The sequence below is a fragment of the Delphinapterus leucas genome, chromosome 6 (genome assembly GCF_059928025.1).
Source record: "Delphinapterus leucas isolate spDelLeu-1000000601 "Yukka" chromosome 6, BTC_Dleu_Yukka2, whole genome shotgun sequence".
Taxonomy (NCBI): Eukaryota; Metazoa; Chordata; class Mammalia; order Artiodactyla; family Monodontidae; genus Delphinapterus; species Delphinapterus leucas.
The window spans coordinates 106,070,341-106,214,519 of NC_143134.1; the positions used below are offsets into that span (position 1 = coordinate 106,070,341).

Sequence of the window (144,179 nt, forward strand, 5' to 3'; positions counted from 1 at the left end):
TACATTTTAAAGTAATAACTAGAATTATGACTTATTATACAAGAACATAGAAGATTTTTAGAAATTTCATGTAATGTCTGAAACATTTATATAAAATATTTCCATACAAATAACCTAATGAAAGTTTAGTATTAGTTGTTTTTTTTTTTTGTTTGTTTGTTTATACTGCAAGTTCTTAATAGTCATCAATTTTACACACATCAGTGTATACATGTCAATCCCAATCGCCCAACTCAGCAAAATACCATCCCCACCGCACCGCAGTTTTCCCCCCTTGGTGTCCATATGTCTGTTCTCTACATCTGTGTCTCAACTTCTACCCTGCAAACCAGCTCAGCTGTACCATTTTTCTAGGTTCCACATACATGCGTTAATATACGATATTTGTTTTTCTCTTTTTTACTTACTTCACTCTGTATGACAGTCTCTAGATCCATCCACGTCTCAACAAATGACTCAATTTCATTCCTTTTTATGGCTGAGTAATATTCCATTGCATATATGTACCACAACTTCTTTATCCATTTGTCTGTCGATGGGCATTTAGGTTGCTTCCATGACCTGGCTATTGTAAATAGTGCTGCAATGAACATTGGGGTGCATGTGTCTTTTTGAATTATGGTTTTCTCTGGGTATATGCCCAGTAGTGGGAATGCTGGATCATACGGTAAATCTATTTTTACTTTTCTAAGGAACCTCCATACTGTTCTCCATAGTGGCTGTATCAATTTACATTCCCACCAACAGTGCAAGAGGGTTCCCTTTTCTCCGCACCCTCTCCAGCATTTGTTGTTTGTAGATTTTCTGATGATGCCCATTCTAACTGGTGTGAGGTGATACCTCATTGTAGTTTTGATTTGTATTTCTCTAATAATTAGTGATGTTGAGCAGCTCTTCATGTGCTTCTTGGCCATCTGTATGTCTTCTTCAGAGAAATGTCTATTTAGGTCTTCTGCCCATTTTTGGATTGGGTTGTTTGTTTCTTTAATATTGAGCTGCATGAACTGTTTGTATATTTTGGAGATTAATCCTTTGTCCGCTGATTCGTTTGCAAATATTTTCTCCCATTCTGAGGGTTGTCTTTTCGTCTTGTTTATGGTTTACTTTGCTGTGCAAAAGCTTTGAAGTTTCATTAGGTCCCATTTGTTTATTTTTGTTTTTATTTCCATTACTCTAGGAGGTGGTCAAAAAAGATCTTGCTGTGATTTATGTCAAAGAGTGTTCTTCCTATGTTTTCCTCTAAGAGTTTTGCAGTGTCCGGTCTTACATTTAGGTCTCGAATCCATTTTGAGTTTAATTTTGTGTATGGTGTTAGGGAGTGTTCTAATTTCATTCTTTTACATGTAGCTGTCCAGTTTTCCCAGCACCACTTACTGAAGAGACTGTCTTTTCTCCATTGTATATCTTTGCCTCATTTGTCATAGATTAGTTGACCATAGGTGCGTGGGTTTATCTCTGGGCTTTCTATCTTGTTCCATTGATCTATGTTTCTGTTTTGTGGCAGTACCATATTGCCTTGATTACTATAGCTTTGTAGTATAGTCTGAAGTCAGGGAGTCTGATTCCTCCAGCTCCATTTTTTCCCCTCAAGATTGCTTTGGCTATTCGGGGTCTTTTGTGTCTCCATACAAATTTTAAGATGATTTGTTCTAGTTCCATAAAAAATGCCATTGGTAATTTGATAGGGATTGCATTGAATATGTAGATTGCTTTGGGTGGTATAGTCATTTTCACAATATTGATTCTTCCAATCCAAGAACATGGTATATCTCTCCATCTGTTGGTATCATCTTTAATTTCTTTCATCAGTGTCTTATAGTTTTCTGCATATGGGTCTTTTGTTTCCCTAGGTAGGCTTATTCCTAGGTATTGTATTCTTTTTGTTGCAACGGTAAATGGGAGTGTTTCCGTAATTTCTCTTTCAGATTTTTCATCATTAGTGTGTAGGAATGCAAGAGATTTCTGTGCATTAATTTTGTATCCTGCAACTTTGCCAAATTCATTGACTAGCTCTAGTAGTTTTCTGGTGGCATTTTTAGGATTCTCTATGTATAGTGTCATGTCGTCTGCAAACAGTGACAGTTTTACTTCTTCTTTTCCAATTTGTATTCCGTTTATTTCTATTTCTTCTCTGATTGCTGTGGCTATGACTTCCAAAACTGTGTTGAATAATAGTGGTGAGAGTGGACATCCTTGTCTTGTTCCTGATCTTAGAGGAAATGCTTTCAGTTTTTCACCATTGAGACTGATGTTTGCTGTGGGTTTGTCATATATGGCCTTTATTATGTTGAGGTAGGTTCCCTCTATGCCCACTTTCTGGAGAGTTTTTATCATAAATTGGTGTTCAATTTTGTCAAAAACTTTTTCTGCATCTATTGAGATGATCATATGGCTTTTATTCTTCAATTTGTCAATTATTGAGATGATCATATGGTTTTTATTCTTCAGTTTGTTAATATGGTGTATCACATGGATTGATTTGCATATATTGAAGAATCCTTGCATCCCTGGTATAAATCCCACTTGATCATGGTGTATGATCCTTTTAATGTGTTGTTGGATTCTTTTTGCTAGTATTTTGTTGAGGATTTTCGCATCTATATTCATCAGTGATATTGGTCTGTAATTTTCTTTTTTTGTAGCATCTTTGTCTGGTTTTGGTATCAGGGCGATGGTGGCCTCATAGAATGAGTTTGGGAGTGTTCCTTCCTCTGCAATTTTTTGGAAGAGTTTGAGAAGGATGGGTGTTAGCTCTTCTCTAAATGTTTGATAGAATTCACCTGTGAAGCCATCTGGTCCTGGACTTTTGTTTCTTGGAAGATTTTTTTCTTTTTTTGTGGTACGCGGGCCTCTTACTGTTGTGGCTTCTCCCGTTGTGGAGCACAGGCTCCGGACGCGCAGGCTCAGCGGCCATGGCTCACGGGCCCAGCCGCTCCACGGCATGTGGCATCTTCCTGGACCAGGGCACGAACCCGTGTCCCCTGCATCGGCAGGCGAACTCTCAACCACTGCGCCACCAGGGAAGCCCTCTTGGAAGATTTTTAATCACAGTTTCAATTTCATTACTTGTGATTGGTCTGTTCATATTTTCTATTTCTTCCTGGTTCAGTCTTGGAAGGTTATACCTTTCTAAGAATTTGTCCATTTCTTCCAGGTTGTCCATTTTACTGGCATAGAGTTGCTTGTAGTAGTCTCTTAGGATGCTTTGTATTTCTGTGGTGTCTGTCGTAACTTCTCCTTTTTCATTTCTAATTTTATTGATTTGAGTCCTCTCCCTCTTTTTCTTGATGAGTCTGGCTAATGGTTTATCAATTTTGTTTATCTTCTTGAAGAACCAGCTTTTAGTTTTATTGATCTTTGCTATTGTTTTCTTTGTTTCTATTTCATTTATTTCTGTTCTGATCTTTATGATTTCTTTCCTTCTGCTAACTTTGGGTTTTGTTTGTTCTTCTTTCTCTAGTTGCTTTAGGTGTAAGGTTAGATTGTTTACTAGAGATGTTTCTTGTTTCTTGAGATAGGCTTGTATAGCTATAATCTTCCCTCTTAGAACTGCTTTTGCTGCATCCAGTAGGTTTTGGGTCGTCGTGTATTCACTGTCATTTGTTTCTAGGTATTTTTTGATTTCCTCTTTGGTTTCATCAGTGATCTCTTGGTTATTTAGCAGTTTATTGTTTAACCTCCATGTGTTTGTATTTTTTACAAACTTTTTTCCTGTAATTGATATCTAGTACCATAGTGCTGTGGTCAGAAAAGATACTTGATACAATTTTAATTTTCTTAAATTTACCAAGGCTTGATTTGTGACCCAAGATATGGTCTATCCTGGAGAATGTTCCATGAGCACTTGAGAAGAATGTGTAATCTGCTGTTTTTGGATGGAATGTCCTATAAATATCAATTAAATCTATCTGGTCTACTGTGTCATTTAAAGCTTCTGTTTCCTTATTAATTTTCTGTTTGGATGATCTGTCCATTGGTGTAAGTGAGGTGTTAAAGTCCCCCACTATTATTGTGTTACTGTCAATTTCCTCTTTTAGAGCTGTTAGCAGTTGCCTTATGTATTGAAGTGCTCCTATGTTGGGTGCATATATATTTATAATTGTTATATCTTCTTCTTGGATTGATCCCGTGATCATTATGTAGTGTTCTTCCTTGTCTCTTGTAACATTCTTCATTTTAAAGTCTATTTTATCTGATGTGAGTATTGCTACTCCAGCTTTCTTTTGATTTCCATTTGCATGGAATATCTTTTTCCATCTCCTCACTTTCAGTCTGTATGTGTCCCTAGGTCTGAAGTGGGTCTCTTGTAGACAGCATATATATGGGTCTTATTTTTGTATCCATTCAGCAAGCCTGTGTCTTTTGGTTGGAGCATTTAATCCATTCATGTTTAAGGTAATTATCAATATGTATGTTCCTATGACCATCTTCTTAATTGTTTTGGGTTTGTTTTTGTAGTTCCTTTTCTTCTCTTGTGTTTCCCACTTAGAGAAGTTCCTTTAGCATTTGTTGTAGAGCTGGTTTAGTGGTGCTGAATTCTCTTAGCTTTTGCTTGTCTGTAAAGCTTTTGATTTCTCCATCGAATCTGAATGAAATCCTTGCCGGGTAGAGTAATCTTGGTTGTAGGCTCTTCCCTTTCATCACGTTCAGTATATCATGCCACTCCCTTATGGCTTGTAGAGTTTCTGCTGAGAAATCAGCTGTTAACCTTATGGGAGTTCCCTTGTATGTTATTTGTCGTTTTTCCCTTGCTGCTTTCAGTAATTTTTCTTTGTCTTTAATTTTTGCCCATTTGATTACTGTGTGTCTCAGCGTGTTTCTCCTTGGGTTTATCCTGTATGGGACTCGCTGCATTTCCTGGACTTGGGTGGCTATTTCCTTTCCCATGTTAGGGAAGTTTTCGACTATAATCTCTTCAGATGTTTTCTTGGGTCCTTTTTCTCTCTCTTCTCCTTCCGGGACCCCTATAATGCGAATGTTGTTGCGTTTAATGTTGTCCCAGAGGTCTCTTAGGCTGTCTTCATTTCCTTTCATTCTTTTTTCTTTATTCTGTTCTGCAGCAGTGAATTCCACCATTCTGTCTTCCAGGTCACTTATCCGTTCTTCTGCCTCAGTTATTCTGCTGTTGATTCCTTCTAGTGTTAGTTTTCATTTCAGTTATTGTGTTGTTCATCTCTGTTTGTTTGTTCTTTAATTCTTCTAGGTCTTTGTTAAACATTTCTTGCATCTTCTCGATCTTTGCCTCCATTCTTTTTCCGAGGTCCTGGATCATCTTCACTATTATTATTCTGAATTCTTTTTCTGGGAGGTTGCCTATCTCCACTTCATTTAGTTGTTTTACTGGGGGTTCTTTTTGTTCCTTCATCTGGTACATAGCCCTCTGCCTTTTCGTCTTGTCTGTCTGTCTGTGGATGTGGTTTTTGTTCCACAGGCTGCAGGACTGTAGCTCTTCTTGCTTCTGCTGTTGCATACACATTATTGCAAACACATCGTTGCATTTGTTGTAATCCTTCGAGGTAGGTATTATTATTTCTTATTTATAGATGAAAGCATTTGTGGCTCAGAGAAGTTATGTAACTTAACCAAGGTCACACGGCTAGTTCTGCAGCAGAGCCAGAGCTTGAAGCCATCATTCATTGGTTGAGCATATCTCTATCTTCCTTGCCAGAGTTTGCCAAGGAATGATTCCTGCCCTCTCCACACCTGCAGTCTGGTTGGAGAGGCACTCTTCTAGCTCCTTGCCCAGTGGTCTTTTTATGATTGATCTCAAGACTTAGTATTAAAAACGTGTATTATATGCTGTACACGAAGCCATTTAAATTCCATTTGAATGCTTGTGGTATTTAGCTTAAGTGGGGAAGAAAGGATGAAGTGGTGACTGAGATAAGGAGCTGAATGATAATATTCTATATGTTTTACACTTAAGATCTCCTTTATGGAGACTGTGTCTTTGAGCAAACCTCCTATAATTTCCTAAGAGAAGTTTAGAAAGTGCAATTTGGCCTTGAGCAGTCTCTTGTAGCAAATCCTGGCCCAGGGGGGCAAGGCAGTAAGATTCTCTGGCAATGAGTCATGGTTGAGGCTGCATATTTCTTTTTCTGTAAGGAGCTTGCTTCGGAGAAACTAATTAAACCCAGAAATCTTAGGAGTTCATGGTGTTGCCAGGTTGCAAATATGGCTCCTCCCCAGGGTGTTCCCCGGAGGAAGGGCTCTGTCTGAGCAGAGAGACAGGCAGCTCTCTGGTTTTTCTTCACCCCTCCTGTCTTCCCAGACGGCCACTTTCTTCTTAAGAACAATATCTGGGTTTTGTAGTGTCTTAACTCTTTCTTTCTTTTTTAAAATTTTATTTAGTTTTTATACAGCAGGTTCTTATTAGTAATCTATTTTATATGTATTAGTGTATATATGTCAATCCCACTCTCCCAATTCATCCCCCCGCCCCGCTGCTTTTCCCCCCTTGGCGTCCATTTGTTTGTTCTCTACATCTGTGTCTCTATTTCTGCCTTGCAAACCAGTTCATCTGTACCATTGTTCTAGATTCCACACATATGCGTTAGTATACGATATTTGTTTTTCTCTTTCTGACTGACTTCACTGTCTTACCTCTTTCTTGACAGCTCTTCCTCGTGTTGTATTAGAGACTCAGGATGGAGCCTGAAAGCCTGGAGTAGAACTACATTCTGGACGCCTTGTATGAAACAACTGACTGAACCAGAGGTACAGAGTAAGTCTGTTTTGAGTCTGGAAGGGACCTTATACCACTCTGTTTAATGTCTAACCACTACCAAGACCTGGGATCCCTCCAGTATCAGGGGCTCGCTGCTTCTACGACTGCCTGTTCTCTGGATGGCTTTGCTCACTGCAATTTCTTTTCTTATCTGAGTGCCATTTGTCGCCGTGTAGATTTAACCATTGGACCCTCGTTCTTTCCTCTGTCACCTAACAGAATGTCTGCCCTTTCCTTTCCATGACAGACCTTCAGAGATTTTGAGACAGAGGTTACGTACCTGCTTACTATTCCATTTTTCTCTCTCTAAAGAGCTGGGGATTGTCGTCTTCCCACTATCCTGATTGTCTAATATGCACTGTTCAAAGAATGACAAATATATTAATGAAACGTCTATTAATTGAGCGCACCCTTCTTTTCGAATGGGCCTGGTTGTGACCTCACTGTCCTTCCCAGTAACGTCCAGGCAGCTATTACAAATTGACTTCTTAATAAATAAACATTAATTGTGCAGCTGCTGGGTTCAAGCTCCATGTCCTGTGGATGTGAACACAGCAGAGCAGTCCATGCCCTCATGGAATTTGTAGCCCACTCTGGAGCTAACCCTGTGTTGCCCTGAGTTGGAAGCTCTTTGCTACCCTGAACTGGGCTTTTGGGTGGAGATAGATGCCTTTTCATACCTGACTCTGATGCTCACCTGAAAGGTGCCCAGGTGGAGTGTGGTCTTCTGCCTCTTCTGAGCTGGGTCTGCTATGTCCCTCTCTCCCAGATTTCATTTGCACACCTGGGGCCTGGTCTACTCTCTCTAATGCTAATTGCTTAGAAGACCTTGATTGTGGAGAAATATATACACGGAAAAGCTAAATGCCTCTGGGGATAATCCAGGCCTCATTTTGCACTGGAAAACAGAGGCACTTTTTGGAGAAGCTTTTGAACCCACAGCTAGGTGAATCCAGTTTAGTGATGTTCCTACCATACCTGGAAAATTCCCTTTCTCTCTTTCTTTTTCTCTGTTATTTTAGTAACCTTTCAAAGTTAACGCCTGCAAATAAAAGGCTTGAGCGGTCAGCTGCTCCTTGATGCTCACTTCCCATCAATCCTTGAGAAATGAGGGTTCTCTGTGTGGTGGAGTGGTAGGACCTCTGTCCAAAACTGGAGGATGCTCTGCAAGAGACCACATGTGTGGAGAGTCCCTGCAGAAGTAATTTTCACTGGGCACGTATTATCCCCTGTCTTTGAAATGGCTGATACTTATGGTGTTTTTTTCCTCTAAATGTCCTATTGGATTTCTCCCTCCTTGGCTGTGAGACAATCTCCGCCCATAGCCTGTCCCTCCCTAGGAGAGGCTGCTGTCTGGGGCTCTTGATAGAGCAATTCCTTTCCTTTTTCTTTAAATCCCACCATTAGCTTCTGACCTGTTAAGGCAGTGAGGTGGGTGAACGGGAACTGAGCGTAAATCCAAATTGACTGCATGGCCACTTTGGAGAAGTTACTTCTTTTCTGAGTTTGTTTGTTTCCATTTACAATGATGATCTGGGGACAAAGTCAATACTCAGTGAATTGAATAGAAAAATAAGGTGAGGCTAATAGACCTCTCCTCTCAGGTCTGATCATGTATTCCGTAAACATGTAGTGACTGAGAAAAACAGGACAGGCTCCATTCTAGGTGCTGGGGATACAGCAGAGGGGAAACGCATTTAAAGTCCCTGTTGTCACGGAGCTTGATTTCTGGAAAACATACACGCAATTAAGTAAACCAGTAGTATGTCTGTCCGGTGAAATTATGTGCTATGGAGAAAAATAAAGAAGAGTACTGGGGATGGGAAGGCATGTGTGCATGTGTTTTTGCACATGTGAGTATGCAAGTGTGTGTTTACGTAGGAGGTGAGGGAAAGGCTCATTGAGAAGGTGACATTGGGAGGACACCTGAAGAACATGAACAAGTGAGCCATGCATGGGGGGGGAGGTTGGCGTGGCGGAGTGCTACAGGCCAAGGGTCTGCAGTGGGAGAGTGCTTGCTGGGTTTGAAGAACGGCAGGAGGCCAGTGTGTTAGCACATCCTGAGAGAGGGGTTGAGGTCAGGGAAGCAGCAGGGCACAGATCACTCGGGGCTTCAAAGGCCACTGTGACACCTTGGCTTTGCTCTAAGCCGGAAGGTGAGCTTTGGAGGCCTTTAAGCAGTGGAATGAGATGACACAACTCAGCATTTCAGGAGGATGGCTCTGGGGGGACAGAGGGTCCTTGGCTTCATTTTCAATGCTGTTCAAGCTGCTCAGGATAATCTGGAGGGATCGGCATCTAAACCAGGCTTTAGAGGTGAAGGGAAAGGAAAACAACAGCGACCAATGGCAATAGGAACTAACCCCCAATTCTAGACGTGCCTCACTCTGTCTGCAGAGAGAAGCGATTGGGAAGGAGGACAGAGGCCTTGTTGCTGCGGGGCCAGGGACAAGACAAAGGAGCAGACATAGATCAGGAGAAAATGTGTGAGCTTGACCTTCACAAGCAGCAATCAGGGTTAGCAGGCAAAAGTGAGTTGGTGATGGGACATCAATACAGTGGAGCAAGGGGGGTCCTCGCCAGGGGTCCTTGCAGAATCTGAGTGGGGACTGGATACGTGGGCCAGAAACCCTGCTTCCCTGTCCCCACTCTGTCCTCCCCTCCCCTCCCCACACAGCGTACATTTGTAAGAGGTGATAAGCAAGAGGGTTTGTGGTTGTTGACAGGAGGCTTTGTGTAGCAGAGGGGGAGGAAAGAGCAGAAGAGGTGCTTGCCATGCCCTGCTGCCCTGGGCTGGGTGTCAGCCCCTCCTCGAAAGAGGGATTAGAGTGACAGTAGAGAAGGTGTTTTCCTGAAAGTGTCTGTGAGCCTGGGAGCCCCTCATTCCGTCAACACATCCGCAAGGATGTGCTCTCCTAAAGCCGGGGTAGGCTGCCACCTGCTGGTTGACTTCAGTATTTCACCCGGACGCTCGGCTTTGGACAAAGGTCTTTCAACGTCAAAGACAGATCTGCGCTAGCATTTTCTCAAGGCCAGGCGCTGCCCATATTCTCTTTTAAATCATCACAGATTCTCATCAGCATAGGTCCTCTTCATTCTCATTTTTAGGGATGCTCAGAAAAATTAAGTGACTAGACCCAGATCATTCAGTAATTGGAAAACTTGGAATTCGAGCTTGGCTCTGACTACAAACACAATTACTTAAAGAAGTTGGTATGATCACATCAGCTTTGCAGACTGTGAGTGTTGTGAGGGAACCAGCAAATGGCAGGTGTTCCGTGTGTGCTGAACAGAAAAGTGGGTACAGGAATAGATCTGCGGATGGATGGGTGATCCTCAAGGCGCTGCAGCCCGGGGGGGTCAGCCGACCTAGGTTTTAGTCCCAGCTCTGGCACTTCAGGGCCGGTGAACTTGGGGAAGTCATCTCATTGCTCTGATACACACCTTCTTTGCCTGTAACTGCAAATGTACTGGGCTAACCTGGGAGCTACTTATTTTGCCTGTGTGTGTGTGTGTTTTCTTTCTGAAGCATCTTGAAACGTATTTTCCAGTCTTGGTGGGGTTGGAGCGATTCTCAAGAGGACAGCTTTTCCCTGCTTCCCTTCCAAGCTCTAAATTCTTTTGCAGGACTCTCTGGGGAGGGAGGAGGACGAGGGAGTGAGCCCTGTGCTGGCCACTAATACACCACACCAGTCCAAATCCTGGCAAGACACATGTGTGAGGAGTGCAGCACCCCACGGGCCAGAGGACACAGGTGGACAGGCAGATGCCTCTCTAGTGCAGGAGTGAGCTTTCTAAAGGGCAACACTGGTGTCTCCTGGCCTAAATATCTCCAGCTCTCAGCTGCGCTCAGAGGATGCAAAGCCTTCAAGGCCAGGCCCTGCACCACCGTCACCCTTGGTGTCCAGCCACAGCTTCCCCTGGCATCGCCACAGTAACCTCCAGGGCCTCCCCGATTCTCCTGCTCACCCTACCCAAATTCTGAAGAGCCTAGCGCTCCTCGGCACCCTGTAGCCCCCCTGTTCCGGAAGCTAATGGAGCCTTGACTTCAGCTCCCCACATCCCTCATTAGTCTGGCTTAATTGAGACGACAGGGAAAATCTCCCGTAGGAATTGAGAGCAGCTCAGAAATGGGGTGTAGACATGGAGAAGCTCTCTGAGACCTCAAGCCCTATGGGTTTTACCTTCTAAACGTCTCTCAGAGCTATGTGCTCCATCTCCAGGACCACAGATGTAAACTCAGTCACCTTTCAACGGGACTCCTGCAGTGACCTCCTTACGGCTTTTTCCCATCTGTACCTCCCGGCCCAAAGACAAATTGCAACAAAAAGGTGCTTTTCTTTTTTAATTGAAGTATAGTTGAGTTACGATATTGTGTTAGTTTCAGGTGTACAGCACAGCGATTCATTCCTGTATTCATTCATTTACATATATATTCTTTTTCAGTTTCTTTTACCTTATTGCTTATTCCAAAATATTGAGCAGAGTTCCCTGTGCTATACAGTAGGTCCTTGTTGGTTGCCTATTTTATATATAGTAGAATGTATATGATAATCCCAACCTCCTAATTTATCCCTCCCTCCACCCCCGTTTCCCCTTTTGTAACCATCAGTTTGTTTTCTATGTCTGTGAGTCTCTTTCTGTTTTGAAAATAAGTTCATTTGTATCTTTATTTACTTTAGATTCCACATGTAAGCGATATCATATGGTATTTGTCTTTCTCCGTCTGGTTTACTTCACTTAGTATGATAACCTCTAGGTCCATCCATGTTGCTGCAAATGGCATTATTTCATTCTCAAAAAGATTGAAAAAAAAAACCAGACATGAGCATAATACTTCTCTGCTCAAAATTCCTTAGTTGCTTCCCATTGCATTTAGGAAAAAGATTAAAATCCTCATTCTGGACCAGAAGAACCTGAAGAACAGGGTTCCTGTTGCCGCTGCAGCCTCTCTTTCTCCTGAGCCTCTGACTTTCTTTCTGAGCAGGCTAGCAGCCTCGGGGCCTCTAAAAATGTTCTGCCCTCTGCCTCCCCTGCCTCGATCACTGGTGAACTCCTATTTACCACTTAGACTCCCAATTCATGTGCTCTTCCTCAGGGAAGCTCTCCTGGTCAGGTCCTCATTAGATGTTCTCCTAGCGTCTCGTATTCACTTCCAGAGCATGCCTTCAGTCTGCAGTTATGCATCCGCTTGTCTGCTGTGAAGGTATAACTCACATTGCCATCCTCTCCCCGGTGTGGAGGCTGCATGAGGGCAGGCTTGTTCACTTAGTGCTGGGCACATGGGGGTTACTGACTTTCAAATGCAAAGGGAAATGAGAATATTGGGAGAAGAGAGGCGCTCAGCACAGCCCACAGGGAGCCCCCTGGATACTCCGGAGTTGGCGAGGTGCGGTGGGAAGGAGAAAGGCTTGGGAGGGGCAGGCCGAGAAAGGGAGCAGGTGGGATGGATTGTAGTCGCAAAGGACGGGGCTATGTGGGTAGATGCTGTGATGGTGGGCGTGCGGAAGCAGCCTCAGAGGCTCTTTGGTCTGCATTCCTTGCCGAAGTTTAGAAGTCCCTCCGCAGGTATCCAGCGGACCAAGCTCAAGTTGTGTGCCCAAGCCCGGCTACCATGGGGAAGAGGAAAGAGTATTTTCCCTTGTGGCTTCCATCGTGGGAGGAAGGGCCCTCACCCAATGGGAAATTCTCCAAAACCAGAAAGGAGTTGGGATGCAGGGAAGCCAATAAATGACCAACGTGTAGTACAGGGAGAAAGGCGTGAGCAGAAATGATGGGATAAGGCCAGCAGGCAACTGTAACAGTGGTGCCTAGTGCCTGGGTATCCCCGAGAATGGGCACGCCCGTCAGGGTCCCTGAGAAAAGTTTAACTAGAGGGCCTATTTCCAAAGGGGTGGGCAGGCTGGAGGAGAACCACAGAGGCCAGCGCGGTTCCCCAGGTCTAGGAGCAGCTGGTGTGCAGAGGCCACGCCCGGCCTGAAGGGGCAAGTGCGGGGGAGCAGTTGTGTGGGGACAGTCAGTTGACAGGCACTGTAACTCCTCTGAGGGAAACTCTCCCACCATGATGGCCTGCCCGCCATGATGCTGTAGAGATGGAGCTGGAAAAGCGGTTCCCCGACTCACCCCCCGCCCCATCTCCATCAGCCTCTTCCCTTCCATGTCCCTGTGCTGCCTGCTGGAAGCCTGGGGCATGGGAGTCTGTTGGTCTAATTCATAAAGGGTGGTCTTAAGGATACAGAGCACGGAGAGGGGAGCAGAGCAGATAGGGGAGGGGCAAAGGGGGGACCAAACACCCCGGAAACGCACTTTCAGTGGAGAGCTACAGAGTGCATCATGGAGGTGGGAGTGGGCTTGGACCTTGAGGGTGGAGTAGAATTTCACGAGACCTTTCAAGATGGAGGAGGGTGCTTGAACAAAGCCACAGAGCCAGCCACTGAAAGATGTGTTTGAGGAATACCGAGCCCACACTTCTGACCAGAACTTGTGGAGTGTAGACAGTCTGAAACCCACTGTGGTGGTTTTGAATGCCATGGCCTCGGGCCTTCTGCCTACCCAGTCTCCATGTGGAGGCGTCTGCGATCTCCTGAAGGCCACGATTAAGGGCTGTTGTTTGATGTGGCGTCTTCACCAAGAGACTTCGATTCTTGTGTGGCTTCCGGGGAATACCTTACCCGCTTAGGTACATCTATCTCTCTTGGGAGGGGTTAAATTGGGGCTCGGGGGCTCCCAAGTCAGCAGCCAGTAGGGGGTTAAGCCCCTCACTTAAGGCCTGGTTGTTTTAGGGAGCCAGTTTGTTTGAGTTTACACAGCAAGGCCAGTGTTGCTATGGTTGGATTGTAGGCGACAAGTCTTATGACCTGGAGCAGTAGATTGTGTATATAACATGTCTGCATTTATTAAAGCAAGATGAACTCGGCAGCAAAGGATCTGGCTGGAGCCACAAATTCCCCTTATCCTTGTTTCGGAGCCATCACATTCCATTTGAGTGAGGTCTATCAGCCCAAACATTTTCATTAAATAAGTCGATTTGTTGAAAATCCCCAAGAGAATGAACTGAGGATTGCAACGCCCACCACCATCCTTGTTTTAAAAGACAAATGTATGATGTACGGTCCTGACTCACATTCTCTGAGCACAAACAGGTCTGCTTTTCCAGGCAGTGAGTTCCCTCCATCACTAGATGTAGTCGGACCAGACTGGGCGACACAGGCTCTCTTCCTTTGGGGAGACACTGAGCAGGGGAGAAGGAGACATTCCTAACAGACTTTCTCTCTAAGATTTCGGGGTTGTGGGAGCCTGATGAAGGAGTCAGGTGGCTTCCCACACCCCTCATTCTGCACCGCGGCACACGTACGCTCAGGGAAGGAGAGATTTTCACCAGAGGCTTGGGGGAGAAAAAGAACACTGGGGCTGGAAGGCCTGAGTTTAAATCCTAGTTCTGTTATAACTGGGGAAATAGCCACGGGCAAGTCATTCCATCCTATGACGCCCCCCAGTCCACCATATATCAAGTGGTGGTAGCGACAGCCCATGCTGATGGGCACTTGATATCTGCCAGGCACCATGCGAAGGGCCTCATGGGGATGATATCATTTATTTTCCACAGAAATGCTCTGAAATTAAGAATTCCGTGTATCCCCATTTTTCTGACGGGAAAACTGAGGCACAGAAAGGCTAGGGGGCTAAGGAATGGTGGAGCCGAGGTTTGAACACAGGCAGTCTGCCTCTGGGGACCTTAACCCTTGCACGATAACAATTGTCACCTCATCTATGTCATAGAACTTTTAGGAGACTGCATTAGAAAATGGGTATAAAAGTGCCTTTTTGGTTTTGTTTTGTTTTTTTGCACTACGCGGGCCTCCCACTGTTGTGGCCTCTCCCGTTGCGGAGCACAGGCTCCGGACGCGCAGGCTCAGTGGCCATGGCTCACGGGCCCAGCTGCTCCGTGGCATGTGGGATCCTCCCGGACTGGGGCACGAACCCGTGTCCCCTGCATCGGCAGGCAGACTCTCAACCACTGCGCCACCAGGGAAGCCCTAAAAGTGCCTTTTAAAACGATAAACTGTTAGTCTTGGAAGCGTTGAGCAGGAAACTGTATCTTAAGTTATAAACTTTTCCCAAACTTATTCAGCTTTGTTCAAAACTGTTTTCCTCTCTCCCAGCCTATAGTCTCCCTCTCCTTCTTCCCCTCCTGCTTGGCCATCATCCCTCCTTTCCTCTTCCTTCCAACATCCCTCCTTTGCTCAAATATATTGGTGGAATTTGGTGGCTTTGGTGGAATCCAGGCTCAACAATGAAAGGAAAACCAATGGCCAAATTTAAAAGTACTTGTGCTTTTATTAAACAAAAAAAATAATACAATCAGGTACTGTCCAGATGTGTTTTGGAAAGGAAGATCTGTTTAAAAATCCTTAGTTTACATCATCATCATTATTATATTAATAACATTAATCATATCCTTAAAATGGAAACAGTGTTGCTTTTCCGAAATGTAAAAAAAGGGACGGCTTCAAGACACACATTGAATCACTGCTAACAAAAATAATGATAATTAATTATACAGCTTTGTGTAAAATATAGCTGGTTCTAAAATAAACTACGACTGTACAGCCTACCCCGCTCTCATTCCCGGAGCCACCCAAGAGAAGGAAAATCATTGTGATGCTGTCACTGGAAGACTTTTGCTGAATCGAACAACAAAATGGAAACCTGTTGGACACTGTGGTCTTTGGTGTGAAGGGAAGTCATAGCAGAGTGGGTGAGGCCAGCGCTGCCGCTGCCGGCCTGGGTGATCCATGGTCAACTTTAGCTCCTGCCAGATGCCCAGGTGTGGCTTAATGGTCAGACTGCTCACATCGATGCTTTGGTAACATTATTTTCGTTCTCTGGGCCCTACTCTTCTCTCCCCAAGTTGTCCCCAGAATTTATGCCCGTTTGCGCCTGCCTTCGAGGTTTCGGAAGTTGCTGGGTCTCAGCTTCATCTCAGCAAACTGGATTGAATACTCGTGGCCCTTCCAGTGGAACCAGTTAACACCCTGTGAAAAAGAGAAGACCTTCAGATTGGTTTTTCCATCAGGCAAGGTGTTCACCGACCATCGCTGTCTCGTTGACGGAACAAGACGAGTTCCGTTTCAACTAGACCGTTTGGTAGTTCTCAGCTGTCTCTTGCCGATCTGTTTGTTGATCTGGGTAGTGAAAACTTTCCGAGGGGCCGGCTGGCTCAGGCTCGGTTTTTTTACTTTAGGCAGAAGTCACCTGAGTTTGCATTGAGCTTTGACCTGCCCTCTGGAAATAAAGTGGTGGCTGATGAAACTTACCGTCATTAGGATTGGGTGCTGCAGGAATTCGGGTCGTGATTGGAGCTTACAGAATCGAGTAGCTATGTGCAGGGGTGTCTATACTTCACAGGATTCCTGTGGAGTGTTTTAATAGGGGTTCCTATGGAACGGCACAAAGAGCATATACGTGGACACAAGTTTTGCAACCTGACATATAAGGTTAAATCTTCGTGCTCTTACTTGAGAGATATAAATGAACAAGTTATCAAAACATTCTGGGCCTCAGTTTCATTATTTTTTTCTTAAGGCCCAATAATGCTAACCTTGGAAGGATGCTGTGAAGATTAAATGGGTCAGGAAAGGAGCTGCCACAGTGCTGGAAACATCATACACACGGTGCTCCGTAAATACTCTTCCCCAATCTCAAGAAGGGAGAGAGATTCTCGGAATTTTGGCCAAAGATTTTCCTCAAGGAAAGACTATATTTGCTTCCGGGCCTCCTAGTTCCAGGTCTGACTCTTTAGCAAAGTCTACAGATGGTAGACTCTGCCCATGGAATCCCACAGACCCCTTGTCCTCCTGGGCGTGGGGGTCAGCTTCAGAGAGTCCTCCTATAAGGCCTCCACCCTGCGCACTGACACCTCTTCTCTTTAAGCTTCATAGGGCTGGGAGGGAACATGTCCACAGAGGAGATAATGGCTGGTGAAATGAGGGAAAATATCGATGTTTTGTTTGATTGTAATTTTTTGACATTGACTGGTATTGGACAGTCTCTATATCTGACAGGGGGATGGGATTTGAGAAGAGCTGACTCATTTTATGGGCAAATGTGTTTGTAATTACTCAGCTTGGTCCTTGTGCTGCCTTCCTCTGCCCTCGTTCTCCCCTCTGATAGAGGTTCAGAGCTGGAAGCAAGCCCTCCTCGTACTATGGTGGAGACTGAAGGCAGAGGGGGAAAGTGACTTCACAGAGGCCACACAGAGCCAGAGCTGGGACTGATGAACTCCCATAATTGTTCTGTGGTCTTTAACGTCATCTCCTTCTTCCAAAATTGGATGGAAAAAGGAGTTTCCTTTAGCCATGTAGCTTTTTCTCCCCCTCCCAAAGGACTTTGTGTTACACTGGTGTTAGGGGACAAGGAGATAAAGGCAATACAGTAGCTCTCAGAGTGGATGTGTTATTGAGGCCACATGATAAGATGGAGAAAACACAGGACTGGTGTCCAGAGGTGTCCTTCAAGTCTTCCCTCCTCTGTAAAATAGGCATGAAAAGCCATGTCCTGGTCCCCTTACAGAGTAAAAGTGATGCACATGGGAGACAAGGCGAGAATGCTTTGAAAAGTGTCAGAAATTATGTCAAGGTAAGGTCTGCACTTAAGGTCACGACAATCATTTGCTGGTAGTCAAATCAACATAAACACATGTATCAAAATCATTAATAGCAGAGAGCAGCAGGTAAAAACAAAAAAACCAACAACAAAAGCGTAAATAAGCAAGATGACGAGATGCTTCATCCCGCCCCGGACCACCCATCAGAATTCCTGGGGCTGTTTGGTGTGATTTGTACCTTTGCCTTTTTACAAAGGGATCCCAGGTTGCAGACTGGGTAGGAGTTGCTGAGGCCCAGCCCAGGGTGATCAGTCTGGGTGAATACCCGTCCTTCCTCCCTGGAGCAGGGATGGCCGCTGAGAAGGACCATCGTGGTTAAGTAGCTGGGCCCACTAGACTCTGCCCACTTTTCAGGCACCTGCTCGTGCAGGCAGGACTCAGTGTGAGACAGTGGTTGAATTTGGTTTTGCTCACTTATCTCCACAGGGAATCTAAAAAATCCGTTTCTATGATTGCAGAAATTGTGTCACAGCATCCTGTGTGGTGCAGGGAAATTTGGAGAGCTGGAAGGTTTGACTCCGCCTCCAGCTTTGCTCTGTGACCTCAGGGAAGTCAACTTTTTCTGGAACTCGATCTTAGGAATCAGAAAAGGAAGGGACTTAAAATCTGTGGTCTTTGCTCTGAGATGTTCTTGGGGTGCTGGAGGTGCCTCTACGCCAGGGTGGGGAAGTAGCACCCTGGGCCTGCATCACCCCTGGTTCACCTAGACGGCCTCTACTTTCATCTGTTTCCTTCTGGGGTTCAGACAAAGACTTATTTTGAGGAAGGCTGGCTACGCTTGGTGTCTCCCTGACCAGTGGTTCTCCTTGGGATCTTCGTGGGTTAAGACATGCTATCTCTGTGATCTCTCCTGGCCTGCGGTCTCATGGGGATTTCTCCCTCCTGGCCTGCTGGCCTCAGCCCTGCCCGGGGCCTCGCTGTCTGCTCACCTGACTGTGGTTATTGTCCCCGTATCTCCCCATCAGGTTGACGCGGTGGCAGTTCTTGTACCAGAAAGCCCCCTTGTAGGACAGGGCACAGTTGGTGATGGCCGAGTCTGTGTCCTTGTCAAAGGTGGAGAAGGATCTGCCGTTGTGGTAGGCCATGGAGTCACCTGGGAGAGAGAAAGCACAGACTGAGAGCCCAGCTGGAGCTCCCTGTGGGCTGTGAAGGGCAGCGCCAGGGTGACAACTGAAGGGCCCTGGGGTGGGCCGGCCTCAAACACTGGACCCCGAATTAGGATCCAGCGTGGGCCTGGATAGGACATGAGTGTCATCCCCGAGCCTCGTTTCTGATAGAAGCAGCATAGAGTGGTAGAAGGTAGAAGGTACAGGTGGCTTTGGAGGATCTAGCTCCAATCCCATCTCTTTCACTCTTAGCTGTGACCCTGCACAGGTCAAGCCTCTTGCTGAACCTCAGTTTTCCTATCTGTAGAATGGAACTAGCACATTGATTTGATCCACCTCAGAGGGCTGTTGGAGCAATGGATACGAAGGTGTACACTAAACAGGTAGTATGGTGTGCAAACGGTCATGATTGTTGCTATTTTTTTTTTTTTTTTTGCGGTACGCGGGCTTCTCACTGTTGTGGCCTCTCCCGTTGTGGAGCACAGGCTCCGGACGCGCAGGCTCAGCGGCCATGGCTCACGGGCCCAGCCGCTCCGCGGCATGTGGGATCCTCCTGGACCGGGGCACGAACCCGTGTCCCCTGCATCGGCAGGCGGACTCTCAACCGCTGTGCCACCAGGGAAGCCCGATTGTTGCTATTTTTATGATTGTGTTTGCATTCACTGTACGTAAAGGAACTCAGAGAGTAAGGTGGGAAATTTGTATTCAGTAATGGTGTGCTTTCCCCTCAAACGCAAGTATTCACAGCCATACTTTAAAACAATTCTTTTCATGCATTTATTTATTTATTGTCTATTTATTCATTAACTCACATTCACTCACTTATTCACTCACCCATCTAATATTTATCAAGCTCTAGTATGAGTTTAGTTTTCCACTCTGCCATGCTGGTTTTCCAGAGCTATCCTGAGACAGCCTATCTTGAGTCTCAGCCTACAGAGCCATACTTATAATCAAACCTTTCGGGTTTTAGATGTCACCGAATAGCTTGTATATCGTACAGTTATTTTTCAAAGTGTTTATGGGACCAGTTTTCCCTGATTCTTAGACAAAAAGTCCATGTATATATAGTGCTATATGGGAATCTAGTTTGTAATTGAATATATTGAATTTTAGGAGCATTTAAGTGCCATTTCTTTCTGTGTCCCCTCACTCCCAGCCCTGGTCAATGCAGTGCAGAAAGATTTCAAGACATCAAGGCATTCTATCCTGATACTTTGGAGCAAGTTGTCAGAGGGACTCGGGTGCCTTGGTAACTGATGAAGCTATCAAGAGCATGAGGATGGCAGCTAGATATTGATGAAATAAGATGCTTTCCTGTGGAGGGGCTGCTTGCCATCAATACGCACAGGAGGATGTAGCTCCAAGGGTTAGCTCAGTGAAGGGGCATAACGTGGCTCATTTTCTGTTGGAAATACAGAAAGAGATGGGTGGAGGCCACCTTCCCGCCCCTCGGTGCCTGTGCTTGCCCTGTAACAATATCCTCCTTGCCTGAAGCCATCTCAACAAAAGAGGTATTTATTGCCAGGTAATAAAATGTCAGAATTCTTTGAGGGATGCAAGAATGAAAACAGTTTTCACCCCTGGGTCTCTCTCTTCATTTCCACCAGACTGATCTCTAAAGAGCTCAGTCTTTCATTAGGTTGAGCCTGGCTTTTGGCAAATCTTGTGTGGAGGCTTTTCCCATTATGGATGCATTCTTTCAGGGCTGAGAGGTTGGGAATGTGCTATAGCATCTGTCTCTTCTGTTTCAATAAACGTAACTGAAAACCACCCCAAAGTGGGCAAGGGGTGACATGGCGTGGTCACGGTCTTACACCTAATCCCCCTTGTTACCAAGAACACTCGTCAGCAGCCCACTTGTACCGTGGGCCCACCGTCCACAGGCTGTTACAGCTGTTCTCTGAGCCTCAGTTTCCTCATCTGTATAATAGCAATATCACCTGGAGATATATATATATAAATTTTTTTTTTTTTTTTGAGAACTAAAAGAGGGTAATGTATATGAAGTATCTGCAAAAGCTGCTACCTGGTGGGCCTGGATGCATATCGTTTCCTTATTTGTTTCTCCTATAATGTGGTGCCAGAACACCACACAAAGGCCATTTCAAGTCAAAGAAACCTTCAAAACCCAAACTAGGTTATGTACCAGTCAAGGAGTGAAGGACTGCTGGAGAGGTGGTGAGCTCCTGGTCATGGGGGTGTGCAGGCCGAGGCTGGATGGCCACGTGGCAGGAATGTCTTAGAAGAGATTCATCCAGCTGGGTGATGGAGTGGACTGTCTGCTACTCAAAGTACAGGCCACAGACCAGCAAAGCCACCAACAGTGGCATCATGTGGGAACTTAGCAGAAATGCAGCATCTTGATTTCACCCCGGACATACTGTGTCAGCCCACTAACAGGCTCCCCCAGTGGGTCATGTGTGTGTAATAAATTGAGAAGCACAGCAGTAGTTGAGTATTAAGGCTCCCAAGAGACTGCTTTTTTCTCAGTCTAAAACGGATATCTAAACATGGATAAGAAAAAGACATATTTTGAGTGACGGTAGCTACAAGTCCATCCTGATTGTCCTAATTCCCAACCTACTCTGTGTTTTGGCGACCAAAATATCTACCCAACCTTGTTCAACTGTAGTTCTGCTGGTTGGCACCTAGTAGGGATTCAAAAATTTGTCGATAAACGGATGGACCCATGAAGGAAGGAATGAGGAGTGGAGGAACTGGCTGAAAACCCGAGAAGCTTTTGCAGTTCCCTGGGCTCTGAGGATGTCTGTCCATACCTGCTGTCCCGCTGTACCCCTCCACCTTCAGCCGGTAGCGAGTCCGGGCGTCTCCCACGCTGAACTTGTCGTAGACAGCATAGGCTGACTGCCCGTGGTCCCGCAGGTCCACCCGGAGCTCGTACTGCCCTTGGGCTGTGATTTTGTTCAGGGTGTCCAGCCCTGTGGACGACAGGCAAGGGGTTGCCTAAGAAGCGCAGTGACCGAGGCCCTCATTCCTGCGCACCCCGTAAGAGCAGCGGCCGTGTGTGCTCGGAAGAGGTTTGCGTCGCGCCTGGGCTTGCAGCTTGGTTTGCTCTTTGCTGCTGCAACACCAGGCGAGATATATACGGTTTCTGGGCCTCAGCTAAAATTGTGTTGACATCTTTGCCCTGCCAACCTCCTGATGTATTATGAAGATAAAGGAGATAAGGTGGAGCGCGCACCTTTTAAACTCTAAAGCTCCTTACAAGTGAAGGGCGATGGATGACAGGGACGGACATTCCCCGGCCTGGGTGCTGGAACGTAGGACAGTGCCCTGTGCCGGTCGCTTGTTGCAGTGTGGGCTGCATGGATGGATGGATGGTGGCATTGTCGTGTTGGCTTGGGAGAGTTCACACTGCAGCTCAGCTCTTTATTGGCTAGATTCCTATGGCCAGCAGCATAACCTCTCTGAGGCTCTGTTTTCCCAGGGGCATGCAAGATAGGAATTTTGTACCTTGTGGGGTGCTATGAGACTTAGAGGTTGTGGCCCTGAGGGACTTAGCATAGGATGGAAGCAGTGAAGGACATCAGTGAGGATAATTCTCTAAATGGCCCAGTGATTGGCTTGAGGCTAGGCTAGGCCTGGCTGGTGGCTCTCCTTTGACTGGATTTTTATTTTTAATGACCCAGAGAACTTAAAGTCTTTCCATAGAGAATTTGACACCCTGTGTCGCCCACCAGAGCTATTGTTTCCTCCTAACCCATTTCCTCTCCCACAGTTCGCTGTGGGTTAAGACAGATGACAAGGAGGACAGAGATGGGCATTTGGGACACAAACACGCAGGCTGTATTACCAAGCCAGAATTCTTCTTTTAGGTCCCCAAATCCAGCAGTGTAGGCCTTCCAGTTTCGATAGAAATCCTCACGTCCATTTTTGCGTCTCAGGAACACCTATAAACATAACCAATGAATCTGGGTGCGCTTAAGCTATTGAAGGAAAGAGAAGACCTCTTTCTGAGAGGAAGAAACATCCACTGTAGGAAAAGCACCCGTCCCCACCTCTGTCCTCACTAATTTGCCATGTGACTCAGGGCACGTCGCCTCCCCTCACTGAGTCTCAGTGTCCTCACCCGAAGAATACAGATTAGTAAGACTACCACCCAGCTTTGGGTGACTGTGAGGTGCCAGTGTAGGTTCGTCACGTGTAACACACGAGCCCCTCTGGTGTGGGGTGCTGACAGTGGAGGAGGCCGTGCCTCTGGGGGCAGGAGGTACACGGGACGTCGGCGAACCTTCTGCTCCACTTTGCTGCCCATCTAAAACTGCTCTAAGAAAGAAAGTTTAATAATTAAAAAGAATACTACCCAGCTCATATGGTAACGGGATGGAAATAATTCATGTAAAACTCTTCACACAGTGCCTGGTAGATGGCCGATGTTAAGTAATAAACGTAAGGGGCTCAATGACCACTGTCATTTATAGATCACAGAGTTTTTTGAGGATCAAATGAGATAAATTACGGGGAAACAGGGGAACTGGTTTTTAGGCTCAGCTGCTTTCCCATTACTTTAAGAGAGAATTCCTGAGTGTCTCCATGTGAGAGGCACTGTCTTGGAGAGCCTCATGCACATTAGCTTCGGAGGGCACGGGGAGGACCTCGGCCTCTCCTCTTTCCCCATCCCCCTGCCGGAGAGCTCTGGAGTCTGTCTCCATGATACTCACGATCCATCCACCCCCGTCAGAGGTCATGTCACAGAAGACTTCCTGTTTTTGGGTCTTGTCGTTGTTCAGATAAACGGTGTAGACGCCAGAGGTCGTGTCTCCATTCAGCATGGCTTGGGAGCAGTCCCTGGGGAATGGGTACAGGACTCCAGCTGCGGGATGAGAAGAAAGGGTGGCTCTCTCAGAGCAGGACTGGGGCAGGGGCTTTCAGGTCGCAGCTCAAGTGCTTACTGACTAGACGCCTCTGGGCAAGCAACTCCACCTCTCTGAGGCTCTGTTCTCTCACGCGCAAGATGGGGATTAAAGCTATTTTGCAGGGGGTGCGGTGAGGCTTAGAGGTTACGGACAAAAGGGACCCAGTTCAGTCTCTTATACTGATGGAAGCCACCAGTGATATCAGTGGGAGGAGAGCTGAACCGCTGTGAGGGCCATGTGTCAGGTAGCACCCAATGAACACCCAGGTGCTGGCCAGGATGGCTGGGTCTCTAGCACCCGGCAGGTGGCTCACTGTGGGTTAGGACACTCTGCCAGGCTGGATGCATCTCAGGCTCTTCAGAGGATCCTGAAGCCAAAGACAAGGGTTCTAAGCCCTGAACTTGCCACTGCCTTGCCTTCTGAGCCTGGGGACCTTAGACGGCTAACACAAGCATGCCTGGGGAACTTCCCCGTGTAATAATGTGGTGCAAAAATTAAAAACTCGATAGCAATGAATGATCTTGGGGCTATGCTTAGCAGGTGGGCTTGAGAACTGACGGTAGTAGCAGCTCTTTGTTCTGATCCGACCTCCTCGCTGTACTTTACCTTCACCTGAGGTTGTATCATTAGCTGTTTTCTTGTCTGTTTCACAGCCCTAGTCTGGGAGCATCTTTATGCCCCTTCCCCTCCCTCAGCAGGTGTGTGTAGAGTGACTAGAGTGAAGTGCGAAGGGCGGGAGACAGCGCGGGGATACACTCCATTTACCCAGGTTCAGGGCTCTGCAAAGACCCCCTCCTCCCTTCCTCAGAGAAGCATGCTTCCTCTTCACCAATGGAGCAGCTTGCCCTTTTGCCACCTGCAGAGGAGACCTAGTGGCCAGGTGTGGAGGTGGTTCCCTGGTCCTGGGACACCTGAACCCAGATCTGACTCCAACTCATGGTGTAACCCTGAGCAGGTCATTTAGTCTCTGGGAGCCTCTGTTTTCCCACCAGCAAACTGGGCATGATTACCCTGGCCCAACGTACCAGCTTCGTGGGAGGACTGTTGGTGATTTTGAATATGAACAGGCTTTGTAAATGCCTGAAGGAGAACATTGAGCTTATAAAGAGCCTTGACAATGGCTACCCACTGGGCTGGGAGTTCAAATACAATACAAAGGTTCTCACAAGGTCCTTATGAAGAAGGGATAGTTATTAACCCCATTATACAGATGAAGAAACTGAGGCTCGTAGAATGGCAGTAACTTTCCTCAGTCACGCAGAGCAAGTGGTGGAGATGGGGAACGAATCCAGCTGTTCTCAGTGCTGGCCCCCCTTCCCTTTCACCACGAGGCCTGTAACCTCCTGCATCCACATTGCTCTAGCTTTTCCGGTAATAGCGGGGAATGGATTCTTTTCAGAAATTTGATGGAAACATTTAAAGTAGCAGTTAGAGGAGAAGTGGAGGGTTGGTTCAGTCTCCTCCGGAGCCCCTTACTTGTGGTGAAGGTGGTCTTGATGATCTTGCTTCTCAGGGGCCCATTCAGTGCCTGGATCTTGGCCATGTAGTGGGTGGATGGGCTCAGCTCTGCCAGGCTATAAGAGGTGGTGTCTGGATCCACAACAACCTCCTAAGGGCAGAAGAAAAATATAATAGCTTTTGGCCACATAAATCCTCAGAGTACAGATGATGCACTCACTTATTCACCCATCCATTAATTTCTTCATTCAACAAGAATCCACTGAGTCCCACTCTGTGCCAGCCTCCATGCTCACTTCAGGGCTTCAGACGTGGGGAGAGTGCAGCATGAGCAAAGCTCCTGGGGCCAGAAGGGGCAGAGCAAATTCAAGTAATATGAGGAGGCAGCGACCTACCTCAGCCACACTTCAGTTAGGGAAGCCGTGGAAGAGGTGGGCAAAGACCAGATTACAAAGGGCCTTACGTGCCAAGCTATGGAATTTGAAGTTTATCATGATAAGGAATGGAGGTTCCTGAAAGTTTTTTGAAAAAGGGAATGCCATGATCTCAGCTTAATCTGGTAGGAAGATGAATCACACAAAGGGCGAAGGTTTAGACTTTGAGACCAGTTAAGTCAGTGGTCCCTAATATGGCTCTTTTTCATAGATCTCTGGGAAGCTTTAAAATAAAACAATGCCTGGGCTTCATCCTAGAATGACTGGATCATAAGAGCCAGCAGTGGAGCCTGACCTGGTCTATATCTAAGAAGCTCCCTGGATGATTCTGATGCATAGTCACTCAGGGGATCTCTTGAGTCAGGAGATGATTACGACTGCTCAGGAGGCGCGGCATGATGACAGCGCAAGCTGACCCAGCATGTCTCTTTTCTAGAACAGAGATGTCCAGGAGAGGCAGATGTGTACAGCTGCTGTAGACCTATGCTAACTACACCTGCTGTTTGTGACTGGTCACTGTGCTGCTGTCCAGACGAGGGGGATCGGTTTCAGTTCTGCAGGAGGTCCTCTTTCTTTTCAAATCCTCTTTTTACCTTCCAGTGCCTGTAAAATCACCTTTTTAGCAGATGACCTTGGTGTCAGGGATTGGAATTCAACCTGCAGTCCTAGTAAACCAAACACAACAGTGCTTTGTACCACCTTCAAGCACAGCCCACGGGGTTTAGGCAGTAATGAGCCAGTGTGGAGGCCCCTGGAAGGTTGTTTGGTATCCTCACAACTGGGAAGGTGAAGTTATCCTGATTTTTCCAGTGCGGCAGGGTTTGAGGGGGTGGGTGTTGGAGGTGTGAGTAGTTTCAAAGAAGCTAAAAGACTTGCACTCACTCCATAATTTGTTGGTGGCAGAGGGTGGTCTTGCATCCTGTCTCCTAACATGCTGTCCAGGACTCTTTCCTCCTCTACCAGGTTGACTTTCTTGAGCGAAACAGATTAAGCTGGGAACTGGTCATGCAGGGAAGTAAACCCGGGTGAGTGCCTATTTGATACCAGTGACCCAGTGACCTTTGTGTGGCCCCCAGGTCTAGTCCTTGGGGAAGAATCAGGTACAAAGCTGGGTTCCTTGAATTACTTGGGGATAAAATTACCTATCAGCTTTCTAAGCTGCTGTTCAAAGTTATTTTCTAGGCAATCAGGGTGGATTGAAATGAGACTCATGACTTCAGGTAAACAGTGAATCCTAGGATGCCTAACCAGGAAGGGCCCTTAGAGACTGGGGAGTTCAGTGCACTCATTTTACAGATGTGAGCACTGACACCCAGAGAAGGCGAGGGACTTGCCTCTGTTCACACGGTGAGCTAGTTCACTGTTACAGCGACTCCAAGAAGGACCGTAATGGTAACTAGAGATGTGTGTCCACTCCTGGTTAAACGTGGCATGTTGAACAAGACAGTTTATCTCTACTTGCTTCTGATACCCACTAAAATGAAAGTAAAGGAGATATAAAGTATAAATTCACAAGGATGAGGGAAATGGCAGAGGAGACAGGTACTTGATGTCACCAGAATCTTGATCAGTGGAAAGTGTGGAGTGGTGGAGTGACAGCTGAAGTGACAGAATGGAGAAAGCCAGGAGCTAACTAACTAGTGGGTGCAGCCACAATGCTGCAGAGCCCGGCAAGTTCAGGAATGAAATGTATGCGAAAGCAGAGATGCTTTGAAGGCCAGTGTGGGGCATGGCTGAACAAAGGTTTGTTTAAAACTTTGTATAATAAACAGATCCCCAGCTCTCTCCATCCCCCAACAGTCTGGGTGACTGTCCTTCCCAGCCCAGATGAAAGGCTGAGGTTTCCTCCCTGGAGAGGCTGAGCCAGAGGGGAGACTCTGGATTCAAATCCATCAGGCCCAACTGCAAGGGAGGCTCGGGTGCTGCGCTGGAAACAGGAGAAGTGAAGGTGTGTACACAGTGGGAGCCCAGGCTCCTTCTCCAGCAAGGCTCCTGGCAGCCTGCTTCGAAGGAGGCAGAGGATCCTCCAAGGAGACTGATGAGCTCGAGAGAAATAGTTTACAGTCCTGATGCTTGGGAGTCCCCCAAGAAAACTGCTGGGTGTTTGCCCAATCACTCTACAGCGAGCCCCATAGTTGGCAAGACCTGTCTGTGCAATTAGACCTCCCAATCGGCTGTTTCATTCTTGGCTCCAGTACAAAAAGACCAACAGGCATTAGGTGGAAGTCTCCAACATGAAAGATGGAGACCCAAACCAAACCAAACCAAACCAAACCAAACGGCAGCAAACCAGAAAAGAGACCTTGGAGGAAACACTATGTGGGCTGTGGAAGAAAATGCCAAGAACATATATTCTTAGAGATAAAGAGAAGAAGATAACAGGAAATGCAAACGATATGCTAGCAAAAGATCAATGTGCAGAAAAGAAGTAAAAGATCTTGGAAGCGTACAGGATGGTGACCAAAATTAAAAAGTCAAAAACAACTTTAGAAGGTAAAGGTTAGAAAATTTCTTTTGCTTGTGTGATGGTCTAAAGTTATTTCAAATTAAAAAGTAGAAGAAAAAAAATCATGGGTAGGGAATATAAATAAAAATTGCTGTAAACAGTTGATGTCCTAAGAACATGGTGACATATATTTCATTATATAATGGAATGATGCCATCTGTGAGATACATGGCAAAGATGCAGAAGAAGCTTTTGGCCTTTGCTCAATAAAACATTTAAGGACAAAGAGTCCAGCTCCTAAAACGTCCTCAAGTCCTGTGAGCAGTGGTTCTTGACCCTGGCTGGCTGTCAAAACTGAAGTCTGGTTAAAATGAGACAGGGAGGCTGGAGCTTATGATTCAGAAGGTCTGGCGTGGTGTCCAGTTCCTACTAATTTTTTTCCAGCTCCCCGGTTGCACTGGGAGAGGAGAAACAGCATGCAGATAATTCTTCCCTCCTTTGAGGATCCCGTAAATGTTTCGACCAGCAGTGGGGAGTTTTTTATATACTTCAAGATACCTTGGTTGTACCGTCCACAGATTCATACACCAACAGGTAACCAGTGACAGATGCCCGGGGAGGTCTCCAGGTGAGAATGGCAGTTTCCGACTGAACCTCAGTAGCCGTGAAGTCTCTTGGAGAATCGAGGTCTGGAGAAGATAAGAATTTAAGATCAGATAAGTCAGCAGGTGTAGGACAAAGTCCCCAGCTGGGTATCAGGAGGCCTGGGTTCAAGTCCTTTCCCTACCATTGACTTATATGACCTTGGGCAAAACCTTCCCCATCTGTAAATGTAGAGGTTGAGCCAGGTGACCTCCAAAGGCGTCCATTCTCTGTGGTTCATCTCATCCCAAGGGCCACGTTTTCCTGAGCCCAACGGGATATTGACTGGCTTTAGTTGGATTTGGGAAGAAAGACACAGCCATGAACGTAATCAGAAGCCCCCTTGTTTCCGAAGAAGAGGACAGATGAATGCTGGTATCGGTGCTTGCCCCTACTCAGAGGACATGGCCTCTGTTTCTCTGCTTGCTGCAGTTTGTAAAAAGATCTCAGTGTGTAAAACCCCAGTGGACATCTAGGAAAACTTGCCTTTAAAATATTTCTCTTCAAAATATTTCCCTGCCTAGACCATGGATCATTAAATACGGGGTTTAGGGTCAGCGGGGACTGGTTTTCCACTTATAAAGCCCTCCTCTGACAATCATTTCCTAGTCCATGGGGAGAGCAAGGTCATTTCAGTGCAAAAGGAAATGGTGTGTTTCTTAAGGTCTTGACTGAGTGGCACCGGTGACTTTAGCCGATGCTGATGTCATCACATTGCAGGGAACTGACTGGGGAAATAAGAGTTGGAGAGGGATGCTGTTAAAGATAGAGGCTGTGGGTGGGCATCGTCCAGATCTCGATGTCTTTGTACCTGTCATGAACTTGGTGGTGATAGTTGAGCTCTTCTGGGGCCCTTTCTCTGCAAAGATCCTCAGTGTGTATTCCGTGGCAGGCTCGAGGTTGGTCAGTGCATACTCCACCGTGTTCCCGGACACCTTGCGGGTAATTTCTGGCTCTAAACAGGAAATATACACACCGTGGCAGTTACCAGTCCGCTGTCTGGGCCATCAGCGGACTTGGCCAAGAGCACACACACCTTCTAACATAGAAACTTTCAGTGACCCTACAGAAAAGCAGGTTTGATTTCTGAGATGGCTCACACTCCTGTCTCTCTCTCTTGAGCAACCACTTCATATACAAAGGATTTATCGTATGGTACTGGAGTTTTCCAGGCACCAAGTCAGAAGGAAGGGGCCCTGGGGGTCAGGAGACTTTTGCACATGGTGCCACTGGGACAGCGTTGCAGCGGAGGCACAGGACCCAGTTACAGGAGAGCTGCAGGTGACATCTCTAAGACTTGGGCTACTCAAATTTAATTTGTCCCATTGCTTGCCCTCCCCTTTTTTTTCACTTACTCTCATGTCCTTTTATTTGCCAAATGTCAAATCATTAGGCTGGGGGATCACAAAAATCAGGTGGCGTAGACACACCAGAGCCTGATTACTGGCTCTCAGTCCCACTGGGTGAGGACCAACAGTGGACCCCAAACCATGGTGCCCAGGATATATGTGCTTACTTCTTAATCACAGGTGACCAGCTATCCTGACTTGCCAAGGACTAAGAAGTTTCCCAGGGCATGGGACTTTTAAGGCTAAAACTGGGAAGGTCCAGGGCAGAGTGGAATGAGCTGGTCACTCTGGTCATCAGTCATGAGCCCACACCCCCAGCCTCACACACACTTCTGGACTCGATAAGAAATTTCTACACTTGCATCCACAATTTCCATGATTCCCACGAACTATATACTCTGATTTATTTTAGGTGAGACAGCATCATCTCCCCTGACTTGGAAGAGTTTGCTCACAGGGAATATTTAAAAATAGAAAAGTAGAAAGAATAAACCCAAGCATCCCTCTAGCCCCACCCCATCTTTGCTCTGTCCTTGCAAGGAGCTCTCGTAAGTGGTTGCCCGGGCTGAATTAAGATTTTCAGAGGCCCCAGCACAGCTTATGGTGCCCTCTCATATTGTTACTGAAAGTAGAACAATACTGAACCATAAAATATGAAACTCACATATACTTTGAGATTAAAATAACAACATATTTTTTCTAGTCTAGCTCATGACAAAAGTATGGATTTGTTCATTGAAAAGGAATCTTTCCTTCTCTTCTCTCTTATTTGTATTTAATTTTACCTTCTGGTAGCCTTGGTTTGCTGGTGCCCCAAACAAGTGTTTAATCTCCAACTGAGTAAATTAGCACAGATGGTTGCAAAGACAAGGAAAAATAATTTCTGATTTCTCAATCAGGTCTGCTCTAATGGGCCTTGTCTGTGGCATCCAAGAAGCCTGGGCTCCCCAGAGCTACCTGAAATAGTCTGTTTAAGATTTCAGATTCTGGACTCCTTCTTTGTAAGAGGTGAGAGCTGCTGCCTGGAGAGGGTGACTCACTCTGACGGCAGAGAAACTAGCAGGAGAGGAGGAAGAGGCTGGAGACGCACCCTCTGCTTTTCCTTAAATGGCCTGCTGGCCTCCCGTGATACAACCATGGTTCTGATGCTCGTTCACTTGACAACAAGCAGGGGATATGGGTAGGACCTCTCTTGCCACCGCCTGAACTGGTGCCTCCACACCCACCCACCCAGCCCCAGTCCCAGCCCATGAGTCTGTTCTGAGGGGGCAAGTCAAGAGCCACAGGGACATTGCTGGACTCTCCAGTCTACCCATGCATTTTTGCTACCACGCACCAAGTGTGGCACAAAGAAGGGAGAACGGGAAGAGTTTACAGCAGGACAGACACTCCTCAGGGTGGGGAGGGTCTTGGACACGACCTTACCTCTCTCCGCTGTGTAGGAGATGACATAATTGTCCACAGGGGCGATGGCCGGCTGCCACATGGCCAAGGCTTCTGAGTCAGTGATGTTGGCTGTCACCAGGCCAGATGGGCCATCCAGAGCTGCAAGGAAAGATGGTGTTGGAGGGATGGGCAGTCCTGGGGTAGGACATCAGACCACAGCTGCTCTGCTGTCTACACTGCCCCTGGACTCCAGTACAGGTCCGCGGCCTGTTAGGAACCGAGCTGCCCAGCAGGAGACGAGTGGTGGGCGAGCGAGCGAAGCTTCGTCTGCCGCTGCCCATCGCTCCCCATCGCTCGCATCACCGCCTGAACCATCCCCACCGCCATCCATGGAAAAACTGTCTTCCACGAAACCCGTCCCTGGTGCCAAAAAGGTTGGGGACCGCTGAACTAGAGGATGTGTGTGAACTGTGTTAGGGGCAGCACTCAATAATTGCAGTTGTTATTAACATGACTATTAAAGCTATTTGGAGTTTTCAGTATGATCTCCAAATGACTTGTGCTGAGGAAAGATGGATAGTCCTAGAGCCTTGGCCCTTTTAACTCACCACTGCTACAACCCAACATCCCTTTCTTAGAAACCAACCTAAATATGACTAGTTCCTCTTTTTGTTCACATTTATGACTCAATTCTCCAGGACGACAGCCCTGGGAGGATGGGGGGTGCGGCGGCCATCATCAGCTCATTTTACAGATGAGGTGTCTGGGCCCCAAGAGATGAAGTGACTGGCCTGAGAGTCAGGAGGTGGTAGAGTGATTTGGGGCCCACCCCGTCCACTCTGAGGTCCTTCCTGTCTCATCTTTCACATACAGAATCTCCTTTAACGGATGAGGACGACGGGGCCTCCGGAGGAAACAGATCCAGACTTTGCAACCAGCTGCCATGGAGAACCCGTGAATGAAAGATTTCCGGGGGGAAACGAGGGTCTGTGTGGCAGAGTGTGCAGAACTCTGGGTTCAGACAGGAGGCTTTAATTGCATGTTAGCAACCCTTTTAAGACTATTAGGATATTTTTAAACTTTCCTGTGAGGCCCATTCTTTAGATCCCTTAACGGATTAGGCTGGATAATTGCTCATATATCAAAGGATAAATTGTTTAGGAACATGGCTGCCTGAAGAGAAATTTTCCACTTCATTCTCCTTCAATGCAATTCATTATTTTTCCCTCCTTACAGTGTGTTGTACAAATCAGGTTATAACGGGAAAATCATCCTTTATTTTAGAAGAATACAGAGTTTGTAGTCAGACTGACCTAAGTTCAAATTTGCTTTCAGCATTTACTAGTTATATGGACTTGCCCAAGGCATTTAATTTCCCCAGGTCTCAGTTGTTTCGTCTGTAAAATGGGAAGGATAACAGCTACGGGGTTGGCACGTAACAGGGCCTGAAATACAGTAGCTGCCGGATCCAGAGTAGTGACTTTAGAGTGTCTGCGTGAAGCACCTGCTTGGAGGGATCCTCACACTGGTCCTGGCACTATCGGGGAAGGGAAGGAAGTGGATTAATGTGGACAGTCATGTTTTATATTTGCAGACGCTTTACATATACAGTTCCACGTGATTCTTACAGCTTCCTGCAAAGGAAGCAGAACTGCACCCATTTTACAGAGTAGGGAACTAGACCCTCGAGAAATTAACTGACAGCTCATGTACCTAGAAGCGGCAGGACGTGGGATTTCCACCAGGTCAGCATGACTCCCCAGCTTGTGCTATTTTTCCTCACAATACCCTGGGAAACGGTGGCCCAGGGAGGCTGAGGATGCAGCTCAGAAGAGGCTGCAGATGGACCAGAAATGAGACCGCTGGTGCGCCAAATCCAGCCCACTTTCCCTGAGAATTTCCTTAAAAAACCCTTTTTTTCTAGCTTCTGAATCATGAGAAATAATGCTGAAGGTGAGAAAAATACCTGTGGTGAGCATCCCCGAGACAGGCGTGCTTTCTTCAAAGCCCTTCAGGGCGATGACGCTGACGAGGTACTCCACTCCAGGTAAGAGTCTCAGCAGCCTGGTCTGAGTCTTGGTCCCATCCACAGTTACCACTGAGGGTGTACCTAGAACACAGTAAAAGCAAGGTGGGGAAAGGTGAACCCCGCTGAAATTTATTCACGGTTGTCTCAAGAATGGGTGTATCCGATTTGGCAGTGAAACTATATCTTTATCCAACACCATTTTCTTGACTTCTCAGTTGCTCCTACCCTCTGGCATAAGAGAAGAGGTTTTACTTTTTGTATAATGTTTTTTCCATCCATGAAGATGCCAAAAACTGAGCCAGGGGAGGAAAAACCGTGAGGTCACAATGTGCTAAAAATGGCAAGTTTTCATTCAGTAGAGAGCTGGCCATGTTGCACAAATTTTATTTACCTATTTTTCCCACAAAGAATATGGGAAGCTTGCTATGTAATGTATATCTGATATATTTAATCCATTGTATTAGCTAAAGAATATATAGACTCATCCCTTACTAGCAGAGATTCTATTATTGAAGAAAATGGTCATGGTCAAGCTTGTACTCTTACATTTATGAAAAAGTCCAAAGTTTATATTTCTTAGAACTTGGGGGCTGGTGAGGAGCTTGTATATCAGCTGGCCAAACTCCCCACAGAGATGCTAGTGCATTTCTCTGAAGAGGTTATCAACTATCATCTTTGTATACACTTCCACTAACAGGGAGCGCACTACCTCCCAGAATGTCTTTAGACATATTTGACTATGCTCCCCCCACCCCCTTGGTCTCTTTTATAGCCGGTGTGCTCTGAACTAGAACTCCCAACTCTGCTAAGTCACAGCTTCCCATCCTACGCTGAGACAGACAGATTTTGGGACCAAGAGGTAACACCTCACCTATATCCAGGTTAAGACCAGCTTTGCAGATAAGTGCGTTCAAAGAGAAAAAGGCCAATGGATTTAGAGTCTTCTGTCATTGTGTGAAAACATTATTGGGGATCTACAGCTCATAGAACTTTAAGGCTATGAGCCTGGCAACGATCTTCATAACATGACCCTTCACAAAATAGTTTCTTCCAAGGGTCTCATAGCACTCTACAAATGAAGTCTATCCAGATGGTCTCAACTATAAAGAAGCAGTTTTCTTTGGCCATGATGTTTGGGAGGATGGGATTATCAGGGTCTCTTCACTGTTCCACCCAAACCCTCCAGATCGTCCTCCCTCTCCCCTCCCCAAGTGCCCTACCTCCTGCAGTGGGTACAGAGGTAACCCGGAAGCTCTCCACCTGGGTAGTGGGTGCCTTCCAGCTGACAGTGGCTGAGTTTTCAGTGATGTCTGAGAAAACGATTTCCTTCGGGGAGCCCATGGCTGTTGAGGAAAGAGCACAGGAGAAACCCAGAAACGGTTAAGTATCTTGCTCATCAGCGATCCTTCCCGAATTCCTCATCCATGAAAACTCAGTCCCTAGTTTATGTCCCAGCCAAGCCTTTAGGATGGAGAATGTGGTGATCTGTGATTAGGTTACGACTTGATGGAAACAATTGTTCTTTCATTCAGGTACAGGGCCCAGAGCTGTAGAGCTGCCATTTGGTTTCATTCAAGAACGTTAGTTAGCACCATAGCTGATGTCTAAGGAAGTGAGGGTGAATGGGTGGTTTCACAGCTTGGAATACACTCTCCTTTAAGTTTTGATGTTTAGCAATTTTTCATATCTTTGCTTTGTAGTGATACCAAGACTTGACAATTGTACAGTTCTTTGCAATTTATAAGGATTAACCCTCATTTAGAAACCACTGAGGTGTGGTTGTAGCCATTTTACAGAGGACTAGACTGAGGCCAAGTTCTCCAATGAACATTCTTGTGATATGACCTTTCTAAGTCCCAGGAGCAGAGCTGAGCACAGCCCTGGGATCTTGGAAATAATGTTCACATGGAAACTGACCTCGACAAACCCATTCCCAGAACTGGATGGAGGTCCAGAGCCAGAGGAGCAACCTCAGACCTTTCACCAAAGCAAACACACCTTGGATATTGGGTCTACCTGGGGGAAAGCCATGCCTGAGGGACAGTTCCTGCTACGTAAATGCCTCCCCCCACAAACCCAGTTTCCTTTGGTTTTTCCCTGTGTATTTTTTGGCTTAGCTTTTTGCCCTCTTCAGCTGACCACGCTTAACTATAGAATTCAGGAAACAATTTTCAGGTCTCCAGGGAACTCATTTCCTCATCTTTTCCCCTCTGCATCCCACATTGATCTTTAAGTTCTGAAACCCACAGCCCACTTTGGGGAGCTTTTTTTTCTCTCTATTTCTGTCTTTTTCTCTCCTCCTACGGCGTTCTCCTGTGACCTGCTAGCCACCCTCAGATTCTGTGGCTGCCTGGGGTTTTGCCCTCTCCTTAGAAAGCTTTGGAAGCCACAGGGGCTCTGGAGCCTGGAAGATCTTGATTGTCCAAATACCACGGAGAGGCTGGGCAACCTGGGGCAGTCCCCTTCACTTCCGAGAGCCTCAGTTGCTCCGTCTCCATCTTTCCAGTGGGAAAAGTGGTGCCCACCTTCAGGAATGTTTTGAGGACCTAGCAGAGATAATGGATGTAAAACCCTAGCACAGAATCTGGCACGCGGTAAGAGTTCAGTAAACATGCTGGCCCTCTCTTTTTTCTTTCTTTCCCACGCGATTCTTTTTTCCGTGGGCCACCTGAGTTTTGCGGTAGCCCCCAGGAAAGATCTAGATGAGGCAGAATGAGAACAAAAAAAACCCGTGGGGTGTGTAAACTCAGGCACTGGGGCTTTCCTTCTGCCAGGCTAGTCCACTCTGACCTTCAGTCCGACTGTGAACCTCGTTGGGGCAGGTCCTGGCACATTTTAGAAAGTGTATCTTGTGGCCACAGCTTTCCTCTCTCGATCCCAATTTTCTCATGTGCAAAATGGCAATATTATCTGCCCTGGCTGAAAAACCATAAGAATTAGTAACCTCATCTGTCATGCACTCCTGAGGGATGTGCTTGATGAAAGCGGCAGTAGGAAGATAGGTAGACATGTGTCATCTGAAGAATGGCACAGTAGTGGTAGAATTCCAGGGTCAATGGCATTTTTAGGCAACAGACCTTCCTAGGTGTGGAAGACAATTTGTTATTTTAGCGTGTGTCCTTCTGCCATAAATAGGGCCTGCAGGTCTCCAGCACCACAGCGGAAGAGATGGTCAATAGGAACCTGAAGGCTGAGCCTCAGGGAACAACTAAATCATATCTATTGAAAAGTTAGGGAGACCCAGGAAAGGCAATGCCTCTGTCTCTCTTTCCAAGAAGACTCTTGGTTTTCAATAAAAATTCCATTAGGAAAACATTTGGAATTGCTAGAAATTCTCAAGGAGGATGAAGAGTACTTCTGCCTGTTCTCTGCATAAAATGTTGCCTCCCCAAATCTGGAGCAAATGTCTTTAATAATGTGACCATTAATAATCATTTAAAAAATTCTCCCTTCAACATATTTTTATCCAATACTTAATATGTGAATCGTGATAAGCTCAGGGGATGATTATTGTAGCCAGTGTGATTTAAGAGCAAGGATTTTGGAGTTACACTGACCTGGGTTTGAATTCCATTCTGGCTTTCCTAGCTAAAAACACCTTAGCCCCTTAGGCCTCTGTGAAATGGGGCTGAATGTGACGCTTAGACTGTCTGTGTCACGTGAGTCAGTGAGGTAAAGTGTGTCAGTTGCCCTGCTGTGTGTGGCATGAAGTGCATGCTCTGTAATCGATAGTTTACACTTCATGAGAGTCAGAGGCAAAGGCACTAGGCATAAGGAGCCTGTTTCACTTAGAAGGGAGGATTTCTGAGCACGTGTCTCTGCAGACCCGCTGACCCAGGTCCCCAGACACGATGCCATTGCAGCTGTGTGGTGTGTGGTTTTAAGTCCATCTGAACTGCAACTGAGCGGGGGAGCTGGGAGGCTGCCTGGCTGGGAGAAGTGAGGTAGAGTGGGAGGGGGCACATTCTGGGAGTTGGGAGAGGGGCTGCCCCCTTGGCTTTGGGGGTGTTTGGGGGTGGTGATGGTGCAGGTTAAAGAAGCGTTTCAGGGTCCTCACTACCCCCGAGGTGAGCCATCTTACTCTGGTTTTGGATTTTGAACCACTTTCTGTCTATTCTGGGGACCGTCCCGATGCTATACAGAGGCATGTTGGCATTTAACTCCCCAGAGGCAAAAGAAGCTCCTGGCAACTCTGGGCTTCCCAAAGCGGAGCCCAGGCTACTGTGAAGAAGTGGCTCAAACCACGGAGGGGAAGAGGAGCCACTGCAAATGCAGAGATTGACAGAGGAAAGAAACAACCCATAATCTAAGGGTCTGTCAGTAGGGGGATGGTTAAATAAATAAGGCATATGGGATTATCTCTGAGATCTATTAATAAGCAAGGAACACACACCCACACACACACTCACACACACACACACACCCAATGTGTGGAAGAGTGGGTATGTTAACCGCCACACCAAAAGGAAAAGGTGAAAAAAAAAGGGAACGTAGACTTATGTCTAATCTTATCTGTTTGTATAGCATATTTCTGCAGTGATTCAGAAGAAAGTGGTAATACTGACTGCTTCTAGATAGAACAACTGGTGTCAGGGACACAGTAGAATAGAGACCTCACTATATATCCTTTTTTTTAACTTTTGAATTTTGAACCAACTGGGCCATTAACAAATAAAATGTATGGGCTTCCCTGGTGGCGCAGTGGTTGAGAGTCCACCTGCCGATGCAGGGGACATGGGTTCATGCCCCGGTCCGGGAAGATCCCACATGCCGCGGAGCAGCTGGGCACGTGGGCCATGGCCGCTGAGCCCGCGCGTCCGGAGCCTGTGCTCCACAACGGGAGAGGCCACAGCAGTGAGAGGCCCGCATACAGCAAAAAAATAAAAATAAAAAATAAAAAAATAAAATAAAATGTACGTTAAATCACCCAAACATAATATTAGCTAATATTGTTACAGTGGACAAGGAAACTAAATACTTGACCTTTATGATGTGACATGAACCTCATGGCTGACCTTGGAGTTAAATTCTATTGGCCAGATGAGGGGACTGAGGCTGGGAGGGGAAGGAGACTTGCTCACGCTCACATAGCTGTGGGAAGAGGTAGAGCAGGGATCCGACTCCAGGGGATCTGCCCAGAGGCTGCGGGCTTAACCTTTCAGCTACACTGCTTCTACCCACACTCCCTGGCGCTGGGGCACTCAGGGCTGCCAGCTTATGTTCAGGGAGTGAGAGGAGAACCTGCGGCAGCTTTTACAGGGAAAAAGAGGAACAGAGAGAAGGGTTTACAAGGAGAAAGAATGAAAACACAAAAGGGAAACTTTACGAAGCTGATGAGGTAAATTGCACGTCTGCTGTGATCAAGAGTCATCTCTCCCGTCCTTGCCAGGTACCGGAGCACACGTGTGTACACGCATACACCAACGCACACACTTCTCTTCGGCTGTGAGACACAAGGCCCCAGAGGAAAAAAATCAAAGAAAGGGCAATCCTAGAGGGCCTTTTCTTTTCTCTTGTTCTTAGAAAAAAAAAAAACAAAAACCTCATGATTATTCGTTTTCATTTTTGCTTTAGAACTGTGGAGCTTCTAGAAAAAAACGATCAGCAAAACTAAACCAGTGATCAGAAGTAAACTTTGAAAAGCAGTGTTTATAAACCAAGGGCAGAATCAGCCTCTGCCTCTGATCTGAAGTTGTTTTACGGGAAGCCACAGGGAAGAGGAGACAAGGACCCATGTCCCTGGGATAGGGTCTGTGTTAATAAGAAACAGGGTATTTCTTCTGGCTGAATTGCTGCATGTCTACAAATACTGAGTATGATTTCTACAGGTGGCTTCTCGGAGCTCATTAGGTCCTGAAATTTGGCATCAAAAAATACTCATCTCTGGACAAAGGGAAGGTTTTGGCTAGTGTTATGCTCTTTGCCTGTCAGAGATGGCAAGTGTGTCTATTCGTTGGTTATCTGTCACCTAGCTCACTTATATTTAATAATATTAAAATAACTTGGCATTTAGGTTCTACCCCAAATCTGGCTGTGTGACCTTAGGCAAATCACTTCACCTTTTTGGGCCACAGATTCTTCATGCACAAACAGAAGAGTCTGGGCTACATCATTTCTCAGGTCCCTTCTACCTCTGCCTGTGGTTCTGTGATTCTTTCCCCTGGTTCCTCTGAAACAGTGGTCTCTAGCAAATGCTCCGTTTCTGTACCTGCCTCAGTTTCCTGAAGGAATTCACCCTACCTGTTGAAGGTCATTCCTTTTCTCTTTAAAGAGTCATATTAGTCTTAGTATTATGATTATAAACAGTCATGTTATAACCATCTTTTTTCGTTCTCCTTGAAACAACTCATATTGAAAAGGATTTTCATTTCTCCCTCCAGTGCCATTTAGAGTTGCTATGAGTATCAGATAAAATGACTGAGCCTCGTGAAGAGCAGCCTGCCAACCGTGCCAGCCTCCTCTTTTTTCCTTTTTGATCAGGGTACTGACCATTTCACACATAGCATTTTATAAGTATTAATCTTTATAGGTGGAGGTACCACTTCTTCATTATTCCCTGCATAGTTTGAACATTTGACCAAAGAACAAGGAAGTATACCTCTGGATAAGACATGATAATAGGTAGAAGGAAGGGCCTTTGGAATTAAAAAAAAGAAAAAAGCAACGATTGTAATGACTATCTTAATGACAATAATAAAAATGTTAATAGCTCTCATTTGCTCAGCCCTTGCTGTGTGCCAGGGCCTCTGTATGGGCTTTCCATGAATTATCTCATTTAATCCTCACAACACTATTAGGTAAGTGGCATCATACTTTTTGCGTAAAGACTTAGCCATGGTCACCTAGTCTATACTCAGGAGTCAGGATTCAAACACAAGCTTGTCTGCATCCGAAGCTCTTGTAATTTCCCAGCCCCGTGAGAAGAGGAACAGAGAACTTTTCTCTATTCTCTCCCATTTATATACGGTACCTGTTGTTGCTATAGCACTGACTGGCTGGGATCGCCTTCCACTGCTTATTCCATAGAGTTCAATTTCGTATTCAGTGGCCTCTCTGAGACCTGTTATGTCCCTGGTACGTTCGGGGGCAAGTAGGGTTATTTCCAGTGGTTCAGACTGCTTTTTGGTGTCTCTGATTTTGATAACAAAGCTGTCGAAGACCCCTTCATCAGCTGTCCAGGACAGACGGAAACCGTCTGGGGTGGCATCTGAAACCAGAAGGTTGTCAACTTCTGGCTCGGCTTCTAGAGGGGGAGAAAATGGTGGAAGGAGGAGAGAGAATATCATTCAGCAGCCCAGCCCGTGCAATCTTCTCTCCAGTGGGGGTATCAATATGGAGTGATGCCCCAGCTCTCAGAGGTAGAAGTGTCCTGAGATACCGAAAATAAAATTATCAAACACGAACATGATCTAGGAGAGGGAAAGGATGGAGTTGACACATTCAATACAAGCCAAGTGGGTGCTTGCATGTGTGAGTTTTGTCTAAAAGCAATCCTGTAAATCCACACCTGGACTCAGCAGGGGCCCCTCCCATGCATTATTAAACAAGTTCAAAGTCAGTAATTTGTTTACATTTGCTCTCTGTCCGCCAGTGGCTGAGTGCCCATGCTCTGTAGACCTTCTTTTCTTTTTGAAAAGACACATAAACCAGCATTAATGATCTGTAGAGCTGCCCGTGATGATACTACTGATTATATTTCCCTTGATCCTGAGGAAAATGGCTTTTAAAATGTTATAAGTGTTATGTTCTTTTTGGTCTTTTTCTTGGAGCTGCTTTACTAAAGAAGGCTCCTACTCTTGACTGGCCTGCTTTGTGTTAACCATTCAGTAAGTGTTCAGATGGTAGAACTAAGACTTGGAACCTCTTGTGCTACGTACTTCAGACCCAAGGTATTATCTTGGATTGCCTTAACTAGACAAAACTCAATGTCAAGGTAAATTTAGAGCTGAGTTTCCCAAAGTGCACTTAGAGCAAACTATTCCTGTTTGACCATAATCCATTGTAAAATAAGTTTGGGAAACATTGCCTGGGTAAGTCCCTCTTGGAGAGAAGCATGCACATTAGAATGTTCTCTAAAGCCTTGTGGTCAGGGATCCTGTTAAACTATGTTTAACTCCATGTTTCCAAAACTTATTTGAACATGGAACTTCTTCACTAAGTAGTACCTTTGAATATGGAGTTAGTAATCTCTAGAAAGACTTTGGGAAATACAGATTGTGGACTGTTGAAGTTGTTCATGCTATATTTCTCTAGGAATTATTAGCGTTGAGAAAATTATGCATTTAGTCTGTGCTGAAGAATCTCGATGATATTAGTGTTAACCAGTATAAGTTCACAGTTGGTTTTCCAATGAAAAGCCCACCTGGGAAGTTTGTCAAGACCACAGTTGAGGCTTTGAGGTGACAAACGTAGTAAATAAGTTTTTGAAATATACTCATTGGTATATTTCTTTTGAGAAGGCTGAAATGTAGCTGGGGACCAGCCATGATGAACACAGAGGAGGGTGACGTGGAGTAAGCACGCAAGAGCTACAGACAAGACATGGCCTAAAGGGTTTGGGATGCCTAGTGGAAACATTTCGACCTTCTCGTATCTGGAGTGGGAGAAGGGGAGTGCTTGTTAGAGACATAAGACAAGAGAAAGTGTTGGGGGTGGGGGTGACATAGGAACAGGCCACATCTATGGATTAAGTAGGGAACATGGACAGGGGTGTTAAAACCGTGGTGATCTCGTAGATGGATTACATGGAAGGGAACCAGGAAGAGGAGAAAATGGCTCACTTGAGCCAAAATACCTGTAACAATCTCAGCCCTCAAGGGCTTGGTTTGGTGCCCTTGGGTGAAGCCAGAGACCATGACCTCATAGCCAATGCCGGTTATGAGGCCTCTAAGCTCCAGCTTCCTCTGGGTTCCTGAAAGTGTGAATTCCTGGGGGTCCAGCAGCTTCCCAGAATCCACCACCGTTACTAGGAATCTGTCAAAGGCATTCTCCAATGCCATCCAGGAAACTGTGAACCCGTAGGGATTAATGTCGGAAATGGTTAGGTTTTCCAGAAGGGGCAGGGCCTCTGAAAGAAGGGAGGGGTGAAAATAACTCAGGTTAGCAGCACTGACTCTGCTGGGAAAGCACAAGTCTCCACGAACACTGGTAGATACCCAATCAATCATTAAACATGTTATATACCCAGAAAGTGCATATTTCATAAGAGCTTATTGGGTGCCAGATGATGTTGTCTTGTGTAAATCTCTCAACCAGCCTATGAGATAGATGTTATTCCCATTATACAGGCAAGAAAACTGAGCTTCAAAGAAGTTGATTGACTTGGCCAGTCACAGAGCCTAGTATGTGAGAGAGCAAGATTTTAGCTGGGTCTGTCTCCAAAGACCATGAATTTTTCCTGATAAAATCAAATATCTTGTGTTGGGTTTGGATTCCTTTGTCTATTTCCCACTAACTTGTAGTCTTGAAGGGAATCAGCTTTTTTATTTTATTTTTTAAAGTATACTTCCTTTTTGGTATACTTTGTATGTTTCTATTCCACTTCTAGTTCCTATTTTGAATTAAGTTGAATAGGCCAGTTAGTGACATACATCCTCACCAGCTGAGATAAAGGGATGAGGTAAGATTTTTCATGCGTCCGAATATAACCACTTACGATTATGGCCCAGTAAGGAATACTAAGATTTGCTAATTCTCTTGCTGTTTATTTTCCTGGATAAAGTTAGGCTCTTCAGTAAGTTCTGTCACTATTTGTTCATTCGTTCACCAGACATCTGTGTCTCAGGCACTCTTATTTCATAGGTGCCAAGGGATTCCCCAAAGGAATGACCTTATATCAGCTTGGTTTCTGTCAGTACTTCCCAGTTGACAAGGCTTCACATCCATCATCGTATTGAGTCCTCACAATGACACTGTAAGTAGATATTACTACCCCCTCTTCTCCCCCATGGCAGCAAAGGAAGTAGAGAGGTCAGTGATTTATCCAAGGTCACATATCCACTAGGCGACTGAGCTGGGATCCAACCCACATCATCTGACTCCGGGTTCAATGTTCTTTCCACACCCTAAGCCAAAGTCTAATAATTCGTCAACCCCATGGGTGCTGGCAAGACCTGAGGCGTAAGCAGGGTTAGTGGAGAAGGTCCAGTGGCTCCCCTCTAATAAAACAAAACACAGTCATGGTGAATGTGTTTGTTTTTCATCAAAGTGGGCATGGGGATGGGAATTCCATGGCCAAGGCTGCTTTAGCCACATCTAGGTTAGAGCCTGCTTTTTCACTGAAGCTAAATGGAAGCATTCAAAGAGATAAACGACCTTACACTAATGCCCAGAGTCTAATCCATGGAATGTAAAGAAAAATGTTTAAAAAGAGATGTTTGGTGACTGAAAGAACGAGTGAATGAATGCCCTAACCCCCTAAGCAGAGATTTAAATTTTGCTGTGGCTTGGATTTCCTGTACTTATTTTGAACCACTTGGTGTTTGTCTTGAAGCTTTTTTTTTTTTTTAAAGCAAATAAGGATCTTCCCCCAAATCATAACTCTATCAAAGACAAAGATGAAATCACATATACTGTGCAAACAGGCCTCTTTGTCTGCAAGGCAAGGGTTTCAAATTCTGTTGCAGAGCTTTGTTTAGATAAGTGGCGCCTTTCTCTGATAACTGGCCTCCTTGCACTTCCATGCCATCAAAGCAGAGAATTCTGATGAAAAGGGGGGCGTTCAGGCTAATTAGTCCATCAAGGGCTTGTTATTTATAGTCCCTTATGTTCAGTTTTTTTTTTTTTTTTCTTTTCTCTTTTTAAAATATGCTTCTTTTAAAATGCAGAGTCTTTTCACATCAAGGATTAGCTGAGACAATGCTGTAACTGGATCTAGGATTCCCAAGACCAGCCTCCCTTTCTTCTCTCTGTTCTGTGGGAGGTCCTGCAAGAGGCTACAAATAAGGGCCTCCTGATGGGATCCGTGGCCGGCCATGCTTCCCCTCCTGGGCAGTGAGGTTCTTAGTCATGGCTACTCCTCGCCTCACCCCACTAAGGAATTACTTGTCCTGCATCTGAAGACTGAACAATTGAATTCACATTAGCTAACCGGACAGAAAGCATAACTACTCTCTGATCTTACATGAAAACGTGCAGTGTTCTCTTAAAAATAATAGGAAGGGGCTTCCCCGGTGGCGCAGTGGTTGAGAGTCTGCCTGCCGATGCAGGGGACACGGGTTCGAGCCCTGGTCTGGGAGGATCCCACATGCCGCGGAGCGGCTGGGCCCGTGAGCCACAACTACTGAGCCTGCGCGTCTGGAGCCTGTGCTCCGCAACAAGAGAGGCCGCGATAGTGAGAGGCCCGCGCGCCATGATGAAGAGGGGCCCCCGCTCGCCACAAGTAGAGAAAGCCCTTGCACAGAAACGAAGACCCAACACAGCAAAAGTAAATAAATTAATTAATACGCTCCTTCCCCCAACATCTAAAAATAATAATAATAGGAAAGTCATGATTGCAGAGGTCTATTGTTTCTATCTAGGCTGTTGCTTTTTTTTTTTTCTTTCTTTTCTTTTCCTTTTTTTTTTTTTTCTTTTTTCTTATTGCTTATTTTGAAGAACACTACTTTCCTCGTATTGTTGGGAGATAGAGGAAAGGACCCAGCAACTGTAAAATGCCTCCGGGATGCCAGGCAGTTAAATTGCACCACATCCATTTAATACCTGAGAAGAGGCTGCCGGAGGTGCCTGCGAATTGAATATCTTCTCTTCGTACATAAAGGAGCGGGCTTCAGAGAAGTTAAGAACTGGTCAAGGTTATGTCGCTAAACAGATGTGGGAGAGGATTAGGAACCACATAGCCTGATCTCAAGATCCCCACTCTTCTAGGAAACCGTGCTGCCTCTAGTTAAATATGTAATTGAACTTGTTAATGTATTTTACTTATGTAGCTAAATAGCAATTTATAGCAATTCAGACCTCAAGAGAGGCCTGGTTTAAAGTGAAAATCAGCCAGCAAAGTTGGTCTCCTAAAAAATTATCATTAGTGGAAGGCAAGAGACTTCTAAATATTTTCTGAGGCTTTTCAGGCTAGAGACTTGGTAAATTGACACCATTTGCATCCTTTGCCATGGATTTAGGATGATTTCAGGAAAGGAAATAGAAAACCATTTGTTTTTGTAATTCAAAGAGAAGTAAGAAGTCGAGTTTAATGAATGGTTAAGGTTTAATTAAAATTGAGATTTATTTGCTATCTTAGATTGAACCTTCCTTAATCTGTTGTAGATGTCAATCTTAAGAAGTAACTTTTTTAGAAGAAAAAGATAAATTATTTTATTTCTGGGGCAGGTAGTTCATGGGCTGCTTTACCTAGCATGACTTACGGACAAAATCCTGCCTTGGGCCATTTCTAACTTAGAACTCACTCTTCAGCCAGGATCTCCAAACCGTGAATCAGAAAACCTATAAAACTGGGCACAGGATTCCCTGGCAGTTTTATACATACAACTGTTGAGTCTACTGGCTCCGTTTCCTAAGAGTGGCTGTGAAAGGTCTCTCTTTGCAAGAGTATTTGCTTTCTTTTCACGTAGAAGTTTACATATGGAATGAAGGCTATATTTGGGGTTGAATTTCCCTTTAGAATGCCTATCCTCTTTCTTTTCCCCATTTAAGAATTCTGAACAGACAAGCGAGAACCTCTGAATGAGTACCTGTCACGACAAAGGCAGTGAGGGGTCTGGTGGGGTCCCCAGCCCAGGTGGTCCCTGCCACACTAACGTCACAGCCAGTGTTCTCCACCAAGCCTGTGATGTGAGCGTGCTGTGCGTCTCCTGAGACTGTGAACTGCTGGGGCTCCTGCAGCGAGGGAGAAATCCTGACACTGATAACAATCTTTGCAAAAGGCCCTGCTTGAGTGGTCCATGGCACGTTGAAGCTGTCAGGGGTAATAGTGCTAAGGATTAGCGTATGCCCAGCAGTGGCTCTGGCTCTGAGGGAAAGGAACATGGGCAGAGAGAAAGAGAGACACATTATGAGAGGAAGCAGAGGATTTCTACAGAACGTAGCCATAGAATATGAAAGTATCAGTCCCTCCAAATATTTGCAGAAAGGTAGTGTATTAGGTTGTGTCCACACCTGCGTTGGTTATAATGTTAGAAAATACATTGCTTTCTCTGCAGGTGTGGACTTGCATTTTTTTTTTTAAGTAGAGACGGGACCACTTTCTGGTCATGTATGAAGACAAGTGAAGAAGCCATTATAGCAGTAGATGAATTATTGTAAAGGTGTATTAAGAGTACATTTTCTAAGGTTTGTGATGGGACGCTAGCTCTGTAAGATGTTCCAAGAAAAGATAGCTTCACATTATATTGAATATTATATCTCACCCTAGAGATTCACGAAGCACACTAGCATTTTAAAGGCCTCAGAGTGCTGGTTCTGTAAAGAAGCCTACTTAATTTTGTTCAGCCCAGCACTTCATAAGCTTATCAATGGATACCTTTCCTGAGGAATATTCTCTGAACATCTCAAGTTGCTGGTGTGCCACTGAACGTGCCTTAGAAAATGCTACTTTGGAGTTTCCCGATTTAGTCTTCTGTGATCTATTTGGATTGTAGAAATTAAAGGTTAATATCCCCAGAAGAGAAATTCTTTGTAGTAGTCAAAAACCCAAATGTATGCACCGTAGGAAAATCTACATCTCACTCTAAACACTATAAAGGTGAAAATGTCCTCTATTTAAAAATTCCTGGTATATGTAAAAGTTAAAGGAAAACTTGAAGTTAGACTTTGCATTTTCTGATTTTGAAATTCACTTATTGGATAATTTGGAAAGATGGATGGTTCCCCTGAGGTTAGGTTTCTCTTGTCCCTTAAAATCTAGATAATCAGTGATGAGAGCAATTCATTTTGAATGTAGGGGCCTTATACTGCTGGTTTCAACTGGGATGTATATGGTCTGACCACCTAAATGCACATTCATCGAATAACACTAACATTAAAATAAGTTCAACCCAGACTGTATTTTAGAGAGAGGCAACAGTCCTGGAGGATTGAGATACTAGGATCAGGATTTAGGGTTGGGAAGAAGCAGACTCTTTCTTCCAAGGACTCGGGTGTTGTTTTGCTGCAGCTCCAGTATTTGGAGGAAAGAAGGAGCTCATCTGGATAAACTTTAACTGGACAACTGCACAGCATAACTGAATGCCATAAAGTCTCTAAGGACAAATGAATCTGGCTCAGAAGCAGAGGATAGCCGTAAGTAATGGCATGGGATTTCCTCCTTAGCAATTAGTTAGAGAAGCTAATGATGCTATAATTTTCAGGTACAGCATTGGCAAATTACCTCAACCACAGAAAAAGTGAAATCCTTCAAATGGGACTCTGTCTGCTTTTTCCTTATGTTTTGCTGTGGAAGGAATCTCCCAAATTAATGACGCACGTTAGGACTCTTTTCATGCTACCAGACAGAGACTGGCAGTGCCAAAACACAATAAGACCTGGGTTTGCAAGGTTAGCTTAACCTCTAGCTGTCTCCCAAAGGATGCAACCAAGCTGAAAAGCGAGATGCAAGAAGAGAACTCAGAGAACGGTAGTTAGGGTCTGGTCGGTGTTGCATGCAAGCTAGGGGTGTTTTTCTTTTACCACTTCTCGCTCTTTGAAACAGTTTCTTGACATGTTGTCTGCTTCCAGGAAAGACAGACATTTTCAAAAACAATACTCTGAATGCTCACCACATGCACCAAGATTTGAACAAGATGATAGATGAAAGGAAGACTCTGACACTTTGTGACAGATGTCAGTGGATGACAAAACATGCTTGATAGAGTAAATGTCAAAAAAAGAGCAGTCTGTAGGGAATGCAGACAAAAGCCTCAAGAACAAGATGAGGCCACTGGGTCCTCTCGTGTGGGACTTGGGGTGTGCTTTGGGGTGTTTTTCTCTGCATGCTAGTGACACTACTTTTAAAATCTTGGTGGAGAGAAAGAGAATGTAGATCGTTCTGACCGAGGAAAACAACAATGGCATGCACACACCCCTTTGAATAAGACATGGGCAAACTTTGATTAGAAAGACCACAGGCAGACAATAATGGGAACTGGAAAAGATTATTCAAGATCAGATGAAAGGATGGTTTGGAAATTCAAGCAAAGCACATCAGGTTAACTCTATACAAACAAACAGAGCAACTCCAGATGTGAGTGGGTATTTAGAAAAAAGAGGTTGACACAGAAGTTCCTTAATTTGGGGTGAGAATTTTTCTTTTCAAAGTTTTCAAGCTCTGATTTGGATGTCTCTCTCAAATTTGAGAAGGATCTGGAGGGACCAGGAGGGTGAAAAATGGGTAGAGGTTGATTTTTTTGGAACGCTCCTCAGGGGAAGTTCAAGGGAGAGTGAAGAACCCATCGTGGGAAATACCTGTGGTTGCGTGGACCATCAGGGTCTGAGCACACTGCCTGCCAGTCAGCCCGTGAAGGTGGACAGTGCAATCAGAAGAAGCTTTGAGGCTGGTGATGACAAAGCTGCGAGACGCCACAGGCACAGAACGTACCACCATTTCCTGGAGGTGGTCAGATTCCTAACTTCTATAAGAAAGCTATCAAAGGCAGACTCCTGAGCTACCCATGAGATGGACACACTGCCCGAGGTCACATTTGAGACAGTGAGGCAGCTAAGGAGAGGTTCAGCTACTAAAGCAAGAAGAAAAAAATACGAAAGTGTGTCAATTCAAAACACTATTAGAAGGACTTCCCTGGTGGCGCAGTGATTAAGAATCCGCCTGCCAATGCAGGGGACAAGGGTTCAAGCTGTGGTCCGGGAAGATCCCACATGCCACGGAGCAACTAAGCCCGTGCGCCACAACTACTGATCCTATGCTCTAGGGCCACAACTACTGAAGCCTGCGTGCCTAGAGCCCGTGCTCCTCAACAAGAGAGGCCACCGCAATGAGAAGCCCGAGGGCTGCATCGAAGAGTAGCCCCTGCTCGCCGCAAGTAGAGAAAGCCCACGCGCAGCAATGAAGACCCAACACAGCCAAAAACAAAAACAAAAAACAAAAAAACAAAACACTATTAGAGGGTCAAAATCAAAACATGTAAGACTAAATCCATAAAGTTTTAGCCTTAACCCTCTGGTAAAGACACTTGCCTTTTTTTGAAAACCAACTTGAGCCATGAGGAAGAAATATATGTGTTTGACTAATTTCCCTAGGTTTTGGTATACTTTCATCTGGCTGGGCTGAGAACTAGATATTGCTGGCTCACTGCCTTTCCTGTGGTCCATGCTGATAACACTTTGTGGACTCATGTGGAATGAGGACAGACTCTCCCTCAGCTGTGAGTGACTTAAATGATAGATGCTTTTGATACTACAATGTTAACCCTTTTCTTAAATTGCCCTAGAATATGGGACCCCTTTTTGCGATCAAGAAGAAAAGACTCCCCTGTGCTTACTCCACAAATAACTTTAAATTTCAGTTTGTGATGTCTAACTTTATCTCTCAAGAGAAGGCATTGTCCAAAATGTGCTAAGAATGCTATTTTGAATGGACAAGGCTCTCCTTTCTGAATTCACATAGAATTGTCTTTTGCTGCATTCCAGAGAGCATTTCCCATAGTGTGTATGTCACAGATACCGCGGATTTAGTGAAAGCGGTTCACTCTTTTGTTGACCAAATTCCTTATTTAAACTCTACTCTACTTTTATTTTTGCCATCTGCCATTCACTGTTCTGGAAGCAAGCCAGCATGTTCTGGTCTTTTCTCCTAGAGGTGGCATTGGAATTGGAGTGGTCTGAATGGCATGATTTCCTCGTGAACTCATGTGGTGAATAATCTTTGCTCTTTCTCATCACTTGCCCAGTTCAGTTTCATTAAATCGTTGGAATATTTGGGTATTAGGAAGTCAAAGGCACTAGGAAGACAAAGACAGTTGGATAACACACAATATAAGTTTTAAGACCTCTCTGACCAATATAGACGTCTTTCCAAGTCAAGGACGGCTCTCATCATGGCTTTTTGGCTACTGATGAGGAGAATTCTTTTCTCCAGATTCAACTTGGCAGCCTGGACCAAACTACATTTTCTGCTGCAAATGTCCTGGTCAGGGACAAATTAGGAAAGTCACCATTTGGGCTGCTGCTGGAAGAGAGTTATGTTAAATAGCTCCAGCCTAGTGTCACGGAACAGTTAGTGCCCTGTGGCCTGTGCTCCAGTGGGCAGGAAGGAGTGGCTTTGCCCTGCAAAAAAGACTCTGGAGAGAGGGTGTTGGGAGCGGGCGAACGTGCATGTACCTGTGGTGGCCGCGGCACTGATGGTTTTGGTCCGGATGCTGGGAGCGAGTCCAGAGAGGCAGACAATAAAATCATTATTAGGGCGGAGCCCTGAGATGTGAGCAGTTCGTTCAGCACCAGAGATGTTATATTCCATCGTTTCCAGGAACCTATTGGAATCAATAATTTCAATGGTAAAGGTCTTGAAGGCCCCATCGGTAGCCGTCCAGGAGAGATTGAAGCTCTCAGGAGTGATGTCGGAAACATTTAAGTTTCCGATTTCAGGTTCTCCGGCTGAAAAAGGAGGGGTAGGAGAGAAGAAACAAATAAATCTGAGTTAATCATTGCGTCTGGGTTTTAAGACTGCAGTTGTTAACAGAACCATAGCCAGCTAGAAAGATCCGATAGTTCACAGGCTTAGGGTGACATGAACAGATGTTACCAATCAGTGCCAATGGGAGAGAAAAAGGGGATTTATTAAAAGAAAAATACAAAAAGGAAGGTATGGCAATTAGATTTCCCCGCTCTGGAGCTGCCACACGAGATCAGGGCCTGGCCGAGATCTGGCGTGTATGAGGAGACATGCCCAGTGACGGCAGCAGGACCTGTTCTGTCGAAGCCCAGATGCTTCTGGGAGCCACACCTCAGGGATGCTGGCCATCGGTCAAAAGATACGAGCGCTGGCGGCTTCTAGTCTCTTAAATTGCACTCAGGAGACCACAAGTACTTGGCTGCAGCCAGCAGACATCCTTTGCTTTGAGGGAGCTCCCATCTGTTCAGATGACGACTAAATAATTCTGACGCCATTACCCTCCCAAGGTGGTACCTTGAGGCTTCTGATTTTGTGACTTAAAGGGAATTGGCAATTTGTCAATGTAAATCTTGGTATTTTCATCTTACTTCTGACAAGGGCCAGCTGTTCTCATATTCTGTGAAAATAGCTTGTCTTTTCTTAACTGCTTCTACATGGGCCAAGAAAGCTAGTATTGCATTGCCAACCAAGAGAGCTGAGCCAGGACAAGGCCATCAGGCAACCCTGTTTGGCCAAGAAGTAACATTTTGTCTCAGAGATGATCCTACCAGTGGTTTTCCAAGCAACAGGAATAAAATGTGCAGAAGGCAGGCAGAAGCAAGATTTGAAAAGCTATTATTGTCTCTCTAGCAAGGCAGGAGAAAGACTTCCCGTCCCAAGAGATCTGGTGAAACACAGGTCAGATGGAATTATGGCCCTTCTTCCCCACAGACCAACTTGTCAGGAGCAAGAATGTTGCTATCATTATAAAGAAAAAAAAAAAACCTATAAAAATACTAAGAACACCCAAACCGCAAGATCTTCAGGAAAGATCAAAAGTGGCGGGTGATTTCTTTGCCTTCTGAGAAGGGATTGTTTATGGATGTTAGATAAAAGAGCCCTGAGTCCATCCAGGGCAGCCTCAGCTGCAATTTTTAGGCATTTCAGGGTCACCATTCATGCAGCAGTTGTCTGTGCTGTGTGTTTATCTCAGCGAGAGTTACTGAAATGATTGAGGCTAAAATGCAGAGCTTTTGCTAGAATCCACTAGGACACACAGGTCTGCAGAAAAGTTTAGTTGCAATAATTATAGGAAAATGGGGCAGGCATATGCAAAACCAAACCTGACAGCGTCTGTTCAGTTTCACACCAATGGAGGCACATGGGAAGATGAAACATGGAAACCAGTGCTGGGGAGGGCTGGGCTCTTGAGCAGGCTGCAGGGAAACACTGAATGATGCCCTGTCACTGGGGCAGAGTGATGAGTAAGCTGTAATGCACCCTCCTGGGTCCGGGCTGGGAGTGTGCCATGCAAAGGCCAACAGTCCAGGGAGCACCTCTCGATTAAAAGAACAAAAAGGGCATCAGATCTTTGACATTCATAGCCCGGGACATTCTTTGTTTCAAATGCTGCTGTGTGTACTTCTGCTAATGAATGGCTTGTTCTTTGGTACTGTCTCCAGTCATAATTGTGTGATTTTTTTGTTTTCTTTCTTTTTTGGTCTAGCTATTTGCTAATTTGATGTTCTAACAGTGACTTGAGTATCTGAGAGAATTGCCCGGAGGAGGAGGGTAATTCAGTTCTCGGTATTATACTCAGTGCATTTTAAAGAAACATTTAAATTAAAACATTTCTTTTAAATGCAAGAACCACATGCCCATACCCTTGAGGGATCTGGGATAGTAAAGCACCAATTTGCAACTAGCAAAAAGACTCTCTAAGGTAAATAATCTGTGCTCCACCAGAACTCACACATCGGAAGGGTCGGCTTTTAGTTACAGCCAAGCACCGGAGAAAAGAGTTAAGACCATCGGGCTGTCTCGTGAAATGGAAAGCCATCCTTTAGAAGAGATGTAGTTACAGGATTGGATAGGTAAGGTCTGGGAGAGGCTAGAGGTCAGAAAAGGTAGCATCTGCGCGTTCATTCGTGAGAGGTCAGAGCATCTGGAACAAGGCGCAGCCCATAGGGAGGTGTGTGAGCATGCAAGTTCAGTAGCCGATGGGCACGTGGGAAGGATTTAGATATGGACAGAAGCTGGCTCCCCACACGCCTCTTGGAGAGAAAGCATCATGGACAGGGAGAGGAAGGTACCTGTGGAGGCCTCAGCAGAGAGCATTGGTGTTCTATAGCCCCGGATCACCCCGTAGATGGTGACTCTGTAAGGGGTGGCGGCCTTGAGGCCCTGGATGTCCACAGCCCGCAGGCTGCCGGGCACCGTGAGGTTCTGAGCTGCCTCCACCCTGTTGGCCTCCTGCACCTGAATGACAAAATGCTCATAGGCCTGGTCAGCTGTGGTCCAGTTGAGTTTGAGGCCGTCCCAGCCAGCCTCGGTCACGGCTAAGTGTCCCAGCTGGGGGAGCTCCGCTGAAGGAGGACAGAGAGGAATTTGTCAGTGCTGCAAACAGAAAGCGAAGAAACCAAACGTCCCACAGCCCAGCTCTAGGGAAGAAAGAAAGGGGCAAGAGATTTTCTTGTGTTTGTGTGTGTGGTCATTCTTGGTCTCGGGGAGTTTCCTGTTTGAACTGCAGTAATCTGGCCACAGCTTTCTTCAGGAGTTGAAGATGGTCAGAAAGGGGAACATCTACACTGTTCTTCCTTGAGATGGCAATGCCGTCACGACCGCTGACAACCCACTGCTGGGAGGTCTCTGAGGATCATGCGTGACTAGCACCCTAAAGGCCCATGAAAAATGTGGGATTGTGGGTCAGGGTAAGAGAAGTAGGAGTTGGTTAAAAGTACAGGCTCTGGAGGCAGATGGGCCTTGGTTAGAACTCCAGCACCGATGTTTGCTAGCTGCGTAATCTTGGGCATGTCACCCGGGTCATCTCTGAGCCTTGTGCCCCTCATCTTCAATTGGAGCTGACAGTACCATTTCATTGGAATGTGTGATGATTGGATGATAATATTTATAAACCTCTGAGTTTATACCTGACACATACCTGACGTCACACCTGATACATAGTGAGGACCTGGTAAGTGGCAGCCTAACAGACACACAGCTGTTCCTTGGTACCCTTGGGGGATGGGTTCCAGGACCCCCATAGATAACAAGCTGAGGATGCATATAAAATGGTGTAGTATTTGCATATCACCTATGCACATCCTCCTGTATACTTTAAAAAATCATCTCTAGATTACTTATAATACCTAATGCAATGTAAATGCTATGTGTGTAGTTACCAGCACATGGCAAATTCAAGTTTTGCCTTTTGGAGCTTCCTGGAATTTTTTTCCCTAGTATTTTCTATCCTCAGTTGGTTGGCTCCGAGAATGCAGAGCTGTGTATCACTGTTTCGATGTTTCTCCTTGGAACTTCTTGGTCACGTGGGAGAGAATTACCTGCTTCGTCTCATTACTGGACTTTGGAGAGATCATCTCATTGTTGGCCACAGGCTGTCTGACGGGGTGTATAAAGCATGTGCTGAATCAGGTTTGGACAAGTCCGATGTTTTATCTTTGGACTTTTCTAATCCTTCAGAGATCAAAGTTTCCGTACTGTACTGGATTCTTGGCTTTGCATTTTCCCTCCCCGCTTCTCCTGATAGCACTTTGTGTCTGATTGAAGAATGTCTGCATCACAAACAAGGCCGTTTGTGCCTACTCTTCATTAAAAGTGATTATGTTTTGCTCAGCAAATGGTGCAGAGCAGGGCCCAGTATTCATTTTTCTACAAGGTAGGAAGGAAATTTAATGTAGTCATTGCTGATTTAGAAAGTTTGGGTTCCGGATATGGAAACACTCACTACTTAGTGGAATGCTACTCAGGGTTAAGTGCAATCTCCCAGCCTCTCTTTTTAAGGCTGAAGTGGCCATGGATTTGAAGTCAGAAAAGAAAATATCTGGAAGATTTCCCCCAGAAAGAGTATGAGATATTCCAGGATTCAGTGCACGAGGCGAGTGTGGGCAGCCCTCTCCTCCTTCCCAGCTCACCAAGAATAGCTGTTCATTTATCTGTCATATAGTGGGGCTCCTTGTAAGATTTCACGTGCAAAAGGAATTTGCTGCTAAAAACAAAACGTTTACAAAACGTTTACGAACTACAGATGTGGATCATTAGCACCCTGCTCCCAGATCCCGCGTGTCTCAAAGGCCCCTTTTGCTCGTTTGGTTTGACAATATTCTGGGAAACACAGGCCATGGATAATCTGGCCAGTTTAGGTGTATTGCAACATTACTTCTCTTATTTGGGGAACTGTGTGTAGTTTCTAGCAAGGGCCAGGTTTATTTGGTATGTATGAGCAAGGAAAACAATTCATTTGATTAGGTTATTTGGGCGGCATTTTCAAAACACAGTATGTGTAGAGAAGGGCATGGGCTTAGGGCCCAGCATAAAAACCCTGTTCCCCCAAATCAGGCTCATTTTCCCATGACTTTTTTAAAAGTTGTTTCTAGAAACCGCATGACCAGCACAGAGTTTTCTATAACAGATGGAGTTGCACATCTTCAGGGGACAAACTGAGATGAATTGTTTTTCCTCTCCAAACTGAATCAAAAACTTTGAAGTCAAACGTGACTGTCCTTTCTTAGAAATAGCCCTGCCTTGAGGGTCTGTTAAGGAGAGAGAGACTTGGCAGATCAAGATGGTAGATCATTTCAAAGGTTATTCTGTGGAGGTCTGACTACCAGATGGATGGCAGTAAGTGACTCTGAGGCCACTTATGATAAGATTTCTCTAGAAAGTTCTGACCTTATTCTTGTGTCACAGCCCTACTGTTTATGCTATTTATATTATGATATGTTGCTATCTGATAAATTTAGCTATTTGGCATTCAAAATTTACTACAGGAGGGGTGCTTTGCTATGTACTTTTGTTCATTATCTCATTTACTGCTCAAGACAGTGTTCTGAGGTAGGAGTATTATCTCTGATTTGAAGGTGAGAAATGAAGGCTCAGAGGTGTACAATGAGATACCCAAGAATATTTGGCCAGAAAGGTGGAATTCCAACCCGCACCCTCCGGAGTTAGAGCTTGTGTTCACGCTGCCTGCCAACAGCTTTGAGAGAGGGCCCTGATACATGGGGAATTTTCTCTATTCCAATGAATTGGCTGACACAATCAGGTCCCTGGTCTGGGAGGAGGGTCGTATACCTGTGATGACCTCCACAGCAAGGGGCTGAGTGCTGCGGCCCCTGACCTCGCCGCGCAGGGTAATTGTATAAGGGGTACCAGCCCTGAGGCCTGGGATTTCCACAGAGCACAGGCTGCCAGGAACCGTGAGACTGTGAGCTTCTTGGGTCTGGTCAGCCTCCTGGATCTCAATGACAAACTGCTCATAGATCCCATCTGGCCTGGTCCAGTCCAGTCTGAGGGCATCCCAGCTAACCTCAGTCACGGTGAGGTTCCCCAGATCTGGAACCTCCTCTGCATAAGAAGACAGAGTTGCTGAGTTACTAAAAAAGGCAGTTGCATGCTGGGATTCAGGCAAGATGGCATTTTGGCTGAGGTTGGGGTGAGTTGTTTGGTGAGTGTTGATTGCAGATGCGTGATTTACAGCCGGTGTTGAGGACACTCTGTTGGCACTAAAGCCAGGGCTTTTCTAGTCAGCCTTTGGAAATGAAACATAGTTCTCAGAATTGTTCACAACTTCCATTCTTGCCATACAAATGGTGCTTTGGGGAGTCCTCTGATGCGTTCTTAAAATGAGTTCAGATCAACGTTTATTTTTTCCCCACTCGCAGAGTGTGCTTTCCAACTTCTTAGCTATTACGACTGAAACTTGCTTTAAAAGAAAAGTCACCTCAACTTATATAAAAGAAGAGTAGGTGGAACTTTCCCTGGAATTGGCTGCCATGCTAGGACTAGGACTCGGCCAAATAAGGGACAGGACCTTTGTATGGAAGCAGGGATGATTCACCGGTATTTCCCACTGGGGTAGGGGCTGAACCCAGTTTAGAGGAGGGAAGAGTGTTGATGCCTCCTGAGCAGAGACAGTGGGAGGAAACAAATTAATGAAGTAGCCTAGAATACCTGTCAAGACTTCAACAGAGAGAGGGGTTGTGCTGAAGTCCCGAGTCACCCCGCGGATGGTGACGCTATAGTGAGTGTCTGCCTTGAGCCCAGGCAGGTCCACGGACCTCAGTCCTCCCGGGACAGTGAGGTTTTGGGCTGCCTCCTCTGTGTCAGTTTCCTGCACCTGAATGAGAAACTGCTCGTAGGCTCCTTCCGGAGCTGTCCAGTGGAGTTTTAGGGCATCCCAGCCCACCTCGGACACCGTGACCTCTCCCAAATGGGGAGCTTCTCCTGGAGAAGGACAAAAAACCAGGGAGATCAGCTCGGTGCTTTGAGACCGCCTGGAGGGGTGGGATAGGGAGGGTGGGAGGGAGGGAGATGCAAGAGGGAGGAGATATGGGAACATATGTATATGTATAACTGATTCACTTTGTTATAAAGCAGAAACTAACACACCATAGTAAAGCAATTATACTCCAATAAAGATAAAAAAAAAAACGAATGGGCAAATGTTGAGATAGCAAATGCAAATAAAAAAGATAAAATATTTTAAAAAAGAACTAGTTTAACGATCAAATCACACACCAAGATCCAGGGACTCCTTAACAAAAGAATAGACTTTATATTACTTTTTTTTTTTTTTTTAAATGTGACTTTCTTTAGATAACCATGCAGCTTCCTAAATTTGAGAAATAGAGCCAAGGGGGTGAGGCGTAGGAAAACATTTGTGATCTTATTTCATTAAGGAATTGCCCTAGCCTCCGGCAGACAAAGAGATTATTATTATTTTTTCCTTCTAAATATAATGCCTTAACATCCCTCACCAGGAGGGAGCCCTGTTTGTGAAGCCAAAGGTCCCTGCCATTGGGGCTGTGTGTATAGTCCCCAGGCTGGGCTATGCACAGCCCCAGAGGCTGTGGTTCACATGGGGTGCAGTGAGAAAGCTACCCCAGGAGTTGTGCGGCTTGATATCTTACCATCATTAGGCACCATAGTGCTATTACTTAAGGTACTCAAGTCTATTCAGAAACAAGTTGCGGGGCTTCCCTGGTGGGAAGTGGTTGAGAGTCCGCCTGCCGATGCAGGGGACACGGGTTCGTGCCCCGGTCCGGGAAGATCCCACGTGCCGCGGAGCGGCTGGGCCCGTGAGCCATGGCCGCTGAGCCTGTGCGTCCAGAGCCTGTGCTCCGCAACGGGAGAGGCCACAACAGTGAGAGAGGCCCGCGTACCGCAAACAAAACAAAACAAAACAAAAACAAAAACGAGTTGCCTCTGATTATGCTTGGGCAGGTTCCTGTTGGGAAAAACAGAAGCTATAGACAGAAAGGTAAGAGGTACCTGTGGAGGCCTCAGCAGAGAGCATTGGTGTTCTATAGCCCCGGATCACCCCGTAGATGGTGACTCTGTAAGGGGTGGCGGCCTTGAGGCCCTGGATGTCCACAGCCCGCAGGCTGCCGGGCACCGTGAGGTTCTGAGCTGCCTCCACCCTGTTGGCCTCCTGCACCTGAATGACAAAATGCTCATAGGCCTGGTCAGCTGTGGTCCAGTTGAGTTTGAGGCCGTCCCAGCCAGCCTCGGTCACGGTGAGGTTTTCCATTTCAGGGGCGTGGTCTGAATAATGACAGAGACGGGGTCAGTTAAATCATTCCTGAAATGCTTTCCATCTGGGAACTCAGAAATGGCAAACCCGCTGCCAATGCTGCGAGACCATGGGGGCCCCAAGGGCCACCTGCATCCCTGAGCCATGCTGTCACCATCAAAACACCAACAGATAAATCAATAGAATACTTATTTTGCCTTGTGGTGTGTTTGGGTTTGACTTTTGAATACGGTGTTTTTCTACTGAGCAGTGTCCTGTGGATTTGGAAAATGCTACACGTCTGTGTTAGTACTGCTCTGGGCTGCAGTTTCCACTTTGGAAAGCGGCTCTCATCTTAAAGGTGAGATCATAGGAACAGCCTTCGGCTACGCTTGGGATCCTTGGCCTGAGCCGTCCAGCCTTCTGTGTTTTGAGGAAATTGCCTCCTCTTAGATTCTCTTCCTTTCCGTGCTTCCTCAATCTCTCCTGGAAGGCATGTTTTAGTCTCTTTATGTTGGGATTTTTGTCAGTTTCTGGGGCTCAAATCAGTTTACGTAAACCACTTCAGAAAGATCAGAGATAAATTAACACAGTACAAGTAAGACTGTCCAGAGGAAGTCACTGAGTCTTTGCAGAGCTGTCCCTCATTGGATAGAAAGAAAGACTGAGGCCCTGGGAAACAGCTTATTAAGCTCAGTTAAAACTTGCCGTCTTTATTCATCTCTAGAATGAGCAAACACAGAACATTCACTTGTCTGAATGCATATGCCTTCAAGGTGATAATTTGCCCAGGCTGAGCCTAAATGGACTTTGCATCACCTAGGAAGAAAGGATTTTCTCTGGAAACAGATCCTCTAAACAACAGAGTAAGAACTGCCTTGAGCTCATTTAGGTGAACAAATTGTTTCTCTCTGTATGCCTCACATTGGCTGCTCATTCCAAATCAGTCCTATCTGTCCATTAAAGCAGACGTCTCGCTTGAAAACCTTAGCTTGCAGTTGGATAGAAGATATCCTTTCAGAGGGGAAAATGTTTCTTTTCAAGAATCTGTTTGATTCAGACTTTTCTACGTTCTGGGGAAGGTTCTTCCTAATTGTTCCATTTTGGCAAAGCTGACACTCCTTCAAATCTTGTTGGATCTAGAACAGCGGTCTGCCAACTATGATCTGAGGGTCAAATCCAGCCTGCTGCCTCTCTTGGTAATAAGTGAGCTGACAACAGTTTTTAAATTTTTAAATGGTTGGAAAAATCCAAAGAAGAATACTTCATGACAGATGAAAGTATATGAAATTCAAATTTTGATGTCATAAGTAAAATCTCATTGGAGCTCAGCCGTGCCTGCACAATTACACATTGCTGATGGCTGCTTATGTGCTGCAGTGGTGCAGTAGAGGAGTCGAGACCGAGACCATATGGCCTGAAAAGTCTAAAATACTGTCTGGCCCTTTCAGAAAATGTTTGCCATACCTGACCTTGACCTTCATTCTACAGATTCCTCATTCAACCCAAATCTGTGTCCTGGAGCCCTTATCCAAGACCCCATAGCAGTTCTTAACCACACAAACATGGTCTAGGTGAGAAAAAGAGGACCCCAAGCTCCAAGTGATGTATCTACTTGTGGGGAAAGAAAGGGGAAAAGATCAGCTATCTTTTAACCCAGTGGCCCTTGTGAGGCCAGGAGCAGTGCTCCAGTTGTAGCAATTATCTCCTTGACCTTGGGATTTTAGCACAACTAAACTCAGGAGTGTGTCCTTTTCAAATATTTATGCCCTCATGCATGAAGAGACATCAGACAAAAACCAATCTAAGCCAAACTGTAAAGTTAAGGAAATGAACTCTGTGGCCCATAAACTCTCCTTTTTATCCCACTTTCTTATTTTTTTTCTCCTGCTGCTGTCAAAACTTCTTGTCAAGAACCTAGCTGACATTGATAGTTGACCCCCCCCTTGTGTGAATTAAGTCAGTGTTTCCTCGCCTTTTAAGTTCTTTCTCTACTTATGACATAAAGCATATTTTTTTCCATGAAAGAGATTTCAGGTACCAGGCTGCAAGAGATGTGGGGAGAATTACCTAACTGGGGGAGGGAGGGGTTATGGAGGGGTTACAGATTGTCTATTAAGCTGTTGTAGTAAAGATGGTTGGAGAGAGGAGGAGATCCACATTAGAAAATGTCTCTTCCTCATGAGAACCACTGTTTTCTTTAAATCAGCTTTTTTATATGCCACGGATACTTTATACAATGTCCTTCACATCCTGCTTCATCTCTTCTTACAGTGGATAGACTAATTTTCATAAAATGTCATGTTGCTCAGTAAATGGTAATAGTCATGGTGATGATACTTCCACCAAAATTTTTGGCTATTCTTCCACTTTTTGTGTGTGTGTTGGGGGGGAGGGGGCTAGGCAGATCAAGAAAAAAAAAATCAGTTATATTTAGTGCTGTGACCGTGACCACTGCTGGGTGGGTGCTTTTCGTGCCCGACCCAAAACCCTTCACTAAACAAATGCTAGACAGATAAGTAAAAGGTGTAACTTCAATTAATAAAATCGGTAGATAAATTAAAAGGAGGCAGGTAAGAATTATGAAAAGAGAGGGAAAAACGTGAATAAAAATACAACAGACAACAGTCGAGATCGAGACCAGAGGCTTCTCATCAATGCGGACTCTGCATTTCAACAGCAAATGACACACTTGTGGGCTTACTGCCCCAGAAGCCCAGTGTTTCCGTTGTATAGTTCCATAGTGAATTTCTTGGCCTTTCTTTATGAAAAGGCTGTTGTCTTTTTCTTCCAGCTGTGCACTGGCATCTACCCTCTGAACAATGTCAGTGGGCCTGGGAAATCAGAATTTCAAAATCCCATTTCTGTGCTCATGGTGAGTTGACCAGCTGGCCTGGGGGAATTTCTGGCTGTGCCAACTTTAAATCTTTAGATTTCCACCATCTTGTAGATGGTAATTACCAAGTGCTGACTGAGGAATGCACTTTTAGTGCTCACCGATGGGAGAGAGAGTGATTCTCCAACAGCAGCGGGATGGCCAAATTCAAGCCTCAGGACCCCTAAGGGTAGATTAAATTGCTTGGATCTCATCTTGTAAAGTTAAGTGAAATTAAAAGCCTTGCCTGCCTTAAAACTTTCTGGTGACTCTTCACACTGTCAAGAATGAAACCCAAGCCCCTCGGCATGATATTCACTACCCTTTGTAGATGGTACTGATAATGTCTGTAACCTTGTACCCTATTATCCCCAGCTCCATCATACAGCAGGACTGTATGGCTGGTGTTTCACTAACATGAAGTTTCTCATGCCTTTGAGCTTCTCACATACCGTTCCTCCAGCTGGAAATGTCGTGACTCCCTTCTCTGCTTGCCCAACTCATTTTCCTTTTTTAGGATTCAGCGAAGTATCACCTCTTCCAAAAAGCCTTCTCTGATATGCTGCCTTCACTTTGCTCAGGTCTGGGATGGGTATCTGCCTCTGTGCTCCTGTAGCTTCCCACACCTTCCTCTAAGCAGACTAGTTATGTTCCTATAATTTTGGTTTTGGTTCTCTCATTCTCACTGCAATGTGTATCATTTCCTGAGTGGAGGGGTTGTGTGTTTCTGTTCTCTATACCAGCGCTGCCTGACCCATGGCAGGTAAGAAATAAATACTTGTTGGATGGAGAGATATTTGACTGAATTTCAGTTTGCTCCATGAGAAAATCAAAATGGAAAATTAGAGCAGAATGTTTTCTATTACTTGCAGCTGTGGCTAAAAACAAAATTCCACCTCTCTGCTTCCCAAACCCTTGAGAATTACTGGGGTATCACTGTCAAGTCTTAGGCGGTGTGGGAGGATGCTTTATTGGCCTTGGGTTTCTGCATATCCTCCCTGCTTTATGGCCCTTACTGCTCAAAGAAAATCATGGCCTCCACTTCAAGCAGGGTGTTGTTGAGTTTATGAGAATACAAATATGGGGCCAGAGGGGGAGATGCCTGGCACAGACTCATTTTGTTCAATGCTAACAGGGATAGTACCTTTTTTCTTTCTTTCCTTCCTTTCTCCCCCCTCCGTCCCTTTCTCATTCCCCCCATCCTTCCTTCTTTCTTTCCTTCCATTTTTATCCAGAGTAAGCTTAATTAAAGACTCCAGGAGAATGACTTCCCTTCCCTTAATCCTTAAGAGAGAGAATTTGGGCCTTTGATACAGAGGTGAAAGAAAAAGACCAGAAGATTCAGTGGAAATACTGCCTCTGGAGGAGCTGGAGTCCCCAGATGCTCATGAGGCATCTGCCACGTGTTTGTCTGTGTTCAAGGTACTGGGGCTGCAGCGCTGGATGAAGGAGACAGAGTCCTTTCTGGCTAGAAGTAGGAGGCAGGCCATAGGTAAGTAAACCAACGAGTGAGTGACGTCAGGCAAGTGTCATGAGGAACTCTGGAGCAGCATGAAGGGGTAAATCAGGATAGGGCACCGTTTTAGACTGGTTGACAGAGAGGTCTGTTGAGATGAGACTTGAGCTGAATGAAATGAGGGAGGTGCTGGGTGTAGAACTGGGAGAAGAGTGGTATCAAGGCAGCAGGAGTAGCATGTGCAAAGGCCCTAAGGTAGGAGCAGGCTTGGCATGCTTAAGGAACAGCGAGAAGGCCAGGGTGACCACAGTGAAATGAGCAAGGGGACAAGTAGTGGGAGTGAGGTCAGAGAGATGGGAAGGACCAGACTCCGTAGGGCTGTGTAGCCTGTGATAGGGTCTTTGCATTGTATTTCGGGTGTGATGGGCATCTAGGTAAGGCATACTTTTAACTTAACTTGGTGCTGCATCAAGGAAAAGGCTTGCGTTTTGGCTCAATGCCACGACTAGAGCCCTGGAATTCTCTGGGAAGAATGCTTTGGGGCAGCCAATTTCACATCTTCTCTGTAAAACCCACAGACAATGAGCGACACTTTGCAGACTTCCGCTATTCAGAATCGAGTAATGCAGAGCTGGGAATCCCTTTCTTCTGACCTTTGAACCTACAACCCTTTGACATTTCAGGACTCATAACCACATGGTACCTTCCTCTAAGCGCTCCCACTTTTCCTGTTTCTTTTTTCTCCCCATGTGTTTACCAAGGCCGGATGCCTGGACTTCTGCTTCTTTACGCCTTCCACAGCATAGTCCTGCTTGCCTAGTTACAGCAAGTGAAGGTGTCTGTTTACTAGATAGTTACCTCCTTGGAAGCACAGACTTGTCTTCATGGCTGTAGTATCCCCGGGACCTAGCACGGAGCATGGTTGTAGTGCATTACTGACTGAGTAGATGAAGGAGATATTTACTGGGAGGATATTGTAGGAGATATTTATTGGGAAGATAGACTTCAGGAGATGGAGAGAAATGTCCACCTCACTTTTAATAAAATAAAATCTATGGAGAAAGCCATAGAGAGAAATATTCTAGAGACAATGGGGGAAGAGCCCATAAAAGGGACTTTGCACATTTTTCCTGTAATGAAGAATGTCTTTAAATATGCAACGTGATTTCTTTGAAACAGTGTTAAGGAGGCACGGCTGGGGAAAAGAAACCACTGAGCCCTTGGGATGCCAAAACTGGGCTCTTAGTTAGAGACAAAGTAATTCCAGCCTGTGATTCACTTCAAAGCTTTCATCTCCCTGAGCGGCTAAAGCCTGGGGATTCCCTGCTGGAGATAGGGGATAAAGTGGCTATAGCCAGAGGGTAAGATGATTGAGTGGAGATAGGAAACTCTCTTTAATCTAGCATTTGTAAAACTCAGGGAAAAGTGAAGAGAGAGGGAGAGAGAGAGAGGGAGGGAGGGAGAGGAGGAGGGAAGAGAAGAAGAAATTCCCTCTCTTGTTTCTCTGATTCATTTGTGGTCCCTTCTCATCTTATAACAAACTCATGTTTATAAGGCTGAACCATTGAAATCTCTACCGTAGATTTATTTCTTCCCAATTTATTCTCCCCTCCCCCCTCATCTATGATCAAGCTACCCACCCCCCACCGCCACGCATCCTTGATGGTCATCTCATAGCTGCGTGGGAAGCAGTCCATGCACAGAGTCAACAGAATTGAGCACCTGAGCTCACTTTAGACTTTCTGAAGAGGCTGCTCTTTGTCTACTAAATACCCCTTCTCTCTCTCTTCCTTACAAACTACCACAATTTTATGTGGGCAGCAACATGCTCCACCAGCAGACTACCTTTCCTAGACTTACTTATAGCTAGAAGCGGCCAGTGAAATCAAGTAGAAGTCATTGGTGAGGTTTCCAGAAAGACTCTCATCTAGAAGGTACTTTTTTTTTTTGGTTTTGGCTCTTCCTTCTTCGTGCTGCCTAGAACACAAATGTGAAGGCTGTACTGAAGTAGCCGTATTGTGACATGGAGGTGACTTTGAGAATGGAAGCCAAGAACTAAGACTAGTGAAACAGAAGCTAGAAGGAGCCCAGATCCCCGATAATTTGGAACTGCTGTGCCATCCCTGAACCACCTAACCGCAGACTTACTTTATGAGAGAGGAAACCAACTTGTATCTTGCTTAAGTGACTGTTATTTGAGATTTCAGTTATACGCATGTGAAAGTATCCATAAATGACAAAGACGCTTCAAGGCATTTCCAAATATGCCCGTCAGTGCAACACATTTTCTGCTTATGGAGACTCAGCTGGAATAGCATCTCTGCCAAGATACCGTCCCTGGCTACTCCTGACTCCCCCATTCACTCCCTTTCCTTGGCTGAGTGCTGCCCAGTCACTCCCTTTCCTTGGCTGAATGCTGCCCAGTCACTCCCTTTCCTTGCTTGAGTGCTGTCTAACATCCATCTGGTCTTCCCCCAGGGACTGTAAGTGCACATGAGTCAGAATAGCAGTGCTAAGTACATAAACCATTTTTCCCCTCAAATATCAGCATACTACAATATATTCAGTGGGTTCTCAGTACGTACTTACTTATTGAATTGAAACTAAAGACTATTACTCGTCAGACCCTGAAGAATTAACAATTTTCCCCTGAAACTCTTGAATATTTGGGGGCCAAAGTTAAATGTGTATATTTTCATATAGGAAGAACTGATTTTTTTCCTCAATTCAGCCATTGAGAAAATATGGAAGCAGGTACAAAGAACAGGATACTTGGGCTAGAAGGGATACTGGAGGTCAGGATTAAGCTGTCATGGAAAAACAAAGTTCACCTCTTAATGACCAAGAGAAAATGAGAAGTCCACCGTGGAAGGCTCAAAGGACCGTGTGCAATGTTTCAGGTAACCTGAGAGGAAAGCAAAAGACCTGGAATAAAAACAATTAATGGGGAAAAAACAAGGAATTATTCCCAACATCTTGGTCATCTTGAAAAGAAATAAAATGAAAAGTTAATTAATTGTGCTAAAGAGGGAGGAAAATGAGAAAAATTTAAAAGATTCTGTGAAATGCACAAAATTAAAAAAAAGAAAAGAACCAAAGACAAACACAAACTTTGATGCTTTAAGTTCTCCTAGGAGGAAATATTTAAAAACCACTTTGCTTGCCCAGCTAGGGAACTTTGCTGTTGATGAGTTGACAAGAGGAAAAGATAGGTAAGTAACTCTTGCAAATGGGATTTAGAGCAGTCATGAGTAGAGACATCCCCACGCCTTCCCATCTGGTCTTCTCATTTGAAGACAATCTGGCTGATGGGTCTGCAACCTCAGAATCAACAGAGGGTGCGGCGAGAGCTCAGAGGCTGACCTCACCTGTGGATGCCTGTACCCGTGCAGGCTTGCTCTTGTGCCTGCCCTTCTCTGCTGTGAGGAGGATGGTGTATTCCTGCCCAGGTTCCAGGCCTTTCAGGACGTAGGAGGTGGTGCCTCTGGGGAGCTGCACCTCCACTGGCTGGCCCGAGGGAAGACTGTAGTTTAGGCGGTAACGGTCACACTTGGCCAGTGGCGTCTGCCAGAGCAGGGTCAAGCTGGTCTCCGTAGGTTCAGAAACCCGAAGGTCCCTGGGCGCGTCCAGGTCTGGGAGGAAAACAGAGAGTTGAACACCCTTCAGGCTTCAGGGCAGGACTGCTTCTGGGGCTGAAAGCTGGTTGTGGGCTACAGTCCTAGGTCTGCCGTAGCGCTGTGTGGCTTCAGGTGACTCAGCTGTCTGAGTCTCAGTATTCACCTTTGTGAGATGCTATTATTGTACGGTACCTCACTGAGTTTTTGAAAGATTAAAAATAATATAGTGATATATCCATACCATGAAGTGATACTCAATTAAATGCCTTTAAAAGGAACTGATTATTTAGACTTTCTGACACAAGACACAATTTGGATGGATCTCAAGAGAATTATTCTTAGCGAAAAAGCCAATCTCTAAAGGTTGCATATTGTATGAGTCCTTTTATGTAGCATTCTTGAAATAACAAAATTGGATGAAGCCTAGATCAGTGATTGCCAAGGATTAAGGTGAAGGGGAGGGTGGGAGTTGCCTTGGCTATAGAAAAGTGTAGCAAGAGCGATCCTTGGGATTGGAACTATTTGGTGTCTGACTGTAGTGGTAGATTCCAAAATCTACAAGTGATAACAAGTGGTAGCTTCCAAAATCTACAAGTGATAACATAGAACTAAATACACACACACACACACACACACAGCTGAGTGAAATCTGAATAAAGTTGATAGACTGTATCAATGTCAGTTTCCTGGTTGTGATAGTGTTCTGCAGTTACACGAATTTTACCAATGGGGGGAACTAGACAAAGGGTACAGATCTCTCTGTATTCTTTCTTACACTGCATGTGAATCTACACTTACCTCCAAATGAAAGATAAAAAAGAATATGTATAAGTGCTCAACATTGCATCCTACATAATGATCTCCCCACACCAGCCACCCTTATCATCACAGTCCGGAGGGGGGTGGAGATAAGCAGGAGGCTGGTGGAGAGGTAAAGGGAAGAGTTTTCTTTCTTTACAAATTTTCCAGAAAAAACAAACAAACTTGCAGAAAGAATCAGTGGCCTCAAATCATGTAGCCCCTCAGCATCCTCCCTCAGAGGCTGGAGCTGCAGGATGCAATACGTAAGAGCAAAGATTGCCTTAAACTACGCTCCTGCCACTTATAATTTATGTGATGAGGGTATGCAATACAAGTTAAGTGTTTGCTAAGAGAAAAGCCCCCAGATGTGTTTTGATTAGTCAGTGGTTTATAAAAAATTGAATCAGTTGCCAACTTTCAAAAGTTTGTAGATCTCTTATAAAGTCTGGTTCCAATTTTTTGGAAAATATCCTGTCCCCCTTCCTGCGTAGAGAGTAGCGTTAGGATCATTCACGTGGGGAGTGCTTATGCTACTTTGGAATGTGGGCATCTGGGCTGCATGATTCTAGAAGCCCCACCTCCCTCTGGGCATCTACTGTTTCTTTTTAAGTAGGTTTCCTGCCTCCTGGGCCCTGTTGTGTCTGCTGATGGTAGTCCCGTGGAGGTGGGAATCCAGGCGGACCTCACCTGTGGCCGCATTGATGGTGGCTGGGTCACTCTCCTTGTCCCCCTTCACGGCAGACACTCCAATACCATATTCGGTTCCTGGCCTCAGACCTAAGAGAGAACATGCAGGTTGAGATTCAGCCCAAAACTGGACAGACTTTCAGAAGGCCATAAAAATGGCCCTGAACTAGTCCCTGAAGGCTACGATGTCTCAATGTCTGGACTGTTTCACAGCCTGACTCACTGATGCCCAAGTGGGATGGGTAGCTGGGAACCGTTTTTATTCACTCTCTGGAGGGTTGCAACCCAGGGCCAGTTGGGTCAGGGATGCGGACCTCACCTGTGAGTGTAGTTTTGGTTGTGGTTTGTTGCCTCCTGGGGACTTCTACCTCAGCATGGTCACCTCCGGAGATGGGTGCGTACTTAATTCTGTAACTGTCGGCGGACGCCTTGACGTTCCTCCACTCCAGGGTGATGCTGTTGTCTGTCTGGGAGATGCGGCGGAGATTTCTGGGCGCATCCAGGCCTGTTTGGGAGAGGAAGGGGCATTGGTATCGAGAACACCAGGCACCAGGAGAGAGGGAGTCCTTGACAGTTCAAGGTGAGACATGAAAGGTGCCTGCCATTGGAGAGAAATGACAGGATTGCCCACACACTTCTCTGGTTCAATAGCTAATGCACACATCTAAACAAATACTACATACTTGACACTTTCCTCATTATTAAAGCACATGTTACCTCAATCATTCACGTTTTCCACCGATTTCGTGCTTAATAAAAACTGTACAGAAACTTGCAAATAAGCTCTGTGACTGTAAGAATAGGTTTGTTGTATTCATCACTGGATTTTTAATAACTCATACGGAGCTTACCGAGCTCTGAAAAACTATTTAGTGAATGAATGATTGACACTTTGGTACTTTTAAGATAGTGCTGTAGGCTAAGAGGTTAGAAGGCATCTTTGTCATTTATGTTTTCCATATACTGCATTTTATTATTAAAATATTTATTTAAATTTTGTTTTAACCAAAATGTCTGAGAATCTCAGACCAGAATCTTCTATGTAGGCAAAAATTTTCTTTTGCCTTAGAAGGTTATTTGGGGTAATATTAATCAATCAATTGCTACAGTATTTTAAAATAAAACTTAAAGGAATGAAAATCCCCTTTCCATTGTTTCCACTGTAAAAGGAGCCTGGAAGACACCCCGACATGTAGTGGGGATGGGAGTCTGGCAATCTTTCCTCTTCTGGGGCTGTTAGCAGGGGGAGGCCCGTTACCTGTTGTGAAGGTTTCTCTCGCGGGGCTGCTAGACATGTCGGCCCTGTGGGAGATGAGGGAAACCTCGTACTCAGTGTCTGGCTTCAGGTTCCCGATGGAGTACTGGTTCTCCTCGTGTGTGAGGTCGATGCTGGTTCGGTCGCCTGGCACATCTTTGATCCCGTATGTGAGCTCAATGCTGTCGATCTCGGCCAGGGGCTTGGACCAGGTGATCAGAGCAGTGGTGTCCGTAACGTCTTTCACTTCGATCTGGCTGGGGGCGTCCAAGCCTGTGATAGGCAGAGGACAGAGGGGTTTCAGAGGTCAGGGCCAGTGCCAAGGGCTGAGCAGAAAGAGGGCTTGTAGCCTTCCAGATCCGTGAGCGTACGTTCAGGTGCATACTGGCCAACTGACCTTATTTTGTCTTTCGGAACCTCAATTTCCTGTTTGCTATGCTGTAAGTAGGGATGATGACAATTATCTTGTAGGGTTTCTGTTTTTTCAAACATTAAAGGAAATAATGCATGTGGAGCATCTAGCACATAGCCTGCAATGTAGTGGTTATATGATAAATGGTTGTGACTATAGTATTATTACCATCATCATCATCATGGGTTGGAGAAACACACTTGCTTCACTTGAAAAACACTGACTTAGCCTCTATGGTTTTTTAATTAGGCAATTGGTAACTTCTCTATCCAAATAATGAAACAGAAAAGTGAGGCAATGACTGTCTTGACAATGCATGGAAAGTTAGTTTTGATGAAAATAATTCAAGAAAGAAAGTCACGGCTATCTCAAGCCTTGCGTGTCTCTGAGGCCGCATCTTGGCCCTTCCTCCTGCCCTGCTGCGCACCTCCTGCCCCACCCACTCTGGGCTTCCTGCTCTGACAGCATACTTCTCCTCCGAGAGCACCCCGTGTTGTTTCTCACCCCCGGCCTCTACACTTGCTGTTCCTCTGTTTCTTCTTCCTGAGATTGCTCCTCTCCCTCTAAAAATCTCCTATTCATCCTTCAAAATCCCACTCATATGTCCCTTTCTAACAAGAACCATTGTCTGACCCTGTTGCAAACAGATAAGCACATACTCCTTCCCCTAGGGGTATAAAGTTTCAGTTTGCAAGATGATTAAGTTCTAGAGGTCTGCTGTGCAGCATTATGCCTCTGGTTGACATTACTCTATTGTGCACGTGAAAACATGTTAAGAGGGTAGATCTCCGGTTAAGAGTTCTTACCACAATCAAAAACATGTTAAGAGGGTAGATCTCCGGTTAAGGATTCTTACCACAATCAAAAACATGTTAAGAGGGTAGATCTCCGGTTAAGAGTTCTTACCACAATCAAAAACATGTTAAGAGGGTAGATCTCCGGTTAAGGATTCTTACCACAATCAAAAACATGTTAAGAGGGTAGATCTCCGGTTAAGTGTTCTTACCACAATCAAAAATAAGAGCTTACTAGTATTGTGCTTTTCTCACTATTCTGTAACAGATTTCTCACAGCTTATTCAAACCGTATTATACAATCTAGATAGGGTCATTCAGAGAGTCGGTCTTTGACCTTTTTTTTTTTTTTAAACTAGATCCTTACTCTATCTACAATTTCCCCTTTCTTCTTTGCCTTTAATATTTATTTATTTATTTTTGGCTGTGTTGGGTCTTCGTTTCTGTGCGAGGGCTTTCTCTAGTTGTGGCAAGCGGGGGCCACTCTTAATCACGGTGCACGGGCCTCTCACTGTCACGGCCTCTCTTGTTGCGGGGCACAGGCTCCAGTCGCGCAGGCTCAGTAGTTGTGGCTCACGGGCCTAGTTGCTCCGCGGCAATGTGGGATCTTCCCAGACCGGGGCTCGAACCCATGTCCCCTGCATTGCAGGCAGATTCTCAACCACTGCGCCACCAGGGAAGCCCCGGTCTTTGACCTTTTTGAATCGCGAGTGTAGCATCAGGCTTTGCCATTTATCTTTACTCTTTTTTTTTCTAATTAGATAATTTTAATGCATTAAAACATTATATAGTAAAACATACCAGGCTGAAAATTAAGATATTAAAGCATTCAGTCAATGTTTCTTCTTTTTTTTAAATAGTTAAGTTTGTGATTTCAGCACTGGTTGAGGAAACAATATCAAATGTAAGGAACTTGGTTTTATAAAGGGAATGAGGAGGAGGAATAATTCACAGCTGATTGTGAGAAACCTGCAGAGTCTAGTTTTTGAACTCTGTGAGTTGATACATTAGTCTCAGCTCACAGATGTTGAAGCCGTGAAATCCACAATGAAAATAATACTGCAATTCAGCAGTGAAGCCTCCCATCCTATGATCTTCAAGGTGCTAGGAAACACCTGAACCATACCTACTACCTTTCTTAACAGCCCTTTTATTAAAGAAGTTGAGATACAGTCAAGGACACCGTTCTCGCCCTAGGTTCAGAACCCTTCAACGCAGGAGATTAACATTGTCTTGTGCTCACTATGTGCCAAGCACAGTGCTTTGTCATTTAAGTCTTAACTCTCATGACTATGCCGTAGGAAGATATATGAACCCGGTTTCCAGATGGTGGGTGTAAGGCTTAAAGAAGTGGATCTACCCAAGGTGATGGTTATTGGTGAAGCTGAAATTCAAGCTCAGGACTGTTTGGATCCAAAGCCCAGGCTCTTTCTCCTTTAAATGATGGCTCTCAAAAATATTTACATATCAGAAATGGTTGTCATACAATCTCTATATAGAGCTGAGAGGGAAGGAGCTAAATATGAAATTTTTAAGATCCTTTAAATCTGGAAAAAGATCAGGTATCAGCAAAATAAACAGGTAAGTATCTGCCTCTCAGTGTTGTTATTTATGTGATTATGAAACTTCAAATGTTGGGATGTTTGTCCTTCAAGAAGAAGAAAATAAAGCAGCCAATCGCTAAATTTAGATTAAAAAGAAAAGGGCAGATGAAAGAAATGTCTTTTGTATTTTCAATGGGCCGTCTCTATAGCAAATAAGCATTTGCTTAATCTTTTCTATGGCTTTCTGGTGATCTAATGACTTTTTCTTGTTGGTACCCGCCTTCTACCTACCACAGTGCGATGTTGTCAGGATGATGGAAAACACTTGCTTATAAAAAGGACAATCTTATGAATTGGATCTGAGTTAAACAAAATGTGCAAATATTTAAATGCAAGATGTTCTTTCTTGTCATTAGTAAACAGATTTAAATTTTCCAATCACCCCCTGCCAAGAAGAGTCAGTACCTTAAATAGTTGGCACGTATGCTATCTTGAAGAAGATAAAGAGATTTTCCCAAATGTCAGTGCAAAACAATTTTATTTGCTTATTTATTTATAAAAATTTGCTTCTTGATAGAACAACTCCAAATTCAGGATTTTTATTCCCCCCACCAAATGATCTAGCAGTGCCAAATCTTACTCTACACCCAAGAAGTTCTGATCTCTTTAGCACTGAGTCACATTTTATTTAAGTTCCTGTTGAAGACATGGAATCAACACTCTACATAACCCAGAGCCTAGTCAACGTTACCGGTAATGGGGTTAAAGTCATAAAAGTAAACCCAGGCTTAAAATTCTGGCCCTGATAGTATTAACCATGTGGTGTTAGTTAAACTGATTCAGCTTCTTTAAGCCTCAGTTTTGACTCTTGAAAAATAATAGCATTAATATCGTCCCTACCTTTTCCATAGGACTGGGTACTAATAGTAAATCAGATAGTATGGTAGATTATTTGCTAGAGTCTCACTTATTTGTTTTCCTGTATCAGTGCCCCTTTGCAATGTCACTTTGAAGCTTCTCACATAAAGAGATGGATCTTTTCCCCCACCCCTTCAACCTGGACTGGCCTTGAGATTTGCTTTGATGGAAGTGACCCAGTGTCTTTTGTGAGCCTGCTCAGCCGCCGTGAGATCAGGCCCAGGCTAGCCCACCAGAGGCTGAGGGACCATGTGAGGCAGAAGGGCACCGTCCTGGCTGAGGCTATCCTGGGCCAACCAGCCCCCAGCCCATACAGATGCATAAGTGAGTCCAGTCAAGAACAGAAAAACTGTCCAACCCCAAATCACCAATGTGCAAAAGTATCATTTCAAGCCACAAAGTTTGGAGCTTGTTTTTTATGTAGCAAAAGCTAATTGAGGGCTTCCCTCGTGGCACAGTGGTTGGGAATCTGCCTGTCAATGCAGGGGACGCGAGTTCGAGCCCTGGTCCAGAAGGATCCCACATGCCGCGGAGCAACTAAGCCCATGCGCCACAACTACTGAGCCTATGCTCTAGGGCCCGTGAGCCACAACTACCAAGCCCGTGAGCCACAACTACTGAAGCCTGCATGCCTAGAGCCCATGCTCCTCAACAAGAGAGGCCACCACGATGAGGGGCCCCCGTGCCACAACGAGGAGTGGCCCCCGCTCGCCACAACTTCAGAAAGCCCGCACGCAGCAGCAAAGACCCAGCGCGGCCAAAAATAAATATAAATAAAATAAATTTGTAAAAAAAAAAAAGCTAATTGATACAGATGCTCTGTAAGAGGGCACATTATCAACCAGAGATGCTTTGCAGTACAATCAGCTTTATCCTTGTGTCAGTGGTATTAAAGGTGATACTCACGGGTTGTTGTCACCGTCTTCAGGCTTGGGCCCCGGGTATTGTTTTTCACGATGTGCAGAGATATCTCATACTCTTGCCCGGGAGCCAGGCCAGTTTGCCGGTACGTGGTCTCCGGCCTCCGCAGGCTTTTGGTGATCTCTTCCTCATCTTCTTTATTCTGAAATATAGAGGCACCTTTGTAAGACCTAAGGAGGTACCAGCTCCTTCGTTTATGTGATTCATTCATTTTGTATTCATGCCTTCCTCTTTCATTCTTTCATCTGTCACCAGGCACTTACTAAGCATCTGATCAGCATGGCAAGTGCTGAGGCTATAGAGACATGAATACATCTCTCAAGTTGGTTTCTCCCTCCCACAGACCTCTCTACTCACCCCTTTGACACTCAAGTCAAATGACAGGCATGAGAACCAAAGGAACTCTGGAGCCACCAAATCAATCCTTCTTTTCATAGACGAGGAAGCCAGCATCCCAGAAGTCAGGTCATTGCCCCATCTTCCACATAGCTAGTAAGAGGCAGAGCCTGACTTTGAACTCAGGGACCACTTTCCTGCCTCACATGTGCTTTTAGGCACAGAGAGAAAGGATACTCAATCTCAGATATGCCTGGACGCATTCTGAGACAGAGACCATTTCTTAACTTCTTTGCCTCTGAGTGGAGATTTGTAAGACTGTAATGGGTACTCGGAACATAGAGATGACTTGCCATCTACTTACTTAGGCTCTCAGCCCTAAGTGCTGTGCTTATTGACTTCTTAAGTCACTTAAAAATAGATGCAGATGCACAGGGGCTACTTAGAGCCTTGTCCCCCACCAAAAGCCAAGGAAGTGAGTTGATAGAAAAGTCTACAGAGCCCTGTGAGCATCTTTCAGATTCTCGTGGTCGAAGGCGCCCAATCCTCTGTGCTCCTTACCATATTCCGGAAGATGACCTCCCACGTTTCAAAAGCGATGTCCACAGGATCCCACTCCACTTCCACAGATGTCTCCTTGATGGACTTGAATTTTAGACCTTCAGGTGTAGGTAGGTCTGTCAGGAAGAGCACAGAGAGGAGGTAGAGATGACTACATGTGTGATGGAGCGGACAGACATGATTCCGCTAAACCCCACAGGGCTGTCTGTCAGAGCTGGAGTCTATTTAAGGGTTCTCCTGGGATGCCGTCTACTGTGAGGCATCATGGAAATTAATATCAATATAAGGACCAACCATATGATTGAATACTGGCAATTTCGTATGCTTAAACCTAATATGACAATAGACTTTGAAATCATACAGATGGGCTAGAATCTCAGCTTCATCATCACGACTTTTGTGTGCTTGGTTGAGTTAACAAAATGCCCTGAACCTCAGTTTCTTCATCCAAGAGAAGGAGCTAAGTATGCCTACCCCTTGGGAATGTTTTGAGACTGCTGAGTCCCACAGTGACTGCTGGCCATGGTCCCTGGCCTGAAGCACAAGTTTAATAAAAGCAGCCAATGTTACTATTACTAAGCAAAAAAGAACCAATTTCTAGCCACAGCTTGCTTTTTAGGAGTGGAGGTAATTATTCTGATGTTGGACTCTTAAAGGAAGAATAACTTGAACCTTGATGTTTCCACTTTTGTATTTTTTAAATATATAGACAGTGAGCTCCATAGAAAGGTAGTAGTAGAATAGAGTACTTAAGACTGTGAGGGTTCAAATCCTATCTCTACCACTTATTAACTGTGTGATATGGGATGAGATGCTTAACCATTCAGAGTCTCAGTTTCCTCATCTGTAAAATGGGTTAACAGTAGCTCCTGTCTCATAGGGTTATTGTGAGTTAAATGAGTTAGTATGTGAGGACTTTCTTTAACAAATAATCAATGGGTTATAGGAAAAAGAATACATATATATGTATAACTGAATCACTTTGCTGTACAGCAGAAATTAACACATTATAAATCAACTATACGTCAATAAAATTTTTTAAAAATTCATTGGGCGTAACTGGATTCCAGAGTTTTAACTAGTGTAACCGCATAAAGACAGCCATAGAGCTACAGGGGCAAAGGTGAGGCAGTAACTTATGGGGGGGCTCTGTACTGGACAGGAGGAGGGCCGTTGAGGCTGCCGAGAGGCGTTCTGCTCACTCACAAGTGGCCACCCTGGCGCTGACAGGAATGCTCTTCTTGTTCTCCAGGACGGCAAACACGCGGATAAGGTACTCCACGCCAGGCTCCAACTCCTGGATGGTGGTGGACGTCTGGTTTCCAGGGACGCGGAACTGCATTTCTAGGCCGTCTTCGTGGGTGGGCGTGTACACGATGAGGTACTCTGTGACCCGCATCTCATTTTCCCAGGCCAGGTTTATGGTCTCTTCTGTCACTTCTGTCACGATGAGGTCTTTGGGAGGGGACACTGGCAAAAATAAGGAAGGACAGTTTGGGTCAGATGGTATCATAATGCACTCAGTGAATTCCCTCTTGGTTTGTTTCCCTGGACCTGTCTCTTCCCCCAGTCACGGAGCCCTGAAATCCAGCTTCCACTTTCTAAAATGGAGACTCATCAAGGACCCTCCTGCTGTGACCCATCTTCAAAACCTTTGGTGGCCATCCCTTGCCTTCAGGCTAAAGTTCCAGGTCTGCAGCGTGGCCTTCAGGGCTCTTTGTGAACTGGCCCCTCCGACTTCTCCACTCCCTGGACCTTAGTTCACATTCAGGCCATCTGCATGGGAAAGTGCAGCCTGGGCTTGGCTTTCTGCTCTGAACTTCACGTCATACATTCTTAGCACTGGAAGGGTATTTTAGGCTCATCTGGTCCAACTCTTTCCTTTTCTGAGAAGTGAGTGAGGCAGAGGGACTTGCTCAACTTTGCTTACTCATCAAATTTGGAACGTACCTCTCCTCCCGGCCAGCCTGGTCTTCCTTCCAACCAGGCTTCCCTGGCTTGGCCATGTCAAACACAGAGCCGTGTGTTTGTTTTTATGTGCCAGTGGCTTTAATCAAGGCAGAAAGTCTCCATTACGACAGGTATATAAGGGTGGATGAGGGAAGTACAAAGAAGACCCTCATTAAACGTGAGCATTACCGGTCTTTGCTGTGTTTTCACTCAACCAGTGTTTGCTTACTGAATATATGCCCTGTGCTAACTGCTGGGATAATGCTCCTTTAAGGCACTCACAGTCCTTGGGATAAAAGACAGCAACAAAAAGGTGATTTAAGAGACAGGCCTGCTTCATAGGTGATCAGCACTTCATCTTTAGCTGAATGTGCATTTAAAACTGTTTGTTTTATGTAATCTCACTGTCCATTCAATTTAGCCGAGTTTTTACTTCCATCCAAATGAGGGATTTAGTTCATTATTGGTTCCATGTCAATACAGAGTAGGAAAGAAGGTTGATGTTTAGCAAAAGGGAGGTGAGCGTTTCATCTCCCTCTTCGTGGGCACTGGGTGTTAAACTCAGTGTAGATGAGTTACCCAGATTCAGGTACCAGCTCTGTGATATATAAGCTGTGTGTCCGTGGGACAATTCCATAACCTGTCTGAGCCTCTGAGCCCTCAAATAGGTAGCTCTTTAACAGGTAAGTCAAAGAGTCAGTGTGTGTGTGTGTGTGTGTGTGTGTGTGTGTGTTTGGTATAACACGGAGTTCTCCAGCACACGCCAACTTGATGGTGGCTGTCATCACACTAGTTCGCTGGAGCACTGGTACTCACCTTGGGAGCAGTCTTCTCCGGTGTAGCCCTCATTGCAGATGCAGCGGCCGGAGACGCACTGCCCCCAGTTGTTGCAGTCGTTGGGGCAGGAGCGCTGCCCGCAGTCCAACCCAGTGAAGCCCTCGTGGCACACGCACTGGCCGTCCACGCAGCGGCCCCGGCCGTGGCAGTCGTCGGGACACCTGCGCTGCCCACAGTCCTTGCCCGTGAAGCCCTCGTGGCACACGCACTGGCCGTCCACGCAGCGGCCCCGGCCGTGGCAGTGGCCGGGACAGGAGAGGTCTGCGCAGTCGGGGCCAGCGAAGCCGTCCTCGCACACACACCGCCCGTCCACGCAGCGGCCCCGCTGGCTGCAGTCCCGAGGGCAGCGCAGCTCCCGGCAGTCCTCACCCATGTAGGCATCGTCACAGATACACATGCCATTCAGGCAGCGGCCGTGCTGGTGACAGTCATGGGGGCAGCTCATCTCGCCACAGTCATAGCCCTGGAAGCCGAGTTCGCACTCGCACCGCCCCTGCACGCAGCGCCCGCGGCCGTGACAGTCGTTGGGGCACCGCAGCTGCCCGCAGTCCTCCCCGGTGCGACCCTCGTCGCACACGCACTGCCCGTTGACGCAGCGGCCGTGGCCGCTGCAGTCGCGGGGACACCGGAGCTCGCCGCAGTCCGCGCCCGTGAAGCCGTCGTCGCACTCGCAGTGCCCGTCCAGGCAGCGGCCGCGGTCGTGGCAGTCAGAGGGACAGCGCTTCTCGCTGCAGTCCGCACCCGCGAAGCCCTCGTCGCACACGCACTGGCCCTCGTCGCAGCGGCCGCGGCCGTGGCAGGTGTGGGGGCAGGCAAGCTGGCCGCAGTCCTCACCCGCGAAGCCCTCGTCGCAGTAGCAGGTGCCGTTGACGCAGCGGCCGCGGTCGAAGCAGTCGTTGGGGCAGACGAGCTCGCCGCAGTCGTCGCCCGTGAAGCCCTCATCGCACACGCACTCGTTCTCCACGCAGCTCCCGCGGCCGTGGCAGTTGTGCAGACACAGGGGCTCATTGCAGTCCTCGCCGGCGAAGCCGTCCTGGCACACACAGCGGCCGTCCACGCAGCGGCCGTGCTCCTCGCTACAGGGCACCGGGCAGGGCTCCTGGCTGCAGTCCACCCCCGAATAGCCTTCGAAGCAGACGCAGGTCCCGTTCATGCACTTGCCCTGGTCATTGCAGTCGCTGGGACAGGCCAGCTGGCCGCAGTCCTCCCCCGTGAAGCCCTTGTCACACACGCACTGCCCGTCCAGGCACTGGCCTCGCAGGTGACAGTTGCCTGGACATTCAGGCTCAGAGCAGTTGGGGCCTTTCCAGCCCGGCTCACACACACAGCCACAGCCTTCAGTGCTGAAGTTGCCCCGGCCGCTGCAGAAGGGTTTGGTGTCCAGGTGGCCTGCAGGGAGGGAAGAGAACAGAGGCTCTCCACTGAGTACCAGCAGCCCAGTTTCTTGGTTTGTAGCCACAAAACCCAAATTCAAATTCAGCCAGAGCAGGGTTGCACCCTCAGGCCCCATCTGGCTTGAAAACCACTTGCTTATTGTGTGAAATCAGTTGGGGCCTCATCTAATGGTACTAGGTGGGAATTCTTAACCTGCACTCTCTGAAATTGTAGGTTCATAGGCAGATTCTGTGTGTGTGTGTGTGTGTGTTTGTGTGTGTGTGTGTGTGTGTGTGTGTGTGTGTGTATTTCCATCCCTGGGGAGAACTCCCATAGTTTTCATCAAATTTTCAAGTATTCCCGTGACCCAAAGGTTACGAATCACTGCCTGTGCAATGCATTATGCTGGCCTGTGTTGTTACTTTTTCCGTACCTAGCCAAGGTCAGACATACAGGAGAATAAGTGTTTCACCAAGAAATAACTGTTGAACTGAACTCAGTTCTGATGCCTCCACTCAATAGCTGTGATGCATTTGCAAAGAATTTTAGACGCTCTGGAGCTGTTTCTTCGTCGGTCAGGTGGGACCAATGGCCCACTTCCCTGGGTAAATCAGGTTAAACGAGGACATTAAGGACCTGCTGTTGTGCTTACTGTGATTTCCTTTTGCAGAGTGCTTTGGGTCGACTCAAGTTGTTATATGTGTTTATGTGACCAAAACCTTCTAACTTTTTTGTAACTGAAATGAGGCAGCTAAGGAGTGGCTTTCTAATTCTGTTAGGACAGCTTTGCATTGGGCTCAGCCCTCACAAAGCTCATGTGCCTCCATCTTTTTTCCTCTCTATCCTGAAAGCTGCGGTGGTGGGTGAATACGAGGAATACGTGGTCAGGGCTGCTGTGACTCTGGCTGTTTGAAGTCTCTGTAATGTCTTGGCTTAACTTGCAGCAGTGGCTGGTGTGGTCTCCATGGAGCCAAGGAGAAGAAACAAACAAAACTCACTCCATTTTCTCTGCATCTAAATACAGTTGAATTAATACACTTTATCTCCTTCCTGACAACAGGAGGGAAGTCAATTTTAAGAAAAAAGTTGGCTTGGAGAGTGAGAATCTAAACCTATGTTGTCTAGTATGGTAGCCACCAGACACGTGTGGCTTCTAAACAACTGAATTGTGGCTAGCGTGCTCTAACTGGGAACTACATACACACTGGATTTCAAAGACTTAGCATAAAAGAAAAGAATGTAAAATGTCCATTAACAATTTTTGTATTGATTCCAAGCTGAAAGATTAGTTACTTATATCGGATAGATGATTAAAATCATTTTTACCTGTTCCTTTTTTCTTTCCTTAATGTGACTATTGGAAAAGTTAATTACATACATGGCTCAGATTACAGTTCTAATGGACAGCACTGCATTAACCATTTTTTTTTTAACCCATTCTTTAGCATTAGTCCTATTGTGTAAGTCCCCCCTGCGTTTTGCCAGGGAGTTGACAGAAGTGGAAGATAAAGTAATTTGTGCATAAAGAAAACTTTTTTGTTGTTGTTGCTTTTGCCTTGGAAACCTAAAGGACGTCCTGTAGTACTCTCCACTTACAACAATTAGGGCTACTCTTGAAATAACCTGCCAAGATACTTTCTAGTATTTTTTATGAGCAGCAGAAATAGAGATTTTCATCTCTGATTTGAAGCTGTTGAAGCCCCTGTAGCTCTATCAACTTTAGGGGATGAAGATGAAGACAAAATTCCAAAGCGACACAATTCCTTAAAAAAAGATGCACCTGGAGACAGGGTATCACTGGGATAGGATGAGCTGTGGAGACACACAGGCACCTTCAAAGCTCCTATCTCTTATCACTCTTTGAGTCATCTTGCGCCAGCTATTTAACTTTTTTGAGTCTCATTTCTTAGATCTGTAGAGAGGGGGTATTAAACCTTATCTCAAAGGGTTGTTGGAAGGATTAAATGAGATGGTGAATTACAATTCCTGGTACATAAAGGGGCTCAATTCATATGGCGATCATCATCGTTGCTGCCGTTAAACTGGAACATTTTTTCTATTTCCCACAGATTTTGCATCACCGTAGGCAGCATTATAACTTTGCAAGAACACTGGGGTGTGGAATACTGTAGCTTAAGTCCTAACTTGGCCACTTATGGCAGGACCTTGAGGAATCCCAACTTCCTTCTAGGCCTTAGTTTCCCTATTTATACAACGAAGTGATGGGGCTACATCACCACTTTTCAGAGAATGATCTTTGGGTTAGGGATTTCAAAATAAATTCATAGGTTTTAAGGGTAGAGAATGAGTAGATTTCATTGTCAAGTAAGTTTTAGAAACTCGTACTTAAACTAAAATAGGGTTTTTCAAAGCAGGAATTCTCAGAGGCCTGAAAATTCCTCTGAGAAACATTTGTCACCAAGACTCTCCAGGAGCAGAATGGAGATGATTACGTTCTGCACAATCATTTGTCCATAAAATCTCTTTTGAATGAACACCTTGTGAGCCTAGTTCCCCAGGGAGCCCACTCTGGAAAACAACTGATGGATCCTGGCCTGCTCACGTGTACAGTGAGGGGCTGGGCCGGTCACCAGCTCCTACCTTCGGCAGGCTGGAAGCAGCAGCCTGCTCCCAAGGTGCACTGCTCCCGCAGGGAAGACACCAGGTTCTCTAGCTCCTCCAGTCTGCTCAGAAGCTCCTTGATGTCAGGAGCAGCGGCGCAACCACAGGCCCGGCGGGGGATGTTGATGCGGTGTGTGAAGATGATCTGGTTTTCCCCATCTACCGTGTGCTCCTGGAAGCTCTCCCTGGGCTCTGACAGTGGGACCAAGTCTTTCTCCCCACTGGCTGATTCCAGATCCACCGAGCACTGGGACCCCACAGGCAGCTTGATGTTGTAGACGTGATTAAACACCACCGGCTGGTTCTCCTCTGGCAAGGTGACATTCACCCCACTCTGTCGCTTGTGCCGGATGACTTTCTTGAGGACGCCACCTTCGGCAGGAAGGGCAAGCAGAGCTAGGAAGATGCCTGCCAACAGCCGAGTCACGACCCCCATGGTGGAGGTGGGTTTGGCTGAAGGTTCCCGAGGTTCTACGGTCCTAGGGTATCTCACTCTTAGGCAGAATTGGGGATTTGGAAGCTGAGAGTAGAATCCAAATCAGTTGTTCCTGATCTTCTTGAAGGAATTCTCTTCTACAAGTAAACAAAGGAAAACAATAAGCTCGTTAGTATCTACTGATCATCGAATACCTGCAATTCCAAGTGCATTTATATTTCCTGTGTTTGAAGGTCTCCTTTTATTCCTGCAGTGTGCACTGCAGTGTGGATATAAAATGGTCTCTAAAAGAATTTTGCAATCTTGAAGGAATGACTTCACTCACTATTCAATATTTGGCCATATAGGGAGACAGCAGAAAGGACAAGACAGATCAGATGCGGGTTTGGATCTCAGCTCTAGTTCTGGGCCTTTGGGTAAGTTATATAACTTTTATTTGTCTTATTTCACTTCTGTACAGTGAAGATTGTAATGTCAAGGTTAAAGTAATGATGGAAGTGAAAACAATAAGTAGAAATCATTCATATAGTCGTGAAGCCCTTCGCTATTTACTGGATGAGCACGCTGAGTGATATGAAGGCCGTAGTCCCATAGATGTCTAGTAACTCCTCCCTCTTATTACTGACCCTCCAATCTAAGATTAACTCCATCTGCTGGTTTTCCTCTGCTGTGAGAGGCAGAGGTGAAAATGAAAGACTTTAGAAAGCAAACTGAGTTTTTACTGTAACTGAACATCTAACTAGTTATGTGGCTGTTGGAATAGTATTCTACCTCTTTGAACCTCAATTCCTCTTCTTTTCGATTTATTTCTAAAACCTTAAAAGGTCAAGTTTTTAGAAGAGCCTGCCGGAATGTTCCTGAACCAGTTATCTAAACTATGACCCAGGGCAAGAGATGACTCAGAAAGATGTCCATGAGCCCTCGATGTCTTCTGCAATCGACAAGTACTTATTCTTTTTTATTTTTAATTAATTACTTATTTTTGGCTGCGTTGGGTCTTCGTTGCTGCGCACAGGCTTTTCTCTAGTTGTGGCGAGCAGGGGCTATTCTTCCTTGTGGTGCACGGGCTTCTCACTGCAGTGGCTTCTCCTGTTGCAGAGCATGGGCTCTAGGCACGCAGGCTCAGTAGTTGTGGCTTGCAGGCTCTAGAGCACAGGCTCAGTAGTTGTGGCGCTCGGGCTTAGTTGCTCTGCAGCATGTGGGATCTTCCCGGACCAGGGCTCGAACCCGTGTCCCCTGCATTGGCAGGAGGATTCTTAACCACTGCGCCACCAGGGAAGTCCCAACAAGTACTTATTCTATTCTTACTGAGTGTCATACACTGAATCATATCTTCCCCTCCCCCCCAAATTCATACTTGAAGTCCTAACCCTCAGTGTGACTATATTTGGAGATAGGACTCTTAGGGAGGTAATCAAGGTTAAATGAAGGTCATGAGGGTGGGGCCCTAATGATGATAGTGTTGGTGTCCTTATAAGAAGAGGAAGAGACCTCAGATCTCTCTCTGACTCTGTGTCTGTTTGTGCACAGCAGAAAGGCCGTATGAGGACACAGTGAGAAGGTGGCCATCTGTATGCTTTATCATTCAAATTAGTTTCCTAATAAGAGTTTGTGGATCTGTGATGTAGGCAAGCCCACTGAATGAAAATTATTATGAAGAGGAGAACTTGGCAAGTTCTCTTCTTTCAAACTGCCATAGCCTATCTTAGTTGTTTACCAGACAAATATTTATTGATTGCGTATTCTACTGCAATTGTTTTAACTCTCTTTGCCTTCCACAAAGTCCTTCTTTCTCACCCTCTTCTCATCAATTCTTAGCTCTTTTTTTTTTTTTTTTTTTATGAGAAAGGGCCATGGGCCAAGTTTGCAATGCTTTTGGACTTTTACCCAACACTTTTGTGTGTGTTGTTAAATGACTTAAATTTCCATCTAAAAGGCTGTTAGAATTGTTGGTTGAGACTTTAATGCAACAAATCTAGGGAAATAATGACCAGAGTATGGGTTGAGTGAGGATTTGTCACTCTGTATGTGCACTGGCACAGCCAAATGCTGCGTTGTTTGGAGGAAAGAAATGTGATTCTTGAGGGCTGTGGATTTTCCATATTGGCTCATGGTGGTCTGAGGGCAGGTGGATGTTTTTTCGCTTTGGGAAAGACCCATTATACCTTCAGAGTGGTGGAAAATGTCTAGACTTTGGAATTAGACACACCTGAGTACAAATGCCACGCACTAACTCTGTGACTTGGGCAAGCTATTGATATTTATCCTCTCTAAACCATGACCTCACTTTCACAATGGGGTCAGAATCCTTCCAGAGGGAATTATGAATTAAAGATCTGCACAGAAAACACCCAACATAGTGTCAAGCCCATAACAGGCACATATTAAAAAGTAGCTGCTATTTCGTTATGCTCTGAAGAACAAAACCTAGCATGAGTCCAGGCCGATAGCCTCCTTTTGCTTAAGCTTGACCTCTTCGTTGAAGCCAGTACTAAACCCAACAGCAACTTGGATCTAGATCAAAGAGGAGCTGCAGAATCACTGATGGGTGAGGGGGTAAACCTTGTGAAGATAAATTTACTAGAACTGGAAATATTTACACCAGAGAAGCAAACATACAAAGCAAATAGTAATCTTTAAGAATGTAAAATTTAAAAAAAAAAAAAGAATGTAAAATATTCTTATGCAGACAACTGGCTGGTTAATGTCTCCTCTGAGGATAGACCTAGGGAAAATTACTTTAGATTACAGTTTGTGATATTTAGGTTAGACATGAAGGATCATGTTCGGACAGTAGGGCTTTTAAAATCGGAGAATGAGCAACTTATTCTGTAGAGATTCTTTAGAAAGCACAAGCAGATTCTTATCTTTATAGGAAGTGACCAGTTAATGGAAGGTCTGGAAAATATCTTGTAGGGGGAAGGAGTGTGGACCTGTACATGTTTATTCTGTAGCTGAGAAAGCCAGGATTGAGAGGAACAGGATTCCTATGATTCCTATAAATCCTGGGGAAGCAGGAGCTGGCTTGTCCCTTGTGGCCTCAAAGGACAAAACAAGCACCAATATGTGTGTATGTTAGCAGTGGAGAGGAGGGTTGGCTACAAGAAGGCAAATTTCAGCACAACAGAAGAAATATGTTTCTAATTGGAATTATCCAATAGAAAGGGCTTCTTTGAGAATATGGCAAGCTCCAAGGCGCTGGATTGTAAATAGAAGAGTGCTGAAGAGCACAGGTTTGTGGACGAACTGTCTTGAGTCATTGTTCAACCACTTCCTCTCCCTTGGGCAAACTATCTATACCACAGGCCAGAGTCATTTCATCAATAAAACATGCTACGAGTGTCCTCGTAGGACTACTTTGGAAAGTGCGTGAGATAATGTGTGTGGTGGGAATGGTACAGTCTTTGGCAGCAGCAAGAGCTCAATAAAGGGGAGCTTTTGTTGTAAAAATATGGACTTCAATTAGTATTTTTTCCAGGATTTTCTTCCCCCCAACTCTTGAAACTCCTACCTTGGCATATGCAGTTCTGTTTTTCTAAGCAAGGGTGAGTTCTGCAGTGAAGTGAAGGAATCTCTGTCTCAGAGCCCCCAGGCAAATATGTCCTGGGAGATATCTCTATATTTATCTCTTTCCCTATCTCTACATCTACATCTGTATCTACATCTTGATCTTTATCTACATCTCTACCTATACCTATGTCCATATCCCTGTCTACGTCTATACCTGTATCTATCTATCTATCTATCTATCTGTCTGTCTACACTCTATCTACCTAGTTATCTATCTTCTATATTTTATGGAGAGATTAAAGGATCTGTTTGTCAATGTTTGCAAAGGTGAAAGGAGGGCAGCAGGAAGAGACACAGCCTTTGTATTGGCTCAATACATAGATTGTTGGGGTCACATCCAGGACAAAGTGGCTATATCCAGGCCATGCATGTTGCCTTGCTCTGTAACCTGCCTTGGCATATATGCTAAGTGCAGAAAAATACACGTGTGGCTCAGACTCTACTTTCTATTTTTATCAAAAGAAATTTTTGGAGCCAAATTAACTCTGTGATTGTGTTCGTGACTCTTTAGGTGCCTTCATTCCTGTTACCTTTTCAAGCATAATTAATCTGGAGGAGGAAAAAAAAAACTACCTTAAAGATTTCTTCATGAGAGAGAAGGTTTAAGAAGAGGAAGAAAACTTTGAATTCTTTGGTCCAGAGCTGCATTATTCAAATTCAATACGGTAGCCACTAGCTACAAGTGGTTATTAAAATTAAATACAATTAAAAATTCCATCCTCAATTGTACTGTTCACAATTCAAATGCTTAATAGCAATTTGGCTAGTGGCTATAATTCAGACAGTGTGGATAAATAACATTTCCATCATTGCAGGAAATTCTGTTTAGCAGTGCAAGTTTGGAAGTCTGCTTGGTTATGTTAAGCCCGTGGTACAAATGAGGAAACTGAGGCTCTGAGAGGTTAAAGGGAGTCTAAAAAAGAAAGGTAGGATATAGCTAAGTCTCCTATCTAATTAAAATTGGTGAGTACCTCACCTGCAGATGCCAGGAGACTAGAGAAGATGACATCTTTTTAGTTAACATAAGCAAATATTTATGTGCACTGTAACTTCCATACCTTACATGTTCAAACATATCCAGGTACAAGTGAGGAGTGGTCTTTATGGCTGTTGTCCTCCTCAGATATGAAGGGATATGGAGCTTGCCCCAGGTCATCCTCCTTTCCCCCATCCTACACTTGGGATATGAAATCTTTTTTCTTTTTCTCTCTGCATACCTTAGAACCCCAAGCTCTCCATGAGATTCTTCTCAAATAAAACCGAAGATAGGTTGCCCAGGAGCCACTCTGGCTATACCTAACATCTTGTTCTGCCCTGCCTCACCTTTCTCTTGGGAGCTGGTAGGTTTGTCGAAATTAACTCATGGCTCTGCTGCTTCTGTTGACTCTGTACTACTTTGCTGCAGACTTTTTGAGGGGACTCAGTCCATTTTCTTCGGTAGTCTGATGAAGTGGCTAGGTATGGGAGAAAGAGCCTGGTCTTTGCAGAGAAATAGACCTGTGTTAGAATCCAGCTCTTCCACTTGGTAGCTGCTACCTGTGGCCATTCACTTCCCCCTCTGAGTATCACTTGCTTCATCTCCTGCATGGCTATATATATATGCTTATTTTATAAAGTTATGAGAAGATGGGATAAAATGAGATGTATCTTAAGCTACCAGCACAGTGCCTGGCACATAGTAGGTACTTAACATGGTAGCTAATGATAATAGAAACAATAATAATGACACTGGTCAAATAGAGAGTAGATTAGAAAGGAAAGTTTGCATCCAGAAGGCATGGGAGAATTAGGGAATTACGTCATGGCTATGACAATGATGTAATAGGTAACAAAAGAGATTGGCTAACCTGGGTCTTTTAAGGTTCAAAGTGGAGGGTGGCTACATTCTTTTGAGGGGCTGAAGAAAGACACCTCACAAGAGATGGCGCCTGAGATGAGCCTGAAGGATGAGTGGGATTCTAAAAAGTGGTTGGTTACAACAGAGTAGGTGGATTGAATTTGCACCTTACCCACCTACCCTTCTAGATTAGGCGTCTAGAAAGAGGCAATAGTGTGAGAAAAGGCAAGGAATGCGTGGGTGAGGAGGGGAATGAGGAAGGAGACAGTAATAACAGCAGCTTCCCTCTGCAGCTGCCTGATGTAGGCAAAAGTGGGGTAACACGTACGGAATACTGACGTCCTGGTTCTACTGGGGTGTATAAGATGTGTAGGGGAGTGGAAAGGAGAGAGCACGTGGAGCTGGTACAGCCGGTGAGGAGAGCATGAATGGTCAATGTGAAGGGCTGGTACTGAGCCCAGGAAGCATTGCTGTGTCTTTCTAAGGCTAGGTGCCTAATTGCCCAGTGTCATCTGTGGAGAAGACTAGGGAAAACATAGGCTTCTGTATTTAGTCCTTTGGTCTGCAAATACCTGGCAAACTTATGTTGCCTCCCCTTTATAAAAAAAAGGACGAAAAGAAAAGATAAAACAATGGTCTTGAAGCCTTTTTTTTTTTGATGGAGGGAGGTGTTAAAATGTTAGGACTTCCAACAAGGACCTACCGTACAGCACAGGGAACTCTGCTCAATATTATGTAACAACCTAAACAGGAAAAGAATTTGAAAAAGAACAGATACATGTATATGTTTAACTCACTTTGCTGTACACCTGAAATTAACACAACATTGTTAACCAACTATACTCCAATATGAAAGAAAAATTTTAAAAATGTTAGGCCTTCATCACTGATGAAAGATAAAAATTAGTTCTTGTTTCAGTTCCTTTGATATTAGCTGTGGCCAGTGTAGGGTGATATCTCCAGATTTGGGCATTATAGATTTTTATTCAGTACATTACTGTGAAGTAACATTCATTTAATATTTAATGGGGAAACCTCGGTCAGGTCAGTGTCATGGCAGCCATGTCCCAAGAGCTTTTTGGTTTACAGTTGTATACTCTGAGGTGCCTCTTGGCTTGTTATCAAATCTTCCTTTTTTTTTTTTTTTTTTCTTCCAGCAGAGCTGTTTGATAGCTAACCTTTTGGAAGCAGCATGGAATAAACAAACTCAGGGTTATTTTTAGGCACTTCACCACAGGACAAAGACCCTTGGTTAGATGAAGGAATCAACAATCTTTGAATGTTTCCCAGTTCACAGCTGGAGAATAAAGTTTCATTTTTAGATTAAGATAAAATTTCCAACTGGCTAGAATCATATTTCAGAATACTTATGACTTCACTTTTAGTAACTCAGGGAATATATTTATCTTGTTGACTTAGGCATTTACGTCAAACAGCCTTGGCTGGGGGGCCAAGGAAGATTCCTACTGTTTAGAAATGCAGATGAATTTCTTTCCACATCATTTTGGCAACACCTGAGACAGATCACATTAAATTTTTCTTCCTGCAGGCAAGAGAATTTTATTGTGCACAGTCAGTTAAGCATGGAGTTACTTACATGGGCGTTCTTAAAGGTTGTAGAATTCCTCACCCCTTGTCCTTCCCAACATCCATAAATTCCTTGTTGGAATGTGTCAGGAAGAGAGAGAAGCTAAGAAACAGCCTGAAGTGTGGATTTTTTCCGAGGATATCTGAGCCTTACACTTGATTGAGTCCAGCACCACCTGTGTCTTAAAAGAATTGAGCAAACATTGCCTGCCCAAGCAAAGCCCCTCCGAGCCCTGGGTGTTGGAGTGTTGGGTGTTGGAATTCCAGCACTGAGAAGCACTTTTCCATTTAGGTAGTAGGGTGGCGTAGCTGGCACCCAGTTCAGATGCTTGTAGAGCCAGCAGTCATTTCAGAGTCCTGGGAATTAAGTCATTTTTAAAATCATTCATTCTTGCATTCAACAGATGAGTTGAATGAGTGTTAAGACCAGGCTATGGGGGCTTCCCTGGTGGTGCAGTGGTTGAGAATCCGCCTGCCAATGCAGGGGACATGGGTTCGAGCCCTGGGCCGGGAAGATCCCACATGCTGCGGAGCAACTAAGCCTGTGCACCACAACTACTGAGCGTGTGCTCTAGAGCCCGTGAGCCACAACTACTGAGCCGTGTGCTGCAGCTACTGAAGCCCGCACACCTGGAGCCCGTGCTCCGCAACAGGAGAAGCCACTGCAATGAGAAGCCCGTGCACCGCAACGAAGAGTAGCCCCCGCTCACCGCAACTAGAGAAAGGCTGCGCGCAGCAACGAAGACCCAACGCAGCCAAAAGCAAATAAAATAAATAAATTTATATATATATATATAAAAAGACCAGGCTATGGGATAGATCAAGGGGTAGTGAGGCGTTTCAGAGACCAATGATGGGTAGTTTCTGTTCTCAATCAGTTCATAGTCCAGTAAAGGAAACAGACAGGTAAACAAATACTTACAGGGAAGAATGATAGACGCTAAAACTGACAAATCTCCAAGGAGAGTCTGTGCAATGTTTATGAATATCTGCTCTAGAATCAGCCAAATACTATGGATTCTGGTCCTGCCACTTGCTATTAGTTTGAATCCTATGGAATTGCCATTTTCGTAGGTCAAATATGGTTGGTTAGGGGCAACTTCATAGAGCTCCATCTAGAAGCTTTGACCTTAGATGTGTAACATTGCCTCTCTGAGCCTCAGCTTTCTTGTCTGTAAAATGGCAACACTCATAAAAACCCCACAATAAAGTTCTTTCAACTGTAAGTGAGAAAAAAATGAGATCAAGAGAGATAACACTTGGAAATATTCAGGACAGTGCCTAACAGGAGGGAGGTCTTAGTAACTGGTTTATTGTTTTTGTGTGATGATTTGTGTCTTTTGTTTGAAGAAGGCAGTTCATGGAAGGCTAGTCTCTGAAGGATGAGGGATTCCTAAGAGAATTTTGGGGAGCCCCCTTCTGCCCACTGTTGCTTTTTCCATAGAAGTGTAAAATTCTTAGTGTTTTCAGTTTGTCAAGTGACAGAGACACTCTGAAATCCTTAGGAGAAGAGGAGACTGTGTCTATAGTCCTGGTTTTCCTCCTAGCCTACATATTCTCATTCAGTAGCAAGAAAAGCAAGCCTGTGAGACCAGGGTGGAGCTCTTTTCTGGCAGGTCAGTCCCCTGGCTAAGAGGCAGTGCTGCTACTGGATGCTTGTCCATGCTGCTCAGCCAGGTCTTTCTCCAGAACAGGCTGCCTGTGGTTTAGTTTTTCAAGACATTGCTTCTGACGGGAAATGTTTGGCTCAGTTTCTCAGTACTTTCGATAGACACAGACAGACATCAGATTATAGAATCAACATCAGACTTGAGCAGGCTTAGAATCAACTGTAGAAGATCGAGTCCAGGGGTGGCAAGCCTGTGGCACCCACACTCATCCTTCCAGTGTACATGGCAGACATTACTAATTGACGCCTACATGCTTCCATGCCCCCAACCTGAGAGTTATTACGAATATATCGCTTCAGGCAGCCACACTGAATTGAGTAAAAGTAGTACATGACACGAAAGAGAATATCTGAACTGAAACACCCAGAGAGGGTCACCGGCTAATTAGTGGTAAAGCAAATATTAAAACCCAGATATCCTACCTTTTTTGTCAGTGAATTTGATTAAGGTTTATCTCTTCCCTGAAACCACTGCGAGGCCTTCAACAATAAGTGCATATGAAAGGTTTCTAGTAATTCTTAGTCTGTGGTCATTGCAATGGTCCCTAGAAAGAAATATCAGCAATGGGATCTTGGAGAGCATCTGTGTTAAGAGATGTCCAGATTTCTTTGTGCTATAGGGTTTCTTCAGTTGCCACCATCCATCCATCCATCCATCCATCATCGACTATGCATCTTTTCAGTACGTATTTATTAAATACCTACCATATGCCAAGCCCTGAGTTAAGCATAAGGGATACAAAAATGAAGGGGATAAGTATGTTCTCTATTATCAAAAAGCTTACAGTTTCCCCCGGAAATGTCACAAAATAGAATTGACTTTAAATCCATGTATTGTGGATTGAATATTTGTGGTATACTTAAGTGTCCCTGCACACTGTAAGCCAACAGCAGGCATACAAATGTTAAGGTTCTTTCAAGAGCTACCTGCTGTTTACTTACTATGTACTGCGTGTTGGGAAAACTAGGCAGAGTAAGGACCTATTCTCTGTTTCCAGAAATCTCAGAAACTAGAACATACACAAGCAAGGTTCAGTAGCAGTGCTAGTCTGAATGAAGGAACTGAGAGAAGTGTCACTCTGAGCTTGGAAGTTCACAGAGGGCTTCCTGGAGGAGGAAGTGCTTAGGATCCCCAAATATTGATTGAAGAGGCCTTGGAAGATCAGGAAAAGATTGAAATAATAACAAGGATAATAAAAGTAATGAAGACATCATTACCTATCATTCATTCAGTGCTTAATTGTCAGAGCTTGTGCTAAGCATTTTAAATCTTCAATTTTAAATTCTTACAAAGTGATATGAGATGGTATCTTTATTCTTATTTTGAAGATGAGGAAACCGAGGCATGGGATAATTAAGTGGCTTGTGCAAGTTCAGATATCCATTAAGTAGTGGAGTTAGGATTTGAACGCAGATCTATCAGAGTCCAAAGTAAGTGTTCTGAGCCACCACCTCATAAAGCCTTTTGTGCTGGAGGGACAAGGAAAGGAGTTATGATTCAAGACCAGACCCAAGCTCTGTCTATATAACTTCCAAACACTTGGCTCAAGAGGGAATACCGTCAGTAGCCCGGAATTAGGACCTTAAGAAACCAGATATCCTGTGAGTGCTCTAGAGATGAAGCATGCTGACAGACACCTTGGAGAAGCTGTCAAAGCTCAGTTATCATTGAGGAAGGGTTCCAGATGCCTTGAAGTCTCCTCAGAAAGCCCCTTTGCCATCTGAGCAGGCAAATCTCTCTGTTCTTCAACATACAGTTCAAAAAAAATAATATATTGGAAGTTTTCTCGGGTAACTTTGTCCCTCTTCTGAATTCTCTGAGTATTGATCTAACATTATTTTCATCACATGTCATTCTAAAAATGATTTGAGGCGGTTTTATCCTGTATGTATATTTTCCTCTTTTAGAGCAATAAGCAAATTCTATCTTGTATTTACGTTAAAGTGTAAGCAGTTCATCTTCACATAGTTAGACTGTATGTAGACTGTAAGCTCCACGAGGGCAGGAACCATATCTGAGTCATTCATCTCCTAATACCCAACACCAAGCACACTAACCTGATCGTAGTAAGTGCACAATATATTTATATTTGAATAAAATAAAGCTAAATATATTTTTTGATTTGAATTTACATATAGCTGGTGCTTATTATTCATGGAATTAATGAATGAACAAATACTCTTATTTTCATGATGGCCTTAATGTAATTAGCTCTCCTGTGAGCTCTTCTAAGGCAAGATGTATCAAGGAATTCATCATTGCCGCACTCCTGGAATGAGTTCATTTTTGCTCATTCAACTCTTCAGTGAGTTTGTACTATGTCCCAGACGCCATAAGCACAGGGGTTACAAAAATGGCCAAGACAGAACTTACTCCTTCCTAAGAGATTCTAGTCAACACCCCAAGAGTTCTTGAGAGCCCAGTACTGTCTGCTTTGAGACAAGCTTTGTGTCTGACTGAAGTATACTCAGCTGGACCTTTGGCAGGAGGTGGACTTCACCAGGCCTGTGAGTTAGTCAGTGTAAAACTCTGGTTTCAGTGCAAGGGAAGCATCCTGGGTTGTTAGTCAGGAATCCTTCCAATTTCACTGTAGTGTTTTTTGTTTGTTAAATTTAGGTCACTCTCTTTCTCCTTTTGTATCCTGAATGTTCATTACTTATTTTTAAGCTCCTGGAGATTTGGGCCTCTCGTGGGGCCATGTAGTAGAACATGCCACAGATTGAAGAGCTATAAGATGAGTCATGAGCCACAGTTCTGCCAACCACTGTGGCAAGTCACATCCACTCTTGGGGCCTCGGATTCTCCTGTAACATAAGCAGCTGTTTGTGGCTTCAATTCTAGAGTCCCTTTCGTTCTAGTGACATGCGGTCCATTGCTGATTCAGCACTATTTCTGCTGAACTTAATTTCGGATTTCATTTTAGACCCAGGTCACGTGGTTGATATTAAGAACACCCCCGCTCCCCGCGCGGCACCGAGTGTTTCTTTCTTTAGTGTTTGGCTTAAGCATCGGTGGTGCTTCATGGTTTCCTCCCTCCCATCCCTCAAACATACGTTTCATTACCAACCAAATTAAGCCCACAAATCTTAATCTATAAAATATTTCCACCCAGACACAATAATGAGGTTCATATTTGTGGTTTGGTATACCTAAGAAAAGCTCAGATGAAACATGACTAGATCCACTGATACATTCAGACCACAAACTGCCCTGGTGTGGTCTGGTTTCAATTTTTGAAATAAAAATTATGCAGAGCACTTGCTTTCTCTCTTCTATTTCTTTGCCTAGACAGAAAAGAAAATAAAAAAGTGGGCCTGACCAAGTGGCAACAATATAGGTTCCTGTAAAATTCTGGAAAATTGTTTCAAAAATAGATTTGAATTCATTTCCCAGTGAAACAATGACCTCCTCTGTTTCGGCCTTCATCCAGAATTTTAAGAAATCTAGTTGACTCTTTCACAAGTATTGGAACATGGATTCTTGAACTTTTGAACCAATATTAAAAAATTAAAGAGATTTATCTAAGAAGGACAGGTTATAGATGGACTCATAACCCTAAAAAAAGAGATTTTCTGAAAAAGGCGGTATGACATGGTGGCCTGTGTGAAGCTGTTATCAGCCACCCGAGACCAGAGAAGGGGCACTGTGATGGGAGAGAGAAGAAATAGTCCTTAGAGTCAGGAAGACCTGAAATCAAATCCTGTTTACCTGCTGGGAGCCTTGGACAAAGTCTTGCAACTTTTCTGAACTATGGCTTCTTTAAACTGTAAAATAGAGATCCTTCCAGATTTGTTGGAGACGGTGAATGTGATAAGGAGTTATCAATGCCTGGCATATTAATAATAAGTGCTACCCAGATGTTAGTATATATTCTCCTCCTCTCTCCTTTTCCTTCTCCTCCTCTCCCCTATCAGGAAGCTCTACAACATTGAACATATTTTTTTAAAATAGACAATAATATTGTAGAGGTCACTCAAGTATTGGTTAAGAGATTGGATTGGTTTGGGATGACAAGTTTCAGTTTATGTGTCAACTTCAATTACCTGCTAATGGCTGCCTGGAGCTGCTTTTTTTTTTTTTTTTTTTTTTTTTTGCGGTACGCGAGCCTCTCACTGTTGTGGCCTTTTCCGTTGCAGAGCACAGGCTCCGGACGCGCAGGCTCAGCGGCCATGACTCACGGGCCCAGCCGCTCCGCGGCATGTGGGATCCTCCCGGACCGGGGCACGAACCCGCGTTCCCTGCATGGGCAGGCGGACTCTCAGCCACTGCGCCACCAGGGAAGCCCTGGAGCTGCTTTGAGAAAGATTCTGTGGCCATGTTTGGACTCAAGGCAAAAGGTGTTGTGATGGATTAGCAATGTCTGCTATGGGTACAGAAGTGTTGGTATGTGTGCCAGATGTTTGGTACAGCAAGACTAGATAGCTTTGGCAATCTTTTCCAACCCAGTGTGCTGATATTTAAATGGATGGAATGCGGCTTGACTGATGCCTGGGTCCGAGGGAGCCAGATGGAGTCACTGACGGTTATAAAAGCCTGTATGAATCAACTTCAATAAAGTTTGACACATTTTGATGAAAGGTGACTCCTGAAATGAAAATATGCCTCTAAGACTGGAAGCAGGAAACTAGACTCTCAGGGAAAGCTAAGACTACTCCAGTAATTAATGTGTGTGACCCCAGGCAAGGCAAACATACTTTCAATGTCTACTTTTTCTTTCTCAAAAAGGGGCGATTTAAATGCTACAATAATAACTAACATTGATTGAACCCATCTGCGCCAGGAACTGCTTTACGTATCTTACGTGGATTATCTTATTGAATCTTCTTCAAGACCTCTGAGGTAACTACCTTTTTTCCCTCAGTTTACGAATGAGAAAACGGAGGCTCGCACAGCTCAAGGTTACAGAGCTGAAAAGGAGGAGCAGGAATTTAATTCGGGTGGACTGACTCGGGAATCGGACGCCCCATGCCTAACCATCGGCTTAGCTGCCGTCCTTTAATGATGTCAAGGAGCCGTTTGCATGACTGAGTTAAAAGGCCGAATTTCAGAAGGACTCAGTGATCAGGGTCCGGGATGACTATCAGCAATGAAAGACCTTTATGACTTACAGAGAGAACAGGAGAAGCTGCGCATGAACCTGAAAACTAGAGATTATTTTCAACCCTTGCCTTGGGCTTCATTTAGCTGGGTAACTTTTTTTTTTTTTTTTTTTTGCAGTACGCGGGCCTCTCCCGTTGCAGAGCACAGGCTCCGGATGCGCAGGCTCAGCGGCCATGGCTCACGGGCCCAGCCGCTCTGCGGCATGTGGGATCTTCCCGGACCGGGGCACGAACCCGCGTCCCCTGCATTGGCAGGCGGTCTCTCAACCACTGCACCACCAGGGAAGCCCTAGCTGGGTAACTTTAAGCAGCCTTTCCTAGGGTGTAAGTTACAACATGTTGTATTAAGGCAAGGGGAAGAGATTACTAATTCAACATATTTGGAAAATGATATTTTGAACCAACTGTTAATTATACCAAACAAGTTACCCAGCTTTCGTTACTTCAGGATTTTCTAGGGTCTTTAATATGTTTGTGTTTATCCGAAATCTCCAAGAAAGGGAGCGTTTACAGTGTTTCCCAAACTTACTTGATTATTCTGTGTTTGAAGTATGTCACAAGATTAGGTTTGATGGCACACAATGGGGAAAGTACAGATTTGGAAGAAATCCTAGACCCTTTCCTCTTTCATTTCCTTATATGTTAGATGAGAGTAATGGTATACCCAGCTATGACTGGTCTGTGATAAGTGTGAACCTCCAGGATGGAGCCTCTCTAGCAATTTAAAGTAAGAGTGAGGCAAATGGTTGAACATGTACCCTGCGCCTGGAACTTGAGGGATGCCATTTAACTCTGACACCAACCTTATGGGTTAGGAAGCACTCTTTTTATTTTACTGTTAAGAGAACTGACGGCTTGGGAAGGTTAAATTAGTTGCCTAGTCAGTGATCATTTGACTCAGAATTAAGAACCGAGTCTAATTCCAAACCCTATGCTTTTCCTGCTATACCAAGTTATCTTTTGAAACAAGATTCATTGTTCAGTTTAAAAAATTAATATTTATGCAATAAACATCAGCAGGACATCCACCATCACTGACATCAAGAGAGTTATTGGATTCCTAAAATGGGACCGCTGGGGAAGGTGACGTTGGGGTGCACGTAACCATTTTAGTTACAGTTTTGAACTTGAAGGGAAGGCACGGAGCCACATGCGCTACAATATCTATGTGTCAGGCAAATCTATAAGCCCCTGGAAACAGCCTATTCTCCGTGAGTCTGGCCTGGAGAGAAAGAAAGTGAGTAAGTGAGAGGGAGATAAAGTGAGAAGTAGCAGACAGAGGAGCTTAAAAATCTCTCCTTTATGGAAAATTGGGCCTCATGCTAAATATAAATGTATGGCTTCCAAGAAATGAGTTAAGACATGAGAGCATTTTAGAGGGTCTAGAAATTACAACTTTCATTTTTGAAAGAATGGACTTACATGAGCAAACAAATAAATAAGGAAGCGGGGGTGGGGGAGGGAATCCCTTCTAGACAGGATCATATAGTTCAGCATATGACAGGAAAGTCAAGAAATTTAGCCCAAGAGTGATAAAAGTCAGAGGTAGTCAGGAGCAAATCGAGGCTGAATCATACAAATGAATAACTTTTCTATCATTTTTCTAAGCTTCTTTTAGGTATAGAGTTTGGCTCCATGTTTTTGGAGGAAGACTTACTAGATGAACCTTTATTTCTGCTTTAATCTCTTCATACATATAAGTATAATAATATACAACTTGCTAGGTTGTGATGATTGGAAATTACATACATAAATTTAACACACTGACTTGTGGGAGTCAGTAAACTTTTTCTTAAGTGACCAGACGGTAAATACGTTTGGCTTTGCAGCCAGATGGTCTGTCACAACCATTCAATTCTACAATAGTAGATAAAGTAGCCCTAAACATGACATAAATGAATGAGCGTGGATGTGTTCCAATAAAACTTTATTTACAAAAATAGGCTGCCACCCCATGGTTTGCTGACACTTGCTGGAATATAGCAGTTAGTTAATAAATGATGACCTTATTATAAAAGCAAATACAGATTGAAATGGACAGGAAGGAAACTAACATTTTGCTGAAAGCCTACTGCATACCTATTTAGTGCCAAGCCTTATGCCAGATGCTTTTTTATACATGTTTTCATCTATCTTGTCATTTGTCATGACAACAGGTATCATTATGCCTATCTGGAAGTTAAATCTAGACTCAGGGAGGTTCTGCGACTGACATAAGAGGCAAAGGCAGCTTTTGGACCCTGATTTGTGACTCTAAAATGTGTGCTCTAAACTACTACACTGGGGTGACTCATCAAGCAACTTCCCGCAGTTCATATAAGGTGAAAACTAAAATGAGCACTTCTTGATAAGGAGAGCAGACTCCTTCAGCTTCCATTTCCCAGAGCTTCAGCAGCAATCTGGTGGCTGTCCATGTGTAAGCGCAGAAATATTTGACCTCTGTCTTTCTCCCAGAGCCTCTGGCTGGACCTCAAGTTTCATACACTCCCCCCTTGGAGCATGCTTAAGCCAAGGTGTATTGTTTTCAAATGCTTATTAGATTCTAGGCAGATGTTGGCAAGTTTTATTTGGCCCGAGATGGAGTTCCAGAGTCTGCTGAAGACTGGCTGTGCTCACTGATCATCTTAGCCAAAAAGAGCTGCTAATTAGGGTGACGCTCTCCTTGTCTCTACCTCTGGAGCTAGGTTTTCCCACTCTGGGCATGCCCGTTTCAGCTCAAATGGTTTGCTTGGCTTTTTACCGTAGATCTAGAGAGCAAATTTACAGTCCTTTTAAAATCTATGAAGCCTTGTGCTCCAGTGCAGAATTTACCAGACTATGTTCCAAGACGTTCTTAGGTAGATGTTCTGTGGACAAGGGTGTTTGTGTTCAAATAAGTTTGAGGGTACTGGATTAAACAAAGCTGAACAGCTAACTGCTGTAGGATTTCTCAGATCATGCACTCTTCTACCTCAAATCTCCCATTGGCTTCTAATCACACTCTGAATAAAATCCTAACTCCCCACCACTCTTACCGAGCTCATTTCCTCATTTCATTCAAATCTCTGCTCAGAGGTCATCTCCATGTCTCATCCTAATTAAAAGAGCACCTGCCTCACCACCAGCCATTGACCGATCCCTTACCTCGTTTTAGATTTCTTCTTAGCAAGCATCTACCGGAGATTGTATTCTAAGTTTGATTCCTTTTTTGTTGTCTACCTCTTTCACCGTTAAGCTCCATGAATAAAAGAGCCTTGCATGCCTTGTTTTCCATTGTATCTCTAGCCCTTAGAATTACATATTGAGCGAACATATGAGCTATGAATCTCCAAGAACAGGACAGTATCAAGTGTTCTCCACTCTTTTAGCCACTGAACACTTTTTTAGGTGCATCTCATGGGAAGGCTGTTCCACAGGACACACTTTTGGGAACTGCTTCTCTAGTGGAGTCTTATTGCCAAGAACTACTTCAACAACAGATAACAGCAGCAATAACAGTAGAATACTGATATGGAGTGCATTTCTGTGCGAAGCAATGCACTCGCACTATGTTATTTAATCACCCCGACAGCCTTATGGAGTAGGTGTTACTATTTTGCCTTTAATACAGATGAAGAAAATGAGGCTTAGAGCAAATAGCAAGCTCTCAAACCCAGAGCTTTCTGATGGCAGAGCCATACTCTTAACCATTAAGCAATCCTTTTCCTGGGCTGTGAATTTCTCCGTGCCCCAAGGTAGAGAACCCCTTATCTTCATCCCTCCTTTACCCTCTCCTTCCTCCCACTAGTTGTAGACAGATCTGTGTTATAACTGCCAGATTTTCTGCTGTCTCATGTGATTCAGCCTCAAATTCCCCAGATGGGCCTCCTCTGTCCTTGGTACTGGTTTTTCAAAATTCCAGGCAGTTCAAACTTTGATCCTAGGGGCCACCTCTGAAAGTAAGGGCATTCCTTGAAGTCTGCATCCTGAGATGGTTTCCTGTCTCAGGGCTGGGCTGCCTTTCCCAGTCACGCGTTATGACAGCACTCTGCACAGCTGAGAGCCTAGAGGGCTAAGCATGAAAACAATGTCAAGTTCCGGGCTTTCTGAACAAACTCTGATGAGGAAGGGTAAGTCCAAATCTGGGACACAGCAAGGACTCCTGCCCGTGGTTGAAGACAATGGGTTTTATTCCAGTTGTACTTGATTTTAGGTAAACTAGATACAAATTCTCCTTTTTAAAACTTTATTGGCAGGAGGAGTTGACCTGTGAGCAGACAGGCAATTCTAGAATGATGAAGTGATGAGAGAGAGACACACGGGGTGGGAAGGGGTGACATGAAGGGCCATCTACTCTGCTGCAGGAGGTAGATCCTGAACTGAAGAGGGATATGAGTAGGTGAAACCACAGGGAAAGACATTCTAGGAAGGAAGGAATGGCATTTGGAAGGGCATAAAAAGCATGAAATGGTTGGTGTGGAAAGCATGAATGAGAGCTGAAGTTACAAGGTCTGTTTGGAGACCAGGGCCAGATCATGGAGAAAACTGAGTGCCAGGCTGGGGATCTGAATTCTTCCTATGGCCAAAAGAGAACCATTTGGAAAACTTTATGCCTAGGAATGTTGATTTCTACAACCCAACATTGAGGGACAGATTGGAAGGGAAGGCTGGTGGATGGGGAGTAGTGGGGAAACTGTTGCAGTGGTCCATCTGTGAGATGCCGCAGCCTGAACTAGCCTGATGATAGGGAGGGTCAGAGGCAGTGAACTGTTTTACTTGTCAAGGCAGTAGAGTCAACAGGTTTGGTGTATGATGAGGTAGTAACCAAAAGTTGGAAAAGGAGAGGGAATTAATCCTAGAGCATCGTATTCATTATAATATCTGCTAAGAGAGGAATAGGTTGTGGAGGGGGGAACAATGGGTGAGTTTCAGTTTTGGCCCCTTTGAATTGTCTTGTCCTTGAATAAAATACATTTGAAGTCATTGCCTTGGAAGATCCTACTCTGGGGTTATATTCAAGAGGAATCATGGCTCCCCAGTAAACTATGACATCTAATGCAAGATACCTGGATCCACCTCATAAATGGATAGGAAGCTTAAATAAGACACAGTCCACCCTAGTGGTTGCCATAAGTACCAACTGCTAATCAATACGAGTGCAGTTGGGTTGGATGAACTGATTGATAAGAAGTTGTCAGAATCCGTGACAGTGGAGTGCTGGAGGCAATAGCAGGCAAATTCTAAGATTGGCGCCACCGACCCTACCTCCTGATGGTCACATCTTTGTGTAATTCCTTCTCCTTGAGTGTGGGATGGCTCAGAGGCTTGCTTCTTCCCAATAGAATATGGCTAAGGTAATGGGATGTCACGTCCACCATCAGGCTACTCAAGATTGTGATATCTGTCTTGTTTGCAAGCTCTCTCTCTCTCTCTCTCTCTCTGGCTTTGATGAAGCAAATGGCTATGTTGGAGAGGCCCATGTGGCAATAAACTGAGGGTGGCCTCAGGCCAACAGCCAGCAAGGAATTGAATCCAGCCAACAACCACACAAGTGAGCTTGGAAGCTAATCATTCCCCTGTTGAGCCTTCAGATGAGACCCCAATCCTGGCCAACTCTGTGACTGTAGCCTCATGAGAGAACATGAAGCAGGACATCCATCTAAGCTGTGCTTGGAATCCTGACCTACAGAAACTGTAGGGTAATTAATGTGTGTTGTTCTAAATGATCCAAGTTTTGTGGGAATTTGTTGTGCAACGATAGATCGCTAATACAGAGGACTCCTTGGCTCAGTTTATGTGTGCTAAAGCTGTTCAGAGAATAAAAATCTGCTAATTTTTCCTTTCTAAAGAATGTATTAACTCTGATATTTTTTACACTGCCCCCATCTTCTAAGAGCACAAGAGAAGACCTAGGACTCAGTGCTGACCCTGTTGCCAAATGGCATGAGATCTTAGAAGGACTTTTTTTTTCCCTTCTCTGTGTCTCCGTTTCACCATCTTTAAAATGAGGGAAGATAAACTAGGCCAGCGGTTTCCAAAACTTTTTTTTTTGGCCGCAGAACTCTTTCATCAAATGATATTTCACGAGGAGGCTCAGTGCATAAAACAGATAAAAGAGGAGGGGCTTTAGTTGAAATGAGGTTGAGTGCTTGGCCTCCCCATCTCTCCACGGCAGCCCCCTAATATCTCGGAAGAGCCTTTTAAGTCTGGTCTCCAAGCCCCGGGCTTGGAGGTTACCAATGAGCCCTTTCAGTTTCAACATTCTATGGGTTGAAGGGAATTTTTTTTAAACACCCTACCTATAAATTGGAGCATTCTTCTGTGACATCTCCGCATAGAGCTACCTCTGTGTGACCATCCCAGGACCCAGGGCCTAAGTTCCTCGGAGAGCAGGCCCCTTGCTTGGGGGCAGCACTAAAGGTGTCTCTGCCCACCATGAGCCACCTCCCCAGCAGGGGGAGCTGCTTAGGTATTTGCCTCTACTGGACTGTCTGTTCCCTAGGTGGAAAGTCATGGCTTCCTCGTCTGGTTGTACTCATGGGCTTTATTATTGTTGTTGTTGTTTTGTATCTGGGTGCCTACCCTGGGCGCAGTGTTCCTGAGGGTCTCTGGCTGACAGGGAGTTCAGTGCTGCTCTAGGTTCTGTTGCGCTGGCTGTGGTGTGTCGCTTCTGCAGTGAGGTTACGCGTGTGCATATTGCATGAAGTGCCTAGCAGAGTTCCCAAGGGCACTGCTATTAGCCAGGCTTTCCCTGGGTGGCATCCGTAGGCACAGAGCTTTCAACCAAAATATACTGACTTGCACTCAATATTCAGTCTGCCATCTTTTTTTCTACCTACCAAATATTTTACCCAGAACACATCCCTGGGTGGTTAAATTTAACCTCTCCAAAGTATCCCCTTGCCTAATGTCTATCACTGGCAATTCTCGTATTTGTATTAAGCATCACCCTCTCTACTGAACCACCCTTTAAAAATGTGACTCTTCCTCTAGCAAGTAGCCTGCTACCTCTATTCTCATCTGGAAAATGGGAATAATACCTGAATACCCAATGACACAGCGGAAGAAGTACAGTTCTGGGAGTTAGGCAGTTTTGGGAGTGCCTGGAGAGGAATCCCAATACCACCACTTTCTGCTTTGTGCAAGTGACAACCTTTTGTGGCCTCAGTTTACTTAACTGTGAAATAATATTTGGTTGCTGGGAAAATCTGAGAGTGATGCACAGAAAAGTTATTTTATACATTTATAAATTCATTAGAATCCTGCTTTATTAAAACTATCTGGGGGGCTTCCCTGGTGGCGCAGTGGTTGAGAGTCCGCCTGCCGATGCAGGGGACACGGGTTCGTGCCCCGGTCCGGGAAGATCCCACATGCAGCGGAGCAGCTGGGCCCGTGAGCCATGGCCGCTGAGCCTGTGCGTCCGGAGCCTGTGCTCCGCAACGGGAGAGGCCACAACAGTGAGAGGCCTGCGTACCAAAAAAAAAAAAAAAAAAAAAAAAATCTGGCACGTGAAAATGCTTCATTCACCATAGGACACAGTTCAGAAGCCAAGCGGTGTTGCGCTATTGTTCATTTCCGTTAGGACAGCAGAGTTTCTTCAACAATACCTTTCTGAGGACCTGATACCTGCCAGCAGGTAGCTAACCTCTGGGGAGAATGAGCTCCAGCACACAGGGCTCCTGCCTCACTGATGATCTTGGCCTCAATGGCGTACAGTCAGGTGGGGCAGGGGAGAACATCGTCAGCGCAGTTATGATGTGCCGAGGTCAGTGGGGGGAAGCACAGAGCCTCTGCAGGAACTGTCAGAGGGGTGTGTATGCCCATCTGCAGGGCAAGCACTTGCTTATGTGTGCGTATGCTTCATGTCTCAGGCTGGCAGGAGGGCTTCACCCTCCTGCGGCTTCCAGCCCAGTAGGGGAAACATAGTTCACTTGAAATCATACACTACTTATTTAATTACCGTTTCTGCAGGAAGTGGGCCCTGAAGGAGCAAGTTGGAGAGAGCTGCAGTGGCCACCTGCTGGAGATAACACTAAGGTCTGAAAGACACGCCTCTGACTCTTTCTGGGCTCCGCTCTGTCCAGCCCCGTCTGTTGTCAGAGATGAACAGAATTTCAGTGTGGAGTGTGACGGTTATAACCACTTGCTCAGGACTTGGAAGTGAGTTTGAGTTCTGGCTCCGGCAATCACCCTCTGAGCGGCCTTGGGGAAGCTACTTAAACTTTTCCAGCCCTAGGTTCCCTAGGTTTGAATTCGGGGGGCAGTTACACTTGCTAGAAGCAATTGTTGCTGATTAAATGGCATAATGCCTGTAGAGTACTCAGCAAATATTAGTTATTGCCATCAGCCCCTCCCTGAAAAACGTTTTAGACACGTTCACGTAGAATTCGGTAGCAGCCAACTCACCTCCTCCAGGGTAAGAGTTGGTCAGTGGTTAATTCTGAAACAAGCTGTCTACTTTCAGAGTTTATGAAATATCTCTGGCTGTTGACATAGGGGAAGTTCAAGGACCAACCAAAGCTATTTGAGTTACCATGGCTGCATAATTAAGGGCCTGTGAATTTCAGGATATTTCAAAAAAAAATCTGAGACAACTTGGCATGAAATGATTTTTTTTCATTTTCACTCACAAATAGACTAAAAATACACATGGAAGGGATTTTCCATTCACAATCTGCTTTCAATGTGGGCATTTGAATTTTTTTCCGTGATGGAGGGTCAAAGGGAGTGATGAAGTATTGAACTTAGGTTGTTGCTAAAGTTAAGGAGAGGCAGGAAAAATGAGACAACAGAGGAGGAAACAGAACAAGGCTTCAGGGCATAACTGAAAAAAATAGTCTGGTCACCAGGGTTAGAATCAGGTAGGCGCATAGGCTTTTCTCCTCTGCTGAGAAGGTCATAGGGTGTGTAGAACCCCTTATGGTAGGTAAGGCCACCGCTCTTTGTCTCGGATGGAATTATTGCCTATAGTTTGCAGGAGTTTGGAGGGGTTTCCTTCTTGGAAAGGAGCCTTCATCTAATGTTTCCCACATGTTGAAGGTGTTCGTACTAGCCTGGGATTAAATTCAAGGGGATTCCCTGTGATGTTAAAGTGAGAAGTGATTGAACCATAGCCCAGGGGGACTTGTGGCTCAGAGCTTACAACCATTTCCTGGCCATCCTGGGATTCACTGCCCCGAGGCTGGGCACACTGATTTCAATTTATCTCCCAATCAGCTCTTTTAAAACCAGATGCTCCGTTCACCTGGCTCTCAGAGAGGGTGCAGGCACAGGTACAGCCCTGCTTTCCCAGTCAGAGCTCCCACCTGTCAAGCTCGGCCAAGGGTGGCATGAAACTCAGCAGTAATGACCTGACTGTTGCCTCTAGTGTCATTCTTCTCTCTCTCGGGGCTTGAAATTTGAACGTTTCTGTTTCCAGGCAGAGAATTTTGCCACCATGAGCTGACCTTTTCTGAGCACCATGAAAAGTGATACACGCAGGGCTATTCTGCAAAATCAGTAGACACCGATGCCTGCTGAGGGCTTCTCTGCCATCTCGGCCAGCCACCGAAAGACATCGTTCAAGGTCCCACAGAGGTCCGCCCAGCTTGACATCAGGAGACGGTGCAGCATAAGGGAAAGAAGAGTAGGGTTTTGGTCCACAAGTTTGTGTTCAAAGCCAACTCTGCTTCCCTCTTATGGAAATCCTCAGACGCATCATTTTACCTCCTTGGGCCTTGATTTCTCTGGCCATAAAATGGGGCTAGTAATTTATAACTTGCAGTGTGAGAGTGAGAATTTGATGAGAAACCATAGGCAAGCCATCCTATCACATATGTGATATGTAGTTAACCTTCCACGTTAACTATTTTGAGTGTGTGTGTGTGTGTGTGTGTGTGTGTGTATTATCATCACAGAGGGGTCGTGTATTAAATCAGCTAAACGTTTGTTCCCTACTCCCTGCATTTCAAACTGCCGTGACTACAGCATGACTTATGTATTAAGCCAGCTGGATATTTTTTCCTATAAGAAAACATGGCTATTTGTAGAAATCCAGGGGGGAAGGAGAGAATAGGTGTTCATAGACCATTGTGAGCATTAGAAAGGGTAAGATTAAGGGGGATATGTTTTTCATTCCGACAGCTTGAATTCCCTTTCCAAATTCCATTCTGGTTATATGATCAGGCTACCGCTGCATTTATGGGTGGCCACAGTCTGGCTGGAGGGGCGGATTTAGTCAGAAAGAACGTTTTCTTCCCTTCTAAAGGCAGTTCAAGAAGCGGCAGCATTCAGAAGGAGCGTGGCGGAATGGGCCCTGATTTGGGGGTCACGGGGACCTGGGTCTGAAAACCGGCTCCATCCCTCTGAGTTCTGTTACTCATTCTCTCTGCTCTTCAGCCTTTGTCAGATAGGTACGGTCCCTTTCTCAGAGACCTGTGGCTATTTAGTAAGATGAGGTATACAGAGATTTAGAGCGTGGGTTCTCCGTATGATTTGTCTATTGCTATCATTACAATTAATTAAAAGAATCATTCTTTGCTAAGCATTTTAAACTCCCCACGTATATGTCTGTCTACCGTACTACTTGGGAAATTGCTCGGACTTCCACTGGACATGGAGGGGGCACAAATCCTTGTCAAAGTGCAGAATTGCAGCCTGAACGCACACCACCTGGCTTCATGATTTTTAACTGTGTTTTGTGTGTTCAGGATTCTGGGGAAATGTCCCAGAGGCTGAGAGCTGTGGGGTGAGTTTTAGAACCCTCCAGCCCCTGCTTCAATCAAATCGGGCCCACATTTACCTGCCATATATTAGGGTCTTGCCAATTCATTTCCATTTCATTTAATGAATATTTCCACTGCTAAAAGTAACTTTGAAAACCACTGTCTTAGAACATTAATCTTGGATAAGTCCTAGTAAATGGATAAGCAGGAAAACCAAGGAAAATCTCCATTTACTGAGCTCCTACTACGTGCCAGGTTCTGTGCGAAGTTTGATATACATATTATCTCACTTGAGGGTCACAAGCACCCTATGAGCTATAGATGGTCGTCCTCTTTATATGGGTGACAAAGCTGCCGGCTGGAAAGTTGGTCACTTCGGGCGGGGGAGGCAGTTACTGGGAGACGAGATAAGGAAGCTGGGTTTTGCAAAGCATAGAAAAAAATAATCTTTAACAACTGTAGAGTTTGGCAACCCCCCTCTCAATCCTTTTCCAATTCACATGGTTTGAGCAACTCAGAGAATATTCATATTCACTTTCTTTCCCCAAATGCCATCACCTCCCTGCAATGCACAGGTTCAGAGCACACTCACTTCCATCTCCTTCCAAGGGCTGGATGCACACAAGGCTAGCGAACATTTCACAGCTTTCAATAGCCCCGAACAAAGCTCTCCCCACTCCTGAGTTGGCCTTGCCACACTGCAGGACGAAGCAGGAAGCTGGCTGGGGTGGGCAGCAGGTTTTATTTCTAAAGCATATATGGGAAAACTCCATAAAAAAGGGGGAAAGGGTCCACAAAAACATGAAAAAGAGGCGTTCATTCTTCAAATGGGGCTCCCTGTCCAGCTCTCCCTCTGGACGGAACGCATTTCCACAGAGTCCCCCGGCAGCATGGCACTTTATAGCCGACAGCTTTAGAATCTGCAAATGCCCAAACTCAAACATGTACATCCAACCCAGGCTTCTCCCTTTTCTCGCAACCTGTGCTGACATAACCTCCAGCTTGTAAAATACAGCCAAGAATCTGACCTGCCAGATAGTGAGATGCCCTCAGACCTGGTGAGATAAAAAGACAGGGAGCGGGGGTATGGGGGCTGAGGAACACAGAAGAAACAATCCAAGATTGGCTAAGTGCCTCTTTTAACTTCCAAAGTGGTAGCAGTTTGGGGCAATGACAGCGACTACCCAGACTGCCAGTTCTTGAGCCCTCGCTCTTCCAATCTCTTTATATTTCGTGTTCTCATAATGACAACAGAAGTTATTGTCCCCATTTTAGAGAAGTGAAAACTGAGGCTCGAAGAGGTCACATATTTTCATCAGGGTCACATGTGTGGTGGTGGTGGGGACACTAAAAGGATCCCTGGCCTCAAAACCCAAGTTCCTAATCCCCTTACAGCACGGCTGGGAACAAGAAACCCCTGCGTTCCTTCCACCGTCGGCCAGGGGAGGTGTGCTTCCCATCCCTAGAGGCAATTGTTTCTCAGGGCTTTCTGCGATGAGAGATGAGGAAGGAGAGGTGATTCTAGAAAAATACGGGGTACTGCTGGCTCTAGCACCCCAAACATGCCCAGGTACCCAGCCCAGGGATCAATGAATCAGGAGGCATCCATGGGGAGTCCCCCGGCCCTTCAGACCAGAAGCCAGTGTCCACCACTCCTGTCTCCTAGTCTGCACTTTTCCACCTGGCCCTAGGAGTTACCTTCTCTGTTCTGTCCCCCAGCCCTCATTCCTTTCCATGTCTGACTACAAGGTGGATATTGGGGAACACAAGGATGGATACACAACCCTTTGTAAACTGTAAGGTAAAGGCTGTTGAGATGTAAAATTTTATTGTTCTTCTACCATCGTCTATCAGTCTCCCCCAACCCACCCCAAAGTAAGGCCATGAGCAAACTCCACTTTCAAACTCTACTTCCTTAACGCTCAAACAAAAATATTCACAGGTGAATCAGCCAGGTAGGGAGTTAAGAGTAAATTCTTACTTTCCCTCAGAAGAAGGACAGAGATAAAAACTTCCTAAAAAGTTCCTTGCACGTGGAACTATTCATAGAACTAAAACAAGCAGACAGAAATCTACAAGACTGGAAGGGGGCAAGTAGAAAACAAGTCAAGGTGCATCCGATCACAGCAAATACCCCATTTTGCCAGCAGCCAAGATAAAGCAAAAGTTTCAGAATTAGGACACCACAACCTATTTGGTCCCGGAAATGCAAACAGTGTATCACATCTTTGGAAATGGGATGAAACAGACTTACCTTTTTGGAGTTAGGAAAGACCTAGATCCTTGAGTGAACCAGCTCCATGGAATAAGTACCTGGATGTGAGCAGCGGGGCTCCCGGTGCGCTGCCCCAGTGTCACCCCGAGCCTGCTGTCTTTGTGTGGACAGGCGGGGGTGTGTGTGTCTGCGCGCGCGGGAGAGCTTGTGACAGTAGGCAGGCTGTGGCCAGTGCGGCCAGCTTTGGCTGGCTTATATAGCCAGCTCCTTCCTCTGTAATGGGACGCCTCGCCTCCAGACATCCTTTCCCACTTTTTCAGTTGGTGAATTAAAGGAACAGCCCTCCCAGCGGAACAGGGTTAGCTCATGAAAGACGCGCTCACTCCCTGCTCTCTGCCAGGAAAAGAACTTATTTGCATACAATTTACTGCAAAAGTAGGAATTCCCTCTCCCCTCGCCTCCTGCCCCGGGCTGGGAGCAGCTGTTAGTAAAGTGGGATTTTTGCTTTGCTCCGCAAACGCAAACGGTTTGGTTTTTCTAATTGTGAGACAGAAGCCCAGGGAGCGAGAGGGAGAAGAATCAGCAGCTCTGGCTCTCTCACCAGGCAGGCTGGAAACATGGAAACGAGACCGGGGGCTAGCCTGCCTGGGCGCTGGGTAGCAGCTACCCAGTGGCACCTCGGAGAGAGCAGAGGGGCTGAGCCGAATTCCTGGAAAGAGGAGATAAAGCCTTTCGGAAGCCTGGGGTGTTTGGGGTTCCTCAGGGCCAGCAGAGAGATAAGGGATTAGTTCTCAGCAGGTGGGAAGAGCACTGGGAACACAGATCAGTCCGGAGTCTCTTTTGGGGAGACAGCCACGGTCCTGTCCAGCTGCCTGGAGGCGGTATTGTCCCAGCCCCGGTGCACTACAGGGGAGCAGCTTTTTGACACTGAACATGCCCTGTGCCTGGTCCTGTCTTCTAAGCTGCGTCTCCTAAAGAAAGGTCTCCAAGGTTTCTTCTCAATGCTGAAAGGTGCCCACCATAAGAAAAAAAAGTAACAAGTTAATCTTTGAAACATAAGCTGCGCCTTTGCTCTCCAGCCTGCTGTGGCTTCTTTCCAAGCTCTGAGTCATCGGTGAGTTTGGTGGTTAGCATGCATTGGGTATCCTCAGGGCACACACAGGCATGGGAGGGAGTGGGGGAAGAGGCCAGGCCAGGGCACCCACGCTTGAGCTTGTCACAGCACTTAGTACTTTTTGGGATCCTGGAGGGAAATGAGGCATCATGTAACCTGTAGCTACCGCTGGACCCTCCTTTATTAAGTCTATATTAGATGCCACCCAAGGTACTTTATAGACGTTATTTCATTACATCCTCACAACCAGAAAGTGTGATAGGCACATGTGCTGTCCCCTTTTTACAGACGAAGAAACTGAAATTCAGAGAAGTAATGGAACCTCACTGAGGGAATACACCTGGGGAGCATTTAAATGACAACACTGGGCTTCACAGTTCTTTCTATTACACATTACTGCCCAGGAACATTGTAAGATGATATTTAAACAATGTTTTATGCCCTGTTGGATTGTAACACTGCTTGTATAAAAATCACTGCCATATTTGTATATGGAAGATATGTTTCCTTGTTCCACAGAGCTAATTCAGAGATCCTTGATTTTTAAAAAAATCAGGTATGAATAACAGAGGTTTCAATTATCTGCCTATTTTCAGTACTGAATGATATCACCCCCATACTTATTATTATTGCTGTGGGCCTCAGTTCCCCAATCTGAAAAAAGGGGGACAAGATTAGGTCATCCCTATGGTCTCTCTGGCCCCAGTATCCTAGGATTCTCTGCTTAAGTGACCATCCCAGACAAAAAGAAAGCCCATAGATAGTCATGTCATAAGACAGTTCATTTGAACTTTTCAACGATTTTGGCTGATTCAAATGTTGGTTGTTTTGGAAGTTTTTAACTCTGTGTTTTAGCTAACGCATATTGTAGTAGCATGAGGCCGTGTCTTTTTACCAGTAGTGAGTGCTTCCGTGTCTCTTGGCTTCTCAGAGTCTACTGAGTTTATCTCCTGGGTTAGGGAATAGAAATATTAGAATAGTATATTATACGTGTCATATGACATATAGACTACATTTACATATAATGCATAATCAATACATATTTGCAGTCGTATGTATATTTAAATGGAATAAGAGCACGTGCTAGAAAGCTGGGTGATAACATACGGCTTCTTCTGGGAACCTCCCAAACCCAGCCCCCCATCCTTGTAATATTCCTACTACAAGTGGCTTAGCCAATCACAGGGAAAACAAAGCCAAATATGACCAGGCTGGCCCTCAAGGCAGGAAACAGGCCAGTGGAACAAACAAACAAGAATATTATTAAGCATTAAGTTAACTATCATAGAAGTATATTCCAGGCTTCCCCGGTGGCGCAGTGGTTGAGAATCCGCCTGCCAATGCGGGGGACACGGGTTCGAAGCCCGGTCCGGGAGGATCCCACATGCCGCAGAGCAACTGGGCCCGTGAGCCACAACTACTGAGCCTGCGCGTCTGGAGCCTGTGCTCCGCAACAAAAGAGGCTGCGATAGTCAGAGGCCCGCGCACCGCGATGAAGAGTGGCCCCCGCTCGCCACAACTAGAGAAAGCCCTCGCACAGAAACGAAGACCCAACACAGCCAAAAATAAATATAAAAATAAATAAATTAATTAAAATGTTACCATTCTTGAAAAAAAGAAAAAAAAGAAGTATATTCCAGAGATGATTAGCTTTATTTGTGTATTTTTAGCAGAGGCTACTTGTAAAAGGAGTTTTCTCCAAAACCTATGTGGCATCTTAAGCCATACCTTGGCTTTTAAGTAAGAGGGGCCCAGATAAGGCACTTGTTTTCATCTATCTCTGGACTTTTTTCAGCCTCCCTTCCAGGCAAATGGGTCTGCATACACCTTGTGCTCTCCAATACCTGAACCTTTGCTAATGCCGTACTCTACCTGGAATCCTCACCTCCACCTTCTCACATCCACTTGGCATCCAATTCTGATCTAACTTCACCATGTTGCTTCCTAGATGTCTTCCGCAAGAAACGCTTCCATGCATGTTGTAACTCTGTTAGGACATTCATTGCCTCTACATGGTATAATTATACGTATGTCTCGTTTTTCTTCCTACATGCTAGGCCTCCAGAGGGCAGTGATCACACCTGCTTTTCCTTGCCTAGCACAGAGCCTTGGGTATTGTAGGAGCTCAGTAAATGTTTATTGAATGAAAGAAGTAATGAAGGAACAAGTGAACGTTTGACATGCTGTGCTTTATAATTAAACTCTTCTTTTTTCACCCTTAGAACGTAAGACGGAAACTAGATTCCCCAACACATCCATTTCACAGGTGAGGAGAGGGGGCCCAGGGAAGAGAAATGACTTACCCAAGGCCACCTCGGCTGCTTTCCATGAAGATGGTCATCAAGGTCAGAACTGAACAACCAAACCACATTAGACATTACAGCGGAGGACGCTTATGGAATCAATACCCATTCATCCTCCTGTCTGGCAGAGGCTGCACCTCTCGGCATCAGGTGTCTTATGGTGGCCCTCTGCTCAGTACGGTAAACACTTTTTCCCGAAGCTGTGTATTCCCTCTGTAACCTGCGTTAAGTCCTGAGATCCTCTGACTCACTTGCATTCATCACAGCAGCCTGCGCGCACACCAGTAAACATGACCAAAACCAGCCCCTCAGCCCTTCCACAACTCCAGACCTTCCAACTCAGCAGGAAGGTGAGAGGGCAGAGTGAACGCTTGCAAACTCCACCTCTGCACGGATTTCTCGGCCAAAGCCCGATTTTGTTGTTGTTCGTTTGCTATCCTCATTCACAGGTTGCCAGTGGAGGGCATGGTTTGGAGGCCCGAGGGAGTGTGGAGGCTCACCTCAGGTGAGATCATTCTCATTACCTTGAAGGTCTGTTAGATGCAACGCTTTTTTTTCTTTCCCGAGATAGATCAGCCAGGGAGTAGAATATCGGCCAGGACTGGCACTATCGGAGGAAGCTGAGCGCCCATGTCTTTGAGAAGTCTAGCACTTACTTCCCACGGGACCCCTTGATTTCCACCCCACCCCCCTTGCTTACCCACTGCTCCCAACCTCTTCCTCCTCTTCTTGGGATTCATCTAGTGTGCTAGCTCCCATCCAAAAGTCCCATGTGACTCCGCATTTGCCAGAAATCTCTCCCAAAGCAATGAAGGAGCTCGGGTCCAACACAGTGGGCTAGTCATTCAATTAGATGGATTTGTTTAGGGTCAAGTTTCCCCGACTTGCTGTCTGCAAGGCTTTGTTCAGTACTCTTCTTCTCCATCTCTTCTCACTTCTCCTTAGACAGCAAAGGACAAAAAAGCTCAAAGACATCATTGGTCATTGAATGAGTGGCAAGATAGAGGAGAGCTTCCCTGCCAGCTGGAATAGGGTGAATCAACCAATAAGTAGGCTCTCTGGTCAATGTGGAAAAGTGGAAAGAACTTTGGTTTACAGTAGGTTTGAGTCCTGAGGATGCATAACTTACCGTGTGACTTTGGGCAAATCTCTTCTCTTCTCTGGCTCTTGGTGTACTGGTTACAAAATGAGCGATTCCTAAGGATCTTAGCAACTTAAAAATGCTAAGTAAAAAAATCAAAAGAATAATTTAGAGGCCTCTAAGCCTTTGTACATTCCCAGTCCCTAGAATAACCCTCCCTGGACTTTATCCTCATGGCAAGTTCCTGTATTATTTTTCAAGATTTACTTCTAAGACAGTTTCCATAACCTTACATTCAGAGAGAAGGGCACCTCATCCATGCTCATCCAGACTTCCTTTTTTTATTTTTAGCATACTGTATAATTGTCTTTTTAGCTCATTAGGCCATGAACGCTTTGAGGGTAGGCACTGTCACTTTTCAAGTGCTTACTAACAGATCTGTTTAGAGCCAGTGTCCGTTTATTGTTGGCGCCTATGCCATGCCACTAGTTAATTATTTTTAATATCGTTCCTGCATATCATGATTTTTAGAATGGCATGTGATCTGTGGCAGAATTTAGGTAAACCATAAAACTTCCTTGAAATGATTTATTAGATGATTAGAGTGTTTGTTGTTATCACTGATTTACTCACCCAATTCCCCAAAGGGACTGTGAGAGTTCCCTGGGGCCAAGAACTGTGCCTTCCTTCTCAAAGCACCGGGAAGTCAATTAATGTTCCCATGAAATGAGTGACTCATTGGCCGAATGACGGGGAAGATGGAAAAGGCATTAGATTGGCACAAGCAGTTTTGGGTTCCAATCATCTTGACCGTTTACAAGGTGAATTATCTTGAGAAAATCATATCGCTTCTCTGACACTCAGATTCCTCATTAGTGAGACAGATAAGAAATCCCCACCTCGAGTCCCTCCCAGAGTTGGTGTGAAGACCAAGTAGGAGAGTGGAAGAGAAAGTGCTCAGTAAACTGTGATGCCTTATGCAGATTTTTTTGATGATGAATGATCCCCCGCCCCCCCCCCCGCCCCAAATGGCAGTCGAAAGCTCACACTTGGCACGGCTGTGTTGTGCATGAATCCCAGCTTCCATCTAAAGTATTTCTGGGCTCTGCAGGGGTTAGCAGGGAAGAGAAGGGAGTTGAAACCACCAGGTGCTGTCTTGTTTGCTAATACTTTCTAAGGATGACCTCTTAGCTGGAGCCAAAGGGGAAGAGGGAAGGATTCAAACGATGAGCATTGACCAGTGCTGAGTTGGAAGGTCTAGAGTTGTAGGAGGGAATACACAGCTTTGAAGCCAAGGCAGATTGAATTTTTTTGACTGATTTGTCACAACTGAGTTAGATACTTGTGAGGATGTTTAATTTGTCCCTTTTCTTTGTTTCTCTTCTCGGTTTTTCTTAGATTTCTTTTGTGGACAAAGATGGATTCGAGTGGCTCACATTGACTGAGTTGTTCCTGTTAGGCACTTTTTAAGTAGTTTGCATATATGAGTTCAGCCATCTGTACAGTGAGCCCATTGGGTTGATACTATCATTATTCCCATTTTGCAGATGGGAGCGGTGAGGAACAGAGAGCTTAAGTAAATTGTCCGAGTCACGTGAGTAATAAATGACAGCAAGAAGATCCAAACCCAGGCTGTGGGCTCTATCCCCAACCTCCTGTGACTGGGGGTGCTTCCTCATGTACTTAATTTAACAGGTACCCAAAGGCAAAAATGACATTCTTGGACTTGGATGGACCACCCTGAGGGATTATGGAGTTTGTGCGTAACAGTCTAATGAAGCAAGAGGGGCTTTGCTTGTGTTTCTTCAGGTACTGTGGCAGCAAGAGGCCATGAGAAGTCCATGTCTGTCAGTACTAATGCTGGAGTTGTGAAAGTACTGGCGTGAATTTTGTTCCCATCCTAATTCAACCACTAACTAGTTAGGAAAAGAAGTGGAGCCTTGGACAAATTATTTTACTCCTTTGTTATCAGTCCCTCATTTGTAAAATGGGTACATTAATAACTGGTACTTCTTAGAGTTATTCTCAGGATTAAAGGAAATACACTTAATCAAATGTTTATGCTTGCTACACTCTAAAATAATCTCAAAATGATGCCTATTGGCTATTCTAGGTAAGTCGCTTTTCTATTCTGGGCCTTTATTTTCTCATTTTTAAATGATGGAAAAGATAACCTCAAGCTATGTTCCAAAAATGAGCTCACTAAAATAAAAAGGGTTAAAGGAAAAAAAAAAATGTGTAAGCATGTAAAAAAATACATAGCACCTTTTGTTACAGGCCTTGGGATTCCCAGGTTGACCAAACTGAGTGTACTGGTTACTCTGTTTACTTAAACATCCTTCATGGATCCCCCTCCATCCTGCTGTGCACATGCAATCAACAGCTGGCTTTAAGGGTCCTGTTCTCCCATCGTTTCCAAGTCTTTACACATTCTTTGTCTTCAGGTGGTGCTTGAAAATTCTCCCCTAGTCAGAGTCGGGGGGATGGTATTGCTTGCCTCAGAGCTAGAAGCTCCCCCAGCAGGGCCTAGAGGTTGATGTACAGCTATCACAGAGGTATGGGAATCACTTTCCTCCCTGGGGAGTTCCCCTGGGCTGGTCTTGGTCCTGACGGAGCAGTCTCACCTGTACTCCTTCCCTACCCCACAGCCTTCCAATGGCAGGACTGATGGCAAATATACTCACTTATATTTCTAGTAACAGTTACAAAGCAGTGCCATTATTTCAGTCCTCATACCTAAGCTTCCCCCATATACAGGTGAGAAGAGATCAAGGGACTTGCTTAAAGTCACAGAGCCAAGGCATGGTTTGGCAGAAGTCTCCATGTGCAAAATACTGGGCTCTTTGGTTTCCACCACGGAAACCATTTATAGTCTTGTGTTATTAGTCTTGTAGGGGAGCAAAGTTTGCCATCCCCAAACTTTGTCATAGAGATTATTTTGAGCTGAAAACAATCGAGGCCCAAAAGACTCAAGAATTCTTTCATTTTTACCTATGCCTTAGCTGCCTAAAGAATTTAGGTAAAAGGCCTGTCCTAGAAGAGAGCTATCAGGAGAGGTGTCTGCAAAGAATACAGGTTAGGCATGGTGGTGAAGGAAACTTGAGCAGGGCCTAGAGATCAGTCTACTTTCTGTCCCATTGTCTCTGCTGAGGCCCAGCAAACATTTGTTTACCAAACATTTGCTTTTCCATTTCCATATGAATTTCCTTTTTCCCCTTTCAAGTCCCAGCTACTCCAACATGCTCTTTTGTCTTTAGAGGAAGATGGTATTTAAGGTGAGGGTGTCAGCCATTTGGAGAGTTACTCGGTTTCTCTGGGTCTCTGCCATGTATACATGTTATTAAAATTTGTTTGATTTTCTCTTGTTAATCTGCCTCATGTCAATTTAATTCTTAGAGCAGCCAGAAGGACCTGGAAGGGGAGAGAAAAATTCTTCCTCCCTGACTGTATTTTGGGTACAGTGGTATAAAATAAGAAGCCTGTGACTGGAAAATAGACAGACTTAGGTCTAACCCCCGCTCTGCCATTTACTAGTGTGTGAAATGTTTCAAATTCCTTCACTCCTATGAGCCCCATCTGTGTCTTTGACTGTAAAATGAGAGTGAGGGTACTCCCTTCATAGAGCCGACAGGACTGTAGTAGGTTGAATAATGGCTCCCCCGAGATAGCCACACCCTAATTTCCCAGGTCCAGTGAACGTTACCTTATATGGCAAAAGGGACTTTTCAGATGTAATTTAAGGATTATGACACGAGGAGATTATCCTGGATGCAATCACAAGCGACCTTATAAGAGTAGGCAGAGGGAGATTTGCTTACAGGAGAGGAAAAGGCAGTGTGACCAGGGAACAGAAATTGAAGTGATGTGGCCACAAGCCAAGGAATGCTGGCCATTACCAGACTTTAAAAGAGGCAAGGAACAGATTCTTCCCTGGAGCCTCCAGAAGGACCCAGCCCTGTGGACAAGTTGATTTTAGCTGAGTAAAACTCATTTCAGACTCTTCCCTCCAGAACTGTAAGAGAAAAAACTTCTGTTGTTTTAAGCCACTAAGTTTGTGGTGATTTGTTAAAGCAGCCGTAGGAAACTGATAACAAGGGCTAAATGGGCCTGCCTTGTGCATAACAGGGGCTTAAAAATGGTAACTCTATCTCACTAGATTCTAGAATACTTTCTTTTTTGCTAATTTAATTTTTCTTTTATATTGGCATATAGTTGATTAAAAATGTTGTGATAGTTTCAGGTCTACAGCAAAGTGATTCTTTCATACATATACATTTCTTTTTCAAACTCTTTTCCCATTTAGGTTGTTACATAATATTGAGCAGAGTTCCCTGTACTATACAGTAGGTCCTTGTTGGTTATCCATTACAAATATAGCAGTGTGTACATGTCAATCCCAAACTCCCTAACCATCCCTTCCTCCCACCCTTCCCCCCACCCCCTGTAATCATAAGTTTGTGCTCTAAGTCTGTGAGTCTGTTTCTGTTTTGTAAGTAAATTCATTTTTGTATCATTTCTTTTCTTTACATCTTTATTGGAGTATAATTGCTATACAGTGGTTTGTTAGTTTCTGCTTTATAACAAAGTGAATCAGTTATACATACAAATATGTTCCCATATCTCTTCCCTCTTGCATCTCCCTCCCTCCCACCCTCCCTATCCCAGCCCTCCAGGCAGTCACAAAGCACCAAGCTAATCTCCCTGTGCTATGCGGCTGCTTCCCACTAGCTATCTACCTTACGTTTGGTAGTGTATAAATGTCCACGCCTTTCTCTCGCTCTGTCACAGCTTACCCTTCCCCCTCCCCATATCCTCAAGTCCATTCTCTAGTAGGTCTGTGTCCTTATTCCTGTCTTACCCCTAGGTTCTTCATGACATTTTTTTTTCTTAAATTCCATATATATGTGTTAGCATACGGTATTTGTCTTTCTCTTTCTGACTTACTTCACTCTGTATGACAGACTCTAGGTCTATCTACCTCATTACAAATAGCTCAATTTCGTTTCTTTTTATGGCTGAGTAATATTCCATTTTATATATGTGCCACATCTTCTTTATCCATTCATCCGATGATGGACACTTAGGTTGTTTCCATCTCCGGGCTATTGTAAATAGAGCTGCAATGAATATTTTGGTACATGACTCTTTTTGAATTATGGTTTTCTCAGGGTATATGCCCAGTAGTGGGATTGCTGGGTCATATGGTAGTTCTATTTGTAGTTTTTTAAGGAACCTCCATACTGTTCTCCACAGTGGCTGTATCAGTTTACATTCCCACCAACAGTGCAAGAGGGTTCCCTTTTCTCCACACCCTCTCCAGCATTTTTTGTTTCTAGATTTCTTGATGATGGCCATTCTGACTGGTGTGAGATGATATCTCATTGTAGTTTTGATTTGCATTTCTCTAATGATTAATGATGTTGAGCATTCTTTCATGTGTTTGTTGGCAGTCTGTATATCTTCTTTGGAGAAATGTCTATTTAGGTCTTCTGCCCATTTTTGGATTCGGTTGTTTGTTTTTTTGTTATTGAGCTGCATGAGCTGCTTGTAAATTTTGGAGATTAATCCTTTGTCAGTTGCTTCATTTGCAAATATTTTCTCCCATTCTGAGGGTTGTCTTTTGGTCTTGTTTATGGTTTCCTTTCCTGTGCAAAAGTTTTGAAGTTTCATTAGGTTCCATTTGTTTATTTTTGTTTTTATTTCCATTCCTCTAGGAGGTGGGTCAAAAAGAATCCTGCTGTGATTTATGTCATAGAGTGTTCTGCCTATGTTTTCCTCTAAGAGTTTGATAGTTTCTGGCCTTACATTTAGGTCTTTAATCCATTTTGAGCTTATTTTTGTGTATGGTGTTAGGAAGTGATCTAATCTCATACTTTTACATGTAGCTGTCCAGTTTTCCCAGCACCACTTATTGAAGAGGCTGTCCTTTCTACACTGTACATTCCTGCCTCCTTTATGAAAGATGAGGTGACCATATGTGCATGGATTTATCTCTGGGCTTTCTATCCTCTTCCATTGATCTATATTTCTGTTTTTGTGCCAGTACCATACTGTCTTGATTACTGTAGCTTTGTAGTATAGTCTGAAGTCAGGGAGCCTCATTCCTCCAGATCCGTTTTTTGTTCTCAAGACTGCTTTGGCTATTCGGGGTCTTTTGTGTTTCCATACAAATTGTGAAATTTTTTTGTTCTAGTTCTGTGAAAAATGCCAGTGGTAGTTTGATAGGGATTGCATTGAATCTGTAGATTGCTTTGGGTAGTACAGTCATTTTCACAATGTTGTTTCTTCCAATCCAATAACATGGTATATCACTCCATCTATTTGTATCATCTTTAATTTCTTTCATCAGTATCTTATAATTTTCTGCATAAAGGTCTTTTGTCTCCTTAGGTAGATTTATTCCTAGATATTTTATTCTTTTTGTTGCAGTGGTAAATGGGAGTGTTTTCTTGATTTCACTTTCAGATTTTTCATCATTAGTGTATAGCAATGCCAGAGATTTCTGTGCATTAATTTTGTATCCTGCTACTTTACCAAATTCATTGATTAGCTCTAGTAGTTTTCTGGTAGCATCTTTAGGATTCTCTATGTATAGTATCATGTCATCTGTAAACAGTGACAGCTTTACTTCTTCTTTTCTGATTTGGATTCCTTTTATTTCCTTTTCTTCTCTGATTGCTGTGGCTAAAACTTCCAAAACTATGTTGAATAAGAGTGGTGAGAGTGGCAACCTTGTCTTCTTCCTGATCTTAGTGGAAATGCTTTCAGTTTTTCACCATTGAGGACGATGTTGGCTGTGGGTTTGTCATATATGGCCTTTATTATGTTGAGGAAAGTTCCCTCTATGCCTACTTTCTGCAGGGTTTTTATCATAAATGGGTGTCGAATTTTGTTGAAAGCTTTCTCTGCATCTATTGAGATGATCATATGGTTTTTCTCCTTCAATTTGTTAATATGGTGTATCACATTGATTGATTTGCATATATTAAAGAATCCTTGCATTCCTGGAATAAACCCCACTTGATCATGGTGTATGATCCGTTTAATGTGCTGTTAGATTCTGTTTGCTAATATATTGTTGAGGATTTTTGCATCTATGTTCATCAGTGATATTGGCCTGTAGTTTTCTTTCTTTGTGACATCCTTGTCTGGTTTTGGTATCAGGGTGACGGTGGCCTCGTAGAATGAGTTTGGGAGTGTTCCTCCCTCTGCTATATTTTGGAAGAGTTTGAGAAGGATAGGTGTTAGCTCTTCTCTAAATATTTGATAGAATTTGCCTGTGAAGCCATCTGGTCCTGGGCTTTTGTTTGTTGGAAGATTTTTAATCACAGTCTCAATTTCAGTGCTTGTGATTGGTCTTTTCATATTTTCTGTTTCTTCCTGATTCAGTCTTGGCAGGTTGTGCATTTCTAAGAATTTGTCCATTTCTTCCAGGTTGTCCATTTTATTGGCATAGAGTCGCTTGTAGTAATCTCTCATGATCTTTTGTATTTCTGCAGTGTCAGTTGTTACTTCTCCGTTTTCATTTCTAATTCTATTGATTTGAGTCTTCTCCCTTTTTTTCTTGATGAGTCTGGCTAATGGTTTATCAATTTTGTTTATCTTCTCAAAGAACCAGCTTTTAGTTTTATTGATCTTTGCTATCGTTCCCTTCATTTCTTTTTCATTTATTTCTGATCTGATCTTTATGATTTCTTTCCTTCTGCTAACTTTGGGGTTTTTTTGTTCTTCTTTCTGTAATTGCTTTAGGTGCAAGGTTAGATTGTTTATTCAAGATGTTTCCTGTTTCTTAAGGTAGGGTTGTATTGCTATAAACTTCCCTCTTAGAACTGCTTTTGCTGTATCCCATAGGTTTTGGGTTGTCGTGTCTCCATTGTCATTTGTTTCTAGGTATTTTTTAATTTCCTCTTTGATTTCTTCAGTGATCACTTTGTTATTAAGTAGTGTATTGTTTACCCTCCATGTGTTTGTATTTTTTACAGATCTTTTCCTGTAATTGATATCTAGTCTCATAGCTTTGTGGTCGGAAAAGATACTTGATACAATTTCAATTTTCTTAAATTTACCAAGGCTTGATTTGTGACCCAAAATATGATTTATCCTGGAGAATGTTCCATGAGCACTAGAGAAAAATGTGTATTCTGTTGTTTTTGGATGGAATGTCCTATAAATATCAATTGAGTCCATCTTGTTTAATGTATCATTTAAAGCTTGTGTTTCCTTACTTATTTTCATTTTGGATGTTCTGTCCATTGGTGAAAGTGGGGTGTTAAAGTTCCCTAGTATGAATGTGTTACTGTCGATTTCCCCTTTTATGGCTGTTAGTATTTGCCTTATGTATTGAGGTGCTCCTATGTTGGGTGCATAAATATTTACAATTGTTATATCTTCTTCTTGGATCGATCCCTTGATCATTATGTAGTGTCCTTCTTTGTCTCTTCTAATAGTGTTTATTTTAAAGTCTATTTTGTCTGATATGAGAATTGCTACTCCAGCTTTCTTTTGGTTTCCATTTGCATGAAATATCTTTTTTCATCCCCTTACTTTCAGTCTGTATGTGTCTCTAGGTCTGAAGTGGGTCTCTTGTAGACAGCAAGTATATGGGTCTTGTTTTTGTATCTATTCAGCCAATCTGTGTCTTTTGGTGGGAGCATTAATCCATTTACATTTAAGGTAATTATCGATATGTATGTTCCTATTCCCATTTTCTTAATTGTTTTGGGTTCGTTATTGTAGGTCTTTTCCTTCTCTTGTGTTTCTTGCCTAGAGAAGTTCCTTTAGCAGCTGTTGTAAAGCTGGTTTGGTGGTGCTGAACTCTCTCAGCTTTTGCTTGTCTGTAAAGGTTTTAATTTCTCCATCAAATCTGAATGAGATCCTTGCTGGGTAGAGTAATCTTGGTTGCAGGTTTTTCTCCTTCATCACTTTAAATATGTCCTGCCAATCCCTTCTGGCTTGCAGAGTCTCTGCTGAAAGATCAGCTGTTAACCTTATGGGGATTCCCTTGTGTGTTATTTGTTGTTTTTCCCTTGCTGCCTTTAATATGTTTTGTTTGTATTTAATTTTTGACAGTTTGATTAATATGTGTCTTGGCATGTTTCTCCTTGGATTTATCCTGTATGGGACTCTCTGCTTCCTGGACTTGATTAACTATTTCCTTGCCCATAATAGGCAAGTTTTCAACTATAATCTCTTCAAATATTTTCTCAGTCCCTTTCTTTTTCTCTTCTTCTTCTGGAACCCCTATAATTCGAATGTTGGTGTGTTTAATATTGTCCCAGAGGTCTCTGAGACTGTCCTCAGTTCTTTTCATTCTTTTTTCTTTATTCTGCTCTGCAGCAGTTATTTCCACTATTTTATCTTCCAGGTCACTTATCCGTTCTTCTGCCTCAGTTATTCTGCTAGTGATCCCATCTAGCGTATTTTTAATTTCAGTTATTGTGCTGTTCATCGTTGTTTGTTTCATCTTTAGTTCTTCTAGGTCCTTGTTAAATGTTTCTTGCATTTTGTCTGTTCTATTTCCAAGATTTTGGATCATCTTTACTATCATTATTCTGAATTCTTTTTCAGGTAGACTGCCTATTTCCTCTTCATTTCTTAGGTCTGGTGGGTTTTTATCTTGCTCCTTCATCTGCTGTGTGTTTTTCTGTCTTCTCATTTTGCTTATCTTACTGTGTTTGGGGTCTCCTTTTTGCAGGCTGCAGGTTTATAGTTCCCGTTGTTTTTGGTGTCTGTCCCCAGTGGCTAAGGTTGGTTCAGTGCGTTGTGTAGGCTTCCTGGTGGAGGGGACTAGTGCCTGTGTTCTGGTGGATGAGGCTGGATCTTGTGTTTCTGGTGGGCAGGTCCACGTCTGGTGGTGTGTCTTGTGGTGTCTGTGGACTTATGATTTTAGGCAGCCTCTCTGCTAATGGGTGGGGTTGTGTTCCTGTCTTGCTAGTTGTTTGGCATAGGATGTCCAGCACTGTAGCTTGCTGGTCGTTGAGTGAAGCTGGGTGCTGGTGTTAAGATGGAGATCTCTGGGAGATTTTCACCGTTTGATATTATGTGGAGCTGGGAGGTCTCTTGTGGACCAGTGCCCTGAAGTTGGCTCTCCCACCTCAGAGGCACAGCACTGACTCCTGGCTGTAGCACCAAGATCCTTTCATCCACACGGCTCAGAATAAAAGGGAGAAAAAGTAGAAAGAAAGAATTAGTACAAGTAGAAAGAAAGGAATAAAGGAGGGAGGGAGGGAGGAAGGAAAAAAAGAAAGAAGATAAAGTAAAATAAAATAAAGTAAGATAAAATATAATAAAGTTATTAAAATAAAAAAGTAATTATTAAGAGAAAAAAAAGAAAGAAAAATTTAAAACAAACAAACAAAAAAAAACGGACGGATAGAACCCTAGGAGAAATGGTGGAAGCAAAGCTATACAGACAAAATCTCACACAGAAGCATACACATACACACTCCCAAAAAGAGGAAAAGGGGAAAAAATCATAAATCTTGCTCTCAATGTCCATCTCCTTAATTCGGGATGATTCGTTGTGTCTTCAGGTATTCCACAGATGCAGGGTACATCAAGTTGATTGTGGAGCTTTAATCCGCTGCTTCTGAGGCTGCTGGGAGAGATTTCCCTTTCTCTTCTTTGTTCTCACAGCTCCCTGGTTTCAGCTTTGGATTTGGCCCCGCCTCTGCGTGTAGGTCGCTGGAGGGCGTCTGTTCTTCGCTCAGACAGGACGGGGTTAAAGAAGCCGCTGATTCGGGGGCTGTGGCTCACTCAGGCCGTGGGGGAGGGAGGGGCACGGAGGGCGGGGCGAGCCTGCGGCGTCCGAGGCGGCGTGGCGTTGCACCAGCCTGCGGCGCGCCTGCGTTCTCCCGGGCAAGTTGTCCGTGGATCACGAGGCCCTGGCAGTGGCGGGCCGCACGGGCTTCCCGCGAGGGAGGTGTGGATAGTGACCTGTGCTCGCACACAGGCTTCTTGGTGGCGGCAGCAGCAGCGTCAGCGTCTCATGCCCGTCTCTGGGGTCCGCGCGTTTAGCCGCGGCTCACGCCCGTCTCTGGAGCTCCTTTAAACAGCGCTCTTAATCCCCTCTCCTCGCGCACCAGGAAACAAAGAGGGAAGAAAAAGTCTCTTGCCTCTTCGGCAGCTCCAGACTTTTCCCGGACTCCCTCCCGGCCAGCCGTGGCGGACTAACTCCCTGCAGGCTGTGTTCACCCCGCCAACCCCAGTCCTCTCCCGGCGCTCCGACCGAAGCCCGAGCCTCAGCTCCAGGCCCCGCCCGCCCCGGCGAGTGAGCAGACAAGCCTCTCGGACTGGTGAGTGCCGTTCGGCCCTGATTCCCTGTGCGGGACTCTCGCCGCTTTGCTCTCCGCACCCCTGTTGCTGTGCTCTCTTCCGCGGCTCCGAAGCTTCCCCCCTCCGCCGCCCGCAGCCTCCACCCACGAAGGGGCTTCCTAGTGTGTGGAAAGCTTTCCTCCTTCACGGCTCCCTCCCACTGGTGCGGGTCCCGTCCCTATTCTTTTGTCTCTGTTTTTTTTTTCTTTTGCCCTACCCTGGTACGTGGGGGGTTTGTTGCCTTTTGGGAGGTCTGAGGTCTTCTGCCAGCGTTCAGTGGGTGTTCTGTAGGAGTTGTTCTACGTGTAGATGTATTTCTGGTGTATCTGTGGGGAGGAAGGTGATCTCCGCGTCTTACACTTCCGCCATCTTCCCGGAAGGCTGTATCATTTCTTTTTAGATTCTGCTTATAAGCCATTTTATATAATATTTCTCTTTCTCTGTTTGACTGACTTCACTCAGTATGACAATCTCTAGGTTCATCCATGTTGCTGCAAATGGCATTATTTCATTCTTTTTAATGGCTAATATTCCATTGTATATATGTGCCACATCTTCTTTATCCATTCCTCTGTCAAAGGACATTTAGGTTGCTTCCATGTCTTGGCTATTGTAAACAGTGCTGCAATGAACGTTGGGGTGCATGTGTCCTTTGAGACCATGTTTTTCTGTGGATATATGCCCAGGAGTGGGATTGCAGGATCATATGGTAGCTCTATTTTTAGTTTTTTAAGGAACCTTCATACTGTTCTCCATAGGGGCTGTACCAATTTACATTCCCACAAATAGTGTGGGAGGGTTCCCTTCTCTCCACACCCTCTGCAGCATTTATTGTTTGTGGATTTTTTGATGATGGCCATTTTGACTGGTGTGAGGTGATATCTCATTGTAGTTTTGATTTGCATTTCTCTAATAATTAGCAGTGTTGAACATTTTTTCCTGTGCCTCTTGGCCATCTGTATGTCTTCTTTGGTGGAATGCCTATTTAGGTTATCTCCCCATTTTTTTTTTTTTTTAAACATCTTTATTGGGGTATAATTGCTTTACAATGGTGTGTTAGTTTCTGCTTTATAACAAAGTGAATCAGTTATACATATACATATGTTCCCATATGTCTTCCCTCTTGCGTCTCCCTCCCTCCCACTCTCCCTGTCCCACCCCTCCAGGCTGTCACAAAGCACCGAGCTAATATCCCTGTGCCTTGCGGCTGCTTCCCCCTAGCTATCTACCTTACTACGTTTGTTAGTGTGTATATGTCCATGACTCTCTCTCGCCCTGTCAAAGCTCACCCTTCCCCCTCCCCATATCCTCAAGTCCGTTCTCCAGTAGGTCTGTGTCTTTATTCCTGTCTTACCCCTAGGTTCTTCATGACATTTTTTTTCCCCTTAAATTCCATATATATGTGTTAGCATACGGTATTTGTCTTTTTCTTTCTGACTTACTTCACTCTGTATGACAGACTCTAGGTCTATCCATCTCATTACAAATAGCTCAATTTCATTTCTTTTTAAGGCTGAGTAATATTCCATTGTATATATGTGCCACATCTTCTTTATCCATTCATCCGATGATGGGTGCTTAGGTTGTTTCCATCTCCGGGCTATTGTAAATAGAGCTGCAATGAACATTTTGGTACATGACTCTTTTTGAATTTTGGTTTTCTCAGGGTATATGCCCAGTAGTGGGATTGCTGGGTCATATGGTAATTCTATTTGTAGTTTTTTAAGGAACCTCCATACTGTTCTCCATAGTGGCTGAAGCAATTCACATTCCCACCAGCAGTGCAAGAGTGTTCCCTTTTCTCCACACCCTCTCCAGCATTTATTGTTTCTAGATTTTTTGATGATGGCCATTCTGACTGGTGTGAGATGATATCTCATTGTAGTTTTGATTTGCATTTCTCTAATGATTAATGATGTTGTATCTCCCCATTTTTTGATTGGGTTGTTTGTTTTAATGGTATTAAGCTGCATGAGCCATTTGTAAATTTTGGAGACTAATCCCTTGTTGGTCACATCATTTGTAAATATTTTCTCCCAATCTGTGGGTTGTCTTTTTATTTTGTTTATGGTTTCCTTTGCTGTGCAAAAGTTTTTGAGTTTAATTAGGTCCCATTAGTGTTTTTTTTTTTTCCATTACTCTGGGAGATGGATTGAAAAAAATATTGCTGTGATTTATGTCAGAGAGTTTTCTGCCTATGTTTTCCTCTAAGAGTTTTATAGTGTCCAGTCTCACATTTAAGTCTTTAATCCATTTTGAGCTTATTTTTGTGTATGGTGTTAAAGAGTGTTCTAATTTCATTTTTTTACATGTAGCTGTCCAGTTTTCCCGGCACCATTTGTTGAAGAGACTGTCTTTCCACCATTGTATGGTCTGGCCTCCTTTGTTGTAGATTAATTGACCATAGGTGCGTGGGTTTATTTCTAGGCTTTCTCTCCTGTTCCATTGATCTATATGTCTGTTTTTGTGCCAGTTCCATACTGTTTTGATTACTGTAGCTTTGTATAGTCTGAAATCAAGGAGCTTGATTCCTCCAGCTCCGTTTTTCTTTCCCAAGATTGTTTTGGCTATTCGGGGTCTTTTGTGTCTCCATACAAATTTTAAGGTTTTTTGTTGTAGTTCTGTGAAAAGTGCCATTGGTAATTTGATAGGGATTGCATTGAATCTGTAGATTGCCTTGGGTAATATAGTCATTTTGACAATATTGATTCTTCCAATCCAAGAACATGGTATATCTTTCCATCTGTTTATGTCATCTTTGATTTCTTTCATCAGCATCTTATATTTTTTGGAGTACAGGTCTTTTGTCTCCTTAGGTAGGTTTACTCCTAGGTATTTTATTCTTTTTGATGTGATGGTAAATGGAGTTGTTTCTTGAATTTCTCTTTCTGATGTTTCGTTGTTACTGTATGGAAATGCAACAGATTTCTGTGTATTAATTTTGTAACCTGCAACTTTACCAGATTCACTGATGACCTCTAGAAGTTTTGTGGTAGCGTCTTTAGGATTTTCTATGTATAGTATCATGTCATCTACAAACAGCTTAACAGTGATAGTTTAACTTCTTTTCCAATTTGGATTCCTTTTATTTCTTTTTCTTCTCTGATTGTCATAGCTAGGACTTCCAAAACTGTGAATAAAAGTGGCAAGAGTGAACATCCTTGTCTTGTTCCTGATCTAAGAGGAAATGCTTTCAGTTTTTCACCATTGAGAATGATGTTTGCTGTGTGTCTGTCTTTTATGGCCTTTATTATGTTGAGGTAGTTTCCCTCTATGCCCACTTTCTGGAGAGTTTTTACCATAAGTGAGTGTTGAATTTTGTCAAAAACTTTTTCTGCATCTATTGAGATGATCATATAGTTTTTATTGTTCAATTTGTTGATGTGGTGTATCATACTGACTGATTTGTGGATATTGAAAAATCCTTGCAGCCCTGGGATAAATCCCACTTGATCATGGTGTATGATCCTTTAACGTATTGTTGGATTCAGTTTGCTAATATTTTGTTGAGGATTTTGCATCCATGTTCATCAGTGTTATTGGCCTGTAATTTCTTGTTAGTACAAGAAAAAATACTGTGAAAAAACACAAACACGTGGAGGCTAAACAATATGTTACTAAACCACCAATAGATCACTGAGAAAATCAAAGAGGAAATAAAACAAAGTACCTAGAGAAAAATGAAAACACAATTATCCAAAACCTATGGGACACAGCAAAAGCAGTTTTAAGTTTTATAGCAATATGATCTTACCTCAGGAAACAAAAAAAAAATCTCAAATAAATAACCTAACCTTACACCTAAAGCAACTAGAGAAAGAAGGACAAACAAAATGCAAATCTAGTAGAAGGAAAGAATTCATAAAGATCAGAGCAGAAATAAATGAAATAGAAACAAAGAAAATTGAAAAGATCAATGAAACTAAAATCTGGTTCTTCTAAATGATAAGCAAAATTGATGAACCTTTAGCCAGACTCACCAAGAAAAAAAGGGAGCAGGCTCAAATCAATAAAATGAGAAATGAAAAAGAAGTTATAGCTGACATCACAGAAATACAAAAGATCATACGAGACTATTACAAGCAACTATATGCCAATAAAATGGACAACCTAGAAGAAATGGACAAATTCTTAGAAAGGTACAATCTTCCAAGTCTGAACCAGGAAGAAATAGAAAATATGAACAGACCAATCACAAGTAATGAAATTGATTTAAAAACTTTCAACAAACAAAAGTCCTGGAACAGATGGCTTCACAGGCGAATTCTATCAAACATTTAGAGAGGAGGCAATACCTATCCTTCTCAAACTGTTGCAAAAAATTGCAGAGGAAGGAACATCCCCAGACTCATTCTCTGAGGCCACCGTCACTCTGATACCTAAACCAGACAAAGATACCTCAAATACCTTCTTGTTCCATCTCCTTTAATATGACATTTTAGGTGTTGGCTGGAAGACAGGCAGGGAAAGGGAAGTCAGGGGGAGCTGCAACCTCCACCATTAGCCTGACAGTTTCGAAGTGGCCTCTTGATGTGGGAGCTCTGTAGTGTTGAGTGATTTAACCCAGGGAGAGGAGTGAAACTGGACTTAAAACACTGCATCCTGATCATTCCAGAGTCAGCCTGACCCTAATAACTGTCAAGCTTATCTGAGTAGCTGCTCATCTATAACTCTGAGGATTCATCCGCAGCACACTTTGTCAAGTTGAAAAGAGCTAAGAGATCATCGTGCTCAAATGTGAGATACGAAAAGGAGGCCCGGAGCATGGCCTGCTTTGCCCACACACTATGAATCATAGTTTGCTGAGGCTAAAATCCAGATCTTCTCATTCTGTAATGTTTCACATGGAGGAAGCAACTTGTCGAGATTTCTGTAAGACCCACAAACACCAGAGGAGTTTCTAGGTTAAAAAAATGCTTCACATAGATCGAGCTTTTTCTACTTAGAAAAGACAAAAAAGGTGACTGAGAGGGGCAAGCAGACACATGCCAGGCTCCCCACTCCGTCTGTGCTTCGGTGCACGATCTACAAACCCTGTCTCTCTCTTCTTCCCTCTGGTTTCCATTTGGCTTAGTGATCTCATCTGAGGGTGTTGTGGTGTGTGGGGACCAAAAGATCCCCTTAGTGATATGTCAAGCAAGTCTTTCAGACATTGTCTCAGACAGCGGCCTCTGTAGGGGAAGTTCAAAGGCTTTCTAAATGCTTTGGAACACCTGCCCAGGCCAGGATTGGATTCGGCTTGCAGAGGAATGGGATATGGGGAGAGTGCTCTTCTGAGAGTATAGATACATGACTCATTCCTTAAGGCAGATGATAGACGATTTCCTCCATGGAAATACTTTCTAAGGAAATTACAGTGAAGACTTGATAATCCCCATAGACAGGAGGGGGTGGGGGGCCAGGATGAATCAGTGAGACAGCTGCATTGTAGGAGACCAGCTGAGGGGTGCTAACTTTGAAGTATATTCTGCCAGTAGTTCTTCTAAGCTAGTATAGTATTGCCAACGTGGGATCTTCTGGGAGAAGATCCCAGAAGATTAAATTTCTGTTTAATGAGCAGAAATTAGTAGTACATGGTTGTTTTCCGAAGAAGTAGAAGTGCTCTGGCTCTTTAGTAAGTTGCAGTCTTGTTTGCACACTTAGTCAATAGGTGATTTATATAAAATTGCTGGTATTCGACTACATTTGATCTACAAAAATGGCACTTACATATTAGTTCAACTAATGAGCTTAGGCCTTACTAAGATCCCAGCACCATGGTGGGGTATGGAAAGAGCAGAGCCACCCTCTTCTAGGGGTGCAGGCTTGCACAATGAGGATACCTGCTGTGGCCAGAGAGGAACGAGGCATGTAACTGGTTCCCAGATGTTCTGGGCCACGTAAGACCCTTGGACTCTTGAATAAGCCAGTTTGTAAGAGAAACAATTTCCATCACAGCTGAGATTAAATTTTACCAGTTATTTGGTGTTTATTTTATTTTACTTTACCAGTTACTTTGGTGGGGACTTAGCACAGAATGGCACGGTTGAGAGAAATGAAGAGAAAGAAATGAAATGTTTCTTATCCTCCAGTATTGTAGAGTATTGTACCTGCTACTGCGTTATATACATAAAGCTATCAGCTTATGTCCCCAGACACAAAACATGCGATTTTCTTCTTTCTTCTCCTGGAGAACAATCACAGATGAAGTAATAGCTATTCCTGTTTTCAGGGAAGTTGCATGGTGATTAGAGAGATGAGATCTACAGGTATGCCAGCCTTTCCAATGCCTAAGCATTCTGCTTTGGAGGATCCTTCCCTTTGGCTAGGAAGTATTTGTGGCTTAATTAACTATTTCCTTTGAGCATCAGATGTTCCCTTCTCCAAAGATGCTGAGACTGGAGGATGAAGAGTTTATCTCCAAGATTTCTGATCTCCTTTTTTGCTGTCTAACCCAAACAATCCAATAGGAACATCTGGTTTCCTTTGGAGAAATGAGAAGAATGCCCAATGTCAAAATCATTCTCTCCATCTTGAATGACTCAACAGGATTTAACTAGAGCCTTGAACAGTGGCTGGCACTCTATAGATACTTGTTTTATGAATGCTTGAATTTAATCATCTTTGAAGGGCAGAGTTAGATATGGAAAATCTGGCTCACAATTTTTCTTTGTAAAAGAGGCCAATTTAATTTAATACAGAGTCATTGATTGTCGATGCTTGTCTGAAACAATAGCAGTAACCCCCCAATCTTTTGTTCCTGATTGTTGGATGCTGTGTGAGCAGAGCTGGCGGCAGTTATAGAGTTGCTGAGGCTTAAAATTGGTGACTTGGAAGAAAACAGAGCGGTAACTTTGGCTGAGTTCTCATTTGGTCGATGGATGCCCTCTAAGGTATCAATGTTTTTGCTTTGCAAATTTTATTTATTAGACTTGGAACCATGGCACAGGGATTAAGAGGTGATCCATTCAGCTCTGAAGGAGTTTATAGACTCATGGGGAAGACAGGCACAGAAACGGGTAATTGCAAAAGAGTATGATGTGTGCTGTGGTGAAAGGCACCATAAGAGACGATGATAGGGACACAGAGGAATAGAGAATCTAATTGTTCCATTGCTTGAATACTTCCAGTGTCAGGAAACTCATTATCTTAGAAGAAAATTCAGGGAGAAAGAATGCATTAACATTTACTATTAACTCAACATTTTTTTTTTTTTTTCTTTTTGCGGTACGCGGGCCTCTCACTGTTGTGGCCTCTCCCGTTGTGGAGCACAGGCTCCGGACGCCCAGGCTCAGCGGCCATGGCTCATGGGCCCAGCCGCTCCGCGGCATGTGGGATCCTCCCGGACCAGGGCACAAACCCGTGTCCCCTGCATTGGCAGGCGGACTCTCAACCACTGCGCCACCAGGGAAGCCCCAACTCAACATTTTTAAAATGAGTATCTACTGTGTACCAAGTACTATGTCAGGTACTGGAGAGGTAATGAATAAAAGAGATACAGTCCCCGCTCTTATAGAACTTTCAAAATCCTGGGTGAGAGATCCATTAAACATGTAAATATACAAATAAGCATATAATTACAAAAGTGATGGGTGTGATGAAAGAAAAGCCACGTGGGTGTAGGACACTGCATGTTTGTTTGTTTTTTTAAATAAATTTATGTATTTATTATTTTTGGCTGCGTTCGGTCTTCATTGCTGCGCGTGGGCTCTCTCTAGTTGCGGCGAGCGGGAGTTACTCTTTGTTGCGGTTGTTACGGAGCTCAGGTTCTAGGTGTGCGGGCTCAGTAGTTGTGGCTCACGGGCTTAGTTGCTCCGTGGCATGTGGGATCTTCCCGGACCAGGGCTCGAACCCGTGTCCCCTGCCTTGGCAGGTGGATTCTTAACCACTGTGCCACCAGGGAAACCCAGGACACTGTATGTTGGTTCCCACTACCTGGTCTCATTTCAGTTCTGAGAGGTCAGTATTTTAATCTCCATCCTACTGAGGAGTTAGCTAGGCTCCCAGTTGTAAAGTGCTCTGCCCAAAGTCACATAGCTGGTGTCAGAGTGGGGGTTAGAACCCAGGACCGTCCAATGCCAAATACATGCTTTCAGCTCCAAATCCTCACTGAGGAGCTGCACGGTATATGGGCCACACCCCATTCAGGGACACAGGCATTAAACCATATTCTTTCTCTTTAGCATTCTGGTTATACACCTTTAATATGTGCCACCAATTAAAGGGTTAATTATGTACTATCTCATGTTGATTTATAAATGTGGGTTAGTTAGTCTTGTTTAAGTAAGAGCCTGGAGGTCTGATTCTTTCACTCAAATCCACCCACCTTTTGTCTAGACTGATGTTGAAGGTAGACGGTCTCATTAAATACTCATTGGTTTAAATCACAGGCTTTGGAATTTTTATAACGTTGCATACAGACTCCACAATAATGGGCTAAGATAATGTAATGGCTCTGAGTTTGGACCTTAAATCACGCAGACCTGAGTTCAAATCCCTGCTCAGTTGCTCAGTTACTCATGAGCTGTATGCTCCTGGGTAAGACTGTTCACCTCCCAGGGCCTCAATGTTTTCATTTGTGAAATGGAGATAAGAACACCTACACTCAGGTCTGTCATTCGGAGTCAGTGAGATACAGTGCTTAGTAGAACTAAGCTTATAGAACTGCTAAATAGTTGGTAATTATTATTACTTGTATCAATACATTTGCCTCTTTATTGAACAAATATCCTCTGAATGATCAAACAAAGCTAACGCCCAGCTTTTTACTTCACTTCTAAAGCTAGATAAGGAGTTGGAGAGTTACTGTATTTTATTTTTCCCTTGAATTCTTACCCCTGCCTTTAATGAGAAGAGGCCTGATTTGTTTCATTCTTTGGTCTGTGCCAGTGGTTTTTCAACAGAGGGTGATTTAGCCCCCCATGGTGCATTTGGAAATGACTGGAGACATTTTGGCTACCACAGCTTGGGGAGAAGTGCTACTGGAAATTAGTGGGTAGAGGCCAAGGATGCTGTTGAATATCTTACAATGTACAGACAGCCCTGCCTCCCCCATAGCAAAGAATTATCCCACACAAATATGTCAACAGTGGTGAGACTGAGAAACCCTGGTTTATGCCCTCCATGCCCCGCCCCTCCCCCATCCCCCACCCCCCACCATGTGAACGCTCACACACACACCCACATCTCCTGCTTGGGAGCTCCAGGATGATGTCATCCTGGGGAGACCCACACGGGCCTGTGGTGAGACACAGTACACGTGGGGGAATCTCACCATTTCCGCGCAGACCACGCACCTCGCTGCCGCTGCCGCCTCATATCCTGCTCTAGTCCCTCCTGGGACCAGAGGGAAACCTCACAGCAGATGGGGTTTCACTTAGTCACAGTCTCTGTGGCTAGATCCGATTACATCAACAGCAGCTCTGGCTCGGAGACCCACAGTTGCCTGGTGCTCTGTGGGCTGGCCTTTCACCTTCCAAGACCCAAACTTATTGCACGACAGGCGAGGAGAGAGGAGTTCACTTGCAATTCTGTCTGTTAAAAGGAAGAAAGCTGAGCAATAGAAAAAAAAAAGCCAAAAGGTATCGGGATCCTCTTTTGAGGGACTGGATATTTCTGTCTGTGTATTTTCTTGTGTTTGTCATGACAGGTGGTAAGTACTCAGTAACTTTTTTAAAAGAAATATATACATGATGGAAATCTTGAAGGTTTTGTATTTCATATGAAAGAGTAAGAATGGGTACTAAAAATTGAGCATTTAAAATATTCCACAATATTCCACAAAAATTGTGTTATGTATTTAAAAAGTATCATCGCCTGTAATTCTAAGACAGTGATGTGTGTGTGGATTTGCATCTCCACTTGAGAGCTGATATAATAGAGGGTGAGCAAAGCTGGTTCACCCAAAGGGCAAGAGCTACTAAGGGGCAAAGCCCAGATTCCAACCTCACTTCCTTCGAGACGTGGGTCTTAACCACTTAGCTGGATGCCTCTCACTAGTGAGAAGAGAGCTAATCTTCGGCAGAGAGCACGGCTAATCCAAGACCTCTCTGCCACGGTGGAGTGGTGGAAGGACCTAGGACCCCTCTTGGCATTGCTGTTTAGCAAACAGGCAAAGTTAGTTCCTAGTGCCTCCCACCTCTCACCTGGGCCTGCACTTGTCGCCAGGCTGTGTTGCTCTCACCTTCTGTCTCAAGCTCTGGATGTTACCTGCCAGAATTGGGGCCCATCCTCTCAGAATCCTTGCCTTTGTGGCTCTCTGATTCACAGTGTCGTGTGCTGAAGGGTGACCTGTGTACAGATAGAGAGTATATTTATTGGGGTAAGAACACTTGCTGCCACAGAAAAAGTGTTTTCAGTGGCTTAACAAGATGGAAGCTTATATCTTGCTCAGATAAAGCCCTACAGGGGCTTGGCTTTCTTTGAAGCAACATTACCAGAACCTTCCTGTCTTATGGGTCTACCTGCTTGGCTTCCACAGAGGCTGTCCTTTCCTGCAGTAAGCCCGCAGAAGCAGAAAGAACAAGGAGATCTCACAGGTGGGATTATGGACCAGACACAGTAGTGACATTTCGTTGGTTAGAATCCAATCACACGGCCAAATTTAACCACAAAGAAAGCTGGGAAATATAGTTTATCTAGTTATCTTAGGTTTTCATGTTTTTTTGGTTTTTTGGTTTTTCTGGGGTTTTTTTGGCCGTGCTACGTGGCATGCAGGATTTTAGTTCCCTGACCAGGGATCGAACCCATGCCCCCTGCAGTGGAAGTGCAGAGCCCTGACCACTGGACTGACAGGGTAGTTGTCTTAGAGAAGTGAAGAAATGAGTTTCATGAAGAGCTTCTCTTGAATTTGGAAGAGATAGGGATTTGGGGTAATCCCAAATTTAGGTAACAGATTTGGCTGTGCACCTCAGATCTCACTTTTCAATGGATGACTAATTCTTTTTACATATAATCTTCCGTCCTGGTGACAGTGATGGGCTAGGGACAAAAGGTGGTGAGCAAAACTCCCCTGGGGGCTGGTGTAAAGGAGCAAAACATGCCATTCCGAAATGTCTCTTTGACATGTGGATTATTTCGAGCTGAAAAAAATTAAGGCCCAAAGGACTCAGGGGGAAACTTTGACCCTCCCCCTAACTGCCTAAAAGAATTTACATAGAAGGCCTGTTCCCAGAATAGGGCTATCACCAGAGATATCTGCGAAGAACCCAGGCTAACTGTGGTGGAGGCCTAGAAATCAGAGTCCACTCCGTGTCCCATTGTCTCTGCATGGCTCAGCAAACATTCATTTACCAGGCATTTGTTTTTCCATCTCTGTGAACTACCTTCCTCCCCTTTGCTGTCCCAAACCACTACCCGCAACGTCATCTTTTGTATTTAGCTGAAGAATGTATTTAAGGTGAGGGTGTCAGCCATTCTGGCGAGTTGCTCAGTTTTCTTGGGTCTCTCCCTTGTATACATGTTAAACTTCTGTTTGTTTTTCTCCTGTTCATCTGTCTTATGTCAATTTAATTCTTAGACCAGCCAGAAAAACCTAGAAGGGTAGAGGAAATTTCTTCCTCCCCGACACTGGACTAGGTCATCGAATTTGGGTGAAAATAGAACTCTTTGGGAAGAAGGATCCATGGGGCCCTTTTACCTCTGTTCCATGTGAATCTGCCCATATTATAATTGCTTCGTTGATTTGTTTATTCCACAGACATCCATTTGAGTGTACGAGGTACAGTGTGTGCAGCTGGGACCCAAACTTCCAGTCTCTCCTCTTGAGGAGCCTACAGGCAAGTGTGAAAAAAGAAGAGGGGAAACAGGACCGTTACAATCCAGTGACATGAATCCTATGACTGAGGTAGGTACATGCGGGATGAGGGTCATCTCACCTAGGCTGGAGGGAGGATTAGCTGATTTATCTCTACACTGAATTTTGAAACGTCCTCAGTGCAAAGCAGCTGGGGAAGAATGTTCTGGTAGAAGACACAGCGTGTGCAAAGGCCAGGAGGCATGGAAGAGCATTAGGAACAGCGAGTAGTTCAGGAGGGATGGGCACAGGATCTACGAGGGAGAGATGGGGCCGACCAGATCACAACGAGTACTGTGTGCTCACCTATGGAGTGTACATTTATTCCGATTTTCTGACCTTCCAAAAACGACAGTGTCCACTTGGGAATAGGGAGTTTCACAGCACATCACGGAACTGCCCGTGCCTGGCCTGGATGAGAACATGCAGCTTGTCCACGGTGGTGCAAGCACCAGCCAACACCCCCGTGCGTGTGTCGCTAGGCTGGGGACCCCCTAATCATGTGCCCTCCTGGCTGAGGTCCACATACAACCTCTGCTACCCATTCTAGTCCCCCACGGCGATGATGTGAGCCAGAGAGAGCGCTGATCTCTACCCACGTGTGGTGTACTCTCTGTTTTCCCACGGGCTCTCCGATAAATGATGTCCTTCCTCCCTCCATCCCCGGAGAACTGATGGCTGTTCCCACTTTTCAGAGAAGGAGATTGAATCACTGTAGAGTACCTCCCCATACAGAGACTTAACACCGTCTAGCCATCAGCACTCACAGAAGAGACAGATTATGACGATGCTCTGGGAACTAGAATCTCAGTTTCTCATTTGTAATCTATTTTTGGATGGGAAGCAGAGCCACATGGAAAAAATTTGATAATGTTAATAAATGACACAATAGTAGCTAGCTGAGCCAGGAAGTGTTTCTTTCCACACTCAAGTGATGGCTTCAGTTACACAGCCTTCCGGGAAAACAGCCTTCTCATCTAAAATGCCATTTCATCTTCTAATGCTCAAGCCGAATGCCACCTGCTCTGTAAATTATGCCTCAACATTTGGCTCAGAATATCTCTGTTTTACTTGTATCTCTATTCCTTGATTACCCACTTTGCCTGGATTTTAAGTAATTGCTTCGAGATGTGTCTCTCTCATGAGATGACAAAATAAGGTACCATTCATTACGAGCCCACATGTGTCAGGCACTGGGATAATTGTTTTACACACGCTGTTTCATGGAATCGTCTCAAATTGACTGTGGGTAGATGTTACCAGATCCATATTAAAAATAAGTAAATGGAAGTTCCTAGATGGTAAGCTCCTCAAAGGCTTAAAAACGTGTCTTCGTCTAGCCCTGCATGCTGCACTAGCCTGGGCATAACAGGTCCTCGAAATGGTGGGAACAAAATACGTTTTACTGAAACCCTAGGAATTCTTTTTCCTACCCAAGCATTACAAGGTCCATCCGGGCTCATTTTATATTTAGAAAAAGGTACTCGGAAAGCTCAGCAGTGGTGTAACCAAGGAGCCGGAGCATTCAATAGCTTGGCTTCTGCCAGGGCATTTCCCGTAGGACAGGTGTTGTTCTGTGTCTCATCATGATAGAAGGAATGTTCAGTGATATCATGATAGATTGTAGAGTCAGATTTGCAAGACTTCTCCCAACAGCTCCGTGTCAAAACGTGGGTAGGGCTTGGGCATCTGGACTCTCTTACGTTCTGCCCCTGATCGTCTTCTTTCTTGACCTTTAGCAGGCTCAATGTGTCTTTCCCTTGATGAAACAGCTCATGAAACAAAACCCGTCCCTGAATTTGGAAAATCCTCAAACATCTGCTTCTAAGTGTGTGTGTGTGTGTGTGTGTGTGTGTGTGTGTGTGTGTGTGTGTGTTCAGGAAAAGGAGGGAAGAGTGAGGACGTGATTTCCACTCGGTAATCTGGGGTCCACTTCATGTGAAAACTTCCCCCCAAAAAAGAAATGTTATAAGAGCTCTTCTTTTCCAGAGCTTGGAGTAGATTCCTTTCTGTTTTTGGAAAAGTGGGTGTGAAAAATCCATCATGTTCTCATCCATGGTCAGAAGGCCTGTTCAGACCTTTAAAAGTGCAGAGGGAGTGTTTTTCAGCCCCCGTTTTCAATTAGCTGGATGAGGGGTTCCCCTGTGAAGGGAACGTGGTCCCATAGAGGTGATGAAGCCATCTTTACCATCCCTGCGAGAGGGAAGCTGGAGGGCCCCTAATGAGTTAATAAATGTTTAACAATGCAAACATACAGCATCTATTGTGAGAACACATAGCATCCATTATGAGGTGAACTTGACAATGAAGATATTTATCCATTTGTTTAATACATATTTGCTGATCACTTGCTGTGTGTTTAGCATTGTTCTAGGCAGGGAAGAATTCAGATGAATGGGGGGGCTTGGCCTTAAGAGGCATAGACCCCAGAAGAGGAGATAAATAAGTAACAATTGGAATCCAGTGTGACAGGGACCATGAGAGAACAAGTAGAGGATCCAGATGCAAGCCGGGGAAACCTTGCTAGAGAGAGTTACACCTGAACGGAATCTTGAATACGATTTAGAGTTATGGAGGAGAGGGGAAGAAGAGAGGGAGGCGGAGAGAGGCAGAGGGATCTGCCCTACCAGGTGTGGAGCTGAGAAACAGCATACACGTTCTAGGAGTCTTTGAGGAGTGAAGGTGGGGGAGAGAGGGAGTGCTGGGGGGAGGGCTGGGGAGGGAGGCTAGTTGGCAGGTTCTCATGCAGGGCCCTTGAGAGCCATGTGAAGGGTTTTGAACTCTTCTCCTCTAGGTGGATGATGAGAGACCATTTCAGAGTGTCCACAAGACAGGGACAAGGGTAGAGTCAGGCTTTACAGATATCGTCCTGGCTGCAGCGTGAAGCAGGCAAGTCAGAGTCAGGGAGACCAGTGAAGTGCCGTCGCAATCATGTAAGCAAGAAGTGATGGTTGTGTGGACCAGGGTGGGAGCTGTGGGGATGGAAGGAGCTGGGAAGATTTTATTGATGTTAAAGACAAGCTTGCCAGGGCTTGGTGATTGAGCAGATGTGGAGAATGAAGTAGAGAGAAGCAGCGTCCTGGATTGGGGGCCCCGTGGGTGGTGATGCCATTCACTGAAATGGGATCAGAGGAAGAGCGAGGATGACCTCTGGGTGGACCTGGTAGTTGCAGATCAGGAATAGAGGCAATGGGTGGCAAAAGGGCTTCTTGGTGAGCTTGGCCTCAGCAGGACACAGTGCCCACGCTCCATTCCTCTCCAGACAAGGCCTGTGTGCACATGTACGTAGGACCCCTTCACTTGACGTGGAGCCAAGGATGGGCCAAACGTATCCCTAGAGGCACCCATTCTCCCCACTGGTTTGCTATGTTTTCCTTCCCACAGTGCGTAACAGTCATCCTCACAATCACAGAGAGACGGTACAGCGGTTAAGTGCATGTAAGCCCGATTACTTGGGCTTGTGAATAGCTATGTGACCTCGGGCAAGTTACTTAACGCATCTGTAACCCAGTGTCCACATTTGCAATGTGGGGATCATAGTTCCTACTTGGCAGATTTGTAGTAGAGAAAAAAATGTGTAGAACCACACGTAAGGGAGTAGGTACCTGATAAATATCGATAAAACAAAGGAATCGTTCTGACCTTGTTCTTGGCTCATTTCTGCTTCTTCTCAGTATAAAACATAGATTTTTATTTTATTTTATATGGGATGCACCGTATTTCATGGATTCAGAGCTCTGCTTTCTTTGAGAAAGGAAAAGGAGTTGAGGGATCAACTACTAAGGGTTTTTTTGGAGAATCTGTACACAGTGCTGGGCTAGGCGTTTTTCACATGTTCTAACCCAGGGCCACCCAGAATTATCTATCACCCACAAATTCTGAGCTAGTCGTGCTCCTTCCCCTTGTTCAAAAGTTCAAGTTCAAACTCCAAATGCCTCAGCAGGGCTTTCAACACCCGCCGTGACCTATCCTCAGCTGGTTTCTTGTGCTTCATCTCCTTCTCCTGCCCCCTGCGTGCTGATTCTACCCTCTACTTTAGCCACGATGTACTTTCCACTCTTCAAATGACATGACCATCTATGCTTCCATGTCAAAGTGTGTGCTGTGCCTTCTGCTGGGACTACCCTTACTTCTTACTTTTTAATTAAGACCCTGCTCAGATATCACCTCCTCTTGTTGAATTGATCACCCCATCTTCTCTGATCCCTAGCATTTTGACAGTTCTTCCAATACAATGCTTACTACAGAGTTTCTTAATAATTTGTTCATGAGTTTGTCTTCCCCTTAGTAAACTGTAAAGTCTTCAAGGGAAGAACCTATGTCTTCTTGGCCTTGAAGCCCCAGATCCTAACCTAGAACTTGGTACAGAGCGGGTGTCGGGGTTAGGCTTACAGAACATGAGTCAATGGATAAATAAACCCCACTTAAAAATGGAAGCAACGATAGGTAGACAGGATGCTTTTTTCCCCTCCTCCCACTATCTTACCTTGCCTTCACCCCAACTCAGCAATCTGCCCAGAAAGAAGAGCATCTGAAATTGACCTCAGAAGGAAAGGACATCCTAAGATATGATACAAATATTTACTGCTTTACCTGTGTTCCCCAGATAAGGTGTTGATTCCGAGATACCAACATTATTTACTGTAACTAAATAGATTTTTTTTAACCTCTCAACAAAGACCCAGGACTTAAAAATCTTTCGTTTTCCTAATGCAAGCTAGGGCACCCAGTTACAAAGGGTAGCATGGGTCCATGGGTGGAAACAGTGGACTGGGATGGAAAAATAGGCTCAGATCTAGTCCAATCTCAGCCCAGCTTGACAGGTAACATTTATACTTAGAAAATGTGTCATCCTCACCTTCTTTACACAGACCACAGACTAGTTCATTAGCAAATCATTTTGATGATTTGACTTGCCCTATTATAATTATTGAAGAGAATTCACTGTGGTAAAATACAGTAGTCTTTAAGAGTTTGCTTTTGTACCCTCTAAAATAATCTTGGAAAACTATGTACCTTTTAAAGTCGACCGATGTTTTTATTGTACATTTAAATAGCTGCAAACAATATAACTTCAAGTATATTAAAAATATAGTCATTTAAAAATAGAACTGTAATATCACAGTTTTAAATAGGTTTAATGAAATCTACAGTGCATGGTGATTTGATACTATCACCTACCCATTAAAAATATATGAATAAGATCTTCCCTAACAATTGAAAATTTATGTAGTTCCTTTTTCTCCTTAAATGTGTATTTCCGTTACATTTCCTCCACAGAAGTTTATCCTAATCTAGTATGTGTTTTGTACTTGAAAGTCTTTCAGTGATCATGTTACTATATTCCTCTGAAACAAAACATGTATATAAATGAATATTAAAATTTCTTTAATGTTCTGTAAGTATAAGGTTCTAGCACAAAATGATTTCCTCTGGATCGAATTGTCGTAGCAATTGTTAGAAGTACTCAACTGATCAATTCGCTATATATTTTTTGAAATTTTGATAAATATTTATGACATGAAACACAAAGCTTTCCTGGAAATGTTTCTCTGAATGAGATGAATTTGTTTCAATTAGATCATATATCTGTTAAGAAATATTTATTATTGCTAACATGAGATGGTATTATATAAATTCTACTCCTTGTTTTCATTGTTTGGTTGTAGTCACTGAGAAACCTATTCACAAAAAGAAATAAATGAGAAAGGAGGATTTTTGTTAGAGCAGGGTTATGACCACCTACCAGGTTGTATGCCAAAATTACCTAGGGATAATCATCAAAAAAGCATTTTTAAAGGATTTCTCAACTGATGCTTTAATTAGATTCCCCTCCAGTTTTGTTGTAACCAAAACACTGGAAGTCATCTGATTTGCAAAATGATTTATTACTGGATCATTAGTCACTCACTTTCTCAACAGTTAAAACAGAATTGTGAATTGTGCCTTTATTTGGTGCCCTGGAGATTTTTATACCCTAAGGCAGCTCAGGATGAGTGAGACTCCTGGCTTCCTTTTGTAAAGTGGGAGAAAGGCATTTATAAAAGGAGCCTCTTTATCCTCAGATTCTTGAGAAATAGTGAAAATGGAAGCTGAGAATCTGAAAATTTCCCTAAAGCTATCTGCCAGCTGGAGCCCTGGGAAAATCCTTGGGTACCTCTGGCTGTACAGTGCATAGCAGTTTGAAAATTGCTATATGAGGTATCTTTTCTCTAATTATAATAATTATATTCGGTCTCCCCAGAGAGGCAGCATAGTTGTACAGGTATCAACAATAAGACAGGAATGCAGAGCAGCCAGAAGTCAAGTCCATATTGAATTATATGAACCAGATTCTATAACTCAGAAGTGGGAAAAACTGACTTGTGTTTTAGCAATCTAGCTTGACTTCATGAATGAGCTAGGATTCAAATGAATCCTTGAATTATGGAAACGGAATGTCAAATCTGGAATAAACTTCAGAGATCATGTAGTCTGGAGAAGGTGATTAAGGCTTACCTTTTGTATCAACTTGGATTAATTGTGAGTAACTGCTTCTGTAGCCCTTGTGTATCAAGAAGGATTCAGAGGATCTGTAGGAAGGAATGGTGTGAGCGATGATTAATCATGCCTGTTGGAGGAGGCAAGGACAGAAGTGATACCGGTGCTCTGTATTTGCTGTCCTTGAGTTGATCTGAGTATACATAGTCCCTGTCATAGGTACCACAGGGACAGCTGAAGCCCAGGGAGAAGCTGAAGCCCAGCTGAAGCTTGATCAAAATTCCACAGCTCGCCAGTGGCAGGATGGGCAGAATTACTTATTTTTTTCTTCAATATTTGGTGCTCACCATAAACTCGGTAACATTTGCAGCTAGAAAAACTTTTGGATGTTTTAGAGCTAAAAGGGAGCAAATTCTGGTTGTGCCAATATGAACTGTTGTTTTCGTTTAGGGAGTTTTTAGGTTCCTTTACATTTGTTCTCTGTGCTGTTTGTTGAAAGAAGGAAGTGGGTCATCCATTATGAAGAGACTGAAAACCTGAAAATACTGACAGTATGGTTTTAGTTGCCCGTTCAAACGGAGCTCAGAACAAATCGTAAACCACCTAAGCAAATTATCACCTGTCTGGCTACTGAGTCCGCTTCACCCTGGCCCAGGAAAACAGACCTACAGAGTAAAGTTACTAGAGGTCTGCAAGACCTCTTATTCTTCCATCTACCTATGGCAGGAGTCCTTTTGCCATGTGAGATCACATCTTGGGAGTGGGGTGGGACTAGACAGAAGTATAAGCAGAAGTACGGCAGGATGTATACATTGATAGAGGGGTTAACTTTATATATAACAAATGGATTTTACTGTACATAGAAAATTACATTTTGCTTTACTCCTTTTTCTTTTGGACCTCTCTCCACATAAATCTACATGTATCCCGTTCTTTTTAACTACAGCATAATATTCAGTTGATTCCAAATGTTTACTAGTTCAAACAGTGCTGCAATAAACATCCTCCTGCGTTCATCTTGGTGCACTTCTGAGAATTTATCTGAAGGATGAATTCCTGGAAATGGACTGCTAATAACAAACTTTCAGTTTCCATAAATACTGCCAAATGGGTCTCTAAAGAGGTTACATCAACTTAGAGGTTACTCCTAATCATGGTATAGGGGAGCACTGTCTCTCCCGCATCCAGCTAACACTGGGTATTTTCAAATGTGAAGAAGGGGAGGATTTAAATAGTTAAAGTTTTGAATTAGAAATGAGGCATCCCTCTTGACTACTCCAACCTGTGTCTCCCCAAACCAATACAGCTGGGTGGTGGCTAATGCCACAGACTCTGCTCAGAAGGCTGAATGCTCCTGCTTCAGTGGGAACAGGGGGTGTTTCTTCAGTCTGTGCCCTACTTGGCATCTGTCCCTGACAGACCCAGTCAATGTGGGGAGCCAGCCTCTCTGACAGTAAGAAAAAGTGGATTGGAAACAAATTGATCTTTTCACAGCTGGCTGTTCCCTTCTTTCCAGACTTGGACCCAGCTCAGAACAAGGTCGCCGATGTAACAAAGATGCGGCAACAAAGATGGCATTATTGAGGACGGCCTCCTTTGGGGGGAGGTCTCATTCCCCCAGAGTTGCCTCTGTCATGTCAGCTATGACAAGCCTGGAGACCGCATAGCTGT

At 44.6% G+C, this 144,179-nt stretch overlaps 1 protein-coding gene across 6 annotated transcripts; it reads right to left on the reverse strand.

The window, feature by feature from the left end:
• Positions 1–15,048: 15,048 nt before the first annotated feature.
• On the reverse strand, positions 15,049–108,825 carry TNC (tenascin C). Of its 6 annotated transcripts, XM_089913662.1 has the most exons (29): positions 108,484–108,825; positions 88,810–89,156; positions 81,349–81,942; positions 77,353–78,762; positions 75,793–76,056; positions 74,587–74,702; positions 73,675–73,831; positions 69,104–69,373; positions 68,165–68,350; positions 67,846–67,935; positions 66,109–66,372; positions 58,169–58,441; positions 56,849–57,121; positions 55,970–56,242; positions 52,972–53,244; positions 50,389–50,661; positions 41,918–42,190; positions 40,094–40,366; positions 34,344–34,466; positions 33,061–33,204; positions 31,134–31,253; positions 29,171–29,314; positions 28,276–28,406; positions 24,856–24,988; positions 23,185–23,336; positions 22,317–22,413; positions 21,280–21,441; positions 18,323–18,486; positions 15,049–15,762 (listed from the first exon to the last, which is right to left on the reverse strand). In XM_089913662.1, exons 3-29 carry the CDS (start codon positions 81,803–81,805, stop codon positions 15,652–15,654), a joined length of 6,606 nt encoding a protein of 2,201 aa, XP_089769788.1. In that variant the 5' UTR covers positions 81,806–81,942; positions 88,810–89,156; positions 108,484–108,825; the 3' UTR covers positions 15,049–15,651. The 6 variants fall into 6 exon arrangements, with proteins under 6 accessions (XP_089769788.1, XP_089769789.1, XP_022434623.2 ...); XM_089913663.1 differs by lacking the exon at positions 88,810–89,156 and having other exon boundaries at positions 108,543–108,825; XM_022578915.3 differs by lacking the exon at positions 88,810–89,156.
• Positions 108,826–144,179: the final 35,354 nt, after the last annotated feature.

Coding starts and splice junctions, on each gene's coding strand:
- TNC (XM_089913663.1), bottom strand. CDS start 81,805: ATGGGGGTCGTGACTCGGCTGTTGGCAGGCATCTTCCTAGCTCTGCTT. Junction 66,373..67,845: donor CACCATCAATGCGGCCACAG/GTGAGGTCCGCC, acceptor TTTTCCTCCCAG/ACCTGGACGCGCCCAGGGAC. Junction 33,205..34,343: donor CTCTGTACCCACTGCAGGAG/GTAGGGCACTTG, acceptor ACTGTGTTCTAG/GTACACCCTCAGTGGTAACT.